The 144,179-nt window shown below is 39.8% G+C and overlaps 3 protein-coding genes and 1 pseudogene across 15 annotated transcripts; 1 reads left to right on the top strand and 3 right to left on the bottom strand.

The window, feature by feature from the left end:
- Nucleotides 1-1,091: 1,091 nt before the first annotated feature.
- On the bottom strand, nt 1,092-19,308 carry LOC311597690 (aldo-keto reductase family 1 member C18). The gene is made up of 9 exons (XM_084781932.1): nt 19,127-19,308; nt 14,281-14,448; nt 13,348-13,464; nt 12,293-12,370; nt 11,203-11,325; nt 5,050-5,159; nt 4,628-4,793; nt 3,829-3,911; nt 1,092-1,335 (listed from the first exon to the last, which is right to left on the bottom strand). Exons 1-9 carry the CDS (start codon nt 19,208-19,210, stop codon nt 1,293-1,295), a joined length of 972 nt encoding a protein of 323 aa, XP_084638058.1. The 5' UTR covers nt 19,211-19,308; the 3' UTR covers nt 1,092-1,292.
- Nucleotides 19,309-34,646: 15,338 nt separating this feature from the next.
- Nucleotides 34,647-73,381, top strand: LOC311597687 (aldo-keto reductase family 1 member C13). Of its 9 annotated transcripts, none has more exons than XM_084781919.1 (11): nt 57,367-57,506; nt 58,987-59,088; nt 60,769-60,841; nt 63,542-63,709; nt 64,574-64,690; nt 65,498-65,575; nt 66,019-66,141; nt 67,643-67,752; nt 68,020-68,185; nt 71,938-72,020; nt 73,137-73,381. In XM_084781919.1, the coding sequence occupies exons 2-11, from the start codon at nt 59,054-59,056 to the stop codon at nt 73,177-73,179; spliced, it is 996 nt and encodes a 331-aa protein (XP_084638045.1). In that variant the 5' UTR covers nt 57,367-57,506; nt 58,987-59,053; the 3' UTR covers nt 73,180-73,381. The 9 variants fall into 9 exon arrangements, with proteins under 9 accessions (XP_084638052.1, XP_084638047.1, XP_084638045.1 ...); XM_084781920.1 differs by having other exon boundaries at nt 57,382-57,527; XM_084781923.1 differs by lacking the exon at nt 58,987-59,088 and adding an exon at nt 61,167-61,320 and having other exon boundaries at nt 57,386-57,506.
- LOC311597693 (small ribosomal subunit protein eS24-like) lies at nt 49,331-49,808 on the bottom strand (annotated as a pseudogene). The gene has a single exon. The product of its transcript is annotated as a small ribosomal subunit protein eS24-like (transcript).
- An 8,385-nt stretch (nt 73,382-81,766) lies between the features above and the next one.
- Nucleotides 81,767-141,334, bottom strand: LOC311597686 (aldo-keto reductase family 1 member C1-like). 4 transcript variants are annotated; one of them, XM_084781914.1, is made up of 13 exons: nt 141,185-141,333; nt 134,720-134,887; nt 133,888-134,004; nt 133,626-133,703; nt 130,703-130,825; nt 93,396-93,563; nt 92,534-92,650; nt 92,266-92,343; nt 89,341-89,463; nt 87,682-87,791; nt 86,365-86,530; nt 83,839-83,921; nt 81,767-82,027 (listed from the first exon to the last, which is right to left on the bottom strand). In XM_084781914.1, exons 1-13 carry the CDS (start codon nt 141,266-141,268, stop codon nt 81,985-81,987), a joined length of 1,458 nt encoding a protein of 485 aa, XP_084638040.1. In that variant the 5' UTR covers nt 141,269-141,333; the 3' UTR covers nt 81,767-81,984. The 4 variants fall into 4 exon arrangements, with proteins under 4 accessions (XP_084638040.1, XP_084638042.1, XP_084638041.1 ...); XM_084781916.1 differs by lacking the exon at nt 92,534-92,650 and having other exon boundaries at nt 141,185-141,334; XM_084781915.1 differs by lacking the exon at nt 133,888-134,004.
- Nucleotides 141,335-144,179: the final 2,845 nt, after the last annotated feature.

The following is a 144,179-nucleotide window of genomic DNA, read 5'->3' as shown; positions in this document are numbered from 1 at the left end:
TATTCTGACAATATCACTGTCATCTGATGTGAGTGCAATGGGAAAACATAATTGATTTACCATCTAGAATAATATATCTAGTCATGAAGATTATATCTTTTCTGAGAAAACCAGAGATGCTGAGTTTCATGACAAAAGACATCCTTGTCAATGGCTGTTTTAGTTGGCAAACGCCACTGGGTGACCCCAGTGTCTGTTTCAATGATCTGCAGCTTCAGTATCTTTATGGACAAGAATATCTGTAGAAAAGATTACCAGTGTAAAAGAGCAGAGTCATTACTGGAAATCATCTGGTGTGGTGTGAGTAAAGACCCTGTAATCCAAGTGGAATGAACAAATCCACTGACACCTTCAGATAGGTCCTTCATTACAACTTTGCTAGTAATAAAGTAATACATATATATGTATATATATAATACTATATAAACACATTTACACACAGATACACACACACACATATACTGCACAGACACACAGACACCACACACACACACACGGCATACAAGTCCATACCACAAGATCATTGGTATTAACCATAAGCAACCTAAAAACACAGACCTTGTAAATTATCTTAGAAAAAAGCAAGGGAATTGTTTGAGCTGTTTCTATAAAGGGAATTCTTGTTACCTTTCTTCAGAAGGGACCCCTTGGCACTCTTCTGTTTGTTTGGAATTCCATCTCTCGTCTGCAAATTCACCCCTGTGATATGGTGGTTCTGTGTACATCCTAAGGAGCTCAAGGCTTTTGCAAACTGACTCCCCCTTGGCTCCCTCTAAGCTGCCTACAGACACTGCATTCTCCAGCTTCTTGGAGCTTTAATCACGGAGCTTCTGGGGAAGTTGGATGCTTTTTCATGTTTGTCTTGCCTTCCAGATCACATGTGTATTTCTTGTTGTTTGGCCACCAGGAGAAACACTGATAAAACCCTTGCAACTGCTACTTCCCAAAACGGTGGGAATACCCATGCCTACTCTAGAAATGTAAATAGAACAGCTGCTATCTCTCAAGCACTGAACACAAATTTCCAGATACATCAGTTTGAGGTCTTAACGGGGCAGGAGGAGGTAAAACATTCAAAACATACACAGGTGTAGGTGAGGCGCAAGAAAAATGTTTTTATTTGTTTATGGAAAAGAATCAGTGTTTAGTGATTTTGCTCCGAGATGTACTGTTATAGGTCAGTACAGGGATGCGTTGCTAAGCAGCACGGGTATGTGTCCAGCTATCTGAATCCGAGATTCCAACATCACGCAAAATGGCTTCTAACAGAACTGGTGGCAAAGGCATCCATGCTAATACTCATCAAAGAATGGAAAGTTAGGGTGAGCTTTAAACCTATAATGAGAAAGAACAGTGAACAATGTTTCTGGTGACTGTTTCTAGTAGATTTCTATGGATATGGGGGATGCCACTGAGCTGAAAGTTGAAAACTATTTTCTAACCAACCATAGGACATGTGTTCTTACTTTTAGAAAAAGGTCTTTATAATAGATCTGAGGAAGAACAAGTGAGCTGTTCAAATTATATTTTCCTCGGAACTTAACACATAGAGAGCCCAGAGTCAATCATTGTAAGCTACACATCTTTCTGTGAAGGAAAGGGATGACCATTTCCTTTACTGCACATTTTCAAAGATGCAGAAACTGATTTTTGCCTTGTTTAGAATTGGGTAAGCCCAGTCATGTATTTAACAATAATAAACAGGTTTTTTTTTTTTGAGTCTGTGAGATGGCTCCGCAGGTAAAAGTACTTATTGCTATCCCAGGTGAGTTGACGGACCCACATGACGGCAGGACAAAACCAACACCTGCAAGCAGTTCTCCAACCTTCACTTGCATGATATGTGTGTGCATGTATACACCAAGTTGAAAAAATACCCTTAGGTGATAAAGAAACTGATAGCAGCTTAGTGTCTGTTCTCTGCAATCAACTGTTCTCCGGCTGTTTATGACACAGGGTAGGTATGTTACACTTAGAACTGGAAGGAATGACGTTTATTAGAGTGAAATTCCATGCCCAAGGAACTTCCTCTATAGTAGAATGAAACTGAGAAAATGATTTATCATTTTTGTTTCGGTTTTTCAAGACAAGGCTTCTCAGTGTAGCCTTGGCTGTGCTGAACTCACTTTATAGACCAGGCTGGCCTTGAACTCACAGCGATCCACCTGCCTCTGCTTCCTGAGTTCTGGGATTACAGACAAGCAAGCACCACAGCTACCTGCATGGTTTATAATTTTAATAGGAGTAAAAAAAATCATTGATTGCCTTCCATTATTTCCATCCCTTTGAATTAGTGTGCTCTCTTCACTTTCCTCTGTGTTATGAGAATATTAACAATAGTTTGCTAGCACAGGTAATAACACATCTGACAATTTTGGGTCACACACAATTGTGCATGCTAGCACATTTCATGTATTATCATGATTAATTTGAAATAGCTGTGAATTAAGTTTCTCACAAGGAGAAGAAATTCCTTGCTTAACCTCTTTCATGTTGTACATCATATTGCAAATCCTATAGACTTGAGGATGACACAAAGGAGAGTTCAGATCTTTCACTGGGTGTAAATTCTCTCCAGTACAGATATAGATGCCCATCAACAGGTGAATGGGTGATGAAAATGTATGACATATGTACAGTGTAATTTAATTCAACTGTAAAGAACAATGAAGCTGGGAAACATGAAGAAAAATGGATGAAATTGAAAAGTACTATATTAAGTAATGCACCCCAGGCCCAGAAACACAGGTCCTGTGTGGTCTCTGTCATACACGCATTCTAAATATTAATTTTTATATAATGTGTATTGATGTGAGAGTGAATGTGGGTAGAAGTTAGGAGATTAGAAAGAGGCTGGTAAGTGGGGAAAAGAAAGGTTAGGAAGGGAAGATGGGGAAGTTAAATACACGTAGTTGACATGAAAGTGGAACAGGGAACACTGAAGGTGGCGGGACACACGTGCGGAAGGTGGTCAAGAAGGCGGGGAATGGAGTGTGAGGGAGAGCAGTTCAGCCAAAGCCAAGTTCACGTGAAAAGTATATAAGGAAACCCGTTTCTTTGTACGCTAATTAAAATGTAACAGTAACCGTCATGTTACTGCACACTATTTGCTGATTTGAAAATGTCTTTTTACTGCAACCTCTTCTGACTTTGCTTTCAGATCTCCAAGCCTCACAACCTCAGTACTAAGTGTTCTATTTACAACAACAATCCAGACACTCTTGAGAAAATATTTGTCTGAGTCCTAAACACACGTACCGTGCAAAGGAAATAAGAGGTTCGATATTATTAGAGCCATTAAGTTGGTAAGATTCATGTTAAATTGGTAATGATTCCGTATGGAGAGGAGTGAGAGCTGTTGACCTTGTACCACACGGATGATGCAGTTGCCTTTCGGAAGCTCAATAAGGGATTGAACAGATTTTAGAGACGTCATTGTGAAACTGATCATTACAGTGGTTAAACATGTGACATCGAAATGCTCAGATTGTATATCTGTAGGATACACACAGAATCAAAAGATCTGCAGGAAAAACATAGACTCAGCAATGATGCTGGCTGACCCAGCACATTCCATGCAATGGGAACAGGGTGAGGGAGGTGCATAGGATCAAGGTGACCCTGCATCCACCGTCCCTTTGCTGTGTTCAAGACCAAAGCTCTGACAGAGTCTAGAAAGAGCATTCTAGAAATCTGTCTTCTCTGACTCTAACTGGCCTTTGACTTCCTAATATTGAGATAACTTTTGACAGTCATACTTTTAATATACTCTTCTTAGAAAATAAGTGAAGAACCATCAAAATTACAAAAGTTATGAAGGTTACTTACATATCAGCGGGAAAGTACCGAAGATTTTTGTTCAGGTCATCCAAAATTTTCATGTCATCTGAAGCCAATTGGAAATCAAAGACCTGTTATAGAAAAATAAATGTTATTTTAAATATTTATTTATAAAGAATATTTGTCAATCTTGTTCAGAGACAATATTTAAACTATCTGAGGAGTTCTCCCCAATTCTTAAGGCCATCAAGCAAAAAATTCGAGTGAATAATGAAGACATATATCCTCACACACAATATGTAATACCACAGACAAAAAGGAGATATGAAACTGACATGATTCAAAAAAGATAATGTCATGCATGTGAAAGATCCAGAAAGTGCAGAGACAGTTTTGGAAATATAATTCAGTATTTTTTTTATGGATATGGTTGAATTTGCATATCACATACCGAAGAATTGGGATGAGAAAAAAAGGTAATTTCCAGTATTATTTAAAGTAGTAATTGTCCAACTATTAGTGACTCCTGGCCAAAGGACTCAGAAACTGTCTTGAAGATGACTCATTATATATAATTCCAACCAGTTTTATTATGAAAAAAAAAAGATAACTGTTACAGTACTAACACACTGTATGGTCCACCATTCACTGGTGTTACTCTAAAATAGTGTTATGGAGAAATAATAAAAATGTCAACAATTTAAAAGCAGACAAATTTAGTTAAGTGGTATACTGCTTAATTTATTAATTTTTTTTTACATTTGAAAATTCCCAAATTAAAAAATGAAAGATGCAGTACGTATGAAAGATGAAGCTTAGGAGTCCTGGTGCCCAGCCTTCTCATCACCTGCATGTTCTCTCTGATGCGCTCCTCACTGAAGCTCTTGGCCAGGACCACAACCCCACGCTCCAGCTGGTAGCGAAGGGCAATCAGGGCTGGAGTCCGCTTATACTTCTTTGCCATGGCACAAAGAACTGGATCATCCAAGAGGAATGGGGTATCCTCCTTAATACTAGAAGGAAAGACAAATTCCAGAAACTAAATGTCTCTTTTTGTTGTTCTTGTTGGGGTTGAAAACAGACGAAAATGGCCACAAGAGTCCAGGAATTATCACATGGAGTCAGTGGACCATCAGCTGGTCATCCTCTGGGAACTTTCAGAAATGCGACCCCCACCTTGACTGAGTGAATCTCAGAAACCTGACTATTGTAGAACTAAGAATGTGTTAACAACTGTGACTTAGAGAGGAACCCTGCTGCTGTTATTACCAATATTTGTATCTCTGAGTCCCCAGGGCACCATAGGCGACCAGAATGATGTCATTCATCTTGCAGTAATCCAGCAGTTGGCTCTGGTTCAGATAAGGATGACATTCTACCTAAACATAAACAGCATAGGAAGGTATCAATATATGAAATCTCATTGACATCAAAAAGGAATATTAAAGGGAAGGAAGCTGAATAAAATAACCAATATTAGCATGAAATCTGAATTGAAAGTATCAATATCATATCTTAATCTTTTCCAATGGATTAAATATCTCTCTTGGGAAATTAAAATAAAAAAAAATTCTTGTGATTCAGTCACCCCATGGACCAGGTCTTAGATGCTAAATTACCAATTTTTACTATGGAGACATGATTAATTTCACTTCATTCCATATGGGAAGTGAATGAATTCACCGAGCTTTGGATATTGGATAGTAAACTAAAGCAAAGATTCGGTCAAATACTCAATTGAAGTAAAGTCTGAAGGAAGTTGTTAGGATTCCTGCCAGTGGTACTGTGTTGACTTCTGCATCAAAAGAAGAATAATTAAAATAATTACAAGTACAGAGAAGAAGAGGGGAAGAGAGGGAGACACATACACACAGAAATATGGTCAATTATATATAGATTGACCATAAAAGTATTGTCCTCTGATGATGTTTGTTATACTAACTCATTCCTTACAGTATTAATAATTAAAGAGAAGAAATCAAAGTGCATCTTATCTTACAATTTGTAAGTTTGTTTGGCCATTATAATCAAATTCTCTTCACACTAATATATCATGTAAGAAAAGTGAATCTATAATCTATCTATCTATCTATCTATCTATCTATCTATTTATCATCTATCTATCTATTATCTATTTATCATCTATCTATCTATCATCATCTATCTAAGGGGGATACTTTCACTGGCTTTCTCCCATACAACTAACTACAGACAACTAAAGGCTGGAGAGTTAGCCTCTCTGGGATGAGTTCACTTACTGGTTGTTCAGTGCAGAGTGGCCATTTTGAAACCATATACACACAATTAACAAAGACAGACTTAAAAAACTAGAAAGAAAAAACCCCAAACCCAACTTAAAAATGGGGTACAGATCTAAACAGAATTCTCAGAAGAAAGAAATTTAAATAGCTGAGAAACATTTAAAGAAATGTTAGTAATAAGAGAAATGCAAATCAAAAGCACTTTGAGATTTCATCTTATACCTGTCAGAATGGCTAAGATCAACAAAACAAGTGATAGCTCATTTTGGTGTGAATGTGGAGTGAGAGGAACTCTTGTACAGGCACTATGAAAATCAGAGTGTCCGTTCTTCAGGAAAATGGGAATTGATCTGTGTCAAGATCCAGCTATTCCACTTTTGGGCATATGTACAAATGGCACTTCATCTTGCCACAGAGACACTTGCTCAACCATGTTCATTGCTGTTCAATCCTATAAATAATATCCAGAAATTGGAAATAGCCTAGATGTCCCCAAACAGAAGAAAGAAAATATGGTGCATTTACACAATTACATATTACTCAGTTGTCAAATGATAAAAAAAAAGAAAAGAAAACAAATCATGACAATTTCAGGCAAATGAATGGATCTAAAAAAAATCATCCTGAATGAGGTAACCCAGACCCAGAAAGACAAATATGGTATGTATTCACTTATATGTGCATGTCAGTTAAGTCAGTGATAACCAAGCTTCAATATGTAGAATGACAGAGGTTAGGTACAGAGTAAGGGACTAGAGAAAACACAGATCTGGTGAGGAAAGGGAAGTTCAATATAGTAATGGATGGATGGTGGGGGCACTAGGACAGGAGGCTCAGATGGGGAGGCAGAGAGGAAAGGGTGATGAGGTGGAACACAGGCTAAAATTAAGGGCCATCTGAATGGTAGAAAAGAAACTAAATGCAGTAGAAACTTCCTAAAATATATACATATTTCAAGGTGACCTGAAGGAACTCACCAAATAATGGGGAGACAGAGTCCCACTTGGCCATATCTTGTCAGCAAATGAGGCTCCCACTACTGGGACTGGGCTATATCTAATTGAGTTTATGAGCAATGGGGTGCCATGAGAATCCTCAAACAACCCCGGCTGTTGCCAAGACTGTAGCTTGTCCTTCACAAACTGACAGCCGGGCCTCGTTGCTGAAGACAACATATACATGAGTCATTGAATATAGAAGTTGAGTTGGTACCTAGATAGAGCCTTTGATCTTATGTTCGAGCATCTTTGGTACAGGAAGGCACTCTGCATGCTCCCAAAGGAAATATTGCCTAGGTGCAATGCCTTTATTCTACAGCGGTATCCTACCTGCCACATATGCTAGTGTAATGTTGGCACACAGCTTGTGGGAGTAACAAACCAATGCCCGATTTGACTCAAGGCACACTCAGTGAGATAGAACCATTACTGGGCATTATTTGAGTGGCCCACAACCTGAGACTTGATGGACCAGGAACCCAGGATAAAGCCAGTACTCTTCTACAAAAAGAACATAGCAATAAGATGACTTCTAATGACATTTTTCTCTAATCATTGACCAGTGCCTTGCTCATCCATTAGTAGAGTAGCTTTCCCTTGCAATAAATGGGAAGAAATACGAACACCCACAGCCAGACATAGAGAATGAGAAACCTTGGGATGCCCAGCCCTAACGGGGATTTCTCCATCAAATCCCTTGCCTCAGGGCTCAGGGAACCTTGTGGAGGAGGAGGTGGAAAGAGCACAAGAGCCAGTTGGGATGGAGTACACACACACACACACACACACACACACACACACACACACACACATACACACACACATACACAGAGAGAAAGAGAGATGAGAGAGACAGAGAGAGACAGAGACACAGAGACACAGAGACAGAGACACAGAGAGACAGAGACAGAGAGACAGAGAGACAGAGAGACAGAGAGACAGAGAGACAGACAGAGAGACAGACACAAAGGCCCTCTATATCAACAAGAGAAGAAAAAGGGGAGGAGCAAAGGGGGAGGGGCACCCCAGAACGGGGATGGGGGGGGAAGAGAGAGAGAGAGAGAGAGAGAGAGAGAGAGAGAGAGAGAGAGAGAGAGAGAGAGAGAAACAAATAGAGGGAAAGGGAGTAGAGTAAGAACAGAGAGCGCATAATGTCATGTTTAAAAAATCTTATCCTATCATCTATCCCCCGCTTCTCTCTCTCTCTCTCTCTCTCTCTCTCTCTCTCTCTCTCTCTCTCTCTCTCTCTCTCACTCTCATCTATCTCTCATCTATCTGTCTGTCTATCTATCTATCTATCTATCATCTTCTATCAACTATCTATCTATACTTTTATATATAGATAAAATATATACTTAAGAGGTCCTTTGAATGTATTATGGATTCTAACTTAGTCTTTTATTTTTTATGCGCTTTCTGAGTGTGTGAATTAGTGTTTCTCTGTGTTTATTTCTGCTTCTTGAGCCTTTTCTTGGGTTGTGTTCCTTGTTTGTTTTGTTCTATTATGTATTTACTATTGTTCTATCTTGCTTTATTATTATCCCTTAGAAGCCTTTTTGTTTTCTAATGAGAGGTAGAATGGGGATGGATTCAGACAGGAGGGGAAGTGGGGAGAAACCTGGAGTAGAGGAAGGAGAAACCATAATCAAGATGTATTATGTGGGAAAAAATATTTTTAAATAATGGGGAGAAAATAAATCTTACCTTTACAAAAAAGATATCTGTCTAGGTCCAGTTTTACTAAATGATCAAATCTAATATCACTAGTTGTTAGATTATTTGAGTGCTGGCTTGTTTGTGATTGTCTGTAGCTCCTTTCAGTTAAACTTTGAAACACCATCACTTTTTAACTTCCTTTGCTCTAATACTGTAACTACAATTATGGATGAGAGCACTTCATTTTGTAGTGGATATGTTCCATAGTTTGTGGGAGTGAACAGTTATTTCTGTAGTGTACTTTCAATGGGTTCAGCAAAATATTAAACATATATAGGCAGATGAAGACACATGCACTTGCTTGTACTGTAGAACATGGTGATAGACCTGAGGTTCTCAACCTGTGGGTTGTGATTCCTTTGAAGGGGGTGACAAATGACCCCTTTACAGGGACCACATATCAGACATTTACATTACAACAACTCATAACCAAAGCAAAATTATAGTTATGAAGTAGTATCAAAAATAATCTTATGGTTGGGGGTCACTACAACATAAGGAATGGTGTTAAAGAGCTGCAGCATTAGAAATGTTGAAAAAAGAGAAGAAGAAGAAGAAGAAAAAAGAAATGTTGAGATCCAACTCTTGGGAAACAGAATCAGGGAAAAGAGAATGGGAAGATTATCTGGGCTCTTTGGAGAACAGTCCGCCCGACACTGATGATCTATGTGCGTTGCACTCATTAGCTTGCTAGGGAGCTCTTGGAGCGTATCAAATGTTATTCAGCTGAACACTTGAAGTCAATAAAACAAATTATACAAACAAACAAAAACCAAGAAAACAGCCCCCCAAACAAAACAAAACAAATACCTACCTAAAACATCCAAATGTTAACTATAAATGGCAGATCTGGACTCAGGGGGCCCCACACAAACTACTGTACCAACCAAGGACAATGCATGCAGTAAACCTATACCCCCTATTCAGATCTAGCCAACGGACAGCACATTCTCCACAGTTGTGTGGAGAGCAGGGACTGACTTGGGCATGAACTCTGATACCCCCTATTTGACCACCTTCCCTTGGTGGGGAGGTCTGGTGGCACTCAGAGGAAGAGGAAGCAGGCTATGTGGATGAGACCTGATAGGCTGTGATCAGATGGTGGGCGAGGAGGTCCCTTTATGTTAAAGGCTTAGGGGGAGGGGAATAGGGTGAAAGAGGGAGGGAAGGGGAATAGGAAGATACAAGTGAGGGGATAACAATTGGGATGTAGCCACTGAAAATGCTCTGCCCCTGGATACAGAAACAGAAACTCATGATCAACAGGAGATTAACTTTACTGCCTAGAGTCAAATATGATGAGAAAGAAATGGAGGAGCAAGGAACAAGGAAAAACTTCAGTAGAATGAAGAGAAGGAAGAAATGCCCTGTATGTTCTTTATCCATGAATGTGTGTGTGTGTGTGTGTGTGTGTGTGTGTGTGTGATGGCATGCTGTTTTGATGTTTTATTTAGTGTCATGAGCATACACTCTGTCAATATTATTATCAATATATTAAATTGGATATTTTAATTGTTTGTCATATTGATGTAGTTTTTCTTTAACTCAAAGACATAAGGAAAAGTCTTTATTACCATTATTTGTTATTTAAATGTGAAATAAAATGAGGTAGTAATGATCTGAGGAAAAAAACAATTGGGATGTAATCTGAATAAATTATTTAAATAAAAAAGAAAAAAGAGTCTAAATGTAAGAAATAAAACTCTGAATCTTTTATAAGTAAACAAACACTGATAATTTAAATTAATTGAATGTTGCATAATAAGAGTTAATGAACATTAATAAATAATTTTCTGGTTAAAAAAAAGAAAGGTTGAGAACCACTGTTTTAGACTCACTGATATTCCATATCATTCTTCCAAATGTGGTTTATTACATAACTGATGTAAAAATATTACTTCTGTGTTTTTTCTTTGACAGTTATGTCATTATGTACCCAACACATGAATATCTAAGTTGCATTTTCCCATACATTTCTTGTATGTGAGTTATGAAAAGTATCTTAGATCACAGAATCAACACACAATAGATATTTTTAGGCACCACATCAACCTATATGCGGCTACAATTTCTTGGGTATGGATTTCATCTACTACTGATGTTGCAATACTCTACTCACTCTTCCTTTATTGATTCAATCTCTGGGCTAAATGTACCTTCCTTTTGAAGTGTGACTAATGACTTCATCCCTTAATGATAGCCTTGACCTCTCTAAACTATTTCATATAGCTCAGCAATATGGTCTCCCTTTATAATTGTTTTTGCCTTACCAAGTAAAGACACAATTATGAGCCCTCCCAGAGCCCTGGATGAAAGCTCTGTTTTTTTTTTCTTCTCCACCTTTTGCTCCATAAAAGAAAGATGAACAACTAGGGAAGATGCACAGACAGCTGTCAACAGTACAAGAAGGAAAGAAAGCCAGAAGGAAAGTTGATAAAGACGTTTACCTGGTTGCACACAGGCTTGTACTTGAGCCCCGGCTTGTTCAGGATCATCTCCAGCTGCCTGCGGTTAAAGTTGGACACCCCGATGGACTTGGCCAGTCCTGCATCCTTACACTTCTCCATGGCCTGGGGGAACAAAGCATTACTGAAGAATAACATGCAATTGGAAGCCAATGATAGAAATGCAAAGCTATGTTGCTAGAAAGAACAGTGGTAAGAAAAAAAAATGCAGCTCATAGTTATTTACTGTTAAAGAGTGGAAAATAATAAAGGAAATGGCAGAAAATAGAATAACAATAAGAGACTTGCTGTACTGCCCTTAGGCAGTTGTGATTTCTGTATAGGGAGGAATGCGGGTTCCAGTTGTCATCCGCGGTCCTCTTTCACTTTGTTCTACCATGCATGCCCCTACTACTTAAGCAGAAGGGTCATGAGAAAGACCATAATATGCACAGCAAAGGTGACTTTTTCCTTTCTTGCATGTTGAGTTGTGTGACTTGGATCTCTCTTTTATTTTTTCAGTAACATTCACTGACTTGGTTCTTTGATAATGTCATACGTGTATTATATAGTACATTCAGATTGCTGTAGCCCTCACTCACCCACTCTTATGTCCCTCCATATCTATAACCTGTCCCTCCTCTCTACAAGTCCTCCTTTACCTTCATGTCTTTTTGTTTTGAGGCCCTTGGAACTTAACCAGCATCCTCTATGACTAATGATTTGGAAATATCTCTTGGAGCCTGGTGGGTTCTTGAGTGGAATAGTCAACTGAGGATAATGACCATACCTTTCCCAGAATCTGTCATTAGTAGCCAGTAGTTCAGCAGGAGGGGATATGGGCCCCATAGGACCCATGATGACAGGCTCAATCTTGTTCAGGCCTATTCAGAGGGAGGGGGCACACCTGCTCTGGAATTATGTCTGTGTTGCCTGGATCATGCCCAGAAGACAGCACTTCACAGGGCTTCTCTCTATCTTTTTCCTGCCCTTTCCAGAGACGTTCCCTGAGTCTTATAATGGCTGATAACTCAACCGTAACATTCTCTGGTTGTCTTTTTATTTTTCTGTGGTGTTTATTATAGTCACTCACCTCCCAAGTCTCACAGAGATCCACTGTGTCAAGTAGTAACTTTCCATGCTCATCCCACGGAAGCAGCTCATCCCCTGGCTGGCACAGTAGCGGACATTAGAGACATGTTAATATTTTCTCCTGTAGTTAGGCCCCCACATTGGTATGTGGCTGGGAATTAAATCCCTAACATTAATGAAACACCTTTTCACATGTTTTACATTTAAATTTGTAAGGGATGCTTTTCAGAAGTAGTCCTTTAAGTTTTCATATGCTATATGTGATGATAAAGATACATTTCCGTGTTATGTGGAGTGCTCCAGTTGACTTATTATTTTTAATACATTTCCATGTTGTAGAGTCCATCTATCTCTGAGAAAGTTACTGCATACGTGCCATTGATTTCAGGCAGTTGTAATCTTGACACAGAATAAACAATCAGGACTCTGATCCATAGCCTTTAATACTCTGAGTGCAATAATGATAGAAAATTAGTAGAGTAATAAAAAGCTAATCATTTCTTTGCAAGATGAACTTTGATGTTGGAGCATTCGTGATGTTATCAAATATTAATGAACACAAACTTTGAGTTAAAGACCATGTTAACGTCAGTAGAAGTGTCTGCAACCAAAACTGGCCAAACCTCTAATAATATAGAATTGGGGTATGGATAAGTGGAGATATTCCCAAAGAATAATCTGAATAGTGAATCATCTTTATCGTCTTTGCTCATTTACGTGGCATGGTGAAAAAATATATATGTTATCCTGAGTAGTGTTCTTAATTTTTTTTTGCATTTTATTTATATATTTTTTGTGTGTGTGCATGTGTATGTGGGTGTGCACCCACAGGCATGTGCTCACACATGTGTACCTAACACAGTGGATGATCAGAGAAATACTTGTAGGCACCCATTCTTTCCCTCCATCATTTCCGCAGTCCAACCTTGTTTTATGACTCATGTATGTATATTGAGGCTATAAACACCGTTAGAAGCTCAACCCATCCACTCACTCACAAAATGATGGCCATGTTGACAGCTGGAGTTAGCCAGTCCAGTACTACAAGTGGCCTACCTTTAGAGACACTGGGAAGTGAATGAGATAGAGGTCCACATAGTCCATGTTAAGTTTCCTCAGTGAACCTTCCAAGCTGGGTCTGACCAACTCTGGACGATGGGAAGTTGACCAAAGCTACAGAGGATACATAATGGAAGTTGTGATGGATTAAGAAGTTACCATGCCTAGTGGATTTCTGTTACCTAGGATCAGGAAATTTCAACTGCTTACAACTGGCCACAAGAAATATACTTACTTTACTTTTGAATATCTATTTACATGGTATCTATTTACACAAATTATTATTTGCATGATTATTAATAAGAAATATGACACAAACGGAAGGGAATTTGTCAAGATATAAACACATTGTCAGTTCACACTGGGATTATGTATTAGAGAGCAGTTTAAGAATTTAATTTTGTCAGCCACTGAACTCAATGGGAAAGATTAAGTATTTCTTTAATTTATATAACTAAAGAGAGGCTTTTTCAATATTTTAATACATTATGAACACAGTAAATAGATATTTTAGCTATTTCTTAATTTAACACCCAAAGAGTTCTTTTATAATCTTCTGTTTTATCTATAACTATGGTGACTGATATTTGTAATTATAAGTTTTGGAAAATAATTCAGCAGAGAAAGGAACTTGTAGCTACAACAGTGTCCACCCTGATAATATAGTTTAGATAACATGCTAAATCACAGTACTTTCAGTTGAGCCTCAGAAAAAGCAAGTGATCTTTACATTAAATTTATAAATTAAAATATAGCAATGGTGAGAAAGCCATCAACCCTCACATTCAGCATTGACTGCCATGTGTGGTTGTGCATGAATAAAGGAGGGCCAATAAGCACAATTCACCAGCTACAGGTTTAATAATTCAATGTTGTCTAAATACATCCCTTTTCATTAGTTTGTAAAAGCATGCATAGTATATAGGATACCTTTGAAGTATAGAATATATCTTCCCTTTTTACAGTGCCATCTTCAATCTTGCTTAGAATGGCCTGGCCTATTTCTTCTTCATTTTGGTATAAGTAAGAACAATCAATATGGCGGAACCCAACATCTATAGCTATTTTGGTGGAATCCATAGACTTTTTCTTAAGATGCTAAGAAACAAAAACAAATAGTGTTTAGAGATCTGCATGATTAAGTCTAGCATACATAGTGACTTTTATAAAAATCAATCCCTCTCCCATATTTTCAGTTAGTTCTGCTTGGGGTAATGGATCCATCCACATTTTACTAGTTTTTTTCTACTTCAATAAGCACATTGGTGTAAGATATAAGTTCCAGCTACCAGCCGACTCTAGTTTGAAAACAGTGGTTAGTATGCTATATTAAATCTTTTTCTAAGCCTTTAAATAATACATGTATTTAAAATAAATATGCACAAAGAAGATGAATACTCAAAATACATAGGTTTATACACAAGAAATTATGTGCATCATAAAGGAAAATCTAAGTAGCTATTATGTTTTATAACAAAATTTATAATTTTAGGAAAATTACATATAAAGCAAAATTTAAAATTATTATTTTTCCCACCAAGTTTGGTTAAAAGATAAAAAATGGCAAACTAGACATATTCTTATTTATTTGTTATTCATTAATTAAAATTTAGTTTTAATTTCATGCTTTAATTTTGAGGGTAAGAAGAATAAAATAACTGTAAACATTTTTTTCACAAAACAGTATTAGCAGTTTTACCAGACAAATAATAATAATAATAATAATAATAATAATAATAATAATAATAATAATAATAATAATAATAAATTAACAGGGGGGCCAGTTAAACAGATGTTGGATGCCCTAAAGGACGAGCCTTAGAGGGAAATAGCTAGAGCTCTTCTGAATGTGTATGATAGCTTTAGGAGCTGCCTCAGGCATCTGTATCATTAGGGCGGCCTTGGATGGGAGAGAGGGAAACGATGAAGCCAGAAAATATTTCCATGTTTTATCAAGCACTTCAGAGACCAACCATGGAGACTCATCAGCTGGACATACATGACTACTTCTTCTTTCATAGAGATCTAAAGGTAGGCATTTCTTCTTAAATTACTAAATCAAGAATTTAGCATCATTACCAGAAAAGTAGTCATCACTTTTATTTATCTGTGAACTCTGCAAGCTTTAATAATGACTCGTCTTGTCAGGATATGCCCAGTGCTACACGGTGGCATGGCTCACTAATTGCCTTTTGGATGTAAACCCTGCTCCCCAAGACTGACCCCATCCCTGGCCTCCTTACTGGGATCATGAGCCTGTGATCAGACATGTCACAGGGCCAAGAGAGGAACCTAAGTGGACACAGAATTAAAGTGACTCCCAATGACTTATCCTTATTTCCACAGATTAGTGAACTTCTCAATTCTCATCAGAGAAAGTAATCAGGATATATTGTATGTGAATCAAATCTATTCTCCATAAAGGAAAAATATTAAAAAGCCATAAACCTGAAAGAGAAGATGAGGGGTGCATGGGAGGGCATAGAGGAGGGAAAGGGAAGGAGAGACGATAATCTCAGAAAACAAACGGAATCATTAAAGAACGCTGTTTCTCATAGCCAAATTTTGGTCAATCCTTAGATCAATACTAGTTAAATTTCTGGGCTACAATATTAGCAATAAAAGCAATGTATTGCTTTCCGGGGCCTGAACACATGGCTCAGTGGTTGGGAGTAAGTACGTCCTGCTCTTGCGGATGTCAGTGGTTGGGAGTACGTCCTGCTCTCGTGGATGACCCACTTTGGTTCTCATGTTGAAGGTCACAGCCATCTCTCAACTCTAGTTCCACGCTATCTAACTTCCTCCTCTGACCTTTCAGTTACTCATGGATTATGGTCTTACTCAAAGAAACCTAAGCAGTCCATAAACAACACTCTATTGACTTATAGATGTTAGTATTACCTCATGGTGCTATTGTGTGCTTTACTTTATTAAGCTTATACGAGTTAATAGAATAGGACATGGGGAAACTGCATGATTGCTAATGACTGTTAAATGGGGTTGCAGTAAGGATGATTTTAAAAAGTTACAATGTTTATTTATTTATTTATTTATTATTAATGTGTGTGTGTGTGAGTGAGAGAGAGAGAGAGAGAGAGAGGGAGGGAGAGAGGAGAGAGAGGAGAGAAAGAGAGAGGGAGAGAGGGGGGGAGGATGGGGTGGGGAAGAGAGTACATATGGAGGTCAGAGGACAACTTTCTAGGGTGGGTTCTGTTCATCTACTGTGTGGGATCTGGGAAGCGAAGTCGGGTCCTAGGCTTGACAGCAAACACCTTCAACTGCTGAGACACGTACAGAGCCAAGGTTGCTTGGAGAGCCACACTTAATTTTGTATTGGGAAGGACCTGTTGAACAAGGAGTTGTGAAATAGTTGAACATCTAGTATGCAACACTAACATTTGCCAAATGTGACACCTCTTCAAATTGTTATTACATAAATACTACTTTAATTTTAGAGTCCAACATCTCTAGGTGTGTGTTTTTCCATTGGTCCTAAAGTCTGCAGGTCCATTTTCTTCAGGGAAAAGAGAAAAGATGCAGACAGATTCATGAGTGTGAGAGGCTGAAAACGAGCATGGCCTCTTCCACGCAGATTGCTTTGACTTCTTTCACCTCTAAGCTCTGATTGGTATGCTCTGGCCTTTCTAGGAGAGGCACAGACCAATTATTTCCACTTTTAAATCTGTGAAATGAGCATTTGAAATAGAAGAAAATCATATGTTAGTTTAAAATATAAAATACCATGCTTATAACTTTCTACAAACGCAGTTGGTGTCAAAGGGCTTCACTTACTCCCTCCTTAAAAACAGAACTGTCTATTTTACTGAACTTAACATTTATGTCCCTATATCCTACACCTGTTGAAAATGGCACACTGGATATGAATTTGACTTAGCACATTATTAATTAAAATGAGCTAATTTTGCCATTACTAATATCATATTTCCATGATGATGAGGCTCGTGGTGATGAAAAATCATCCAACTGAGGTGGAATCTGCTGTTTATAGCTCCTCTAATTGCGAGGAAGTCCAGGAAACTGAGCCTGCAGGCTACGACACACTTGCTAGACGAAGATCCATAGCAACTAGAAACTAGCGTGGAACATTCCCTCTGAAAGCAGAAGCTACTCAGTAGAGAGCAGCTAGGGTGACTACACAGGGAAACCCAGCGCCATTCAGTTTCAGTGTGTGACAATTTCAGAACAACACGCAGCTAAACGTTTTTTGCCTTGATTAATGTACTGATTTTATATCACTGATCTAACCATCGTCCCAGCACCATACACACAGTATACAATGGTCAAATTATTTAAATTGGCATTTCTCCTGTCTTGTAATTTCTTTAACAAACTTTTATCGTTCCTTACATATTTTATAGCTGTTTGCTAGGGTATTGTGCCCAATATCCATCCTACAGTGTTTTGGAAAACACAACTTACTTCCTCTGTCTGTGTGTGTAAGGTATGCAACCTTTATACAACCTTCCCTCCTAGCCTCTGTCTTCTATAACCTCTAGTCATCAATATTATGTATTGCCGTAGACTTGCCTCAGATTCTACTTATGAAAATATAGCGTGACATTTGTTTTTCTCTGCCTAGACATTTCACTTAGCACAATGTCCCTGAGTTCCATCTATTCAGCTGCAGATAACAGATATTTACTTTTCCATAGGCATAATAGTCTAAAATATGTGTATATGTACATATGTTATGTTTTCTTTTTCTCTCTAGCTGCTGCATACTGAGCTGATACACATATCAATACCTGTGAATAGTGCCACAGTGACTGTTAGTATTTATTTGCTATACCTATATAATTATTTTTATATATACCCAGAAGTGGGATATCCCAGTGAGATCTACTTTTAGTAGTTTTGTAGGGAACTAAAACAAACCATAGTACTGGCATAAAAATGGACGCATAGACAAATGAGATGGAATAGATTTCATAGAACTGAATCCGTGTTCAAAAATGTATCTCAGCAAAGGCACTAAAGCAAGAGTAAGAAACAGGACAGGCTTTTCAACCAGTAACACTAGGAACGCTGAATGTCCTCTCGTGGATGAAAATGTGACTGCAGTCTCCTACTTGATATAAATATAAGTCAAAATGAACAGAAGGCATTAGCATGAGAGCTGAGATGATAAGTCTGCTAGAAGAAAGGAACCTCTTTAAAACATTGCATAGGCAATTTTTGGATATGTTCTTCAAAGTGCAGAACACAATAGCAAAAGTAGACAAATGATAGTATATCAGTCTTTTACGTAATAGTGGAAAGAGTCAACAGAGTAAAGAAACAATCTACAGAATAGGAAAAGTGCCAGCCAATTATCTCCTCAAGACTAATACCCAGAATTTTACATCAAACTCAGCAGTAACTAAAACCAAGTAATTAAACATAAAAATACCCGAATGGATTGAATAGACATATTTCAATGTTTAACTAATAAAATGCCTATGTAATATACACTATCAGACAGTGATATTAACTCAGTTTTAATTTTTCTCCTTTTCTGGGAAGCACATCAAACCAGAAGAAAAACCCAAATGACCAGAACAGTGAAGGAGCACATGACCTAACCACAGCACAGAGCAGGAACAGCCTGCCTCTCTCTTCTCCATGGCGCAGCTCTACCCCAGTGAAGCAGAGGGCCACAGCATCGGAAGATGGTGTCATATACCTCAGAACTGGAGACAGGGGCGGTAATGGCCAACTTTCATATTCTTTTAGGTGCTTATGCACCAGTCCCCAACCCCAACCCCTTTCCTATTACCTCTTCAGTTGCATAGGTGCCAAAGCCCAGTACAGGAATGGAGTGGCCATCATTTAATTCTATTTTCTGAACTTTAGAACTCATCCGCAGTCACTCTTCTGACACAGGAGACTCTCTTTCTTCTTTTGCCTTCGCAGAGCAGTGAACAGGTCCAAGTTATAACTCTGACTCTGTGACTAATCAGCCGTCAATGATATGAGGGCGGAGTGAGTCAACAGTATTCTGCTTGTGAAGTAAGAATTGGCACCAGTCCATTTATTGTTAGGCAAAAGATAATTCCCTAGAAAAATCTTACATAATGAACCCTAAGTAATTTTATTCAATAAACATTGTCATTAGTATACTCAATACATTATTTTAAATTGTTATAAGAGAGTGGTTATTGACAATTTCTACAATAGAAAACTTGAGATGTTTACTGTTTTAGTTCTCTGTTGTTATGAAGAAGACTCTGTTGTTCATACAGTATGTGACACACCAAAGTATCTCAACAACCTACAAGGGTAACCTCTTCTTCTCTTCCATTTTTATTTAGCTCATTTTTTTGTAGAGATAATGTCTACAAAACCCTTAAATACTCTTCCAGATAGAATAATCCCCAGTTTCATGTGGAGATGATTAGGGTGCCCTGCTCATTTGTCCACTTTTTGTTTCGGTTATCCTCTTTGAATATTTTGCAGTTTTAATGTTGTTTTCTTTTTTTGTACTTCATACTTCTGGGAGAAATGAAGAAATGGAGACATACCTTATTTGTTTTTGGTTTATAAGAAGCATTTAGTTTTCAGAGAAGTAAAACAAGAAAAACAGTGAAAACAACAGTCGGACCATAAGGTGCACCCTAATTTCTCCACCATCTTTTTGGGGAGAGTGGGCCTTCCGGTTTGAAAAATACAGTACATTACATTTTCTCACATAGAGCATTTTGGAGATTGAAATGAAATTTATTGTTGATTTAAGTAACAGAAATGACTTAAACAGGTAACAACAGGGACAAAATGCTATAGGATTAAACAAACATATTTAGTAATCCACATCGAAAAGAACCACATTCTCTAAAGCTAACTTGAGAAGAGGTTTAATGTATCTAAAATATTGGTGTTGATCTAATCATGGTTTCACTGAGACCAGTTTTTCAGATCTACGTTCAGTTGCTTGGTTAGTGGTTTTGAGAGACAAAGGACTCATCTCTAAATTGTGTAAAGAAATTTCATCCCAAATCTACATGGGGGAAACATACAGGGGCATCTTCATTCTCTTGCATTCAACACTATGCAAAACACCTTCATACCTTCGTTCTCCATAAATATTTAGGAGCAAATTCTATTTCAAAGTTTAGAACTAAGGCTTTGCATAATTACTGTGGTCATCACAGTGTCTGAAGAGACACTGCCCTGTCCTAATTTGTTTTCTTACTTTAGAGCTACCTGTCCTGCACACATAAATCCAGCTTTGTGGAGAAAATTCCTTATCTTCACACAAACGTTCTATTAATTTTCAAATAGAGACATTTCCTGAGACATTCTTCTAAAGATATAACGCAATCACAAAAATATTGCCATCTATACTCCAAAGTGGCATAGTATAATTGCTCAACTGTACTCACATTTGGACACTGTCTCTCTTACTTATACCACACCTTTTGAACCTGAGCCATTAAAACTAGTGTTTTAAAAAGTAATATAACAACAAAAGTGGTTAAAGTCCACAATGAAAAATTCCCAACAAGGAAAATGTCTAGATCAGAGAAATTGATTACCTTGTGAATTATAATAATCATGTGAGGGGCTAAAGAGATTGCTCAGTGGTTAAGAGCACCAGCTGCTCTTCCAGAGGCCCTGGGTTCATTTCCCAGCAACCATGGCAGCTCACAGCTGTCTGTGACTCCAGTTCTGGGTGATCTGATATGCTCACATGGACATGAGTGCAGGCAAAACACTAATGCACACAAAATAAATACAAATAAAAAGATAATGACCATTTAAAAATAATTGAGAATAACGATTCCTTAATTTTTCCAGAAGAATTTCTAGTTTGTTTTATGAGGCCAGCATCACTTTGATATGAATAGAGTCACAAAATCCATAGAGCTGATGACTATAGAACAATATCTTTTATGAACATTGATGTGAAAAGCCTTAAAAATAAATAGGTACTGCAAAATGAGGAGTGTATTGCAAGAGTCTAAATGCTGAAAGAGATTCTGTATAGAAATTCAAGAGTGAGTCTAAAGAAAAACTTGGTCCAAAGCAAGACACATTGGGGAAAAACATGGTCTTGTCAACTAACAAAGAAAACCACTTGGTAAACTGTAACTTTCAGCAAGCAAAGTAGGAAACATCTCAACACAACGAAGGTACTAGGTAAGTAGTTTTGGGCATTCACTAAGTGTCTTGTTATCTATTCTTTAATCAACATTTAACATCATTATTTATTTTACAGTTTCCAAGGAGACACTGCACTGCACTAATTCCTTTTGTCACTTTAGAGACACCTGTTGGGGGATGGTCTGATGTATTTTGATGCTAATCACTGCTTGCTGTCTGTGTGACCCACCTTTTGCTTAATAAAAAGCCATCCCACCTGGGCAGGGCAAAGGAGATAGGTGGGGCTAGGAGAGAGAGGAATTATGGGAAAAAGAAAGGACCACCACGAGGAGAAAGGAGAGAGACCTGAAGGGAAGAGAAGAAGGCTGCCATGGGTTAGATGGAGGAGAAGCACATGGCCGGTGTGGATGGAGAATCCAGCCCAGGTGAAGAACATGAGCAAGTATATGGGATTACGGATGGGAGGGAGCTTGATAGAAGTTATTAGAAACAGATGGCATGGGATTGAGGCAGGGATCCCACTGCCTGTCCCACTATAGGAGGTAGTTTAGAGAATTGATATCTACCCTGCCCCAGCTTAACTAAGGCTATTTTAAAATATAACAAATGTCTGTGTCTTAATTGATTGGTAGCTGGGCCTATAGGTAATACAGATAATTTTAAAAACAATAGATACCTGTCCTACATATATAAACTTAGATTTGTGGAGAAAAATACACCCACATGTGTGCGTGTGTGTGCTTGCACACACACATACACATACACACACACACACACACACACACACACACACACACAAGTGATGTTGGCTTCATAAAACAAACTAGACATTCTTTTTGAAGAATTAAGGAAACATTATTCCCAATTACTTTAAAATGTGTGTGTGTGTGTGTGTGTGTGTGTGTGTGTGTGTGTAAACACATACACATATGCCTACACAAAATATTGAGTCTGCATTTGATAACTGTTTAAGTGTTAAAAAATTATGCACTTTGGGAAATAGGTTAACTTTTCTCAGAAGGTCAAATATAAAATACTATAATGTATTGTACTTGTGGGTTTGCATCCAAAAAATTTCAAAGCAAGTCATCAGAAAGATGTTCATATAGCAGTGCTCATGTAGCCTTATTTTCTAAACTCATAACAGTGGGAGATAGCCAACATTAGGGTAAAGAACAACAACAGCAAAAAAACCCACAGCATATATATGCAACATTATTCAGCCTTGGAAAAGAGATTCAGATTCATCCAATATCATGGATGAAACATAAAGACTTTTCCTGAAGTTGAATGCTCTTTTTGAACAAATAAATATTATGTAAAAGATGAGTTTATTTTCACAAATGACAATCTCATATGCACATGCAGCAGAGTGCTTTGATGAGGTGTACGTACATGTTACACTAATTTACTTCACCCCTCCCCCCATTTCCCCTGCCTGAATCCCCTTTCTTCTGTCTAATGCCTGCCTTGAATGCTCATGAGTCCTCTGCCCCATGGAGCCCACGTACGGCAGTAATAGCTGACTCTGCTTGAGTCTGGATTACTTTGCTTATTTCTATAGACTAATATCAATTGTCATCACATTACTAATGCTTTTACTTCTCAAAACAGGAAAACCAATCCTATTATTCATATGGAGGAGGCACAAAGCCACAGTAGCCTCAACCAATGTGAAAAGGAATTGCACAATAGCACTCCCACTTCTGTATGTCCAAATTTACCCCAAGGTAGCAGCAATCAGAACAGTGTGACAGTATAATAGAAATGTATAATTTTGAGGAATAAATTGAAAATATCTAGAAAAATACCCTTATTTATGTGTTATTAAGCTTGACAGTAGTACCAACACCACCCTGTGAGGAAGGAATCATCTTTCAGAAAATGGGGAAACTTGACATCGACATATAAAACAGTGAGCTTCAAGCTGTCTCATGGTTTATAAAAAATATCTTTACATGGATTAAAGACCTAAGTGAAAAAACGAAATCTTCAACACTCATTGAAAAAAAACATAAGAAAAAAACCAGAGTGAAACTCAATTTGACTGTGATTTCCTAGTTAGAACACTGAAAATAGGCAGTGCAAGTGGAAAAAAATAGATTTTTTGTGTGTGCAAGAATATTTTGTATGCATGCATGTCTGTGAATGTGCATACCTGGTGCCCATGGAAATCAGAAGATGGTGTCATATACCTCAGAACTGGAGATAGGGGCAGTGGTGAGTCACCTTGTGAGGTGCTCAGAATAGAGCTGAGTATTTCTGCAGGAGCAACAAGTGCTATTAAACACCAAACTATCTCATCGGCCTTCCACACAGGCAAATTTAGCATTATCAAAACTTAAAAGTTACTACAACAAAGGGGAAATATCTTCCTGTGAGTAGCTTTCAGGGAGGTTCTGGAAACTTTCAGAACAATACATATGGTAGCCATTGCTCTTGGTTGCCCACTAGCACTCAGTAGTAAGACTATATTACTCAATGGGTTACACAATTAGGTCACAGAAGATAAAGAAATCAAGCTGAAGTTGAGATAGAAGCTTTCCCCTACTGGCTAGCTTTCATGTCTTCAAAAGCTGTTGTGTAGTTTCCTGGGGCAGGGGGAGTGGCCAGTGCCATCTTCAATCTTGCAATCTCCAGTAATGACCTGATTGGCAAGATGTGCTTGCCTGCACAGGTGGCTTAATTGTTATCTATTGGCAACTAATGGTTCTTGGGCGAAAGACTGTCACTTTCCTTGTTGGTGTAGCTGCTGGAAACCCATCCTTGCTCTAGTAAACTCCTACCCATGCTGAGGGAAAAGATTGCAAATAAACTCAGTGGACCACACACTAAGGAAACTACAAAAGTAGAAGGGGGTAGCCGTTGGGAAGAAAGTTTTTAAAGGATGAGGGAAGAAGGTGAGATGTAGGAATGGAGCATAAAACTTATTAAAATTAATTGTATAAGCATATGAAATTATTAAGTAAGCAAAAATGTTTGCAAGTATAGAAACAATCAATCAAAAACATTTTGTCACACCAAAAAAGACCATCCTCAGAGTCACAGCATGGATACAATATCCACAAATCATGTATCTAATGAGGGATCAATACAAGAATAGGAAAGATTCTTCTTAACACAATTCCAAAAATGTCAACGTGCCAACTTGTTTGCTTGCAAAGGCTTAACAGGTTTCGTTTTAGAAGAGACTGTCCAACTTATCAGTGTTAGACAATAAAAAACTATGAAAGCAAGAAACAAAATCATAATGAGATAAAATTTGTGATCATTATATCTGTACCCAAATAAAGGCGACTCAGGGAAAGTTTCAGATGACTAGAATCTGTGTGGACAGATGTTGGGAATGAAATGCAATCTGTCCTGTAATGGTAATGATCCATCATAACTGTGTTCTGTGTTGTGATTGAGTTTATTCTTGTATATCAGGAAGGAGAACAAGAATAAAACCTAAGCATCCAATGAATAGAGAGCACCTTATCGGACACATCATCCAGAAGGCACAACTGGGGAGTGGTTTTCCTTTCTTCTTTCCCTAGGCTGGGTGGTGGGCATAACCCACTCCTGACCAAGGGGTCTTGGAGGACACTTTGAGACAAACGTGCTCAGGTCACAGATCCAAGGGCCTAACACTGCCTATAGAACTGTCTTCTCAGTGAGCTCCAACACCACATGACAATTTACTGATATAATAAACATTATAGATGTCATGGATGAGGTGATGGATCTGACATTTACAGTATTGGTAACCCCCTTTAAGTTTGGTTTTGGCATCTTCAGTTTGGACTACAAAAATAATCTGTAGTTAGAACACATTAAATGGAAATGACTGAAATAAATAATCCTTGAGCTTTAACTTGAGAGTTGTCCTGGCTAGCCTGATGAAATCTGGTGCCAATATTTCTGTTCTGGTTCAATGAGGAGAGCCCCTTCTTCCACGTAAACAGCTCATGTCTAAGTTGCTTACTGTCATCTTGCTTTGAGATAACCTCTGTGGCATTTCAATGGCTGCCTTGCAGTTAACGTGATTTATTAGCTTAAAATACTTCACAATTAAAATACGATCCTATTCACTTCCCTGTGTAGTCATGCAGGCAGTGGCATCTCTCACATCACAACAACCAGTGCAGGACAGTAAATTAATTTTTAGAACAATAAAACCAAACAGTATATAGTATGGTCATATTTTATTTTTGTGAGCTACTATTGATGATTTATTCTTTTGCTTAATTTTCAAATTAAACTTCATTACATGTGGATGGTAGAATAAAATAGTATAGATAGAATCTGAAGTTATCTATGGTTGTAGGTATCTACTCTGGAGGTTTTAGAGTCTATCCCATAGGAATATTTGGGGACTATTGTAACTACATAGAGCATCACATTATAAATATATAAAACTATTCCATCTTCATTTCATGATTAAATCATTTAAATGTTTAAAAGATGATGCCCTTGTGAAGAAAAATTAACTTTGTTCAGAAGGCTAAATAGTAAATACCACACGAGACCATTGTCTATCTAGGCATTTTGGTATTTTGAAAATATTTCAAATAGGGACTAAAGAGATGTTTGTATGACAAAGTTCAAAGTATCCTCATTTGTATAGCCCCAAATCAGTGGAAAATATGAAAATAAAGAAAATAAGCAGGAATATAGTAAATGTAGAAGATTCATGTGCTCTGGCAGTCCATAGATGGCGTAAATGTTGGGGTGTGCCTGGAGCTTATAACTGCGCTGGTTAGCTCTCCAGCTTTCCCACACCCACACCACCAGGGTGAGCTCTTTAGCATTGCCCAGGCTTGGTTCAACCCATGCTTCAGCCAGCAAGGGACAGAGCCAACTCTTTCACTCTCATGCCCTCTGGGCTAGCCAACCTGCAACTACGCCAGCAGGGCCAGCTCTATTGTGCACCCAGGAGTGGTGCAGAGTCTGGTCTCCCAAGTGCTGTAACTAGTGAGAAGCAGGACCCGGCTCTCCTGCTCTCATGACCTCAGAGGCAGCTCTCCTTCTTGCTGTAGGCAGTAAGGATTGAAGGGGGGGGGCGGCGCACATCTTTCCCTTACACAGCAAATAAGTGGCAAGGCCAGTTCTCCCGTGGTCATACCCTCAGAACCAGCTCACCAGTGTCCCCCACCCCAGGTTCAGCTTTACTGTGCTGCCCAGGCAAAAGCACCCTATTTTTAAAAAAAGATTATTGTGCCAGAAATCATTTTTAAATATAGGTTTTTGCTAATTAAGATCTATCTGAAGAATTTTCTCTGATAAGCACTGGGCAAAGCTCATTATGTCCTTAGGAGTCATTTTATTGCTACATCCCTTTAGAAGGATATCATCTGGTTTTCCTCTATGATTCATGACCTACACATCTCAGGTCCTGGGTTGCGATAGTGTCATTTATGGATTCCATCTCACAGAATTAGCCTTCAATCTATTTTTAAAATGTGGCTGGTTACTTTCATAATATGTGTGCCACTACTGCGCTGCATATTTGCATATTTTGCAGGCAGGGCTTTGGGGTAGGTTATAGGGTTTGTAGCTTTTGAACTTGATGGTAACTTTTTCCCCTGGTAGTGTGGAAAGTGCATTCTAGTCAGCGGCAGTAAAGCATCTAGTTGGACACTAGTTTTACTTCTCCATGTTAGTGGACATAAATAAGTTGTGTCTTCAGCTAAAGGATTCTACCATCAGGCTAGTGAAAGTAACCAATGCTTTGGCAATAACTTGTGATCTTTGGGGTGTCTATGGACCCCTTTGGCCAAAAACTCAGCAATCTGTAACCCATTACTGGCACTGGAGGTTTAACTTGGCAGCAGGAGGTGTCTATGTGGGGTATTGTCTCCTCCATGTCTCGACCTCATGTGAATTCTTCTCGTACATGGGTGTACTTTAAGGAGCATCTAGGAGAGCATGGCATTTGAAAAGGCATTTAGGGTTGGGTTTCTTCCCCATATTTCCTCCTTTACCCCACCTCCCATCCCTTTCCCTATTTAATCCTCGGAGTCTACTTTCCCTTTTATGTTTTCATAACAGTATATTCTATTTCCCCTTTCTTGGGAGATCCTCTTCTCCCAATCTCTTATTAGCTACCTAACTTCTGTGGTTGTTTGAGTTGACACATGTAAAAAAAACTTAAAAGGGAAACATGCATGTATAATAGAAACATGTCATATTTGTCTTCTTGGGTCTTTATTACTTCAGGATTATTGTTTCTGCTTTCATCCATTTATCTGGAAATTTTATGGTTTCATTTTTCTTAACAGTTGAATAGTATCTTATTGTGTAAATGTATCACATTTTTGTTGTCCACCTATTAGTTGATGAACAGCTAGACTGCTTTTAATTTCCAGCTATTATAAATAGACGAGCAATGAACATGGATGAGCAAGTATCTCTGTAGTAATTTGCAGAGTCCTTTAGCTATGTGTCCAAGAATGTTATAGCTGTATCCTGAGGTAGATCGATGATTTTCAGCCTTTTGAGGAACTGCTAAACTGATGTCCATAGGAGCTATAGCAGTTCAAACTCCTACTAGCCATGAATAAGAGAACTCTCTGTTTAGTGATACACCCTATTTTAAATGGAATTATTTATTTTCCTGATGTTTGTGTTGTCGTTCTTTATATAATTTAAGAGTTTAACCCTGAATCAGATGCTACTTGTTAAAGATGGTTTTCCATTTTGTAGGCTGCCACTTTTTTGAATGACAGTGTCCCTTGCTGTATAAAACGTTTATCTTCATGAGGTATCATTTATTAATTGTTCTGAATGCCTATGCTAATGGTGTCATACTGAAAGTTCTTTTCTATACCAATGATTTCAAGCACACTTCTTACTTTATCTTATATCAGGTACAGGAAATCTGGTCTTACGTTAAGGTCATTGATCCACGTGTACTGAGAGTGAAGGACCTTGAATCATTCATCCCCAAATAGGATGTCTTTATTAGCCCCGTCCCCTCAAGGCTCAGGGATCTAAGTGGAAAAGAAAGCAGAAAGATTGTAAGAGCCATAGATGGCTCATGACTTCAAGAAAAGTGTCTCCATATACAACAAGATCGTTACACATATGAACTCACAGAGATTGTGACTGCATGTAAAAGACCTGAATAGGTTGGAGCAAGATGAAATCTCAGCACTGTGAAGAGGAAATGGACACAAAGTTCTACCCCAAACCAAAAAGCTATCTGCAATTGATACATGGTGGGTGGCACTTGGTACATTAACCACACTCCAGGGCAGTTTCTATGCCCAGGTGATGTTGGGCAAAGCAAAACGGACTCCACACGGATGCCATGCTTTGTTGTTATTGTTCTTGTTTCTGTGTTTCATGTGTGTGTGTGTGTGTGTGTGTGTGTGTGTGTGTGTGTGTATTTTGATTTGATTTTTTTTATATTATTTATTTTTAGAAAAAAAAGTTTGTTTTGTTTTTTCTCTGTGGGATTTTTGTTTGTTTGTTTGTTTTGTTTTGGAGAGAGATAGAGATACAGGAAGAGAGAGCACTAAGTGGGCAGGGAGGAGTGGGAGGGGAAAGAATACGATCAAAACATACTGCATGAAAAAAACTTTAAATACAAAATTAAAACTATGAGAGAGCAGACTTTTACACAGAATACTTGCCTTCCCCATGGAGTCTGGGGTTTTGGTGGATGCTATGCACACTGTGACCACATGGTTAGTGTCAACAGAATCCTGAGCACTGATTCCCTACTGACATTTCTCTGCAGACTTTTAGCATTCTCAGATGCTCTGAGGGATGAAGCACACTGTTTTGATGACCTCAGGAAAGGACTGGGTGGCTTGTACTTCACCCATGCAGTATTTTATGGCTACATATCTCTTTTTCCCTTTGACTTCATAGTGTCCTTTCATTGCAAACCCATCATATCAATATTTTTGAGTTCTGATAATAGATACTTGTAGTAAACCATTGAATGCATATCTATTTGAAGGCCTTGAGGGCAGTAATTAACTAGTGACCCTTTGGTACTGAAAGACTTCCTGGAATAGAAAACTCATGATTCACTTTTGCTAATTTCCCTCTGCACTGGGAATGGCTTCTTTCACCAGTGTAGAAATCCTCGAGGAATGGATGGATGTTGGGAAGGTCATCACATGTGATGTAAGTCACCCAGTCCAGTGAGTAAATAACACATTTTGATTTTTCTAGTAATTGGCTCCCAAGAGTAGCTGAGGAAGTTCCCACGCTAGATACTTGCACTGACTTCTGCTGCAGCTGCTCTGCTTATGCATACGACAATGAAGGATAGATTACACATACATGCATGTGGAAATTAGAAGTCAACCTGTCCACTAATGTTTTCTGGGGTTGCAGTACTACCTGATATGTTTCAGTGGCATGACTGTGGTGCCCTTTCTGCTGGCTGGTACCATGTGTCTGGGATATGACCAGTGGGCCACCAGCCAGCTCATCATTCTGTGAATAAATAGCAGAAAATCTCTCACATCCTGAGGAAGACATAAACATAAGCACACTCAACCAGAAGCACCACCCGCCTTCCATTGACTATCTCTCACTGGCCTGGAGCCTGCAAATTAGGCCATACTGAGTGGCCAGCCAGCTCCAGGTGTCCTCCTATCTAAGCATCTGCAGTATTGAGATTACAACCCCTCATCTTCCGTAGGAAAGGCAGGAGCAAGCCTCAGAGCTCCTTTCAGTGGGACTCACATCAGCAGCATGTAATCGGACAGGGTGTGAATTTGACTGGTGCATGGAATACTCACAGACGTAGTGTGCACAATACGTCTGCTATTCTTGTCTGCTTTCCTTGTGATGGTGGCTGCCTAGGGGTGGAACCTCAGACAGCTTCTAGCTGCAACCACTTTACAATGGATCATTGACTGGCACCCAGTCTTTTCTTGGATGAATTATCCATCAGAGTTTGGGGCTGGCTCATGGCTGGAGCTGCTGTACACTCCTCTCTGCTAGCCTCGAGTGTTGGTAAGTGGCAGAGAATCCACCCAAGGGGTGCAAAGCTGTGGAACTGATGTCTAGCGCTACAAAGACAAAGCAAGCAAATAAATAACAAACCCAAAAGGGAAGAAACAGAGTAACAATAATGGAAAAGGCAGATGCAGTTCCTGGCCAAGTATTTGTTTAGAGCAAGTGTACTCTGTACTCCCGTCCCTAGCAGTGCTTTGGTGGTACAAGTGCTGGCCCATTCTGTGGATGCTGATGTTTCACTTTTCTGCTGTTGAATTCTGCTGTTCTCATCCACAGCTGCCCACCTCTGTGTAAAGCTGTGTGTCATTTGTCTGGTTCTAGGTCAGGGAGGAATGCCTTTATGCTGCTCGGTACATTTTTAAAAGTTGTAATTGTGCATTTTAATGGAATGTATATTTCCAATCTGTGTGGAAAGATTGTCTAGATTTTTAGACCAGTTGGTGGGACTCAAAGGGAAACAATGCAGGATGTGACCTTGGCGCTTGTGGTATTTTTAAGCCTTGCGGCTTTGTTTCCTGTATCGGCCCATGTGGGTGGAGGAAGGACTCATTGCTACATGGTGAGTGGCTTGGCCACCATTGGTCTGAGGATATGTTACATAAGCTGGGATCTAGGACAGAAGCTACAGCCTCTAATTTGCCCCCAGTTTATAAAATGCCACTTAAAGTTTATGACTGTAGCTAAAGGACGGTGTTACCTTACATCAGGTGCCGGGCAAGCACACACAATAAGGAACAACTATGAGCATCTAGGGCTTGTTGAGGTCATCATGTGAGTTATGTTAAGAAGAGACACACTGTTGCTCATTGCAAATGTGGCAAAAGTATGGGACCAACATCCTCATATATTTGCTTATATCGTAGTAACTGTATTTCTCAGTTTCTGTTCTAGTCTGTTTCTTTTAAAATTTCCTTCACCAACTCAATCATAGGATATCTCACATATCATTTCAATAACTTACACACTAACCCGCTCATTTTCCACATTCTTTAATTTCAGGGCTTCTAAACTGGAAATTATTTTCCAACAGTATCTAACTATGTGTCCTTGGCATAGCTCTAGGCTTACCTGCAAAACTGTAACTGTAGGCACTCAGTTGGCTACCTGGAAACTCAAATGTAATGGGTGTAAAATTAACTCATCATCTTCCTGAGAAGATCTGCTCTATTCTCACCCCCACAGCCTGGTCCTTCATTTGTTGGCCTCACTAAATTTTGGAGGTTAACCTAGAGTTCGTTGTTGTTATTGTTGTTATTGATTTCTCACTACGATTTGATACTTTAGAAAGCCTGTTGACACCTTTCTTGAAAAATAGCCATTTCGCTAGAACTGTTGGCCACCTTCCCTGCTGGCGTTCAGGTCTAAGCCTGTGCTATTTTACACCTGAACAGTAAGAATCCCGAGAGAACGTGTTTTCCACCACATCTGCAGCATCTCCTTAATAAACAGGCAGATGGCCTTGTGAAAACACTGTCCATGTAGCAACTGTGCTGAGGGGTCATGGTTATTTTCTTTTTCTTCCTGTGTAAATATGAAAATAGCACAAGTAAGGTACAGGGAAGAAGCAGAATCCTTAAGTTTCCTAACTAAGCAAAGGAATCCCCAAACCACAAGGATGGGCTTGAGATTAGCTAGGAGGTAGCGCGCAGTGGAAGAGGCAGACCCTGCGGGAGCTTCAGCTTCAGCTTCTAACTGTAGTCTCGGCCTTCTCACCCTGGGAGCACGTGAAAGAGAGAGGATGGGTACGAGTGAGACATCACGCATGCTCCCACAGGAGAGAAAGTGCCACCGAAGCCTCAGTGTCTCCCCTGGACAGATGCTCTTCAGTTTTCATTATTTGATTCTTTTCTCTCTGAAGCTCTTCCCTTTCATACCACATTGTAATTGGTAGCGCAGAGTTATGTGGTCTGGAGTTTGTGGCTCTTGGTAATGACATTTAAGATTGGCTTCTCTAGAGGGATATCCACATCAACTTCTTCGGTAAAGCATACATTCTCTCTCTCTCTCTCTCTCTCTCTCTCTCTCTCTCTCTCTCCTCTCAGACAATAAGAAGGTATATCATTTAAAAAGGTTTTCATGAATGAGGCAAGTGGAAGAAGCCCAACATGTAAACAGATGCAACATTACCAAGCAATCAATAGAATGAACTGCAGGCTCCATCACTCACTCACATTGATGATGTAAGAACTGCAGGCCCCTTCACTCCCTCACGTTGATGATGTAATAACTGCAGGCCCCTTCACTCCCTCACATTGATGATGTAATAGCTGCAGGCTCCTTCATTCACTCACATTGATGATGTAATAACTGCAGGTTCCTTCATTCACTCACATTGATGATGTAATAGCTGCAGGCTCCTTCATTCACTCACATTGATGATGTAATAACTGCAGGCCCCTTCACTCCCTCACATTGATGATGTAATAACTGCAGGCCCCTTCACTCCCTCACATTGATGATGTAATAACTGCAGGCCCCTTCACTCCCTCACATTGATGATGTAATAACTGCAGGCTCCTTCACTCACTCACATTGATGATGTAATAACTGCAGGCTCCTTCACTCACTCACATTGATGATGTAATGAACTGCAGGCCCCTTCACTCACTCACATTGATGATGTAATAACTGCAGGCTCCTTCACTCACATTGATGATGTAATAACTGCAGGCTCCTTCACTCACTCACATTGATGATGTAAGAACTGCAGGCCCCTTCACTCCCTCACATTGATCATCTCGCACATAGGCTGCACCACAATCTCTAGGCACAAATGAAATATAACAGATACTCTTTTCTACTTCTTTTAAGATGTTACTTATTTTTATGTGCATAGGTTTTGCCTGCCTGCAGACTGTCAGCCACATACATGCAGTGCCATGGAAGGCAGAGGAGGGCATCAGATCTCCTGGAGTTACAGAACTTTGTGAACTGCCAAGTGGTTGCTGGAATCAAACCTTGGTCCTGTGGCAAAGGAGCTGATTCTCTTAAGAGCCAACTCATCTCTTCAGCCCTTTTTTTATATTTCTTGGTAGATAATTTTAAGACTCCAAAATGATAGGCATTAATTCTAGAACATTGGAAAACACACAGAAAAGTTACTAATCACTACAACTGTTTTTTAAAGAATGATGTTTTATAAATTTCAGCCTTACATGGTATATAATGCACATGGTTGACCACATTACATTAGAAATTATCATATATTCTAGTCTCATATGTCCTGCTTTAGTAAAAATCCATACGTTCTAAGTTTAATCGAATAAAAATCTATCTCATCAATACTTTAAATTTATTTTCCCACTCTAAAACCCATAGTAATTTGATTATTTTTAATTTAGCTCTTTTATGAATGTTGAATGAGGCCATAAACTATAAAGCATTGATCTGTATTTTTAACATCTTATTTATAGTTGTCTAAAACTCAGGGACTGGAGAGACGGCCCAGTGGTGAAGAATGGTTGCTGTGAAGTCATGGGTCATGCTGTGAAGTCAAGAGTTTGTATCCCAGCACACATATACAAAGCTCGGTTCCATATGAATGATGGTTACCACATGCCCAAATGATTGGTCACATTCTTCTGGCTCACCCAGCATATACACACAAGTATTTAACAAAAGCTACCTAAGAAATAAGTGCTATAATAATGTCCGAGTCTCCTTGCATGCTGCAAAAATAATAACCAATAGCTTCCAATTGTTTATCAACCACTGAGCACTGTTCTGTCCTATCCCTTTTACTGTATGAATTTCAGGATTGCACTTGTGACAATGACAATAGAAAAATACAGGAAAAAATTGCAGTGAGAAATTTCAAAAAAGATTAGCCTTTTCAATTTTAATTGTTGATCATATTTTGAGTGTCAAAGAATTTTAAGTGCTCAATTGTGGCTTCTTTGTTCTTTCAGTATGTTCATCTGATGTGTGATCGCTCATTATTTCCACTGACACATGATCAAGTAGAGGCTGCATAATGACCAAACAAAAATAAGTGTCTGCAAGATTTTAGTTATTCAATCAGTCTCTTCTCTAATAATATGTGAGATATAATATATGAGAAATTACAGAAAACAAATACGTTCTGGTTATATAATACTTTACTTAAAATTCTTCCTTTACATGAAAATGAGTGGCTTCTCTTCTTACAAGTGGAATATTGCTTTAATTTTTCTGCCTCCTCCCTTCTGTGGGTTGTCCTTTAGGCAGGCAGTGTCAGTAGGCCCACAATAGAATTGTTTAACCATTAGCCAGACAGTAGCATTGTTTAATCATTAGCTAGGGATTAGAGGTAGTTAAAAATTAGCCGGGAGAGTTGGAATCATTAGCCAGAAAGGGAGTGCTGCTTGTTAACCATTCGACAGGAAGTTGATATACGAAGTACACAGACTTCCCCTTCACAGCAGCAGAAGAATCAGGAAGCTCTCAGCTGAGGAAGTGGAAGGCAATGAGTTCCAAACAGCAGTGTGTCAAACTGAACGATGGCCACTTTATTCCTGCCCTGGGCTTTGGCACCTATAAGCCAAATGAGGTATGAACGCAGATGCTTAGTGTCTCCAGGCTAGAGCTATTCTGTGTGGACAAGAGAGCAGATAGTTATGCTCGCCCTGCGTCCTGCGTGTCAGGGCCTGATTGTTTCCACACTTGTTGATTTTTCCTGTCAAATAGACTCTACAGCAGTTGCAACAGTTGGTGGCTGTGGGCAAGAGACTGAGCTGGCTCCCTAGAGAGCCTGGGTCAGGATCCAGGCAGAAGAACAGGGTCTACATTCATGTTTGCACCACTCTGGGAAAAAGATCCCCCGCTCCGCTCCCCGCCCTCCTTCCTTCCCCACCCCCATCCTGTTGAGCCAGCAGGGAGGCATGGGGGCAGGGCTAGTCTTAAACCATTTTCTTTGAGGGTGGGTGTTAGTGTAGTATATAAGGGAGCCACAGGGTACGTGCCTCAGTGGCACTGGGACAGTTGCTATGGCTCAGTCAGGGACTTCAGGGACAGGGAGAATGTTTGTTCATTTCCCCAGTTATTCTTGCTGTCACCTAGGGAATGTGGGCTTGGCAGGATGTGACTGTGCCTTTTCTTGTGGATTTGGGGCCTGTCAGCTCTAAGAGTGAGCTTGGCAGGAGTCTTCAGGCTGCCAGCTCCAGGCTTAAAGGGACAGACTCCCAACCTAACAATTCTGCGCACCGTGCTTTTCCTTACAGCTATGTTTCTCAGCTTGATAGAAAAGAAGAAAGTCACAGCTTTCTTGGTTGCAGTGTGAGAGGGGGCTCCTCTGTTTATATCTACAATAAACCACACCATTGTTTTTCCTTTTAAAAAGGCAAGATACAGGGAAATCAGCATGGTAACTCAGGGTATCTTCCTGTGGCTCTCAATCTGGGGGACATAATCCCTTTAGGGGTGTCAAATGACCGTTTCATTATGATTTATAACATAGGCAAAATTACAATTATGAAGTAGCAACTAAAATAATGTTGTGGTTGGGGCCACCATAGTATGAGGGAATGTATTAAAGGAGGCAAGCATTAGGAAGGCTGAGAACCACTGCTGGAGACGAAAGCATGAAACAGGCATCTGAGGAATACTCAGGTTTTGTTTTGGGGTAGCCTTCAGCATCACACAATGAATGTTCTCTCAGAGCTGAGTAAGGGCTAATCCTCAGCTATGGGAAACTTGCTGGAAGTTATAGTACGTAATTATGATGGGGAGAAGGAGGACTTGGTAAAGAAAAGTGTGAATTGTTGGTCTTTGCTGACATGTGTTGGATTTAGAACATGGTGGCCCTCAGAACTGAAAACATCAGGGTGGACTGTTTGCTCACCTGGAGGGTTTCCTATTCTGTAGTCCTCCTGAGACCTTTTAGTAGTGTGACAAAGGACCACTTCCCTTAACTTCACTTTTGTACGTTTCCTTCCTGTTAGATTTATGCATATATCCAATCTGAATATATGTATATACCCAGAGAAATCTGGAGATATGTATAGGATTTGCTTTGTTTGCAAAGTTGCACATGCAAAAAACAAGCAAAAAGCAAAACAAGCAAGCAAACAAAAATCCCCAAACAAACAAAAACCAGGAACAGGTCAGTATTGGTAACTCACAGAGTGGCCTTATTCTTACCTGTGTCTGGGCTGGTATCCAGAAAAAGTGGTAGAAGCCTTAATTTTAGTTACTGTGTTTCACAGTGAAATAATGATTGTATAACTTCTTAAAATAATCAGAAAAGACAATCCCCCTTTAAAGCCTCTGTATGTGTTGTATTGTTGCGTATGTGTCTGTGCACCATGTGTGTGGGTGCTGGAGGTCAAAGTCTTCCTCTGTTTCTCTCGTTTATTTTTGTAAGGTAGGGTGTCTCACTGAGTCTGTAGTTCAGACCAGTGAGCTACCCTACCTCTGCCTGCTCAAGCATTAGGATTACATGTGCAGGCTACCATGCCATAGTCTGCTTTTACATGAAAGCTGGGAGTCTGAACTAAGACTCCGATAGCTGTTTGCAAGCATTGTACTGAGTGAGACACTCCTGCAGCTTACACCCTATACCATTAATAAAAAACAAAAGAAAAAAAAAACCAGTCATATCATTATCCAAATCTGGCAGTCAAGGCAAAGATTTTAGATTTAATTCTAGTCATGTCTTTAAAAACAAATATTCTTTGGTTGAAGGGGCTGGCACCCCAAATGATAATCTCCAATGTAACATAGGTAATCTACTTTCAATAAGGATATATTCTTTGGGAGGATTTTTTTTCTCTGTCTGTATTTAGGTCTGTGAGACAAAGAGAATGGAAATGTGGAAAGACTAACACAGGGCATTGTTCTCTGTCCAAGTTTCTGTTATTAACCTGGCCTTGCTTGGTATCTGCAATCTTTGCTTTCTTATCCCTTTGTGATAGTGTCTTAGCTCAGGGCAAGGAGGAGTGTCTGTTTAATCGTGTTCTGTCCTGTGAAGATTTCCTGTGTTCATATTGCTTAGTCACCCTGACTTTCTAGCAAACCACTGAACCCAGGGTGAGCTTGGCACCCATCCTTGCCAGTAAGTAACCAGGACTGCACAGGTATAAAGTGGTTCTTGGATGGGAAATTCTTGCTGTTAATTAAGACCCTGAAAAAGTAGATTTTGGCCCATTACTCCAAATGTGGGCCAAATATAGGCAGACACTGATTCTGTGACGATAGTTTTCTGTGACATCACAATATTTCTGGAGATTTCATTGTGTTTTATAGAATAGAAAGTGGGAATCCAAGGATTAGGGGACTAGGCTCTTGCATAGCACGTGGACTGAAGATGACTTGGAAAGACAAAATTCCTTCCAGCCTAGTAAACTTCTATCTAGGCTCACTCTGAGCCAGCTCTCAGAAGATGCATCTCTAAATACCTCCTTTGGTTCCTCCTCTAGGTTGCCAAGAGCAAATCCCTGGAGGCTGCAAACCTAGCTATAGGTGCTGGGTACCGCCATATTGATACTGCCTTTGTATACCAAGTAGAAGAAGAGATAGGGCAGGCTGTGCAAAGCAAGATTAAAGCTGGAGTTATAAAGAGAGAAGACATGTTCATCACCACAAAGGTATAATTTTTATAGTATGCAAGTGTGCAAATTATTGAAAAATAATGTAAGGAGGTGAAAATTATTACTGGATCACAAGTTGGATAAAGGTGTCAACTGCGTAAATGGGTAAAGGAAAGTAATAGCAGAATATAAATCTATGAAAGGATCATTTAGTTATTGGACATATTAGAGTATGTATTTTATGTAATTTTTTTCATTGTTCAATAAATGAGCTAACAATAACCTACAAACTGTAGCTGAGTTCACATCATTAAGTAAGAGTAAAGTAAATCCTGAGATAAACGGAATGACTATACCTTTCCTTCAAGTACAAAAACTATTTCACTATTAGAATAAATGAATATGCATATTTGGGTAATCTACTAACCAGCACAACTTCCATTCTTCCACATCCTTAGCTCTGGTGCACTTGCTTTCGACCAGAGTTGGTCCGGCCTGCTTTGGAAAAGTCACTGAAAAGACTACAACTGGACTATGTTGATCTTTACATCATGCATTACCCAGTGCCAATGAAGGTGGGTGATTTGCATTGTCAAATGTACATACCTTCGCATGGTGGCATGGATAGCATTTTTATGGATGGTTGAGATAACTTTTTATTATAATTTCATATAAAGTTCATTTATATGTTGCTAAACTTCTGAGTGGGTTCCACAAAGGGTTTATTGGATGATGGTCTGAGGTGTTCAAGCAGTGTGCCGAGTCACAGATTAGAAGTAACGTCCAGAAAAACTTGTATTTACACATCTTTACATTTGTGCTGCTAGATGTTTGCCTGGGTCTTGTCTCTGTTTTCTCTCTTGGTGGCAAAAGTGGCCTCAAGACAGTTTCAGTTTCAAGGTCATTAACACTTTATAGCTTCTCTGAATCTTTTCCTGCTGAAATCAATCCTGCATGCAGTCTTGACTGGCCGTCCTCAGCTCACATGATTGTCCGTTGGCTCTCATGTATTCATACTCATTACTGAAGCTGCATCAGGATTGATATAATTCTTGCTGGAGGTCAAGGATATGTAATGACCTGGTTTCCCAGCGAATATGAGATATTTTCTTTTTTCCAAAAGAAAGAGTAGACAAATAAATGCAAGTCAACCATGAGGTCTCATTTAGTTGCTTAAAGATATGTCTTAACCATAGAAATTATATATATCATATATATTATATATATGTGTGTGTCTGTGAGTGTTCATGTGTTACAACAATTAAAGAAAGAGAGATCATGAATTTGAGAGACAGAGCAAGGGAGGGATTGGAGGAAAGAGAAGAAGGGAAATATAATTATATTTCCAAAAATAAAAATTATTACAAGAAGGAAATATTTAATTATGCACACAATATGAGAGAATACAGCAAGCTAGGTTCCAAAGACAATTTTTACAACTCTACATGCGTACCACTGTGTAAACACAGTATACAGAATTATGCCTTACTCAGCTATGATTGCTTACTTTCTTATTTTAAAAAGTGCCTTTTTAAAATACATTTTTTTTGTTGAATGTGTATGGGTGTTTTGTGTGTGTGTATGTGTGTGTGTGTGTGTGTGTGTGTGTGTGTGTGTGTGTGTGTGTCCATGCACTATGTGCATGGATGGTGCCTGTGGAGGCCAGAAGAGGCCATTGGGTCCCTTGGGACTGAAATTACAGATGGTCGTGACCCACTATGTAGGTTCTGGGAATTAAACCTGGGTCTCATGAAAGAGCAGCCAGTGCTTAATCACTGCACTATCTCTCCAGCTCTTCCAAGATCATCTTAAAAGCACTGTTACAGATAAGCTACATCTCTTTGTGAGATTGTTTTAACAACTATTTCTCCTCCAGTCAGGGGATAGTGATTTTCCAGTAGATGAACACGGGAAAAATCTATTGGACACTGTGGACTTCTGTGACACGTGGGAGGTGAGTATTTTTCAAGAGGACAATCAAGCAAGCAGAGGAGGGAGAATCAGCTCACTTCCCCCTTGGGTATAGACATTCATTTGCACACATACATATTTGCTGGAGTTGAAAGGGGAGAGTTCACTACTAAAGTGCAAGGGCAGAAAATGAAGGACTCAGGCCAAGAGGCATATGGGTATTTTGACACCTTATGTAGTCATAACCTCGATTTTCTAGTGATGTTACAGAAATTCCTCTTTGGCTGACACCTTCCTCTTTATCACTATCATTATCTGATTTCTTCATATTTAAACCCAATGATCATCTGGGAAATACATCCCATTCTGCCTTTTATTTTATTTTTATTTTTTATTTTTTACTGTGTCCAGGTGTTCTGCCAATGAACCGTATGTCTAGCTCTAGACAATTTTTCCTGTAACTGCTCCGTATTCTGTTTGTATCAATATAGTTAGTCATTTGTAAGTATGACCCTTCACAACCCCTTTCTCACCACCAGGCGCTGGAGAAGTGTAAGGACGCAGGATTGGTCAAGTCCATTGGGGTGTCCAACTTTAACCACAAGCAGCTGGAGAGAATCCTCAATAAGCCAGGACTTAAGTACAAACCTGTCTGCAACCAGGTGCGCCTCCTCCCTTCCCCGTCTCTCAGGCTTTCCCTCACTTCTGATGCTGGTATCCATTTAGCTGCTCTCTGCCCAGGTGATTTTCATTTTGTGGGGAAAAAAAAAAGGATTCTAAGAGCAGTGTCACTGTTTCAAAACACATGGAAGGTTCTAAATTTAACCTCGGACTATTAAGGTATTGGTGAGAATGGGGACGCACTAGAGTGCCCAAGTGAGAGAGAATGTGGAGATTTAGAGCTCAGCCGTCAGGTCAAGGCGAGGGCACAGGAAAGTGAACTCCCCCCTGAAATAAGAATCATGAACAGACACAAGATAGTTTATTGGAAGATTGGGTTAAAAATAAAATTTGTTCAGTGGTGAGGCCTTGTGTGGAGTTTATGCTTCTAACCATCTTATTACGGTCTTTCCTCATGATTTTATTACATGTACAAGCTGGCAGCTTTACCCACTGAACCAAATTAGTTCTTTTGTACTTCAAAAAAAAAAAAAAAGAACAGTTTCATCTTTTAATTCAAGTATAGTATTGCATATGATTTTCTTATGCTACCTTATAGACTTCAAGCAGTTTTATTTATCATAATATGAGCATTTGATGAAGTCTGATATCCTTCTATCATAGGTTGAATGTCATCTTTATTTGAACCAGAGTAAGCTACTGGATTACTGCAAATCAAAAGACATTTTTCTTGTTGCTTATGGTGCTCTGGGAACCCAGCGCTATAAAGAATGGTAATAAGATAAAAAGAGTAAACATTGGAGCACTCAGGTCTCAGGGGGAGGGGGACCTTCCTCTAGAAGAACCCAGTGAAGCACTATCTTGGTTCCCTTTCCTGTTCCTCTGATAAAATGCTCTGACAAAAGCAACTTCTGGGAGAAAGGGCTTTATACAGCTCCCATTTCAAGAGTACCGACCGCAATGGGAGAGAAGTCGAGGTTTATGGAGCTCGAAGCAGGTGGTGACTTCTCATTACAGTCAAAAAGCAGAGACTGATGAATGAAAACTGATGCTCAGATTACTTTCTCTATTTACACAGGCCAGGATCCCCTGCTCAGGGAAATGGTTCCACCCATAATTAAAAATGGGTCTTCCTACATCAATTTTCATAAAAAGATAATCTCTCATAGGCATCCCAGAGACCCATCTTCCAGGTGATTCTAGATTTTTCTCCAGTTGACAATTATCCATGGCCATCACACCCAGTCTAGAATGGGCCCTCTACTGTGTTTTGAAGCACCATAGCTAAACAAAAGCATTGACTTCATGATCTCACTTGTACTTTCCCTTTAGGGTGGACCAGAACTCTCCAGTGCTACTGAACGATCCAGTTCTTTGTGATGTGGCCAAAAAGAACAAGCGAAGCCCTGCCCTGATCGCACTTCGATACCTGATTCAGCGTGGGGTCGTGGCCCTGGCCCAGAGTTTCAAAGAGAATGAGATGAAAGAGAATTTGCAGGTGATGAGCTCTGGTCCTAAAGGGTCTTGCATAGAATCTTCCGTATGCTTGCTTCTTGCAAATTTCTCAGAACATTTTTGAGATCAAGCCCATATCTCTAGCATTTGCTATGCACATGAGTTTTCAAATGCATTTAGGAATATTTTGTTTACAACATAAATAGCAGTGTGACTTGAAATTTAGTGTTGGAGACAATATAGAATTTGGTTTGCATTGTCAGCCAAGTACTGTGTATCTCATGGAGTTCTTTATTTTCTGAAATTAGGGCCTGAACTGAGTAATTTTGATTCTAGAAATTTCTGTGGTTTTATGTTTAATTCCATTCTTGCTCAAATATCCTAATAAACACACACACACACACACACACACACACACACACACACACACACACACACACACCCCAGTTACTTGAATGCTCCTGCTTGGTTAAATAAAAAAATTAAAGTAAGTATACTTTATTATAGTACAAAATATTAGCAGTTACTAAAGAAATCATACTTAAGTAGAAGTTTAATATAAAGGATATTTATTTACGTTAGTGTTCTTTGATTTAAAAATTTGCCTTCCTTTAACCTGAACTCAGTGAAAATTATCTGTCTACACTGAGTCCCTTCACATATTTTCAAAAAACTGAAGGTACATATTTTCAGGATGATGTGGCCCCTCAATCTCAGAAAACTTTCTGAGCCTTTCCTCAGTTCCATATAAGTTTCATACAGTTGACAAATTTCTCAGGTTTTACCCCTGCACTTAGCCCTAAAACAAGACAGTGGGAAGAATTTATGACAAGCAAAGAGTTGATGCATCAATGATTCTGTAGAGCTATAGTGTGGAGTGCAAGTTACACAGCAGCTGAGATCCAAGGAGCAGGAAGTAGACATCCCCTCCATGCGTGAAAGTGTAAAAGCACTTCCACAGACCAAAAACATTTTACAGACTAAAATATGTGCAGTATAATCAGTCACTGAATTTACATAGTTTTAGTAGTCATTGTTATGTAAATTCAGAAGTGGTTGCTGAATTATTTTTTTTCCAAATTTTGCTTGTTTGCATTTTCTTCTTCTTTTTGTCTATGAACAAAGGGGACCTAGTACAATCTTTATACTCTCACTATGTGATTGAGCATCACATCAATTCACTTGTGAGGCAAAAGAGTCTACTTCTGTATTTTACCAAAATTTTGTGCTACTTCCCCCTAAAGTGTTCTCTAAAATGTAGTTTTGATACATTGTGAAATATAGAACCAGATTATATATGTATATATAATATATAATATTTAAATTACTTATTCAGAGTAATTACATCTGAGTTCTTTTTCCTGTTCAATTATTTTTTAAAGATTCATTTATTACTTATACAGTGTTCTGCCTGCATGTACACCTGCACAGCAGAAGAGGGCACCAGATTTCATTACAGATGGTTGTGAGCCACCATGTGGTTGCTGGGAATTGGAAAAGCAGCCAGTGCTCTTAACCTCTGAGCCATCTTTCCAGCCCCTCTGTTCAATTTTTTTATTTACTCTCTCCCACCACCTGATTATGCTTCTTACTAGGTTTATCAGTTGTTAGGCTGTTGGCAAATTTCCTTGTCCCTCCTTCCATCTTTCTCTGTCTCCATATTTTTAAGCTACCAAAGGACTTAACACTGCATATGTTTTAAGATGTGAGCAGTTAATGAAAACCCTTTAAAAGTTAAAATGTTTCAAATTTAATAAAATATTTTAAAAAGCCAGCTCTTTTGTCCTATGTGAATTTGGACAAGTCTTGATTTACATAATGTTGAAAAACATTGTTTATATTTTAATTATTTATTGATGGATTACAGAAGTTTAACTCCCCATGCAAATCACCAATTTGTATAATATATTTCCAAATTTTGCTCTAGCTTTCTTGGAAACTATGTGTCATAGTCTTTGACACATGTGTCTATTTATTCTTCACCAGCCACCCTTGAGATTACCTCATGCCTGTAGTGTTGTGTACTTTTAATATTCTCAAAAGCAATTTCTTTCATTTTTACTTGGTGTTTATTAACCATGAATGTTTTGGTAAGAAATGTTCATCCATTTTAGGAACATGCTACTTACATTGCCCTTGAGACATAAAATATAGTTCATTCAAATGCTAAAACCTTTGTGCTTTTCTGGCAGGTGTTTGATTTTCAGTTGTCTCCTGAGGACATGAAAACCCTAGATGGCCTAAACAGAAATTTTCGGTATCTTTCAGCTGAGTTGTAAGTAATTTGTTTCAGTCCAAGTCACTTCCTCCCTCTTCTATTCATTATGGCCTAGAAACTAGATGCCCTGTCTGTCTGTCTGTCTGTCTGTCTGTAGTAAGTTTCCAATGGAGATAATACAGCATTTGTTTCTCAGTTTCTGTAATGTGGATGTGTCAGCATAAAATGCAGAAAAAGTTTTGAAAGCCATGTTTGAAAATAAAAGAACTTTCAGAAAAAAGCTTAACAGCATTAATAGCCTTCCCAAGATTTTGTTTCCATTTATGTTCTTATGGTTACAAAATTTGATAGTTGATTCAGGTTATAAATGATGACAACAAAGAATGTTTATGTACATATGTGTACATGTGTGCATATTCATCTATAGCTATTATTTCTATTATCATCTATCTATCTACTATCTATCTATCTATCTATCTACTATCTATCATCTATTTTCTGCTTGTGAATATTTTCATTCTCTGTAGATATAAATATGATGTTTGAATGGGGATTAGAAAATCTGTAATATACAATTGTATATATTATCATTATTAATATTTTGTTAGTATAGAGCAGACTGAAGGCAAAGGAAGATATATAATTCCGTGATTGAGTCACTGATATAAGTAATAAATATTTCTTGCCACATTTTAATAATTAATAATTTTTATCACTGCATATTCTGGAATGTTTTATCTATATAGAATTCTACAAATTGTACCATTAGCTCCTTGGACAATGATGTCTATTTTTTAAATGAAATTTTTTTCCTAACTCATCAAGTATAATACACTGCATATGATGGGCAGTGAATGAATAATTAATGAATTACTAATAGTTAATAGAAGTGAAAGTTGTAGGCATAACTGATGCATGTTAACATATTTTTGTGTTGCTCAATGTCTAGAGTTATCTTAACTAAAGATGACATGACGCTTTTCTTCTTTTGTTGGATACTAAAATTGGAAAGGATGTTTGGCTCTTCTTTTGTTGATGCGTAGATGAAGTTAAGGGAGATGAATATTTATGAGCACTGTTGTTTTTTGTCCTTTCTGTTCTAGGCGAAGGGAGATAATGTTAAAAATTTATAAATGAAATTGTAAAAGCATCTCTTATAAATCATGGTAAATGACTGTAAGACTATATGATTCTGCAACAAATCAGGGAATGGAATGATTAGCTTTCACTTGATGGCTTCCTAGATGTCACATCTTTACATTGCGGAAACAGATCATACAGCATGTGTTTGTTTTTATTTCCTATTTTAGTCTTGCTGGCCACCCAGAGTATCCGTTTTCTGAGGAATATTAACATGGGGACCTAGTCATGACTTCTTACTGACGTCTCTGTACATGGACAGTGATGCTGGTGACCCGACTCAAATGCTGTTGGGTAGACATGTCATCTCTGATCAGTAGAGTTGCCTAACAACTCACATTAAACTGAAGCTCCTGCAATGGTCTCAAAGGAAAGGAATTTAATTTTCATGATGCTTTGAAATAAATATAACATTTTCTCCTTAAAAGACATTTACCTGTTTGTTTGTTTGTTTGTTTGTTGGGTCAATTACAACACAAAACTTGTGTTGGTGGGTAGTCTGTGAGTGGTGTTTGGAGATGACCATTCCCATCTTATAAACATTTCAGGCTTGGGATAGGTGGCGTTTCAGACCAGGGAATGACTGTTAGTGGTTAGTAGTATGAGTCAGTGGTCTTCTAGCCCATGATTCCATAAGAAAACACTGCATACAGTCCATGATTCTCGGCCTGGAAGGTGAGGCACACATGGTGACGTTGACCAACAACACTGCCTGGGCTCTCAACAGCAGCTTAGAACTAGAGTCTTGGAACTGGAGGGTGAGGCATTCCTGAGGTAGGTTAGGCTAAAGAGGTACCATGAGATCCAGCCTAGTAGGAGCATTAAAAGTGAGGACGGACACTTCAGGAGGAGGGAGTTGATCATAGTGCTACCTAGAAATGATGTCAAGGTTAGTTTTTTCCCCTATATATACTTATAGTATATACTTATATAGATATATGTGTATATATGTATATATTTAGATAGTTACGTCTTACAAACAAAAGATGCCTTTCACATATTTAATCTAATGACACAGCCAAGAGTTATTCTTATCATTACTTTTTATAAGAAAAATTTAAAAACTGGAACTAATTTTAACTATAATACATTTAAAATTCTTAAAAGTATTGTGAACCATTGATGGATTGGGGTCTATGAGTCCCTGAAACTTTAGTGTGTAAAGATGTTTATATAATGTTGGGCTAGGAAGCTTCAAGCTTTTCCTTATGAAGATATCAGAAAAACCATGTGACCTAGGATAAGTGACATCATACAGGGTCTGGTAAGCTGCCAGCTGTCTACAGAAACCAAGTAAAGACCCAACCATTAGTAGCAACACGGTCCCCAAAGTAGGTAGTTTTACTGTGTTTCATATCCCACATTGTGAAGAACTGCCTGGCGCCAAGTGGCCTGGGCATCAACAGTTACCATTTAGTATTATTTTTTCTTCAAAGCAGTTTTAGGAAATGATCTTATCAGTCCCAACCTTGTGCTTGTCACTTTAGAAGAATTTCCTTATGACGTCTTACATACAACTTAACCTCATAATAGCAGTTTAGATAGCAAGTCTAGGTCTATGGTCCTTTTTTAGGAATTTTATTTAAATAAAAGATATTTCCTATAAACTATTTATGAAACATAGATAATACATGAAACTAAATTTTATGTTTTTGCATTTGAAAGAATGATTAAAATGATGACCAATAGCCTTTCTCAATTCTTAGAAAACTGACCAAACTTTTAATATTTAAAGAGAATGAAGTACCTTTTATACTCTATTACCTTTTCAGAATTACTTCTTGTGTACTATTGCTCAAGATATTTTTAAAATATTCATTTTAAAAGATATTTTCTTTTTTTGTGAATGTAACTTTTTGATCCCTGCCTAACTCCCCAGCCCCTGTTCCTCAATATTTTGACCTTTTTTTTTTTTAGATTCACAAAGGCTTATAATCTCTTTATGGATTCACAAATGTTCAGAAATTCTAGGTGTGTTTGGATATGTGGAAAGTGCAATGGGAAATGGGTGTGTCATGGCAGAGTTGGTTACCTTAAAGTGCAGTTGTTAGGATATATTTATGTTATAAACTACATTATATTATATATATTGGCTTAACCATCTCAGAAATACTTACTTCCATGAAAAGAAGCCTGATGGGAAACCTAGCTCTGGATACCGTCCATTGAGCATCCTTATCTTTTTCTATCTTCTACTGTCACTTGTTCTGTGTGTTGACGTCAAGTTTAGGCTGGGTGAATGGAGCTTCAGTAACCTCAGCCCCTATGGAGCAATGGTGGGATTACAACTGAAGAAGATGCACCTTTTAAAAACATCACTTACAAAATCGAATTGGCTCTTGCCCCAGCATGGTTCTCTCTCATGTACCTTTGGCTACAAATGGATCACAGCTTGCTTTGCACAGGGATCATGTGAAAAGGCCAACAAAATGAGCATGAATGTCTGAAACAATCATTTTGGAGGGGAAAAGTTGTGGTTGTTACAGTCATAGGGAGAAAGTGATGATTTTGTTGATAGTGGTTGCTCATCTTACTTAGACTTTACAACTGCTTGGCAAATTTTGAAGCTTAGTCATAATCTGCTTTACCACAGTCCAAATGAATAAGAGTGCATAAGACAGAGACTCAGCTGTAAATAAATGGGCCCATGAAGGTAAAAGCAGAATTTTTTCCATTATAGACACATTTCTCCCACAAAGTTGGTGCAAAAACAGACTAATAGTTGAAAACAAAGGCTGTACTCATCAGAAAAAAATTTCTGAATAACAAATTAGAGAGAGAAATTAACTGAAGTCTAATTATCTTTTCCTGAGTTCATCATTCAGCATACTTTGAATACTTAGACTTATATGGGAACTGATCAGCTTGAGTTCATGGAACCCAATTTTAAATCTGAAACAACAAGAACTTGGCACCGGAAATAATGTTTAATGAAGATGTGAGCACCAAGGCCTTAGCCCGGATCTGTGAGCCACTATATTTTCCTTTGACGTTTGTCAGGACAGGTCAACTTTTGAATAATAGAAATATGATTTGTCACAACAGAATAGAGAACTATGCTCACATCTTAATTAAATTTATGAATTTATGAGTGTATATATATATATACATACATACATACACATATATTATAGTAGTGACTTTTTTATCTCTTGGAACTCATAGGACAGTAACTTATTACTGGGTACTTGGTGAAATTTTTGTTGGTGAAGCTGTCATTGGATAAACTCAGTTATAGGCACAAAAGAATACATAAGAGTTTATATAACATTATGAAGATTTTAATAATTTATATAAATTGTTTTCGCAATAAAGACATTTACTTGTAGGTATAACAGTTTTTCGTGTTGTAATCTCATGCTCATACAATTTCTTTATAATTATCGTATAAATTCTTTGTATAATAAAGATCTTTACTATGGCATAACAGTTTTCCTGTTGTAATCTCATTTAAAACGTTGCTTTCAAATTCTTACCACATCCTCAAGGTACAACAGAAGAAGATCCACCATTTAAAAGCACCACTTACAAAATAAAATAGAAACTTGCCCTAGCATGGTTCTTTCTCAGGTAGCATTGGCTAGAAATGGATCACAGCCCTGTGGGAACACAGAGGAAGGGGGTGCAGACTGTCAGGATGAGACCTGATGGGCTGTGGTCCGACAGTGCAGGAGGAGGACCCCACCTGTCAGAGGTCTCGGGGAAGGGAGTAGATCGGAGGGGTAGGGAGGGTGGCATCAGGAAGAGAAGAGCAAGTGGATCGCAGTCTGGATGTAACGTGAATTAATAATAATAGTGATCATCATCATCATAATAATGATAATAAATAATGTCATTTTCTCTTTGGGAAATTTTATTCTATTCCCATAGTTAAAGACATAGCTTTATCTTTTAAATTTCTTTTTTTAAATAAAGGGCACTTGTAGGCACAAGCTGGCAGACGATAAGTAGAGGCCCACTCACCGCCTCTAACATGTGGCAGAGCGATGGCCGAGGAGGAGTGGAGTGGTTTGTGTGATACGAAGAGAAGCGGAACCGGAAACAGCAGTGAGAAACAGGACTTAGAAATGTGCACATCACAGCAAATCAAGTCACCACAGATATACTCACTCCTTTGGCTGTGTCCAGTCCCCAGTCACTTTTTGCCAGCACCAACGTTGGCCTTTGCAGTCCCTCTGGCCTTCTTCATCTGTTCTTGCGTTCCTTTCGCTGTTTCCGGGAGGCCTCTCTCTTCTCACAAAGGCTGTGTCTTGCGAGTCTGTGTCTAGGGTCATTCTTCTTTGCATGATCTAGAGAATCATAGACCACGCTAAAGCCGGTCGTCTCGCCACCACCAAAGTGGGTTCTGAATCCAAATACAAAGATGACATCTGGTGTGGTTTTGTACATTTTGTCCAGCTTTTCCCGAATTTCTGTCTTTGGTACTGTTGCCTTCCCAGGGCGAGGGACATCGATGACCATTTGTTTCCTCTGAAGCAGACGATTTGTCACGAACTTCCTGGTTTGGATCGTCACTGTGTTGTCCATGATGGCTACGGTGCCTGAGCTGCAGAGGAGGAAAAGAGCTACACATATATATATATATTTCTAAATACATAAATATGCTTTCTTTCCTGAGTCTATGTAACATTACCTGTATATGTGTTTGTTGGGGACTGACTGTTTGGTATAGCATAGCCAATTAGTGTACTCTTCCCTGGGGAAGACTATTTCTCCCGCTTTCAGCATTCCTTAGTTACTTGTAAGGAAATCAGTAGTACAGGAGAAAATGATAAAACTTGCTTATAATGACTGAAAAAGCAAATATGACATAGGGCAACCACTTACACTCCAAATATTCAGAAGTAATGGCTACTTAAAAACTCCAGTCCTTCTGTTTTTATCACACAGAGCATATAGCCATGTGACAGTATGGATGACAACATTCCATTTAAAAGCTCAATTCCTGCAATTCCTGTACTTAAACATTCTTCATCACTGCAAAATCTATATATATGCTCCATTTAAAATTAATTTATCGTATTTTGACGACAACATTTCAAATCCTATACATGTACTCTAAAATTTACAGTCATGAAACACTTCCCAATTCTTCTCTTATGAATAATTTTGAGTTAGGCCACACACTAAATTAAATAGTCTTCTGCATTTTGACTATATTGATAGATTCTGAGGGTTGTATAACAGGTGAAAGTCAGGGGCCCTCAGATTCTGTTTGTACCTTGGCACACGATTTCCACCGGTGCCAAGATAATACATCTAATCAACACCCAACTGTACTGCTCTTTATACTGTACAATGTTGTCACTACACTGTCATGACTAAGCATAACAATGACAAAGCAAAAATATATTTGCCAAGGAGTGGAAGTTGAAAGGTTTATTTTTTTTTTAGTTTCCAATTTAGCTTCTTAAGAGTCAAAAACTTTAGAAATACTCTTTCATCATTTTTTACTGCACTCTGTGTGTATATTGCATGCATGTAGCATAAGACAGCTGACTGCTTCAGGAAATATCTGACTGGGAAGGTGCCTCATGGGCTGTGGAGATGGCTCTGTGGACAAAATGTTTGATGTGTGAGTATAAGGATCAGGACTCAGATTCCTAGACTCTGTGTAAAAGGTCTGTATGGTAGCCCGTGTCTCTAATCCCACTGTAGTGAGGTAGGAGACAGAGATGGGAGAATCCCTGGGTGCTTGTGGATAAGCTAGTCCGTCATACTCAACAGTGAACAGCAAGGGGCCTGTCTCAAACAAGATAGAAGTTAAGGAGCATGGATTGGCTTCTGAGACTTTCTTCTGATTTCCACACTGAGACACGTGCGTACTCACACTTACACACATGTTCATGCACATATCGTGCACACCCTACTCCACATACAAAGATAAAACAAAGGGTTCAGTTCATGGTGACAAAAGAAATCACTAAGAAACTAGAAGTCTAATTCATCGTAGTTTAATCTAATGCTATCTTATTACCACTAAATACATTTCATAATATACTATGATTGAAAGAGTCTAAAAAGAAAATTGATCAAGAAGTGTGCTTCTTTATCACGATATGATAATATATTTAGGAATTCATATAAAATAAGCAAGTTGGTTTGAACTCTCTGGTTCATGTGGACTGCTGCCTTAAGCATCAGCTTTCCCATGCTGTTGCTTGAAAATGGAACAAGTTTTAGATGTCATTATTTCTGTTATTCTCATGTCTTGGGAAGGAACAAAGAAACAGTATCTGTTTAACCAGAAGAGTGACAGGAAATGAATCTCATACATCAGTTTGTGGAACTGCAGGAAGTGACAGTAATGATGGTGGCATTGCAGGATCAATGAAAAATACATGTAGAAGGAGTGGGGACCCAGCCAGTTTGCCCAGCCTACCGCCTCTGCCTCTCCGTTTCCTCAGGCTTGAAGTAGTCCATGAGCAAGACACAAGAGGGTTAGAGTTTGATCTGTCTCAGGATCTGATCATGTCATCGTGATCAGATCTATTGGCTATTCTGGGTACTGTTTCCCCCATTTAAAGTTGTTCTCCAGCTTGGTGGAAAATGAAAATCACCAGCCTCGAGCATTGCCTTCTGGCTTCCTGGGTTCGATATTGATTGCAGTGGGATGGGAGCAGATTCTCTATTCATATGGGTTCAGGAAGTACTTCTTCCAAAAAAGCAAGATCTGGAGAAATAAATGTACTGAATGCTAATGAAGCTAAGATACATATTTTGACTATGTATTTTGATTACTTGAGTTTTTCTTTTCCAACATTCCAATCTGCTTTTCATTTTCAGATTTTCTTTCTTCCCCAGATTTATCAATATTACTGACTTCCCTTTTACATTGTTGATAGACTTTACTTTGTTAAGCACTTTAATCATTTCATTGTCTTTGGATTCATTAGTGGAGGTGTTATGATGTCTTGGAGACATCATGTTGTCCTTTTGGTTTTTGTTCTATTTATGTGTGTTGATATATACATATTTCAGTTTGATTTTTTTCTGTTTTGTTTTGTTTGGACATCTTTTTGGTGAGCAGCCTACCCTGAGGGCTCAGTTTCTACTACCACCAAAAGCTTAAAATTCAAGCCACTGTAATGGAATAACATACTAAACATAATATGGAAATACACTAAAACCCAATTAAAGCCTATCCCACCAATGGCAATAGAATACAAAAATTGAAAAAATAAGTAATTGAAATTGTTTAACATAAAAGTATATATAGGAAATGAATAAAATAAATGAAAAATATAAGAAAAGGAGAAATAAAAATGTCGGTTAATTTTAAATAAAATAAAGAATAAAAGAATAAGATAATAGAAGCTAACCAATGAGTGAGAGATATATTTATATAATTGACAAACAAAAATGTGTAAAAAATATTGGTAAACTTAAGAATAAAATTAAAACATTAATTAAAAACTACTAAAATACAATAATAAGAGAAAGGATGAAACACAAGAAAGAAAAGACAAAGCATCAGAAAGCTTCATGGTGTGTGTGTGTGTGTGTGTGTGTGTGTGTGTGTGTGTGTGTGTGTGTGTGAAAAGTCTTCCTGGGGATGGGGCTGGTAATTTAATAACAGTGAAAGGATTTACTAAACTTAAAAAAAAAAAAGGTAACATTAGGTTCAGAGAGAAGAAGAAGACAAAACAAAACAAAACATGACTTGTTAAAAGTCCAAAATGAACCCTGGTGCTTCAGAACCAGTTGAAAATAAATCAGCAAGGTGTCAGTTTCTGGTCCTTCCTGGGAGGCGACTGTGTGTGAGGAGAACCCCCCAGACCCAGTGTGCAGGAAGGCTGAGGTGGAGAATTGGTTGCACATTTGATCTTATACTTAGGGAAAAAAAAAAAGTCCCTTCACTCCTCTCTCTCTCTCTCTCTCTCTCTCTCTCTCTCTCTCTCTCTCTCTCTCTCTCCCCCTCTTTGTGTGTGTGTGTGTGTGTGTGCGCGCATGCGCGTACACGCCTCAGTGAACATGGGAGATCAGACAACCAATTGCCTTGTTCCAGGTAGGACCTCTTTTTGTTGTTCTGCTGAGCATTGAGGAATTCTCCTGTCTCCACCCTCTATCTGAGCGTTTGAGTGCTGAGTCCAAGGGTTTTATGTTTGTTTATTTGCTTTTGTTTTGATTTTTGTCCATTTTAGAGATTCAGGTACAAGTTCTCACATACAGAAACTGCTTTGCCCACTGAGCTGGCACCCTAGTCCCCAGCTTGTACTTTTTGAAAAGAGTAATACATGGTTTGGACTTTCCAGATTCTAGCTTCAGGCTGCCCTTCCTGTTTTTTGGTCAGCTCAGATCCCCAAAAGGTGTGTGTGTGTGTGTGTGTGTGTGTGTGTGTGTGTGTGTGTGTGTGTGTGTGTGTTCCTGGGCCTTCTAGAGTATATTTGGCTGCCTTTCCTACCAGTTAGGCTTCCTTAAAAGCAGCCAGTTCAGGATGCCATGCCCACCCCAGTGCTCTTCCACTCAGGTCTTTTCTTTGTGTTCTAGGAGCCTCTGCTGGCCAAGCTTAGCATTGCAGCAGCTTGGCCCGGCTGACTCTTGCAGTCGCAGGACTCACCCAGCTGGTGGTACAAGTTAGCAATGACTAATACTCTAGGTAGGAGCTTTCTCCCTCTTGCATTGAAAGTAAGCGTTGAGAGCAAACACAGCACTGAAGTCCGTACTGACAGACAGCTTTCTACTTCCGGAGCACAGCCACTGAAGTCCATACAGACAGACAGCTTTCTACTTCCGGAGCACAGCACTGAAGTCCATACAGACAGACAGCTTTCTACTTCCGGAGCACAGCTGGTGCATCGGAGTTCTCAGACCCATTGGCAGTGCACCTCGACTAACATAGGCGGCTGAAGAGGTTGGCTGCCTGGCCATCCAAGGCTTGGGTTTATCACAGACTTAGATGGGGTCAGCTCCTAGCCACTGAGCATGAGGTTCATTTCTAACCACGGCCTTCAGTGTTTGAGCCAAACCTTTCACTTGAATTTTTCAGTTTCTGACACCCAGTTTGTCTCCTCTTTGTGACTAACTCTCCTGGTTCCTTGAGGTGATATTGTTCATATTTGAATAAGCTTATCCTAGCCCATGATTTTTTATAAATGCAAAACTTAAAATGCTCTGTGAGCTGGTGGCATCCTAGCTAAACTCTCTAATAATTACTTTTCAAGGGGCGTATGTCTGTATTACCCACCACCACTATCTACACATCTCACATGGGGCCCTGAGTTGTCTCAGTTGAAATGACCACTATCATGGTGTGAATTATGTATTACTATGTACTATGGTCACGGTGTGGTCCCTCTCAGCTCCAATCTCTCCGGAAAGATTGACTAAGACATCATAATTCTTTCTCTTAGGGACAAGGTTTGTCATCTGGCTGCCACTAGAAGCCCAGTCTTCCCTTCTCCAAGTGCGTGATACCTGGGAGAGTTCTGACCTCTGCAGGTCCACTGTTTCTATAGGCTGATAGCTACAGGGGGACAAAGCATATCTGTAGAATGTGACCATTTCTGTGAGGTCTGTAGTGATGGCTCATTGTTTCTTGAATTGCATGATCAAGTAGACATGTCATCAGGGCAAAGCTTTGAAAGTTAAACACAACCAGCCCTCCAACCCTCATCATGGCTAGACATCCCTTGGTTCAGGAGTCACAAGCTTTGAGCACCCTGCACTTCTCCAAATACTCAGAAAAGAGCAGGCCTGCCGGGGAAAAGAGGATCAGTGCAGTGAAACTGAGTGTGGAGAGCTGTGTCAGGCGCGGGCCACAACCCACGTTAGATGCTATCCTGAAGAGACCTGTGGGAAATCCAAGCAGTTTTAGGCTTTGATCACTCTCCACCTGCTCACTGCTTACTGGCCTGGGTCATCTGGGACACAGAGGACTAACAAGCAAAGGTGAGTTGGCACAGGCCACAACCCTTATGAGCTGATATCCCCAAGAGTCCTGTTGGACACCTGAGCAGCTTTGAACTTGTATCTCTCTCCACATGCCCACTGCTTACCAGCCTGGCCCAACTGATCCATGAGAAGAGGAGATCTTTCTGTCTTCTGATATCTTCTTTAATTTCTTTCTTCAAAGACTTGAAGTCTTTTTCATATAGGTCTTTGACTTGCTTGGTCACCGTTACACCAAGATACTTTATATTGTTTGTGGCTATTGTGAAGGGTGTTGTTTCATAAATTTCTTTCTCAGCCTTTGTCTTTTGTATAAAGTAGGGCTACCGATGTAATTCTTTAAAGATGAAATGTGAAGTTCTAATCCTTTTGAAAGATACTGTTACAAACCGTTTAAGAAATGCAGGTTAATAGTCAACCGAACTTGTAGTCTTGTTAGGTTCTAGTTTAGTTAATTATAGAAATAGACTTCCTAGGATGAAGAGACGTAAATAGCTAGAAACAGCAAGTCAGATATACTAGAGATAGATAGATGGTCTTCAAAAACCCCAGAGATCTACAGAATATAGCATTTAAAGATGTTTTATTAATTCAAGGCTTTTTTTAATGAGACATGTCAGCTCCTGGCAGTACCCCCATACTGCTTCAAAGAAGATGATGGGGATCAGTGAACCTCCATGTGGAGTTTGCTTCAAGTATGGCAAAGCTAGCCATGGGACAAAATCCCACCATTTCCTCAACTGCTGACAGTATGCTGTCCAAGCTGTGCACAAGCAGGATGCAAAGAAAGTACACTGCTGAATTCTTCAAGGAAAAAGGTAGGCAAGTCCTTCATAATTCCTGCTTCATGGAAATATCTGTCAGATATTCTGAGCCACTAGGCTAAAGAGATGGAGTCTTGGGTAATGTTCAGGAGGCCGCCAGTCCCTCCAATTTCTATAGTTCCTGAAGCTGCTTGTTATGCACTTCTTAATTACTCAGGTAATATTTATCCTTTTCAGGTCTCTGATGTGGTTGAAGACTAGATAGTTACAGTCTTAAAATTAAGCTTAAGATGTTTAGGATTAAAAAAAATGTGTTAAGGGCTGGAGAGATGGCTCAGAGGTTAAGGACACTGACTACTCTTCCAGGGGTCCTGAGTTCAATTCCCAGCAACCACATGGTGGCTCACAACCATCTATAATGTGATATGATGCTCTCTTCTGTCCTGTAGTTGTTCATGAAGGCAGAGCATTGTATACATAAAAAATAAATCTTTAAACAAAGAAAAAGAAAATGTGTTAAGGTCTAAAAAGATATTCTAGGTTGATAAACGTAAGTTATGATAGAAAGTGATTTAGGTACTGAACTTTGGACTCACCAAGATAGGATAGATTGTGAAACACTAATGGACTAATTATAATTGTGGAGGCAATTCGTACCAGATAATATATAGTTTATTGATTTAGATAAAGAGTCTTTTATTTACATAAAAAAGGAGAAATGTTGTAGGACACTTGATCACACTATGTACTAGAAAAACCTATTCAAGTTGTGGTGTGGCTCAGGCCCAGCACACACCTTTAATCCAAGAACTTTCTGTAAACAGGATTAAATGAAGTCAATCATAGGTCAAGAGGCAGAGCAAGCAGCCAGTTAACAGGGAGTGAATATAGGAAAAAACCTTAGAGAGTGAGGGGAGGTCTGCAGGACGGATAGGGAGAAGCATGGGAAGTGAAAAGGAGGCACATCCAGTTGGAAGTCGTGTTAAGACAGCCTGGAGACGGAGAAGGGGGTTTTCCTTCTGCCATGGCAGCTGAGGAGGAAGATCAGCTGTTTGTTTTCTCTGCCTCTCTAAGTTAGCTGGCTTTCACCCCACCATCTGATTCCCGAGTTTTTATCAGTAAGATTGAACATTTGGGATTTTGTTTTAAAAACAACACCTATACATATTCTTGAACCTTCTGTATCTCTTTAGAAAGGAACCATAGGAAAATGGGCTCCTGAGAAAAGCGGGCCTCTTTACTAGAAGTGACCTGGGGAAGGGGCAAGGCAAGTGTGCTCCAGGAGAGGAGACATAGAAGTCTCTGCCAGGGCCAAGGGCCAGCAGGCTTCTGCTGGGCTCAGCCAGCTCTTATTTTGAAGAGAGTTCTCACTTTGGAGCAGGCTTCTGCTGGGCTCAGCCAGCTCTTATTTTGAAGAGCTTTCTCACTTCCTTGTTCTCTAAAATGATACTCTTGGCAGCTCCGCCTATAGCTAGAGCATTCAGGTTGTACTCTTCTGTCTGGAGCGCAGAAGAACCCAGAGGGAGGCTGGAGTTGAGACTAGAGGAAACCAGAGACCTCCCCCAGGACGTCTGGCTCTCAGCACAGGTCCACTTTCCTTAGCTAAAGGTTGCAAAGGAGCCATCCGCACCCTCCCTACCCACCCATGGCAAGGACTCTGCTTCTGTTTACTGCTTGTATCCTCTTACCATTCCCTTGTCTGCTAAGTGGACTGAGTACTTTTCTTCTTGCTTTTTCTGCTATGAGAGCACTTTAGCTTTAATGCTGGTTATTTGGAGGCTGCAGTTGGCTACCCTGGGAAGTTGTAAGACTTTAAGGATAAGTATGCGGCCATATTCTCAGGGCTGCAGAATGAGATGTCTTTTTTTTTTTTTTTTAAACCAGGCAACCTCCTTTTATTATGAAACCCTGACATAGCCTTGGAGAACTTAAAGGCAGTTGACAGGGGTGACCCTTAACTGTCTACATTCCTACAGAAGGATCCTGTTTCCCTACTGTTTGGATCCTTTTGGATTCTTTTTTTAAAAATTATTATTGTTGATTATTTGTGTGTGTGCATGTGCATAATGTTCATGGGTCACAAGTGCCATGGCACGCATGAAGAGGCCAAAGGGCAGTTTTATAGTCTGGATTTCTGCCTCCACCTTTAGGTGAGTTCTGGGAATCAACTTAAGGTCTCCAGTCTTTCACAGAAAGTGACTTTGCCCACCAAGGCGCCTCACAGCTCCAAAGAAAGTGGTTTTTGTTTGTTTGTTTGTTTGTTTGCTTTTGTAGTAATGGGAATTGAGCCCAGGGCCCTGTACATACTAGGCCCGCACTGTGCAACTAAGCCCTGCTCCCAGCTCATGTGTTGAACTCCTGACCCCTAAACAAAGCAGGAACTGCATCATTTGTTCACAGGACACCGAGCTAAGTTGTCAGGAAGCCAGCAGGCTCAAAGACCAGGTTTCCTCTCTTAGGAAGGGAGGCCACAGTATTCAGAGAGAAACTCCTTGATTGTAGTGCTTATGCCAGAATGGGCTGGTGAATATTTGGGAGGAAGTCCAAGCATGAGGGGAGGGAACTGAAACAGTGGGTCTTTGGCAAGGATGATCCAGAGACTTGTCACTGTTCAGTCACAAGGAGGACCGCCCCCGCAGGCTAGAGCATGCGCAGGAAGCAAGCACAACCAGCCATACAGGATAGCGCAGGGACAGAGACGCCTCACCTGAGGTGCTGCCTGCTTTTCTGATTAATTTTCCCTCTGCTTGTAGATGGGGAACCAGGCCCCTCTCTTTCTCTTCAGAAGTCCCTGGGGCAGCACTCTAAAGAATTGGAACAAGTTCCATCCAAATACTCTCAAAAGGAGGCAACTTGTTTTCTTTTGCAGTAAAGCCTGGCTCCCCTGTGATCTGCAGGTGGAAAGACACCAGTTTGAAAAAGTAACCATTTGCTATCTCTCACAGTCCTTCATTGGGACAGATATGTTTTGTGTCCCAAATTGCAACGACAAGGTTAGCATGCAAATAGTTTTTGCTCTCTGGTTTTTATTCCCCATGACCTTTCTTGTGATAATTCACTGTTCCAGGTCCTTGGAGGCTCTTATCATTGCCAGGCTCTGCAGCAATGCAGCATTCAGTAACTCTCAGATTTGTATGAGGCCAATAAAAAAATATGAGGAGAGAACCAGGTGAGTCCGACAGAGTCACATGGCAAGTGGGTAACTTGGCTGTTTTTTCTTTTCCACCTACTCTAACCTCTGGCCTCATCAGATAAATGCTTTCTTGGCTCCCATGAAAATATTTCCAGATGTTTTTCTAACATCATTTAACAGGCGTGGCCCCGTTTAGCCTCTCATTTCTTGGACTGTTGAGCATTTTCAGTCCCTGTCCCTCCTTTAATGGGCAATCAAATTGGTTTGTTTCAGAGTTTAGCAGATTACTTTTCAAATAGTTATGCAAAAAATATTGCTCCACCTCTCCTGGACCAGATCCAGTGACAACATAGCCTACACTGGATTAAGTGAGACAATTCTTTTTTATGGGATTTTTAAGTTAGAAAGCAAATTATATCCTAATTACACCAATAGGCTTCCACAACCTTTTTCTCATGGTTCGATTTTTGTCTTGTGCCTTTGGTCCTTGTTCACTTAGCACCCTGGTATCTTCAAAATTCTACACCCCAAAATTCAACTGATGGTAACCATGTGATGCAAATTTTTGTCCACTACAATCTCCTTCTTCTTTTAAAGATGGCCTGAACCCACTGTCCTTGGAGGAAATTGTGGTTCTGCATTTGGGCAGGGTCCTTTTCCAGCAAGAAAGAGCCAGAGTAGTCACTTTGTTTGCTGAAAAATTTTAAGAGCCTAACATTTGGTAAGATGTTATCTGACCAATGGTCTCTTCAAATCAGGATGTAAAGAGTAGTAGGTGCTCCCTGGGGCTTGTGTAGATGTATCAGTTGGCACTGGACTCCACAAATGTGCCTTTTGATTAGTTGTGATTTTTCTAGGATGGTCTATGTCTGCTACAAAGAGAAGTTTTCTTTCTGAGGAGTGAGGATTAAAGATAACTTTGAGAAAAAGAATAAATATTTAGAATGTAGTTAGAGATTATAATTGTTTAATAAAGGGGTGGGTAGAGGTTTCTCTCCCAAAAGCCATGACTTCACTAGTCCTGGGTGGTTAGGCAGGTTTTTTAACACCAGAACTGTTTTCACCATTATTGGGTGTGTCTTAAATGCAAGTAGTCAGCTGCTGATTACCACCAAAGTATGCATGTCATTACTGCACACTTAGGGATATTGTCCCATGGCAGTGCTCATTTTAATTGGTACAACTCAGGGCCCTCTGTAGGCCGTGTAGATATATCACAATATTTGGCAGTTTTCCTTCTCATTGGGCCAGTGCTAGGACTCCCAAATAGGCTGTAAAGAACAACAGGTGAGACTTGTCAACCTTAACGAGATGAGCTCAAACTGCCTTCAGGAATTTCCTCACATGGGAGTGTGTGCCTAGGGCTGCTTCATATTTTTCTCAGTGACCTTTTCAAGTTTGGTGTTATTTAAACTCTATTCCTCAATCATTAGATTGGATTTTTGGGTAAAATAAACTTTCAGGAGATGTAGACACCTTTTTATAAAGTGCCCACACTGAGGGAAACATAGGTAAAGGATAGAGAGAGAGAGAGAGAGAGAGAGAGAGAGAGAGAGAGAGAGAGAGAGAGAGATGGTGTCTGCTGTGGTCAAGGCCACTGTGGCCCACCTTGGTCTACTCTTATTCTTAGGTCTGCTCTTCCTTTCTTGTCTGCTAAAGTTTAGTGCTAGACTTCGTGTGCAGTCGTTGCATTGTCTGATGTCTTCTCTTTACAAGCCCAAGAACTAAGACAAGTGTTGCTGAGCTTGACACAAGGGGAGACCTGAGGCCTCCTCGTAATCACCAAGGAGTAGGTTTCCATCTAGAAAACAATCAATGATTCTTTCCCTAACCACTTGTAATGGCCGACGGTGACTTGTACATTATAAAGAGAAATCTTGCTAAAAGAAATTATGACTGTATGATGATTTACTACAGAATTATCTTTTATGTATCTGAATGCTACCAGGTCATATGTGAAGTAGCTCTTTAAATTTTCTGCCTGTTGGTTAACCGTTAAACAGGACATGTCACTGGTTAACTATCAGACAGGCAGAAGTGTCGTTTAGTTGTTATCAGGGAGCAGCACCGGTTAGCCCTTACAGGAGGTGTGCCTCTGGTTCTCCATTAACCAGGAAGCTGACTGAGTGTTCCATAAAGGCTGCAGGAGCATCTGAAGCTGCTTAGTCAGAAGGCTGGTAAACAATGAGCTCCAAACAGCAGCTCGTGAAGCTGAGCGACGGCCACTTCATGCCCGCACTGGGCTTTGGCACATACAAGCCTGAAGAGGTAAGAGCAGGGTGTTGTGGTAGAGAAAGTAGACTGAGGGTGGGTGGAGGGGACAAAGCTGACGAGTCCGCAACGTCCGAAGTGACTCTGTGGGACTCACCTGGTTCTAGACTGGAGCCATTGTGTGGCCAAGATATGTAGAAGAGAGTGTGGCTTTGGTCGGGATCGAGGTCTGATTATATTATCATTTGCCAATGATTCCATTGTTCCTTGGCTTGGGAGCTCGGTCACTAGTCCAGAACACTGTCAGTTCCCTCGATTTGATGCTAATTGCAGTGGAGGGAGGGTTCCTCTGTTTAGCTCTAAAGTTCAGGTTATTCCCTATCCCCTTAAATAATAAAAGACCTAGGGAAATGAGCATGTTGAATGTTTGTATAGACATGACATATAAAACACATGTCCGAGGACTGTTGAAGTTCTGTGTTGAGGAGCTGTGTTTCACCATAAATGCTGCATCTGACTTAAGTCAAACCTGCAGTGTGCCACTCTTAACTTTGGGTGCTGAACGGACACTGCAGTACTGTAATGGTGAAAATAGTAACTGTGAAAAGCTGGCCTTTGCTACTGTACATTAGGTTTAGAGCACAGTAGTCTAGAAAGTTATCTGAAATGAACTGACAAAGAGGGTAGTTTACAAACCAGGAAGGAATTTCATATTTTAAAATCTTCCTTAGATCACACAGTTTTAAAAAAAGTGAATTTTTCCTTTAACTTTGAATTCATACGTTTCTTATCTCTAAGATTTACAAAGATCTTTATAGAGTGCCAATGGCCATAATGTCCTGAATGCAACTTATCTTGTCAGAGATATCCAAAGAGCAAGATTGAAGAAAAATGATGGGACTTAATTACTATGTAGGATAACGGGTCATAAAGAAAGGGAGAGCAGTGGGGATGGAGAGGCGGCTCTGGGGTTATAAGAGCATTTGTTGCTCTTGCAGGGACCCGAGTTTGGTTCCTGGCAGCCACATTGTGGTTCACAGCTGTTCATAATTCCAATTCTAGTGATCTGACATGGGTCTCCACAGGCCCCTCATGCATGTGATGCACAGACATACATGTAAGCAAAACATCCACACACAAAATTAATCTAAGACATGGTTTAGAAGGCAAGAGAAGACAAGTGTCAAGGAGCCTCAGGCTGAGTACGCCTGTACTTAGAAAGCCTGGTCTCTCCATTCATTTACTATAACTTCAGTGTGAAACGAATGCTCGTTTTCTTTTTTAATTTGTTTTGAGACAGGCTTTTATTGTATAGCCCCTGGCCTGGAATTTCCTATGTAGACCAGGAAGACCTTGAACTCGCAGAAATCCTCCTGCTTCAAGAGTGCTGGGATTAACGGTGTGTGCACCTTCCCTGCTCTGAAGCTTTGTTTTTACTTGCAAAAGCAGTTTGATGCGACCCTCTATTCTTACACACGTGAACATTCACAGCATTGTCTAAACCTGGTAGAGTAGGTGACATCTTAAATTTAAATAGTTATATCTTCACTAAATAAAGTAACGTAACTTTTGTTTTAAAGGCTGACATCCCAACATGAATAATCCCTTACAAAATGAGGAGTAAACAACTTTCTATTCAGATGAGATTTCCCATATACTGTCACAATCGGATGCTGAAAAGAACTCTATTTTCTGGGAGTCTTCACTGAAGGGAGACTCGTAATGCCGTACCAAACTTGTACTTCTGTTCTGTCACGTTCCAAGCACCCTTCTCCTCTCTTCATTGCACTTGTGACCCCACGACATAAACTGCAACAGAGCCATTACCACATTCTCAGTCCTGTCAGCTTTTCCAGCATAATCCCTGAATTTGAGGTCTGTTTGAGGTCCTCTGATGCAGGTGATTGACCATTATTGTGTGGCTCTGGAAAGGTTGTGGGATTTGAAATTCTGATTATTACCCAGGAAAGACCCAGTGAAAATAAGTTGAGACCTGCTACCTCAAATGCTCAACTAATCTAAGATATGGGGAAAGGGTGGTTTTTCTGAAATCACCTATGTGTCTGTGATCTCCACAATTACTGTTTGTAGATTCAGTTTTGTAGGAGGTGGAATTTCAGTGGCCAGGAAACCCGTCTCTTATTAAGCAATAAAGCTGCATGAGAATGGTATAGGAACATCAAATTCCTCCTGCTTCCGAGAACTGCCTGTCAGATCCACTTGAGCCACCTCTCTTATCAGGTGTTTAAAAATACTGCTTCTTTTTCCTCTTCTCTAGGTTCCTGAAAATAAGCCACTGGAGGCTGTAAATTTAGCCATAGACTCTGGCTTCCGTCACATTGATACTGCTTATGTATACCAAACAGAGAAGAATGTAGGGCAGGCTATTCAAAGCAAGATTGCAGCTGGCATTGTGAAGAGAGAAGATGTATTCGTCACTACAAAGGTATTGTGTGAGTGTGAGATGCTCAGGTGCACAGGTTAATTGAAATGGGATCTAAACAAGCAAACATTTATTTGATAGGATGCTCGATTGGTGAAATATATGTCCTGGTTACAACTCCTATTTGCATACAATTCATAGACGAGTTCCAGAATGAAAAACAGGAAAAGATTATGACTTCCTACTCTCTACAAATGCACAGCTCAAAGCCCTTTACTTTTCTGAGCTTCAAACCAAAGCATTGCATTTTAGCATGGTCTTTTCAGGCTTCAGTTGGAGAGGCTGTGCTTAGTCCTGCTAGACTTGGGGTGCCAGGATAGGTTGGTACCCCCTTGGGGGGCTCCTCTTTTCTGAAAAAGAGAAAGGGGAATGGGGGGGGTTGTGAGTATAGGACTAGGAAGAGAGGAGGGAAGAGTCTGGGATTAGGCTGTAAAGTGATTAAATTGAAAAAAAAAAAAGATTAGTTAGAGTGCATTTACTTGTGTTTATCTTACCGTAAAATGTTCACATGGGGCTTTTGTCCAATGATGTAAACAGAGGGTTGCTAATGAGAATGGGTCAAAAACTTAGATTAATGATTGGTTTCTTATCTCTGCTAGGTATAATCTAGAGACTGAATGTTATTATTAATTGATAGGAGCTTTATCTTTAGAGAAAATTTTCATTTTTAAAAGACTGAAAACAAACTTATAATCATGTTCATATGTATAAATCAGAACAGCAGAAGCCTTAGAACCAAGGGAAGTTTATGTCTTATGATTATAGGTTTCTATATAGTGCAAAATGTATCAGTTTTTGGTAAAATAAAACCTTGATATTTGAATAGTTTACTAATCCAGGGTCACTTCCATTTTTTCATGTAAGTAGCTTTGGTGCACTTTCCATAGACCAGAGCTGGTTCGATCTAACTTGGAAAAATCACTGAAAAACCTTCAGCTGGACTACGTTGACCTCTATATCATCCACCACCCAGTGCCAATGAAGGTAAGTGATCTGAATGGCTTTGAGAAGGGTGTGACTATCAGTTTTCTGGACGATCAAGATATGGGTCTATAATATTTTCCTGTAAACTCAAGTTTTGTTTTTAGTAGTCTACTCAAAGTAGATTATACAAAAGACCATAAAATCGGGAGCCCAAGCAATTGCTAGACTTAGAGATTCAAAAAACAGTCTTAAAAATGTTTAAGCATTCCTTAGATTGCATTAGTAGGTATCTAGGCATTATTCAGCTTCTTCCTCCTGTGGCATTGAGACAGTTGGAGCTTCATGGTTGTTATCTTCTTATGGCATCTTTGAGTTTTCCACCACCAAAATTAGTCTCACACATAACCTTCATTCCCTATCTTTAGTGGATATAGTTCCCTTTTGCCCAAATATATTCAGTTAGTAAAAGATCGCTGATTGTTTAGCCTGTGTCAGGACTCCAATTCATAAGTACTGGAGGTCAAAGCTGAGTGACCACTGAATTTCTCAGCGAAAGAGAAATAGGTCACCAGAAGTATCAATAAGAAGTAGCACAACAGTGCACATCAGCTAAGCCACAGATAGACAGGCCTATGAGAATAATGTTTAATAATAATAAAAATATATGTAAAATGTATATATGAGTTATACAAGAGATTAGCTCAAGGTCCTAAATATACTTCTTATAATTCCACATACAAATCACTTTCTAAATGTAAGTATGCAGACTGATGATCTGCTTAGTAAACATTTAGTGTTCCATTTCTAGCCATTCCTATGAAACGGCCGTGTTTAGTCAGGTCATCACAGAGAATCTTTCTGTTCCAGCCAGGAGAGGACCTGTTTCCAGAAGATGAGCACGGGAAACCATTATTGGACACAGCGGATATCTGTGCCACATGGGAGGTGAGCCTTTGAAAGAGGAGCTGAGGGAGGGAGCATCAGGGGAGTGTTTTCATAGGTGTGTCACGGGACTGCAGGGGGCGGGCACTGGAGAAGTACTCAGGACAACAGAAATGAATCTATTTTCCCATCACATTCAGTGTGAAAACTCATTTCTTCTTAGCAAGGACACAGGAACTCCTTTATGGCTGTCACTTTTTTCCTTCTATTATTTTCACTCTTTGGCTTCTTCATATTCTGTTTCAGTGGTCATTCAAGCGTTGCCTCCCTAGGGCCATGTTTTCAGTGTTGGTGTGATGCTGGTGATCACATTCAGGGTCTTTCACACACTGGCAAGTCCCATGCCGCCGAGCTGTACGCCCGGAGCTGGGTGGTGCACTGGCCACCCCTCCGTCTCGCATTTATTTCTATGTAAGCATGGCTCTTCACAGCTGCTTCATTCCTAGGCCATGGAGAAGTGTAAGGATGCGGGATTGGTCAAGTCCATCGGGGTGTCCAACTTTAACCGCAGGCAGCTGGAGAAAATCCTGAACAAGCCTGGGCTCAAGCACAAGCCCGTGTGCAACCAGGTGAGAACGCCCTCAGGCCTGGCACACACACATTTCCCTCGTTCTGTTCTGATGCCTGCAGTCCATCTGCCCCTTCCTCAGTTTATCTCATGTTCATGGAAAAGAAGATACTACGAACATTGTCACTGTACCAAAGGATACTTGGAGATTCTAAAATCCACTCTTGGATTATTAAAATTTTGTGAAAACGAGGGCTTACCACCAGTGCCCAACTGGCGCAGAATGTGGGGATGTCATGTGCTCTGGGAAACAGATGCCATTAATGGTATTTCAGGATCTATGTAGACTTGCCCCTGAGCTGGGATAAATGGAATATATCAGACGAGGGAAGGTGCTGGAAACTGGACTGGTTCATAGCGGGAAGTCCGGGAAAACCACGAATGAGAGTGGAAATGAGAGAGATGAGTGTCAACAGCAGTCCTGGAGGTCGACGGAGTTATTCCTTCCTGTTAGTATGCCTGCTCTGGAAAATGTCAAACTGAGACACAGCTGCAGGGATAGTAAACTTGAAATTCTAAAAAGCATGCACACATGGCTGATCAGATTACATGATCATGGTGATATCAGTGTGGGATAAAATTCATCCCTAGAGACTCCAGCTGATTCTGGGCCTAAAAGCCTCTTGGTCAGCTTTTCTTCCTCATCTCCTATAAGGCATTTAAATGCAAGTATTCTCTGAGTGGCCCTGTGTAGGTGTGTACATGTATGGGAGTATGTGTGTGTGTGTGTCCATGTTTGTGTGCACATGTGTGTGTGTTCATGTGTGCGTGTGTGTGTGCATGTGTGTGTCCGTGTGTGTGTGTGTGTGTCCATGTGTGTGTCCATGCATGAATGTGTATGTGTGTGTCCATGCATGTGTGTGTATGTGTGTGTGTGTGTGCACGTGTGTGTGTGTGTGTGTGTGTGTGTGTGTCTGTATGTGTGTGTGATGGTAGATATGTGGAGGATAGAAGATGACTCATGGGTCTCATGGAGCAAACACAGGTCTGGCTTGGCAGTAAGCATCTTAACCCACTGAGCCACCTCACTAGTCTTATTTCTGTAACATTCCTAGGAACTTGTTCAAAGTAGGCTCGTTGACTGTTCACCTACAAAAAGCTCAGAAAGTACCTCCCAAGAATGAAGATGCTATCATATATGTTAGATTTATATTTAGAGAAATTAACAATAATTTTCTTATATAATCTGAACCTGTCTCTACTTAAGTTTCCTCATGATTTTCTGAAACGTCTTCAAGGCAGCACTATGCTTTCTCTCTGTAATGCAAAATGGAATTAAACTTCTGGGCCTGGTTCATAGAATTGGGTTATCACAGAAAAATTATTTTGTGTCATATTAGTGATATAGATTTGAAGTTAAGTTTTAAAGACGCAGGTTAAATTATATTGATGATCTAAATGTGTTCTATTTCCGTACCCAGGTACTCACCTTTAGTGCTTCTCTTTTACATTAGCGACAACATCTGACATAAGCAGATACCTTTCTGTTTGCCCACCTACAGGTGGAATGCCACCTCTACCTCAACCAGAGCAAGCTGTTGAACTACTGCATGACGAAGGACATTGTTCTCGTTGCCTACTGTGCGCTTGGATCTCAACGACCTAAACGATGGTAAAAAAGGACAGTAGGGAGGTTACTTCAAACATCAATGTGGGCGAAGTCTGCCCTACACTATACACTCAATTTTCAGAGGCCCATTTTGAACTTGCTCAAAGAGAGGGGAGAATTTTTATTTTTGAGGCGATCTCAATGATGGAAACGTTGCTGGTCCAAGGACTTCTTTGAAGTCCCTTGGCTTTGAGTAGGTGACCTATGTGCTCAGAAGGATCCTAACCATTGTCGCCCTTTGGAGCTAAAGACTTGTGCCTTCTCCTCCAGGGTGGACCCAAGCTCCCCAGTTCTCTTGAATGATCCAGTTCTCTGTGACATGGCAAAAAAGCACAAGCGAAGTCCAGCTCAGATCGCCCTTCGCTACCTTCTTCAGCGTGGAATTGTGGTCCTTGCCCAGAGCTACAAAGAGAATGAGATAAAAGAGAACCTGCAGGTGCCCAGGGAGGCTGTGGGCATCAGGGCTCGTCAGTGCTATCTCTCCCCCTCCTCCTTCTTCTCTTCCTCTTCGTCCTCGTCCTCATTGTTGTCGTCGACCTCCTTCTCGTCCTCCTCACTGTCCTCCTCTTCTCCTTGTCCTCATCTTCCTCTTCCTCCTCCTCCTCCTCTTCTTCATCCATCTCCTTAGCATTTCCTACTCCTATAAAATTTCAGTTGCATTCAGAAGTGTTCTCTTCTACTCTACAACACAAACATCACCTTAACTTGACAGCATTAGGTTTGGAGAGGGTACAGAAATTTAGGATTCAGCATTAAGTCACCATCTATTGTGAACACCTCTTTTGAAATGGATTTCTTCATTGTTCGCCAAAATGTGAGTTTGAAAGTGGTTAGATATATTACAATTCTTGTGGCCTTCTTTTGTATTTGGCCTGATATTCATATAGTTTATTTTATTGTTTTTTTATTCATTTTAAACTTTATGTGTATAAATGTTTTGACTGCATACATGTCTGTGCACCATGTGCATGCCTGGTGCCAGCAGAGGGCAGAAAAGGCTCATATGACCTAGAACAGGAGTTGTGGGTTAGTTGTGAGCTGCTCTTTGGGTACCACCCAGGAAGAGCAGGAAATGTCTAACAAGTGAGCAAGCTCTTTAGCCTCATGCTCACATATTCTAATATGGATGCATTTATTACTTTTGAGTTGCTGCACTGGGTAAGTGCATATTCTTTTCTTGAAGACTTACCTAGGCTGATGACCTTCTATTTTTGACTAGAACTTTCTTACACCATTACCTATAGTATTGCAAAAGGAACCAGGCCCGGCATAGAACTGTAATACAAAAGAGTTTTATTTAGGTCGTTATTGTATAATTTAAAATTTTTCTTCAGTTCAGTCTGAACCCTTAGGCATCTGTCTAGCCATAGTTCACTGAAGCATGTGCACATATGTGCAGACACGTGTACATACAAACACACAATTGTGTTGCTACATATGCAAACATGAATAGGTACATACATGCCATACATGGAAATAGAAAAAAAAAAGATAGAAGTAGTTAAGATTAAAGGGATGAGAAAAGAGACACTGCCTGTTAGTGGAACTTGGTGCAAATTTGCATTGAGTAAAGAGGCTGGGAAATATGTTTTGTAATTAATTTACAACAACTTACATATTCTCCGTATTAATTATGCTGCAAATTCAGATATATTTGTTATATCTGAATTTCTGCTGTGTTTTCATTCCCTCTGTCATGAATATATACATATATACATATACTTTCATGAGAGAATATATATATATTCATAAGCCAAAGTTTGTTTTTATTATGTTTCTTTATTCCTCTAGTTTGTGGTTAAATATCATTCTGTTTTATCCATTAAAAACAGAACATCATATGCCTTGTTTTTTTTCACAAAAGTGTTACAGTATTTCCTTCTAAATTCTTCTTTAATTGAAGTACAGTTTATGAAATCATATAAAATAAAAACTCAAAAAACATTTAAATAGGTTTCTGAGTGAATCTGTGGTGTTGCCCGCAAGAATACTTATATTAATGGATTTTATTCATCTTTTTTATGCTCACTCTTTCTCAAATTAAGCTGCAATATCAGCCTTGCTGAACAAAATGACAATCATTTTGATTTACATTCTCCTATTTAAAAAATATGACAAATTACCTCAACAATATGGCTGCTTAAACAAGACCTGGATAAGGACAGACCAATGCGCACTCCTACATGTAAGGCAGAAATCTCACAAGGGGGCATCCTTAGATAAAGAATTTCAGGCAATTAGGGAATTCCAAGAGTCTAAGAGCAAAATAATTAGTTTTCTATAGGACAGGCTTCTTAGTTGTTTATCCAATACCAACTAGTCAGCCATGATGAAATCATGTACATATAAACAGCAGTAAATAGAGCCATCAGGCTATATTTATATACTTTGTGTGCGTGTGTGTACATCTGTATTAATAATTGAACAAAAGAGACATGACTGCGAGAGAGTAGCAGGGAGATGTGTGAGAGTTCTAGAGAGGAAAACAAAAAGGAGGATGGTTTATGATATTTTAATTAAAAATAAAAATATGACTCTCTGGGTAGAACAAATTCGTATATATGTATATATAAAACTTTTATTATTTACATCTTTCAGTGTGTAGATATCTAAGTCTTTTGGTAGGTCCTAAACTTTTCCATCAGTTGAGGAAGAACTGAAGTTTTGAAATATTAAGAATTTCAATATGTAACTATAATGGGTATTTTCAATTTTAGGTGGCCTTTTAATATATTTTAATAAATTATTTTTTCTATTACAGAATTTTCATATATTCTGTGGGGCTGATTGATAGAGAAGTTGTTCTATTTATCATCTCTTTTTGGGGAGTGTTTTGAAACAGAGTTTCTCTGTGTAGTCTTGGCTGTCCTGGCCTTGCTTTTGTAACCAGGCTGGCCTTGAACTCACAGAGATCTGCCTGCCTCTGCTCCAACATTATAGAGAGTTGTGGGTGACTGTTCAGGCAGCAAACTGTCTCTGTCACTTTTTCATTTTGGAAGGTGCTAACTTGCATTTCCAGTTTACTCAGGTAATTACGTTTTGTTCCTTCTCAAGTCTCTGATGGGGTTGAAGACCACATAGCTTAGTTTTACAATTAAACTTAGTTGTTTAGGGGTTAAGATGTTTTTAGGTCTAGATAGATGTATTAGTTGATAGGGATAAGATATAATAGATATTGATTTACATTCATAATTTTAGACTCACCAAGATAGGATAGATGTTTTCTTCAAGGCTGCCAAATACAAATAGCCAAAACACCGTGAATGTGACATTTATATAGTTTCTGATTGTTTTGTTGTTGTTCTTGCTGTCTGTAGTTTATGTTATTTATGTGTAATAATATAAATGTGTATGTAAAAAGGAATATAATAAAAAAGGAAAACACAATGTATTCTTTGTTCTTTTGGTAGTTTTTAAATATAGAGGAAAGTTCACTCAGTGCTTTTTACTAGAACGGATCAGTTGTTAGATTGTTGACATTTTAAGTTTTTTCTCTTCCATTTGTTCCTCTTTCCTTTCTTCCCTTTCTCTCTCTCTTCCTTTCTCCCTTCTCCCTCGCTGCTTTTTCCTACTTTCCTCCTTTCTATTTATTTACCACCATTTTTTTGGGAAGAAATAAGGGTTGATGATCTACTTGTGTGTGTGTGTGTGTGTGTGTGTGTGTGTGTGTGTGTGTATGTGTGTGTGTGAGAGAGTGTTTAGAAATTAATAAAAATTTTTCCATATAAAGTATCCCAAGGTTAGGCAATGAAATTATCTTGAATCAAATCCTTTGTTCATTGAAAATGATAAAAAATAATTCTTTCTTTAAATTGTGTTGCAAGGAACATTGTTAATATTTTAACAGTTCATCAGTGGGGTATAAATATTTGAGTTATATGGTTCAGAAATTACTTTAGATTGCTTGGAAACTATCATTATTGTCTCCAAATGAGTCAGCTTTGTATGTGCTGCAGCCCCCTTGGTCCGTGTTGTGCTTCCTCACCACAGGGCAGGAGTGATTTCCCTTTAACTTCTATCTGGCACTGACACTGACTGACCACTTGAATACCTTGCTTGATGTCATTAATAACTTTCATGAGCTTTTTGCATAATAAAAAAGACCTTTGCCAAATAAAACGTGATTCATTTGGGTTTTAAAGATTCACAAATGAGGAGTGTCCTAAAATGTTTCCAATTGCTCACTAGGTATTTGAATTTGAGCTGTCTTCAGAGGATATGAAAATCCTAGACAGCCTGAACAAAAATTTCAGATACGCACCTGCTCCATTGTAAGTAACTCTTAAAAGCATGCCATGATTTATTTTAGTTTATATCTTTTCTTTTTCAATGAATACTTGTTCAGAAACCAAAACCTTTGTTATTTTAACAGCTGTTTTTCCCATTTCTGAGTTACGAATATCTCAGTGCAGAAGATAAAGTTTATGAAGAGATTTAAAACCAAGGAAATAATATCTAGGGAAAAAAACTTCACCATTGTTGAAATTATTTGTCATTAATAATATTTTCTTTCTTGCTCTGTGGTTATATAACCTTATATATTATCCATATTTCAAACAAAGATAAGGAATACAAAATCCTTTTTACATGTGGACACTTTGTCAATAGAAGTAAATGTAATAATTTTTAAATGTGGTAGACAGTTTGCAAAGACTCCCATGTATGTTGTCATATCCAATAGAGTATTTATTATTAATAGAGAGAAATGACAGATAAAGATGGGAAATAATGTAGGTCAGAGAGTGGCAGGCACACAGTAATTCTTGCCACTTATTAACTATTTTAGTAAGTAATGATTTCTGTCAATTTATATTTTGTAATGGTGCTAAAGTATAAAGAACTACAAACTATATGATAAGCTTGTATCTTAGTCATAGAAATCTATCTTATTTATGACATTCTTTATCTTAATGGGACACACTATGTTGTATGTGATGGGCCGTGTATTAACTACAAATGAATTCATTAAATGGGAAAGGAAATTAGCACCCATAAGCTGTATTATCTTCATTGTGTGAAGATAAATGTTTAGACTAGCATTAAACGTGATATTCACTTTCTGCTTTCATTGAGAGACTGAAATGAGACATGCTCTTTCCTTCCATGCTTTGGCAGACTGACTGTAGAAGCTAAAAGAAAGGAACATTTTGTGGCTGTCTGTCTGTCTTATTCTGCTCTAGGAAATGAGTATTAACTTGAAATATTCAGCTATGCTGTTTTGAAAACATTTCCTTCGTAGTCAAGTTTATGAAAATAGAAATAGCAGATGCTTCAATTGGCCAGGAAAACCAAGTGGTCAAATGTAAAGGCAGCATTGTATAGATTTCTGTCTTTGATACTATAAAAAGGAATCCAAGAGTTAATGTTTTATATCTTTTCTCTTTTAGTACCGAGGGCCACCCAGAATACCCGTTTTCTGATGAATTTTAATATAGAGGCCTGTGTCATGATGTCTGCACAAAGTCTCAAAGACCCTATACGTGGATAGTGACATCCGACATGCTGCTGATTAAACACGTGCCACTTCTGATCCCTCTAAGCTGCATAACAGCCCTCCTTCATCGCGAGCTGTGTCGTCATTCTTTGGGATGATGCTAATGATTGCTATAAAGGTCCTTCTTTAGTAATGTCAGTGTTTCTTGCCTGGTTTGTTTCCTTTTGAAACTTCAAGACTCAGAGTTAACTTCTGCGGACGCCAGGGGGCAGAGTTTAGAAAACGATAATTTAAGGGACTGTAGTGCCTGGAGGCAGTTTGGCTTTAGTGAAGATGCAGTGAGCTGATCTTTATGAGAGCGCTCATCTGGGCTGTGAGCCAAAACCAAAACATGTAGAGTGAACAATACAAAACAAAAACAAAAATCCAAACCAAAGCGAACCAAAACACGTAGAACATGGCGTTCACGGTTCTCCGTCTGGAAGGTGAGGTACTCTTGGAAAGACTGACCGCAGTGCCAGCGTTCCCACACAGTTTCTAAACAGGGGAGTCCTGGAAATGGGGAATGCGACATTCCTGAAATAGCTTTGGCTCATGAAGTGCCAGGGGGGTTGAGTGAGGCACTGATCTTGGGTCCAGCATTATGTCATTAGGAGTTATTCTGTTGTTGTTTCTTTAGTAGAACAATAGTAGGCTTCCCCTTGAAGGTCATAACCAATCTAGTCTCAGGCTTCTGGCCTCGTGAATAGTGTCAGGTATGGGCTGCATTTATGGAGAGGCCCTTACCACTAATTAAGTGTGGTTGGCTACTTTCATAAAGCAGCTGTCCCGCTATCCCACCAGTATATCTTGCAGGCGGGTCACTGTTGTAGGTTGCAGGGTTTGTAGGTGGGTGATGGTGATGATTACTTTTCTCCTCCGGTAACATAAAATAAGCACCTTCTAGCACCATAAATACTAGGCATTAGGCTTCTAGTTGGGCACCAGGCTTTTTTTCTCCAGGTTTGATGACATAAATAGCTATGCTTTTATTCAAAAGAGCCTGTCGATATTTCACAGACCCTAGAAAATCATCTTATTTTTCATAACAATAAAGAACAACTTCAAGTAAATAAAAAAAAAGCAGCAAGAACACCAAGAAAAACGTGTGGGGTTATCACGTTTACATTCTCTTATGGAAACATCACCGACCTACTTGATATTACATAATTGGCATCTTCCAGAGCCTTGGAAACAGCCAAATGTCTACAGCAACAAAATATGCCAGCTTGGCTCCTGGATCCATTTCCTTGGAAAACTTTTTTTTCAGCCCTTTACTCTGATATAATGTCTTGGTGCACAATGTTGGATCCTGTTTTTGTATCCATCCTGTTACCTTTTATCTTTTTATTGGGGAATTGATTCTATTAATGTTAAGAGATATAATCAATGATGGTTATTTCCTGTTATTTTGATGTTGGTGGTGGTAAAGCATATGTGCATGCTGTGTGTGTGCCTCCTTTTATTTGGTATCATCGGTGTGCCTGTTAGTTGCTGCTGCAGGGCATGGCTGGCACACCCTCTGCTCTGCCTAGGGGTGGGGCTTCCTCCCTCCCAGGGACCATTCCCTATGTAATGCAGACACTTTGGTTCCTCCTGGCCCTTAACCCCCTTCCAGCTCGCTCCCCTTTTCTCCCTTCCTTTCTGCATCATCTACCTCTCCTGTGCTCTCTTCTCTCTCTCTCTCTCTCTCTCTCTCTCTCTCTCTCTCTCTCTCTTCTCTCTGTCTCTCTCTCTCTCTCTTCAGACCTCCTTCTCTCCCTCTCTCTTTTCCCTCTGCTCCCAATGAACCTGCGTTTATATAATATAACTCTGTCTCTGCCATTAGCTCATTCTGCTCTAATGAACTGGGGAGATGTGGGAGTCGGAGGGAGAGAGAGGCACATGCTGGGAAGGGGGAGAAAAGGGAAAAAGGAAGGAAAAGAAGTATTAAGAGAGAACCAAAATTGTCTGGATTATACAGTGAAGGGTCTCAAGGAGTTTAAAAGCCTTACCCTGAGGTAGAGGGCAGGGTATGCCAGCCACGCCCTGCAGCAGGACCTAACAGAGGGGTTATTTCTTTCCTGTGTTTTCTAGAGTGCAGGTAGCCTCTATGGTTTGGATATTTTATTTTTTAGGGCTGGATTTATGTAGAGATCTTATTTAAACTTGTTTTTGTCATTGGGTTATCTTGTTTTCTCCATCTTGTTGTGCCGGGTATAGTAGTTGGGTTGAAATCTGTGGTCTCTTTGTGTCTGTAAGACATCTGCCCAGGCCCTTTAGAGTCTTTTAGAGTCTCTGTTGAGAAGTCAGGTATAATTCTGATAGGTCTGCCTTTATATGTGACTTGGCCTTCTTCTCTTGCAGGTTTAATATTCTTTCTTTCTCTTGTACATTTAGTATTTTGATTACTATGTGGTGGGCTTATTTTCTTTAAAGGTCCAATCTATTTGGCGTTCTGTAATCTTCTTGTGTATTTATAGGCATCTCTTTCTTTAGGTTGTGGAAGTTTTCTTGTATGATTTTGTTGAAAATATTTTCTGGGCCTTGAAGCTTGGAATCTTCTCCTTCTTCTATTCCTATTATTCTTAGGTTTTGTCTTTTCATAGTGTCCCAGATTTCTTGGATGCTTTGTGTCAGGAAATATTTAGATTTAACATTTTATTTGACTGATTTATGGATCCCTTTGATTATATCTTCTAAACCTGAATCCTCTCCTTCATCTCTTATATTCTGTTGGTCATGATTGTGTCTCTAGAGCCTGTTCACTTCGTTAGCCTTTGCAGCTCCATGATTGTCTCAATTTGTGTTTTCTTTATTGATTCTATTTCCATTTTCAGGTCTTTGACAGTTTTATTCATTTCCTTCACTTGTTTGGTTGTATTTTCCTATATTTCATTAAGGAATTTATTAATTTCTGATTTTTCTTTTATTTCTTTAAAAGATTTACTCATAGCCTCCTTTAAGGACTCTGTCATCTTTATAAGGTTGGATTTTAAGGTCATCTTCTTTGGTTTTAGCTGTGTCATGATGTCCAAAGCATTTTGTAGTATGGTAGCTGGGTTCTGGTGATACCATACTGCTCTGGATCCTGTTGACTGTATTCTTAAACTGGTCTTTAGCCATCTGACTGTCTCTGGTATTGTCTGAATATCTTTTCTGATGCTGACAGGATTCCTCAAAGAGACACACAGATCCTTGGACCTGATATTGGGACTCAGGAAGTAGCAGACTGCTCACTTCTGATGGTTGGCTGTTCTTGGGGTCTTCAGGCCTGGATGAACCCTGGGTCAGCAGGTCTCCTCCAGAGGGAAGGGTATGGAGCTCTGTGGCCTGTGTGCCCTGGCAGGTAGGAGAAAGTCTTGACAGTCTCTAATGTGGTTGTTCCTGGGGGCCCACAGGCCTGGGTGATCTTGGGGCTGGCTGGCCTCCTCCAAAGGGAAGGGTAAGGAGCTGGCTGACCCTGGGGAGCTATAGGTCTGGATGATTTTGGGGCCAGCAGGCCTCCTACAGGGGGAAGGTTATGGAGCTCTGTGGCCTGTGTCCCCTGGCAGGCAGGAGAAAAGGTGAGTGGGCTCTTAGTTGGCTCTTCCTCGGGCCAGTGGTCCTCCAGAGGGAAGTTTATATTGGGCTTGGTGATCTTATTGAGTTTCTCAAAGAAACAATACCAAGTGGCATTGATTCTTTGTACTTTTTCTTTTTATTTCTACTTTATTGATTTTTGGCCCTCAGTTTGATTATTTCTTGTCATCTACTCCTTTGGGTTCTATTACTTATTTTTCTAGAGTTTCTGGGTCTGCTAATAAGTTTCTAGTATAAAATATTTTTTTAAAAATATATGCTTTTAGTGGTATTAGCTTGCCTCTTGGAACTGCATTTATTATGTTGTACAAGCTTGGATATTATGTGTATTCATTTTCATTTAAGTCTAGAAAATCTTTAATTTCAGTCTCACCCATTTTTAATTCAGTAGAGAGTTGTTAAATTCCAACAGTTTATAAACTTTCTGTTGATTTATTGTTGTTAATATCCATGTTTAATCCATGTGCAATGAATTATTTCAATTTTCTTGTATCTATTGTAGCTTGGTGTTAAAGTATGCAGCCAACTTTGGAGGAAATTCTATGGGGTGCAGAGAAGAATGTATATATTTTTTGGTTTGGGTAAAATATCATATAAATATATTTCAGGTTCACTTGGTTTTTAATATTTTTTATAGTCAGCATTTCTCTGTTTAGCTTTTGTCTGGATGACCTGTCTATTGGTGAGAGTGTCTACTGAAGACTACCACTTTCAGGAGGGTCAATATATGTGAGCGTCAATATGTAATTTGAACTGTAGTAGTGTTTCTTTTACAAACTTGGGTGACTTTGTGTCTGGGGCTTAGATGTTAAGAATTAAAATAATATCTTGGTAGAGTTTTCCTTTAACGAGTATGTAATATCCTTCCCTATGTCTTTTATTAGTTTTGATTTGAAGTGTGTTTTTGTTATATATTAAAATGGTTACACCAGCTTATTCCTTAGGTCCATTTGCTAGGAATATTTTTCCAGCCCTTTGCCCAGAGGTAAACTCCATGCTTGATGTTAAGATGTGATTTTTAGATGCAGCAAAATAGTGGATCAGGACATCTTGCATGCTGTGTCTCAGGACAAGTAAGCTTATTAGGAGGTACAACTTATAGACAGTTTTCATGGGGCAAATGGAGCAGGATCAGGAAAAACTATCATATAATAGAACAAAGTCATCAGTAAGCTAATCACCTGACTATCTCAAGTGGATCACATACCAAACACATAGAGGCCTTGGGATTGATAACCAAATACCCTTTGTGTGGAAAGAGTTGAGTTCTCAGAATGAAACTGCAGCTCCCTTAACATCCTGGCTCCAGACTATTACTGACCTTGAGACTCATGCTCCTGATTGTAAGCAAGGGGCTGTGCTCCTTCTTCATGGAACAGGTCCTCCGAGATGCCTTCAGATCAGCCTTGCTCCCAGCATCTTCAGTGCAAGAATTACTTTTACTACGTCCCTGTAGAGGTGGCATAGTAGGCATAGATTCCTTCAGTATTTTTAAATCCTGAAATGTTTTTTCTCCTTCCATCCAGACAAGTAGTTTTGCTTGGTTTATTCGTCTAGCTACAAAGATGTGGTCCATCATAACTTGAAACATATAATTCCAAGCCCTGATTTCCTTTAAAGTTTTTATTAAATAATTGTCCATTTTAAAAAATTGGCCTGATTATATATTCTACTTGGTGTTTTACTCTAGGATCTCTCAAGACAGTTTCTTTTTCTGGGTATTTAATGTTTCAATTTTGATATACCATGAGGTGTTTGTTCCTGGTCTTGCCTATTTGGTGTTCTATTAGCTTTTGAATATGATTGCTCCCCCTTTCATTGATTTGTGAAATTTCTGTTATGATAATATTGTGTCTTTTGTATGGCATTTCCCCTTCTATGCAATATTTAAAAATATATACCTCAGAGACCTTTCAGGATCCCTTCATATTTTCTTATAAAAATCTATCACTGTCTTTAACTAGATGTGCAATTCTTCTACTGTTCCTCAATCTCTGATAGTGTGTCCACCCTATTTTCCATTCTATATGTGAATCGTTCCATTTGATGGAGTTATTCTTAGTTCTTTGACTAGAATTCCACAAACACCTTTCTCATTTTGGTATCATTACTCCGGGAATGGTAATTTGGGAGAAACCAGGTCATCTTGGATTTTCATGCCACTTGTGTTTTGTATTGGGTCATGCAACATTTTTGAAAAGTCTTCTTTGACTTGTAGAGGACAACATGCACACAGCTCCATGAATGCTGAGAGGTTGGTCTGGTGCCTGCATGGAGCCTTCACCGCTAAGCTCTAGTCTCTTTGTAGAGAGAAGGCCCTCTGCAGAGAACTGACCAGAAAGCAACCTCGCCACAAAACCCGTGACCTACAATCTGTCCTGCCTGCAAGGTGCACTGGCGCTATGATGGAAGAGGAGTTGTGGGAGTGTCCAAGCAGTGTCTGGTTTAACTGGAGGTCCACACCACAAGAGGGAGCCCATGTGCTCACTGCCTGATGCTCAGTCATGGGAGATGGGATCAAGAACCAAACACTATAGTTCCCACCGCAGAAATCAATGCAATGATTCCTAATGATACTCTGCTGCACTCATATGTCAGGGCTTTGTCCAGTCATCACCAGAGAGGCTTCCTCCAGCAGCAGAGGGGAGTGGGTGCTGAGACCCACAGTGAGGCAATTGTGGAGAGGAGGAGTCTAAATTAGAGGTTTCCATTAAGTCCCTCTCCTAGGAGATTGTGGAACCCTGCAGAAGAGAGAAAAGAAAGACTGTAGGAATCAGAGGGAAAGAGGACACCAGGAGGACATAGCCCACCAATTCTTTAAGTGGGGATCACGTAAGTTCACAGAGACTGAAGTGTCAAGCACAGGGCCTGCATGTTTCTCCACCTGGTCCTCTGCATATATTTTTATAGCTTTTAGTTTCATGTTTGTGGTGTGTGTGTGTGTGTGTGTGTGTGTGTGTGTGTGTGTGTGTGTGTGTGTGTGTGTTTGTGTGTGCGCGCCCATGCGTGTGCTTGTGTGACTCCTTCAAGTGAGATTGGAGGTATCTCTGACTCTTTTGCTTGCTCTTTGAATCCTTTTCTTCATATTAGGTTGCCTTGTCCAGCCTTGATATGAGGCTTTTGCCATGTCTTATTGTATTTTGCTGTGTTCTGTTTAGATGTGGTCTTTTGGAAGCCTGCTTTTTTCTGAAGAGGACATGGAGGAGAGTGAATACTGGGGAAAGGAAAGGAAGTTAGGAGAAGTGGAAGGAGGGGAAAACTGTGGCCAGGGTTCATTATGTGAGAGAAGAATCTATTTTTATTAAAAAAAAAAAAAAGAATGCAAGTCGTGCCAAACAATGAGGCAACAAGTCCTCTTTCAATGGGAATATTTAAAATATTCTGTCAGGAGGATACTATATTATAGCTAAGCTGTCACTTTCCTTTGTCAGTTCGTGTTCAGAGTCTCTAGCTCTGTCCCCATATCTCACCCCTGAGAGTCAACTGTAACATCAGACACCACCCAGCTGTACACTCCTGATTTTGGGGTTTCTTTTGTTGATCTTTACCTTACTATCCTCGCTCTAAGGTGGTCCTACTGCTGAGAGTTTCCTCCGCGATGGCCAGTCACTCTGTGTTACTTCAGGCTGTGATTTTGACTATAGGGCTTGAAGCCAGCTGAGAGCTGTGTAAGTGAAGTAAGGCTCTAGCCCCCCTGAGCTGAGTGAGCGCTTGGCTTGGTCTAGAGTGCGCCCTCAACTTAGGTGGCCTTTGTAAGGCTGGGTGTTGTATGAGGACGTATGGAGACTGTGCTGGCGAGGAAGGTGAGGTGATCTCAGCTTGGATTTACATACAGAATTCCTGAAGATGAATTTCTAGAGGCTGGGAAGGGATTGTGTGCTGGGGTTACAGTTCTCTGACCTCATATTGACCTGTCTAATTTGATGCACACCATAAAAGATCTGTGGTTGCAAGTCTCTGGCTTTAGGTAAAAAAAAAAAATCCAACTTTGTGGTGAGAGACTGAGAATGGACTGGGCTTAGGATAAGAGGCCTCTGACCCCACACACAGATCTGGTTTGAGTTTAGACAGGCTCAGTTGTTGTGAACTGCTGGCCTCTGACCCCACACACAGATCTGGTTTGAGTGAGTTCAGACAGGCTCAGGTTGTTGTGAGCTGCTGGCCTCTGACCCCACACACAGATCTGGTTTGAGTTTAGACAGGCTCAGGTTGTAGTGAACTGCTGGCCTCTGACCCCACACACAGATCTGGTTTGAGTGAGTTCAGACAGGCTCAGGTTGTTGTGAACTGCTGGCCTCTGACCCCACACACAGATCTGGTTTGAGTGAGTTCAGACAGGCTCAGGTTGTAGTGAGCTGCTGGCCTCTGACCCCACACACAGATCTGGTGTGAGTTCAGACAGGCTCAGGTTGTAGTGAGTTGCTGCCGTGTTGCACAATTCTGTTTTCCTAGCTGTTTCTTTCATTGCTGTGCTGGGCACAGCTGCTTCAAATAGCTTGAAGAGTATTTATTACTAAATGACATCTGGATTCTTGATGTTTCCAAGTTTGAGTTTGGAACTCCATAGGCCAAGATTTTGTTAGCATGACTCTGTCACCTCAGTTTACAGTGGATGCACAAGATTCTACTCAGTCATGATCTCGTAAGTGTTACAAGTATTTTCAAGCAGAATTGTTCCATTCCTCATTTTTAGGACTCAGATGCTGAACTGATGGAAGGAACCCTGGCACTGTCAGTTATTTTTCTGAGATGTGCCACTTTGATCTGACAAGTTTACTGTTTACAGTCTGTTTTGTTGTTGACCTATGGGCAAGTAACACTGTTCCTAATGCCATCAGTAGGCCACTTCCCTGGAGCTGGAAGGTTCTACTTTTTCCTATCCATCAATTTCTTGAATGGCTATTATTATCTCCCACTCTTTTCCACTGACTTTAAAGCGAATCATAATTAGTCAAATGAGACACATACAAGTAAGAGAGATGGTACCGGAGAAAAAGAAGGCTACATTTATTTCATTATGTGAGGAAAAAGTTAGTGCCTTTCTTCCAGGTTCTGACTGTGTCTCCATTGCCTGTGAGGTGTACAGGGGTAGGAATCGGCCAGAAGTGGTGAGTCTCATCAGCATCATGACAGTTGTCACCATCCACACCATTGTGCGCATTTAGGAGCTTCAGACAGATGCCATGACAGAGGTCCTCGTGTTAATATTCATCATAAAATGGAAAATTGGGGTGTCCAACTGCACTAAAATATAAAAGAAAGACAGTAGAGAGAATTTTTTGTACTGCATGGAAGCGCCACCTGTCAATAAAAAAGCCGATGATGTATTAGCTGAGGCAGTAAATAGGAGGTGGGAGTTCCATGAGAGAGATGACCCCTGGGATAGAGTCAGAGAGGGAGATTTGCCCTGGACTCTGAGGAAGATGGACACATGAAATTGAGGAGAGGTAACTGGCTATGTCCATACACAGAGCAGAAACACTGGTAAAAATAAGTTATGAGCTAGTGAGGGAACAAGCCAAAGCGAATGACCTAGGCATTTATTCATAGATAATAAAGTAGCAGACTCATTATTTTGGGAACTTGGGTGTTGGGCAAAAGGATGAGATTAAAAAATATACCCAATATGGGCTCATTGAATCTGGTTCAAACATATAAAACATGCAATTATTGCTGTTATAATTTGTAATTATTTCTTAGTGTATCTGGCACTAGAATGAATTTGAATTGCTTTGTTTTCTGGGTTCAGAATTTGCCTTTCTTACCTTCATAAGATATTTTAAAATACAATAACTGAGTTATTTAAATTGTGTTCCCTGGACCAAAACAGAAAATAAAGAAACAAGTTTTCATAAATATACATCTTCCCATCAATCAAACAAAGCAAAGAAAATGCCAGAATCTTCTCAAACTTCAATCACCCCAGGAAAATAGGTGTTGACTATGTGTGTTTAGTACAGAGACAACTCCAGATATTTGTCAAGACAAGTGTCTAACTTTTGGCTTCTAATTTCTATTCTTCTACGTACATACTAATTATTACATTTCTGAATCTCATACAATATCTTGTTCAAATAATCAGAGATATAATGTCCTTTACAAGTTTTCAATGTCCATAGTACTTCCTGTATATGTGCAGATATGTTTATATAGCACAATATAATAATAAAGTAATAATAATTATTACTTGATGATTTCTCTCTATCTTTGTATTATATTTATACTTTACTCGCCAGTTGCTCTATACTAGTACATTTTAGCAATAAATATATCATTATTTTAGCCCAGACAATTGTGGATTATCCAATGCCCTTTTAAGCATTACTGCACTCAATTCTGCTACAAATAATATTTCACTCAAACAAAATCATAACAGAGATCCTTCTTCCGTGCAGACAATACCTTTAGATAAGGAACTCCAGGCATCTATTGACTACAGAGAGAGAGAGAGTTATTGTCTTCCAGGGATGAGTCCCTTGATTGCTTATCCAATACAAATGGCTCACTCAGACTTGGAGTCATATACACATAAACAATCCCAAACAGACTTATTAGATTATACTTATGTATGTATTCACACACGTATGTAACAGTAATAAAGAAAAAGAAGCCATCAAATGGAGAGGAAGTGTGAGGGGGCAAGAGAGTGGTTGGAGGGAGGGGTTATGAGAGGGCCTGAAGAAAGGAAAGGGGAGGGGAGAAATAATACAATTATAATTTAATTAAAGAAAATTTAAAATAATGTTTGTGAATGCCTTTCTTGCTCTCATTTATAACATAAAGTCAGGATCATGTTCTACATTAGAGAATTAAAGAAGAAAAACATTTTGATAATTATAAACTCTCCTCAGCGACTGAACTGTCTAAATACACTTTGCTTGCTTCTGAATCCCTCAGCAAAACTTCCTTTCATCTCTTTGTGGAGATTCAAACTGAAAAACCAAGTGTGGGCTTCTGAAGAAATTTGCACCAATTGAAGCGAGGGACTTAAACTTCGGCAAACTGATGTGACATGCTTGTCATCCAACCTCCTAGGATATATTGATGTTACTTACATGTCCGCGGGAAAATACCGGAAATTTCTGTTCAGGCCGTCTAGGACTTCCATGTCCTCTGCAGGCAACTGGAATTCAAGTACCTGTTACACAAGGAGAAAAGGGGTTCGTAAGTTTACCCTGTAATCTTGCCAATTATAAAACCTAAGTAAACTAGATTGGTACAGTGTAATATTTAAAGTATCTGATAGCTTTGTGAAAGTAATGAAAGGGATCAAGCAAAATACACAGGTCATCAGGGACTACCAGGTAGAATAAAAAATCATTTTTTTCTTTTGTGCACTATTTGGACTAATACTTTCAGAATTCCACTCAAAATATTTTGAGTCTATTTATCGTTCCTTCTCATCCAAATGTGAGATGACTTTTTCCTTTTCATCCTTCCTCATTCTGCCCATTTTGTACTGCACACTCCCTTTTGGTGTTGGGATCCTAATGCGTGGTCAGCGATCAGTTTTTACATTATGAAGGGAAGTGACTCTCCTCTCAGTAGCTACCAACTATACCCACAGCTCCTCAGCTACTGGGGCCACTGCAAGCACACCTTACCCCTGCCTACTAGAATTTTGTCCAGCTGGAGCTTGTAAATGTCTTTTGTGTGCTGTAGCAATCACTATGAGTTCAAATGCACATCTGCCTTCTTGTGTCTGAAAAATAGTTTTCTTCATGTTATTAGCCTTCCTCTTCTACAAAGATACCTGATCCTTGGGGTATGCTATATTAAAACTGCACTATATGGGAAGTCTTAAATGTGCCTGTCGAATAAAAGAAGATGGCTTAACTCAGTGACTACATTGCCATGTACTTAAAAGTTCTGAGAAAGTTGGTATGGTGACACACACCTTCGATCCCAGCACTCAGGGAGGCAGAGGCAGCAGATCTACTTGAGTTCAAGGGTTAGCCTGGCCTACAAAGGGAGTCCTGGACAGCCAAGGCTGCACAGAGAAACCCTGTTTTGAAAAAAAAAGTTCTGAAGAATCAAGAACAATAGTTATAAACATGTAAGTTAATCTATGAAATTTTCTGTATATAGTTATATTTGAACAATGTTCCTTCAAGTAAACTTTAGGCCAGGAGTTGTCCAAACACAAATTACATTTTAGGTCAAAAGAACGGGCTTGAAAAACACCTCATCCTCCAAACATGTGACACTTTAAACCTCAAAATGACTTTCAAGGAAAAATTCACATGCAGAAAGTACAAAGACCGTCAATTAACTAAACTGACAAAGCATTGACTGACATTCATTCAAAATGAATAAGCACATGACCACCAAATGAGTAAAAATTTAGAGGAATGCAAAGGACAATCACAATAATTTAAGGAATAATATTTTCCCATGGAGATCCTATTTCAGAAGATAAAGATGCCATTTGTGCAAGTCTGACTTGGTGATGAAATGTAAATCTCTCTGTTTTCTTTCAGATGATGCTTTCTCTACTATCTGAGAGAGATGGAGAAGGGGAAGAATTCAAGAAATATATTGTATTAAAAGTTTACATAAAAATAATTAATCTTTAAAAATAAGAAGGAATATGTTATTAAAACTACAAGAAGTTTCAAATTCAGAATAAAGTACAGAGCTCAATGCAATGAATGTTGTAGTGAAATGCATAGTAAAAAACTTTCATTTCTAGCTTTAAGTGAGATTTATAGTAATGCCTTTGAGTCTGGCTTTGAGTGAAATGTTTTAGCAAAGCCTTTGCTTTTGTGTGGGTTGTCAGTTTTTTTCTAAGCCTTCGTTTCTTGAAGAAATAGACGCCCTGGTTCATATATTGATTGTAGAGAAAGGAGCTCATCAAGTTGCTAAGATTTCATTTCCCAAAGGAGCAGAGGGTTCAGCCTTCTTCGATAAAAAAAAAAAATTCAAAACCGGCACCCAGCTAGCTCACTTCAGTTATTCCATTCAAACATTATACAAGGTTAAATGTGCAATTGGCTGGGAAAGATCATGACTCCCAAAGTTATCTTGCCCTTGCTGCCCATGAGCAAGGACAATCTACTCATATCACTGTTTGTTTTGATTATGGCTAGCTGAGGGGAGTATCTTAGGACCAAAGTGTGTGCAGCTGCAAGCTTCCTCTTAGCAACAAGTGCAGATTCTCCAGAGAGATAATATTTCTTCAAGGTTCAGTCTCAAATTTTTTTTCTCAGCCTCTACTGATTGACCTAAACATAGCAAATGCTTTGCTGAAACATTTCATTTAGGACCAGACACAAAGGCTTTACTCTACATTTCCCTGGAGAACACCTTGAACCCAGATCCATGACTTGTGAAAATAGTCTAATATTTATTGATATTTCTGGGAATGACAGCAGAAGTAAGCATTCAATTTTACAATATGTTAACAATTCTTGTAAATCACAACACTTGAAACAGCACATGTACAGGGAATGCTTGCAAATGCACATGCACAGGGAATGCCAGAAACAATTATTTGGGGGAAAATTACAGAAAAATTTCAAAGAAATCCATGGCTAGGGAAGAATATTCATCGTCCTAGATACCCGTAGCTCTCACATCACCTGAATGTTCTCTCTCATTTCATTCTCTTCATGGCTGTGAGCCAGGGCAATTACCCCACGCTGAACCTGGTAGCGAAGGGCCACCTGAGCTGGACTTCGATTGTGCTTTTTGGCCATGGCACAAAGAACAGAATCATTCAAAAGAAATGGGGAATTCTGGTCCACCCTAGAAGGAAAAGCAGAAATACTGAACTCCAACAGTTGAGTGTCCGGCTTCTTAGGGGTCTTCCAAACACATCAAGGTATCACTGCAGACAAAAGAGCATTACAAAGTTTCCATAGACCAGAAGCATCAGTTCTCTGAGGAGACTTTCTAAGATGCTAATTCTCTTGTCTGCCTGAATCAGTTCAGAGCGAAGTCCTATAAATGAAGGACTTTAGAAGTAAAAATTGTTGTGCTTATATGATACCAATGAACCAAATCAATGACCAGCATGCACAATAACCCTAAGGGTGCAGTTGTGCCATACATACCTTGGCTGTAACCTAACTCTCTAGATTTAAGAACAATTTAACAAGAGGGAGACTTTGCCCAGTATTGGAAACCTAGCCAATGACTGGGTGCTAGCGAAGTCCTGCATATTGGAGAAGAACTTACAACCAGAACTTTACTGAAACAGCATCATCTCTAACAGCAATCTAAACATTTGTCCTTACACCCACAGATAAATGTAGTCTTAGCTCCTCATCAAGGCAAACATTCTTGGCAACAAAGACCACTATAGAAAACCACAACCAAAAAAAAAAAAAAAAAAAAAAAGAATCATGTGTCCCAGTCCCTATAGATACATCTTGAAAATTCTCCTGAGCCTAAATCAAAGGGAACATTTCAGAAGAGAGGGGCAGAGGATTGTAGGAGCCAAAGGATCAGCAAACTTGTGAAATTATGTCACCTAGTAATATCAGAAACTACATCCAAAGAGTCCTAATCAACATGACTTCCCTAACATGAGCCAAACAAGAGTAACACCAATGAACATACCAAACTAGGAGACCAGCTCATGAGGGCCCCTCCATACCAAAAGAATTACAGCTAACTGAGGAAGTCTGGACCAGGGGAGGTGGCCTTCTTCAGGGAAGAGCACACTATTTTGTTGTCCATTGTCAAAGAGTCAACTCTGAAAACATATAGGTAGTATTATATAAACTAAACAGGTTTTATATATATAGACACATATGCATGAAATAGCAATTAATGGAAAAAGAGGCCAAGAATCTGAAGTAAAGCTTGGAGGGGCAAATGTGAGATTTTGGAGAAGTAAAACAGAAAATGATGTCATTAGAATATAATTTAAAAAAATAAGTTATGCTTATTACCAGCTTTTAGGACGCTGAGATCCTAAGGCCCCATAGGCAACCAGATGGATGTCTCTTGACTTGCAGAAGTCCAGCAGCTTGCTCTGGTTCAGATAAGGATGGCATTCTACCTACGGATTGGCAATATAAAAATATATTGTCATTCCATTCCATTTAATAAAATAGTTTTTATTGTGTCTGTGTGTTTGTGTGTGTGCGTATGTGTGTGTGAGTGTCTGTGTGTTTGTGTGTGTATGTGTCTGTGTTTTTGTGTGTGTGTGTATGTCTTTGTTTGTGAGTGTATGTATGTGTGAGTGTCTGTGTGTTTGTGTGTGTGTATGTGTCTGTGTGTTTGTGTGTGTATGTGTGTGTATGTGTCTGTGTGTTTGTGTGTGTGTATATGTGTATGTGTACTGGTGTCCTTTAAGGGTTGAAGAAGGTGTTATAGCCATCAAAACTTTACAAGAGCAGCAAGTACTCTTAAATGGTTTGCCATCTTTCTAGCCCCCAATGCTTCAACATAAATATGAAAATACATATCAAAAATAAATAAACCTTAAAAAGAAAAAAATTTGTACACAAATATGTGTACTTTGAAAGTAAAGAATGTAACACATTTTATGTCTTCTATAAGGTGATTTCATATCAGTGATCTGTTGTATATAACATATATATGCTATCTTTCCTAGATAGAAAGGAGGAGATGAAGGAGAGATAAACTTGTCTTTGGTATGGTCCCAAGTGTGGGATGAGGAACGGTCTTGTGTGAGAATAGATGTTAATCCACTAGAAGACAAACCACCTCATGTGGGGAGCTTGATTGTTTGCAGCTGAAAAGATCCTTGAGCAGACTGTGGGGGGAGATACATAAGGGAGCCAGAAACAGGAGGCAGGGCCTTTGGAGACTTGGGATAGTTTTGGCTGTTCACCGCTCCACTTTGAGATGCTCCCAGAGAGTGCCGCTCAAGGAAAGCTTTGGAGCTCAGAGCTCCTGCTGAGGTTCCGGGTTCTGGTTACTCCAGGTTCCAGCAAAAAAAAAAAAATGTGCTGATTATGCCAAGAGAGATGTTCTATGGAACTGATATCCTTACGGTTTTGTTATTCTGTAATCCTCTTCTCCTGTTGTTCCGTTAGTCGGATTATAAGGGATATTAATAAGTTCATAATAAAATATATTTGTTATGAGTATTGAGCGTACAGTGATCCTTCTCGTTAATTGAAATTTATTGAGAAATAAATTAGAACAGAAGACTAATGTGCTTAAATGGTTGACTTGAATGAGGAAGACACAAAAGACATGATGACTAAGATGTGGTTATGAACAAGGTCAGCTGATGTTCTGTGAGTGGACTTGATCTACCATGAAATGCCTGTGAGTAGATAACTCACCTGTCTACCCTGGATACTTTTAATAGCCTCCAGGAAGGAATTATGCTATTGGGCCTTGGGTGATATCCATATCCACAGATTCTTACATTCATTGGGCATAGATATTGCCCTTTCGCCTTTTCTAAGACACCATCAAGAAGAGGTAAAATTGAGAAACTGTGATGCTCCCCAAAGCAGAGACAGCTGCTATGAGAATCTTGTACTTTGTGAACCTGAGGTGAACGTGAAGATGGAAGGAATGGGCACCTGCTGTACTACAGAGAGAAGAACACGAGGAGCTCTGAGGCTCACCTGGTTGCACACAGGCTTGTACTTGAGCCCCGGCTTGTTCAGGATCATCTCCAGCTGCCTGCGGTTAAAGTTGGACACCCCGATGGACTTGGCCAGTCCTGCATCCTTACACTTCTCCATGGCCTAGAGAAGGAGGATTTATATAGGGTCAGTGTATACATTCATCAAAGCGTGTGGGAACGTTTTACACCACACCGACAGGAACTGGAGTCATTTTGGGATGAAGAGCTCTCAGCTGAGGAAATGCCTCCCCAAGATTTGCATGTAGGCAAGTGTGCAGGGCATTTTAGTAACTAGTGATTGATGTGGGCGGACTCAGCCCACTGTGGGTGGTGCTACCCACTCTTCCTTGGCCTCTGCTTCAGTTACTGCTGTCTAGGTCCTTGCCCTGTTTAAGGTTTCCTGACTTCACTCAGTGATGGACTATGATGTGGAACCATAAGCTGAAATAAATCTTTCTCTGTTCAAGTTGCTTTTGGCCATTGTGCTTTATCACAGCAGTAGAAACCCTCACAGAGACATTCAGTTAATATGAATGAAAAATGGAATTGTTAAAAGAACTGTCTAGAAATGGCAATGTATATCCCTGAAAAAGTCTAAACACAAAGTCCTACAAAGTATTTTAAAAACTAAACTCAAAGAAATCAGTCTAACTTAAAAATGTGTTATGAGACTGAAGAGGTAGTTAAAAAAAGAAGAAATATATGTGGTTAAGAAATACTTTGTAGATTATTCAATAGCCACAGCTATCAAGAAAATGCAAATTAAAACAATTTTGAAACTTAATCTTAATTCACGCAAAGAAAACATGCTGGTCTAGATATGGAGAAAATGGAACACTTGTTCACTGTTGGGACAGGTGAAAATTGGTACAAATACTAATGAAATTGATTTGGAGCTTCCTCATAAAGCTAGAAATATGTCTACCATAGGATACAGCTATACACTAGAGGGATATCCTCCTGCTAGGATACTTTCTCATTCATATTCATTACTGCCCCACTCACATTATCCAGGCAATGGAACCACCTAGATTCCATCAAGGGATAAAAAGGTAAGTTAAACTTGCTCCATATACACAATGCAATTTTAGCCATCTGTAAACACAAATAAAGTTATTAAATTAGCAATTCCTATTAAAATCATCTTGTATTTTGTAAATAGATAGAGCTGGAAATAAATATTCTGAGTGAGACACCCCAAAACAAGTAAGAGGAATGTCACATGTTTTCTCTTATATGTGAATCTTAGCTTTGAATCTTCAGATATGCATTTAAATTAGAGCATATGTAGAGGTCAGAAAACAAGAAAATAGCCACTGAGGGGTAGATTTTAAGGGAGAGTAGAACAGAGTTGGGGTGAAAGCAGAATGGGGAGGAATGGAGGGAGTTTTAAGTGGTGTAGGGATGGGAAGGCAAAGTAGAGAAGGCGGTGTGGAGGAAATAACCAACTCTGCAGTCTTAGGAAAAAGTCAAATGGGAACCTACTACTGATAAAAGCTTTCATATACACAGATGTGGAGATAGAGGGAGTTTAAAAGGAGTTACTCCCAAAGTGGGGAGAGTACCCTTTCTAGATACCATCAAATAAAGATGGTATCTTCCGAGACTACCAAATCAAAAGCCAAGTGTTGTTGGTTAGTCCCTTCAAATCAAATATTTGGTCCCTGGAGTATTATAACCCCTTCCCTTCAATGATACAAGTTATTATCTTTGCTCTTCAGTATGCTCCATAACTTGATGGTAAGATATTATTGCTGCTGATACCATGTAGTTAACTCACGGGACACAAAGAAATAACTCTTGTAGTGACCGGTTAGCTTTTAAAGTGCTGGAAGGTGCTATGTACACTAATGAGGAATAGAACTAATCAGCAGTCTTACTTAGCTGTACACTCTGTGAGCTTCAATAATGGTCAACCTTGTAAGGTATGTCCATTGGAGCAATGTGGCCACAGCTGCTTTTGGAATTACTTTCTGATTGGATTTAAAGATGACTCCACAGGATATACCTCATGTCTAGTACTGTTAACTGAACCAAGAATCTGCAACTGGCTAGGTCATAGGTAAACAGGGATCGCCTACTACCATTTTGCTAAATGGATATACTGGTAAACTACCCACTAAATATTTATCTTTCTATAGCCCAAACCTTGCCAGAAAGCTTTATGCAGTAGATAGCAATTAATACAACCTCACAATTGGTCAAAGTGTAGAACATAAGAGACTGTGGGTTGCTTAGCCCTAATCAGAAATCTGTATCAACGGTCCTTCCCTAAGGTCAGGGATCAGCATAAAATGGGGGTAGAAAGATAAAAAAGTCTCACAGGGAGTGGAGGACTGCTGTGACACTGATTGTTTTTATGTCAAGGTTTTATACACATGAACTCACAGCAGCTGTACTTGCATGAGAAACTCACACAAGGTTAAAGCCTTCCAAAATTCCAACATAGGTCAGATGGGTCTCGTAGACTCCCACCCCTAGCTGAGGCACTGTTGTCGATTGCAGCCTGCTGGAGGAGGGAGAGTCAGTTTTTGTCACGCTCAGCTTCTGACAGCAAGCCCATCTTACAGGGCATCACTGCTGCACAGGCAAGCAGTCCTAAGTGGACTGACTCGGTGGGTTCACAGAAGAGCACATGCGTTGGAATGAGAGTGTTGATGTGCAGGAGTTGGAGTGGAGGATGAATGAACAGATATGATTAAAACACACTCACGTATGATAATACTTCAGCGAGCTCTCCCTCTCAATTATATTCCAATCTTCACTTCTGTTTCTCTCTATTTAGTCACATGTTCTGTCCCACGGCGTCAGGGAAACACCTGTGACCACAGCATGCTCTCTAGACTCATGGGTGCGTACTTCATTCTCAGAAGTGAAACTTGGAACTCTGGGTTTCTCTGAGGCCTCCCCTTTATTTACTCACCTCCCATGTAGCACAGAGATCTACTGTGTCAAATAACAGTTTTCCATTTTCATCTTTTGGGTACATTGCGTCTGATGGCTGTAATAAAAGCAATTGTTATAGAAATGTCAGCAAATACATGCTTCCCTCCACCCCCCCCCCCCACTGCAATGGCCTTAGGAATCCATTGGAAATGAGAAAGTAAGCATCCATGAAATAAGTGAAGTGCAACATCATTTATCATTTGATTAGACAAAGTTAGTTAGGGTATGTGATGCAAATGACCTACCTTAATTGACACTGGGTAATGGATAAGATAGAGATCAACATAGTCTAGTTGAAAGTTTTTCAGTGATCTTTCTAAGCCAACTTCAACCAGTTCTGGCCGATGGAATGTACACCAAAGCTGTACGGTTAAAGAATGAAAGTTATCATAAAGATAATCAGAATTGAGAAATTTCATAGTGAGTACAAAATAATAACCCCAGGGCATATTGTTTATTTCAGTTGAGCTATGTGATCTGATCTATCTATGTGAACTTCAGAAATACTGGTCACTAATAGCCAATCCAACTATGGGAAAGACACCACTAAAGGGATAAAATTTATCAACTCACAATGTTCAGATCTATAAATCATATATATATATATATGTTACAAAGATAAATTTCCATCCCCTTAATTTTGTGGAAATATGTTAGCATTTCTTTATTAACATAAATCATCATAAATGTGCTATGGATGGTTAATAATCATTGAATGCAAATTTTCGTGAATTGGATGGATGTCATTTAACATTCCATGAACTCTTATATTTTCAGTAGGAAATAAAAATATTAATATTTTAATTGTTCAGGATATGCTACAACACCCAAAGGTATAAGGAAAACTCGAAATTGGCCAAAATTATTTCTGAATTCACAGGTTAGACTGAATCATGCTGCAATATCCAGGGATAAGAAAAGCAAAGGAATTGAAAACCATACATTTGTAGAGAATAAGAATCCTATGTTTCTCCATGATTTAAACTGAGCCTTAAATGTGGATAAATGTTATGCTAATAAGCACATTTCATAAAGGAACTATGTAATTTTAGATTTTTTATATTGTATTTCACTAATTCATACACTAGCCTTCTACATGCACAATACCTTTGTAGTGAGAAATATGTCTTCTCTCTTCACAACACCATCTGCAATCTTGCTTCGAATAGCCTGTCCTGTCTCCTTTTCATTTTGGTACACATAAGCAGAATCAATATGGCGGAAACCAGTATCTATTGCTATTTTAGTAGACTCAAAAGTCTTACTCTTTGGAACCTAGAGGAGGAAACAAGGGGATGGTTTGGACACAGATGACCCAAGAGGTGTAATTTTGAACATCATCTTCAAGCCTTTTATTTATTATTTATTTATTTATTTATTTATTTATTTATTTATTTATTTTTTGGTCTTTTGAGACAGGGTTTCTCTGTGTAGCCTTGGCTGTCCTGGACTCACTCTGTAGACCAGGCTGGCCTCGAACTCACAGCGATCCGCCTGCCTCTGCCTCGCGAGTGCTGGAAAGCCTTTTATTTAAATGACAAGGGATTGGTTTCTAGAACTGGAGTTCACACTTTGCTTTTCCATAAGGCTTTACAGAGCTTCCAATGAGCAATACTGACATACATAGGCAGAAGCAATCATTTTCTCAGTATTTGTTGTGGGGTATTTACCAGAGAACCTTGCTCGGACACAGGTTTAAGTAATGCAAGTATTAGTCAGCCAGTGACTACATTGGATGTTCAGGATTCCAGTGTAGCACTGAGCCTTCTTCAGGGTGAGCTTTTAAGCACAAAAACCCTATCCTGAGTTGAGGTCAATCAGTTAACAAGAACAGTCATCCAGAAGCCGAACCACAGAAGCCAAATAGCTAGGCTAGTTCATTTAGAGACTTCAATAACTATGAACTTTGCTGGATTAGGCCTTTGTTTTAGTTTTGACAGGTAGTGCTTGTTTAGTCTTACAGCCTGAATAGCACTTCCATCAAGGAGTCAGTTGTAATAATGTCTGGGGTCCTGTCACATTCCTCATTGGTTCTAGAGAGTGAGTCAAATCATGAACTCATCCTGCTTTAGTTTAAGATATATCTGTCTTTTTCCAGTTCATGTCTGAGGATGGTTGGACCATGACCCTGTCTTCATTCACTTAGTGTACACAAGATTCAGGATAATGTAGAGGGGCAAGGAGTGGCAGGCCCTAGGGACTCAATGAAACAATTCTACCCACCCTGAAATGGTGTCTTTAAAAACTAGCAAGTACTTTTATCCTCCACAAGAAGGCTGGGTCTTGATAAAGTCAGCTTTTTTCATAGTTTGCTGGGGTGTTAGTCTCTCACTTGGATCCATTCCTGGGCAAGAGCTCTCTGTTTTAGATTCATTTGAGCACAAACTTGCCATCTGGCTGAGATATCCCATGTCATGTTGTCCGAGTCTAGCTTAATATACCTTTGTTGGAACAACTCAGAAAGTTTTGTAGACCCCAGATGAGTAGCTGGTGAAAGTTTAGTCACTCAATAGTCCTGCCAATTGTTTCTAGGAGAATGAGCTTTACCTCTGGTGTCCTCCATCAACCTGTGCATTTGAGCTGTCCTCTTTCTTTCTTTCTTTCTTTCTTTCTTTCTTTCTTTCTTTCTCTTTCTTTCTTTTGACATGGAGTCTAAGGTCATGGTATGTCATCAGAATATCAACATGTCCCTTTGGTCTTAAGATTGTTTTTTTCAGCTCCCAGGTCAGAAGCCCAGCAGTGGAGGACAGCAATTAATGGGAGACGTAAATAGCCTCTAATAGGGTCCAGATTTTTAAAATTTCATTTATTTCCAGACACAAGAAGCCCCCTTTCTCTATAGATCATACTTTAAATATAGCTGGTAGTAAAAGCATACTGACTGATGCTCTGTGCATATGGTTGTAGACTTTCCTTTTCCCCATCTGAGAGTCTGAGTCTGGGGGACATGGCTTGTTTAAAGTAACAACTGTAGCTCTCATGTACTTGGTTTCATCTTTCATCTGTTGACTGTCATGGATGAGCACCTGAATCATCAGGCAAGACTGTAACTGAATAGATGGTGGTGATTTTCTTAAACTAGACTTGAGGGTTGGTCAGGAATAGGGCTTGGTACTGGGTCACACAGTCATTAGATAGCCAACGTTCTGGTTCTCCTCAGAGGAGGGCCGCCACTGTTTCATGGGGTGATGTAGGTATAAGATTACGATGCTCAGTTAACTTTTTGCTTTCTTTTATTAAATTAGCAGGTACCACTACAGCTATTAGACAAATGGGCCATGCAGTGGCTATAGTGTCCCATCATTTGGACAGGTATGTCATAGAGCATTTCTATGGCCCCAAAGTTGGGATTAAAACCCTTTCCTCTTTTCTTTAGTCCCATTCCAGATTAGGGATTATTGCCATGCCCCTAGTATTGGTGGGTAGAGGTCTTGCTATTTCCACATCTCTGGTATTCAGAGGCAGCAATATTCACCTGCACCTAGGAAATCTCAAATCTGTTACTTAGTCTTTGGAGTTAAGATTGGAAGAATGGCAGTGATCCTAATCTAAATGTGCTTCATTTTCCTCCCTTCAGTTAGTAGTGAAGTTATGTTTCAGTCTACAAAGTTGGGCTTTCTTAGGCAACAGTTTGTAGCCAAAGGTTTGTAACTCCTGCGGTAGTCCCTCAGTGGCCCTTATATGCTCTATTTTCCTAGGAGACCTCTGATAGAGGGAAAGAACTATGTATTTAGTATCTTTAAATCCTGGGGCAACCTGGTCTAATTATGTTGCCTGCTGTAATCTTGCACTGGGTCTGATTATTTGACAGCAAAGATGGAGTGACTCGCCTCTGACAATGAGAGGTGGAAGAATGCATCTTTCAGGCCCAAGACAGTGCATACCTACTTCTCTGGAAGGATCAGGTTTATGAGAATCAGAGGTTCCAGGTTTCATCCTAGGCAGGAAAGGTGTATTCTAGGGTGGTAGGCAGGACACTAAGGTGTCTGTCTGCCTGTTTAAGCCAGGAAGTATGGGCTGTAATTTTCCCTTTTGATTCCTGGGCATTGAGCATTATTTAACCTGGAGGTAGCTGAACTCGTTAGGTGAACAATTATAGAAGCTTCATGGTGGGCCAATCCCAGGGTGTTGAGTCCTGACAGAGGGTGAGATACCAAACTTTTGTTTGGCATGTCTGAGTCTAATTGCATCTCATCATCAGAGAAGGTGACAGCAGCTTTTGTTTTATGCAAATGGTCTTGTCCTAATCAGTTCTGTGTTGTTAAACACTCTTTGAGCTACCTCCAAGAACTGCGGCCTACTTCTTGTGTTTTTAATAAGTAACTTTAGTAACTTTTTTTTTTTTTAAATATCAGGGGCTAACTGTAACAAAGGAAATCTTTTTAGTAGCTGTCTTTGGTTCTTTAAAAAGGACCTGGAAATTGTTTAAGCTCTCCTTGGTCAGTGTTGGACAGAAGGGAAAATCTGTTCTGTCCATATTGTATTGTCTTGCAGTAACCCTCTTGCCCAGCCCAAGAGGCACTTTGCTGCTGTTGTGTTTGTTTTGTTCTGATTACTTGTTTTCATTACTTTTTCTGAGAATGGTGGGTTTTACAGATTATTGGTTAAAAAGGACAGGTAAGTCATGAAGTTTGAGGAAGGAGTGTAGCTTTCTCTTTTCCTTCAGGCTCAGGTCAGCAAACCTTTTCACCTTTCCCGAAGCTGCTTGGAGCAGGTATGGAGCAGAGAAGAGGCAGTGCTCAACTGGGGGAACTATGTCCCCCTCGCTGTCAGCACTCCTCTTAGATGTCAGGGGCCCTGGATGAGAAGCCTCGCCTCTTTTCCTCTCTACATGGAGGCCTACCCAGACCATGAACAGGAGTCAAAGAACAAAACAAGCAAATACCTCTGGACGCTGAATCAGCAACCTCGTCTTAACTTCTTGTGTGTCCAGACAGAAGGCACCTTAACCAAATTTACCTCTGGAGGTTACAGACCAGGTGACTTCCTAACTGGCTTCCTTGGGGATGTAGGTGTCAGACCTCCTGAGACTTTAGGCAACGATTAATCAAAGGGATCCCCGGGGGATGTGGACGGAACAGTTTAGGTTCTGCACCCCCTAACAGTCCCTTGACCACCGCACTCTTCTCTCTCCAAGTGGTTCTGAGACCACCAATGTCTTGAGATCTGGTCACTGGAATCTCTATAAATGGTGCAAGGCAGTCACCAGGGAAGACTGCTTGGTGTTGGACCATGTTAGCTGACTAGAGGCTACACTGTGGGTTCAGGATTCCAGCGTAGCACAGAGTGTTATTCAGGGTGAGCTTTTAAGCACAAACCCATATCATGGGTTTACACGCTTCAGTTAACATTAATAGTTAGCTAGAAGCAGAGCTACTGAAGCAAAAAAAAAAAAAAAGCATAGATGGTACATTTAGAGACTTTCCCATAACTATAGACTTTGACAGGTTAGACCTTTGTTTTAGTTTTGGCAGGTGGTACTGTCTACATGTTGATTTACAGCATGATTGGTACTTCCTTCATAGAGTCAACTGTGCGGAGTCTGAGGACATACTATGGTGCCTGTTACTTTCCTTCCTTGCTTATGCATGTAGAACAATAAATAGATGCCAATATTTGTCTTGGTCTCTTTTTATTAATAATAAGAATTCGGCAACCAGGAATCTCTTTACATACAGGAATCTGCAATTGTAATCACCCCTTATTTAATGCTCTGACATCTCCCCTGGGGTCTCTTCTTCCTCCCTCCCTCCCTCTTTCCGTCCCTCCCTTCTCTCTCTCTCTCTCTCTCTCTCTCTCTCTCTCTCTCTCTCTCTCTCTCTTTTACAATGTAATTCCTGGGTCCTGGGGATAGAATTCTGGGAAAGAGTTTTAACTTTTTTCTGCTGAACCATCTTGCCCACTCATGTGTTATTGACATAGTAATATTAAAGAAGAATATGAGCAGAGTTGAAATCTTCCTGAAAGGAAGTGTGGGAGTAATGCAGTACAGGTTTTTATGAGAATTCTTCCAAGGAGTTTTTATAGAATTTTTCAAAGGAAGGTGCAGAACTTTCATTCCGCCAACCTTGAAATAAGAATGTGTCTATATTTCATGAGAGATGTGTCTACAAGAAGATCTCTTAAGTCAGATCCTAAGGTTTCTCTAGGCACTGATTTCCTTCACTCCTGTGGTAGCACACAGAACATTCTGCTTGTCCAAAGGAAACCAGATTCCCACATTCACTGCTAGCAGAGGCAGTCAAGACATAGTTAATATTCCTAATACTTCCGAAATGGAAAACAACAACTAGATGTCAGTAAGAGTGAGATTGGTAAAAGGACTTGAACTGAAAGCTACTGTGGTTTCAGTGTTTGGAACACAGACCTTTACTCTGTGTCACAAAATAAATTACAGGTGGGAAATGTTATAATCTACAAATGCGCATTTAGAAATGCTAAATTACCTTCATCCTGTGAGGGGTTCTCTTCATTTAAAGCACAAATTCTTTCTTTCCAGAGATCAGTCTAAGGTAGAGTTTTATATTATTGTCTTTTATTTACATTTGGACAATGGCTTGAATGTTTATTTCTTAAGGGTAAAGCAAACAATGGAATAGATTAATTCCTATACCGTTTAATAACTTTAGAAACTCACTTTTAATAAAGTTACAGTGAGAGAATGGTGATTTCCATGTTCCTCTTCTGACAACAGCCTTCCTGCCTTAGCTGTGTGCAATCCATCCAGGGGAAACTTTAGTGAGATGCTTTGTTCTGTCCCTCACACTACGACAGTTACTGCACAGCAGCTGTGTTCTTCTATCGTCCTCACAATTATACAAGAGGTCTGAGTATGAACGCTAAATTCAGTTAACTTGTTCTGTGGCACACAGCTGAGTAGGACAAGGAAGATCTTAGACTACTGGTCTGTGCTACTAAGTTCTCTACTTTGTATACTTCATATTGTATTATCGTCTTCATCAGCACAAGAGCCCAGAGCTCACAGAAGCCTTCCCTAAGACTGAAGCTTTCCCAGGCCTGATGTTTTACAGTCATGTAAATTTCCCACAGTTGTCTGTATTACGTGGGAAGTTCTACTTATATCAATTTCAACATTATTATTACTTGCTGGAGACTTCCCTGCAGAACAGAACAACTCCCCTACCAATTACTCTACGCTTTCATTTCCAGTAAATTTCTTTTTTTATATAAAGATTTGTTTACTTATTATGTATACAGTGCACATCAGATCACATTATAGATGGTTGTGAGCCACCATGTGGTTGCTGGGAATTGAACTCAGGACCCTGGAAGAGCAGCCAGTGCTCTTTACCACAGAGACATTTCTCTGGCCCTCCAGTTATTCTCAACACACTCATTTTTCTAGTGTTTTCCCCTACTGTGAGCAAGGAAGAAAGATGCCCTGAACTGCAGAAATAAACAGATAAACAACACCCAAGTCAAGGAGGCTATGAGGCAGTTCTGTCGAGTCATGACTCTCATGTTTAGAAGGAAGCTAAGACATGAACTAAAACATAGAAAACGCAGTACCCAGAACAATCAATCACCAACGGCATAATGAGACCCTGTTAGGGTAAGCTCTAGCTATTTTAATTCTTAACATGGAATAGCCCCAGCTAGCAAAATCTGAGAACCAGAGTTGAAAAAAAAAAAGAGTTCAGCTCCCACATATCATACGTCAGCTTTCTTTTGACACCCTCCACTCCTAAGCCCGCATCTTTCGTTACCTCTGGATTTTGGGCAGTGCCGTAGCCCAGCACAGGCATGGTGTGGCCATCATTGAGTCTCACACAGCGCTGTTGGGAACTCATTGTTCCTCACTCCTCTGATTGTGCACATGTCACACATTTTTTCCTTTAGTTATGGAGGGTTTAGAGGAAGGGAGGAGTCTATTGCCAAGAATCTGTCCAATCCTTAGCCACCAGCATTTGGGAGGACAGAGGCTGATGATACAAAGCAAATGTGCTTAAGGGTCAGAACCAGTTTGAGTTACATGTTTTGGTTTTCTACCATAAGGTAGAGCCATTGAAATGGAAACTATTAGTTTTAAATAACTTTTCTCTTTATGATCTCCATATTACTATAGGCACAGTAATGTTGAATAACTATCAACAGTTAGAAACCATCATAATTGTTTTTAACATTATGTTTTCTTCTCCCTCTCTCCTCCTCCCCTGCTTTCTCTCTCTCTCTCTCTCTCTCTCTCTCTCTCTCTCTCTCTCTCTCTCAAGTACACATGATGGGATGGAGACATCATATCCCTTGAAGGTGGAGTTACAAGTATTTGTGTGCTGCCTGGTGGAGATGACTCTCTGAACTCTGGTCCTCTGATAGAAAGCAAGCTCTCTTAACCATAAGCCATATTGCCAGCACTGAAATTTTTTTGGTCTTGGTATAAATTGTTTTTTTGCATTATAGTTAATATGGTTATTAATTGTATATTCCATAAAAAAGTAAAATATTTTTGTAACATACACAGAAGGGAATAAAGAATAGTTTCATACATTACTACTCACTCGGGTCCAAAATTTAAAAACTATTTAAATTATGTCAAAACATTTTCAGAATTTTCTTTTTTTTTTCTTACTATTTCTTACTAAATGTTCAAATACATATTAGAGAATCAAGCAGTACAACTGGTATTCAGTGAACCTTAAATATTAGCAATGGCTGGAAATCATTAGCAATGCAAACAGATTCCTAGAACAGCTAGCAGACAGGCACGCACGCATACAAGCAGGCACACCACAGAACACAAACCTCAGTTCTTTTTTTACTTCTCTAAGGAGGTAAAGTCAGAAAGGTGTTAAGGAAACAAGTCAGTTATGTCTCAGGATAGTTGCATAAAGCTCTACAGAATTTCAACCTCATCTTAATTTCAGGAAACAGAAGTCTATGCCCCACTCACCCCAAAAGCAAGAGCATCATTTTATTTCTTATTAACTTCAATGTTTGAACTTCTGAGGCAGTTTTGTCTTTGGCTAAAGGGCACAGCTTTTTTGGTTTCCTTTCAACTAGACATTCGTACTCTCAGGCTATGTTTTTGCTCAGAAGCACTAGACATTGCTTCAACTTGTGGTTAATTTTTCAAGCTCAGCTTGACGCCTAGCTGGGCACTAGACTTCTTGAGTGTAGCAAAGTGTAGCTGCATTCTTACACGCTTCATTCATCTCCAATATATTCTTTAAGGATGCTAACCCTTTCTTCTTCCGTGTGACGATTCCCAAGTTCTGCTATCTGCGTCAGCTACTCTTCCCCAACTAATCATTAACCCAAGCTGCTTTGCTCACCATTCCACTCTCTGTTTATGCCTTCCTCAGAATGCCTGTTTCTTTTTAAAGTTCCAATTCATAGATGTTTTTTCCTTTTGCTTAATCAAAGGTTCAACTCTGGGAATTTCTTTCCTCAATGTCTCCTGCTTTTCATATGCCATTTGTGTATCATAAACCATTGAATAATTTAGTAAGGAACAATTTTTCCTTTTTCCCAGGTTAATGTGGCTTGCTCATCTGAGACAATCTTATCTTTAAGCACGCATTGCTGGCCAGGTATTACTGCTTGGTATTGGCAGAACATGTAGCTTTCTGTGCTCAGTGATCTTTGGAGAACTAAGAAGAGGGGAAGAGATACATGAAGATCAGGAGAGAGGAGAGCAGGATGAAAGCCACCATCATGAAAGTAACAGGTGGCCTCTCAACAGCTCATGAGCTCAGGGGTCAGAGAGATCAGATCTGTTGGCTCTGTTGTTTAACAATTAAACTTTATTATACAACCCAACTAGCCTACACAAGAGGGGAAAAGGTAAAGTGAAAAAAGAGTGAACCTTCCAGTATCCATTCCATGGACAGGTTCCTGGAGCATAGATGTTCAGAATTGTGATGTCATCTTGGTTGACTTTACCTTTTAGTATGAAGTGTCCTTCCTCATCCCTTTTCATTAATTTTGGTTGAAAGTCTATTTTGTTCGATATTAAAATGTCTACGCCTCCTTGCTTCTTGTGAGCATTTGCTTGGAATATTTTTTCCCAACCTTTTACCCTGAGGTAATGTCTATCGTTATGGGTGAGATGTGTTTCTTGAATGCAGAAGAATGTTGGATCCTGTTTATGCACCCATTCAGTTAGTCTGTGTCTTTTTTTTGGAGAATTGAGACCATTGGTGTTGAGAGATATTAATGACCAGTGACTGTTAAGAGTCTTAATTTTGATGTTGTTTCCAGTCAAGCGTTTGTGTAGTTGTGTTTTTGCCATGTTTTAGTTATCTATTTCCTGAGTAGTTTTGGTTGTAGCTTGACCCTTTGGGATGGAGTTTTCCTTCTAGTACCTTCTGTAAAGCTGGATATGTGGATAGGTACTGTTTGAATTTGGTTTTGTCATGGAATATTTTGTTTTCTCCATCAATGGTTATTGATAGTTTTGCTGGGTAAAGTAGTCTGGCCTGGTATCTGTGGTCTCTTAGGGTTTGCAGGATCTCTGTCCAGGCCCTTCTGGCTTTGATGATCTCTGCTGAGAAGTCGGGTGTAATTCTGATAGGTTTGCCATTAAATGTTATTTGGCCCTTTTCCCTTGTAGCTTTTAATATTTTTTCTTTGTTCTGTATGTTTTGTGTTTTGATGATTATGTGACGGGCAGTTTTTCTTTTCTGGTCAATTCTATTTGGTGTTCTGTATGCCTCTTGTATGTTTATAGGCATCTCTTTCTTTAGATTGGGGAAATTTTCTTCTATGATTTTGTTGAGAATAGTTTCTGGGCCTTGGAGTCTGATATCTTCCCTTTCTTCAATGCCTATTATCCTCAGATTTCTTCTTTTCATGGTGTCCTTAATTTCTTGGATGTTTTGTGTCAGGAGTTTTCCAGATGTGGCATTTTCTTTAATGGTTGTTTCAAGATCTGTGATTGTATCTTCTAGACCTGAGATTCATTCTTCCATCTCTTGGATTCTGTTAGAAAAGCTCAGCACTGTGTCTTTCGCCTTCTTTTCTGAGGCTGCACGTTCTTGCTTTTCTTCTGTCTGTGTGTTTATCATTAAATCCATTTTCTTCTTCAGTTCTTGAACTGATATTTTTATTTCTTTTATCTGATTGTTTGTATATTCCTGAGTTTCTTCCATTGCCCCTTTATAGGTCTTCAGAGCCTGCACCATTTTATTTCTTTCTTTCATCTGGTTTTTTGCATTTTCCTGAAATTTTTCCAGTTCCACTCTATGTGCTTCTTTTATGTCTCTCACCTGTTTGTTGGCATCCTCCTGTATTTGATTATGAAGTTTATTTGTTTCCTCCTTTAGTATCCTCATTACTAAGGATTTGAAGTCATTTTCTTGTATTTCCGTTGTATTTGAGTTCTCTGGGTTGTTTTGTTTGGGATAGCTGGAAACTGGAGAAGCCATGTTGTTTTGGTTTTTTTTGCATATACTTTTATTCTATCCTTTAGACATCTTGCCATCTTTGTTTTTGTTGGATAGCTTCCAGAGTTGGATGGAGGGAGTCTGATGATAGATTCACTTGTTTTCTCATGACTTCCGTAGGCTGGAAGCTCTGATACTTCACTGGTGTGGATGACAGGAGGCTAGCCCTGTCGTTTTGGACTTTCACAGCCAGTGATCCTCAGCTCCCCTATGCTGTGGGTCCTGTAATCGTTCTGGGTCTCTATATGAATGTTGGGTCAGGCCAAGGTATCCACAGCCTTCTGGGTTCCCTGTCAAGTCCAGCCAGGGACACTGGGTCCGAACCACGCGCAGAGCTCAGCTAGATTCTCAGGGCCTGAACTGTCTGCTGAGCTCAGCTAGGGATTCTGGGCCCAAAATGCACACAGGGTCCAGCCAGAATTTTTGGGCTGGGACTGTGCACCGAGCTCCGCTGGGGGCTTTGGCCTAAAGTGCGTGCTATGGTCAGCTATTGACTCAGGTCCCGAACCATCTGCCCAGCTCAGCCAGGAATTCTGGATTCAAACTGCACACTGTGTCCCACCAGAGTCTTAGAGTTGGGACTGTGCCAAGGCTCCCCTAGAGTCTTTGGGCCCAATCTGTCTGCCAAGCACAGTTAGGGACTCTGGCCCCAAACTGCACGCGAGCTTCACCCGCGTCTCTGGGGTGGTATTGTGCACTGAGCTCAGCCAGGAACTCTGGACTCACACTGCACGCTGAATTCAGCCCAGGACTCCGGGCCTATACTGCGTGGTTAGTCCAGCCAGAGTCTTGGAGCCGCCGAGCCTGTGTGCACAGCTCAAGTAGAAATCTCTGGGCCCAATCTGCCCAGCAAGTCCAGCTAGGGCCTCCAGGCTGAGAACCGTGGCTGTGCTGAACTGTTGCTTAGGGTGAAACTGAGTGATCTGCCCAGCCTGCATCACAGCCGGAGAACTATGGCTGCGCTGAGCTGGTGCCTCCGGTGAAACTGAGTGCTCTGCCCAGCCTGCGTCACAGCCAGCGAACTGTGGCTGCACTGAGCTGGTGCCTAGGGTGAAACTGAGCTATCCCCACAGCCTGTGTCACATCCAGCAAACTGCGGCTGCACTGAGCTGGTGCCTAGGATGAAACTGAGCTATCTGCCCAGCCTGTGTCACAGCCAGTGAACTGCGGCTGCACTGAATGGGTGCCTAGGGTAAAACTGAGCGATCTGCCCAGCCTGTGTCACAGCCGGAGAACTGCAGCTGCGCTGACCTGGCGCCCAGGGTGAAACTGAGCTGAAGGTTTAGTTGGAAAAAGGAAAAGTAAGAGGTCTATGAACAAACATCAAGGGTGTGGTAAGAAGCCTTTTGAAACTTATTAATGAGCCTCACCACCACCACCACCACCACGAAGTGGAACTTTCTGGATTCTTAAAAACTCAGTTGTGTCATGCAATGTTTTTCCGGAAATTGCCTTGTGAGAGGGCATGTATTGTTTTTGCTAAAACAGATACATGAGAGGGTGTGTGGTGTTTAGAGAGACCATAGACAGAACCACACAGATGGTTAGAGGACGCTTGTGCATCGCCACGCAGGTGTAATGCTTCACTGGTCTTAGCTGGGCTTCGCTTCCCAAAGAGAAGTGCTCCAGAGACCTTCTCATGGTACCCGTGCCAATTTGGTGGGGCCTTGTGGGGTTGGCTGGGTTGTGCCACCGCTACGGATTCCTGCTGCTGTTTGGTGTTTAGTATTGGACTGGACTGCTGGTATCCTTACAAGGCAAAGTAGAACCAGCTCAAAGAAATATATCTAAACATGTCCACAACCCCTTTTTCCCATTAGTATTCTTTCTCCTATTCCTCTGGTCAGTGGGTTAGAAGTGAGGTGTTTAAGAACACTTAATAAAGTAGGTTTGGAAAAATCTAAGCCTACCCCCTCCCTCAGTTTATTTTTAATTTTTCACATATACATTTATTTTTATTTATTTTATATTTTACATGTACATTTATTTTTTTACATATACATTTAATGCTCTGTTTTAAAGCTAATTAAAAGTATAATTAGAAAGTAAAAAGGAATTTGCACCAAGATAACCCATGTAGTGTGCTTTAGAGATACAGCTCACTGAATGAGAGCCTCAGTGCTTAGCATAGTTTCCCTCTGTGTGAGCTATTCAGGAAGATCCCAGAAACACCCTAACACGATGCAGGGCGTTGCCAGTGTTCTCCATTGTCCACTATGACCAGACAGCAAGACCTTACTACTGAATACACCGTGTACTTTAGCTACAGGACACAGATAAATTAGTTTTGAACTGTTGAGGAAGCTTTTTACCCTCTAACTAGCTTTAACAGTGTGGGTGGCTGGGGAATAAATCAGTGGTGCTATGAAGGCCTGGGTGGTGAATGTTACAATAATGAGCTGTGAGGCAAGATGTGTGCACTGTGCAACAGTGCTCAGACTATTTACGGGGGGAGGGAACCATCCTCTTTCTTGATTGTCTTTGAAACTTCCTCACAGGATGAAATTCATACTTGGTCCTGTAATCATAATCAAAATCCATGGACAAGAAAGTCACAGGCCCTGGAGGAACATCTACAGATTATGTGTGTCTAAATGGTTATGATGTGAAGCTACTTTCTAAGCTTTTATGCTACAGATTTGTGCTATTTCCCAGGCTTGGTCAGAGAAGCTACTTATTGTAGTGAGTAGTGGTTTAATACAGAGATTCATAACTATTCAAATGCTGAGAATATGTACCTCTCTTTCTGTAAGCCTCAGGAAACACCTTCACAAAGGATTTAAAAAAAATTAAGAGCTGGAGGATGAGTGAAAGTTCTGTGAAATGTTGTAGTTTGAATGTAATATGGTTGTGGCACATATGAGCAAAGAGTCGCTGTGGTTATTTACACAAGAACAAGCCAGTTAAATTTTTTAGAATGGTGAAAGATCTCTTGAGGTCCCACCATAGCTAAAGAGCAATTGGCAGTTGATAACTGTGCTGAGGAGGAGAGATATTTTTCTTTGGGGGATGTAGCTAGTAGTAGTTACTTGTGTACCAGTGGATATGTCCATCTCCATAGATAAGAAATTATTTTATATATATGGGTGATTTTTCTACATGTATGTCTGTGTATCTCATGTGTACACATAGAGACACTGGATTACCTGGCAGTGGAGTCTTAGGCAGTTGTGAACCCCAGCATGTATGCTAGTAATCAAATATGGTCCTCTGGAAAAGCAGGCAATGTTCTCACTACTGAGCCATCTCTCAAGTCCTCCATGCACACATTAAAATGAAAAGAAAAGGCATTAAGTTAGGAGAGATACATGATTAGGTGCCTTAGGGAAAGTTGGAGGGGAAGAAGGGGTAGATAGAATCAAGATACATTGTGTACATGTATGAACATTTCAAATAATAAATATTATTTTAAAAGTAGACATGTATAACATTATTATTTAGTATTTGGAAAAATTGGAACTATCCCAAATGTTCTTTGTCAGGATGTATGATGGTGCTATAATGCATTAGTGTAATAACACAGAAATAATTAGTGATAAGTGTGACTTAAAGTGTCAATGATGGTACATAATTTAAAGCCACTAACTGTGGAGAAGAATAAAACTGGAGAAGAAATAATTTGGGGATGATCAAGAACTTGTCACTAGTATAGCCAGCTATCACAATATGTTGCAGAAATCATCAGTAAGAAAAATAGTAATTTGGGTCAGAAACTCCATTTTAGATAAACATAGGAAGAAAATCACAGAAGGAAGGAATAAGGGCAAACAAAATAATCTTTCTTTATTAATTTTTCTAACAAGTATTTATTTAAAATAATATCAAAATAATGTCCTTTATGATGGAGTACATGTAAATAAAATAAATTATTTTTACAAGTGTCAGAAGGAAAGAACTGAGAATGCTCTATTATGAGGTACTGACATAATGAAGTGGTATAATGTTATTTGATTGGAGCCTTTAATGAGTTGTAAATTAATATTGCGATCTCCAGCAGAATTACTAATAGAAGTACCAAAGAAATGTAGGATAAAACAAAACCGATCACACGGAAGTTGGACTAGACAAACCAGCAGAAGGAAAAGAGGCTAGGAGGAGTCCCAAGAACCGGAGACACAGGAGTCCCATAAAAATAGTGAACTTAAAGCTACAATACATATGCAGAGGAGCTGGTGAAGACCCACGCAGACGGTGTTGAACGTGGGTCCCCTCTGTGGCTCAGGCCTTAAGTTTGGACTGTTATTGGATGGCCGATCCTACAAGCTCTGAGCCATTATTGCTGTAGTGTATCTTGCAGGCAGGACAGGTGCTGGGTCAAAGGATTTGCGGCCTAGTTAATGTCCCAGTCCCACCTCTGGAAGCCTAGCCTGGTTATAGAGGATGGCCAGTTAAGGCTCCCTATCCTCCATTACTAGGAGTTCTTTCTAGAATCACCCTTATAGGTTCCAGGAAGTTTCTACTGCACTAGTTTCCACATCGCTCCTTAAATGTTCACCTACTCCAGTCTTCTCTCCCTGGACTCTGTCCTCCCATCCTTACCTCTCCCCTCTGATCCTCCCTGTTCCTAGCCTCACCCACTTCCAGTAAACTCACAAAAATCTAGTTTATTTCCCCTTCCCAGGATGATCCATGAGTTCCCCTAGACCTCTTTTTCTTATATAACTTCTCTGCGTCTGTGGATTGCAGTATGATTTTCCTTTATTTAACAGGTAATATCCACTTACATGTGAATATACATCGTGTTTGTTTTTCTGTTCCTGGGTTGCCTCACTTAGAATGATTTTTTTCTAGTTTCATTTTTTTTGCCTGTAAAATACATCAACAGCTGAGTAATATTTCATTGTGTAAATGTACTATATATTTTTTATTAATTTATTCTTGTTACTTACTATATTTTCTTTATTCATTTTTCAGCAGAGGAACATCTAGGTTGTTTCTAATTTCTTGCTGTTATGAACCAAGCTGCTATGAACATAGTTGAGCAAGCATCCTTGTAGTAGGATGGAGTATTCTTGGATATATGCCCAGGGGCGATATAGCTTGAGATAGATTGATTCCTAATTTTCTGAGGAACTAGATATTGATTTTCATAGTGGCTATATGAGTTTGCACTCCCACCATCAATGGAGGAGTGTTCCCCTTGCTCCATACCCTCACCAACATAACCTGCCATTTATGTTATTGACCTTATCCATTCTAACAGGCATAAGAAGGAATCTACAGATAATTTTTATTGCATTTCCTTTATGGTTAAGGATGTTGAACCTTTCTTTAAGTGTTTCTCCATCACTTGAGAGTCCTCTAGTGAGAATTCTTGGTTTAGATCTGTACTCAATTTTTTAATTGGATTGTTTGGTTTGTTGATGTCCAGTTTCTTGAGTTCTTTATATATTTTGAATATTAGCCTTGTATTGGATGTGGATTTGGTGAAAATCTTCCCATTCTGTAGTCTTCTGTTTTCTCCTGTTGATAGCCTCCTTTGGCTTACAGAAGCTTTTTAGTTTCTTGAGGTCTCATTTATTGTCAATCTTAATGCCTGTCTATTATTATTCTGTTCAGGAACTTGTCCCCTGTTCCAATGCAATCAAGGCTATTCCCTATTTTCTTTCTCTTTTGTCTATTTTTTATTTAAATAATTTATTCAGATTACATCACAATTGTTATCCCCTCACTTGTATCTTCCTCTTCCCCCTCACTCCCTCTTTCACCCTATTCCCCTCCCATAGGCCTGTGACAGAAGGGGCCTCCTCCCTCATCATAAGATCACAGCCTATCAGGTCTCATGCAGATAGCCTGCTTCCACTTTCTCTGAGTGCCACCAGGCCTCCCCATTAGAGGGAAGTGGTAAAAAAAAAGGGGGACCAGAGTTCATGTCAGAGGCAGTCTCTCCTCTCTACACAACTTTGGAGAATGCACTGTCCATTGGCTAGATCTGAATAGTTTACTGCATGCATTGTCCTTGGTTGGTACGGTAGCTTGAGCAGACCTCCCTGGGTCCAGATGCACCAGCCTTGATGGTCTTCTTGTAGGGTTCCAGGACTATCTGTGTCCTTTTATCTCCCCATTCTCCCATACCTCTCTCACCTGGAGATAGTGGTTGCTCATCTTACTTAGGCTTTACAACTGCTTGGCAAGTTTTGAAGCTTGGTCATACCTGCTTTACCACAGTCCAAATGAGTAAGAGTGCATAAGACAGAGACTCAGCTGTAAATAAATGGGCCCATGAAGGTAAAAGCAGAATTTTTTCCATTATAGACACATTTCTCCCACAAAGTTGGTGCAAAAACATATTAATAGTTGAAAACAAAGGCTGTACTCATCAGAAAAAAATTTCTGAATAACAAATTAGAGAGAGAAATTAACTGAAGTCTAATTATCTTTTCCTGAGTTCTTCATTCAACATACTTTTAATGATTAGACTTGTATGGGAACTGATCAGCTTGAGTTCATGGAGCCCAATTTTAATCTGAAACAACAAGAACTTGGCATCGGAAATAATGTTAATGAAGATATGAGCACCAAGGCCTTAGCCCAGATCTGTGAGCCACTATATTTTCCTTTGATGTTTGTCAGGACAGGTCAACTTTAGAATAATAGAAATATGATTTTTTTTCACAACAGAAGAGAGAACTATGCTCACATCTTAATTAAATTTATGAATTTATGAGTGCATATATATACATACGCATATACTATAATAGTGACTTTTTTATCTCTTGGAACTCATAGGACAGTAACTTACTGCTGGGTACTTGGTGAAATTTTTGTTGGTGAAGCTGTCATTGGATAAACTCAGTTATAGGCACAAAAGAATACATGAGTTTATCATATAACATTATGAAGATTTTAATAATTTATATAAATTGTTTTCACAATAAAGACATTTACTTATAGGCATAACAGTTTTTCATGTTGTAATCTCATGCTCATACAATTTCTTTATAATTATCGTATAAATTCTTTGTATAATAAAGATCTTTACTATGGCATAAAATTTTTCCTGTTGTAATCTCATTTAAAACTTCGCTTTCAAATTCTTACCATATATATCCTCAATTTACAACAGAAGAAGATCCACCATTTAAAAGCACCACTTACAAAATAAATTTGGAGCTTGCCCTACCATGGTTCTTTCTCATGTAGCATTGGCTAGAAATGGATCACAGCCTTGTGGGAACACAGAGGAAGGGGGTGCAAACTGTCAGGATGAGACCTGATGGGCTGTGGTCTGACAGTGAGGTTGGAGGGCCACACCTGTCAGAGGTCTCAGGGAGGGAAGTAGATCGGAGGGATAGGGAGGGTGAGATCAGGAAGATAAGAGCAAGTGGATTGCAGTCTGGATGTAATGTGAATTAATAATAATAATAATAATAATAATAATAATAATAATAATAATAACAACAATAATAATAATAATAATAATAATAATAATAATAATAATAATAAAATGTCATTTTCTCTTTGGGAAATTCCATTCTATTTCCATAGTTAAAGGCGTAGCTTTATCTTTTAAAACTCTTTTTTTAAATAAAGGGCACTTGTAGGCACAAGCTGGCAGACGATAAGTAGAGACCCACTTAACGCCTCTAAGATGTGGTAGAGAGATGGCTGAGGAGGAGTGGAGTGGTTTGTGTGATACGAAGAGGAGCGGAACCGGAAGCAGCAGGGAGAAACAGGCCAGTAGGAGTAGCCCTGGTGCTGTTCAGGGCGGTGAGGCCATGTCGGGTCCATGCTTCTGCGGTAGCAGGGGTCTGTGTTGATGTGACTGCTGCCGGAAGCCATGTTGATGTTCAAGTCCTCCATTGAGTTGGCCTGGATCCACACCGGCCACTGCATGGTGCTGCCAGTAGACAATGATGTGTGAGCCCAGGCGAGCTGGCCCCCTCTTGTGCTTAGGCAGCTTGTGGGAGCTGGCCCTGGGGGCCATGGGTGCTGGAGATCTGGGGTGCTCACCAACTCACCTACCACCCGGGTCCAGAACTGGGGCTTTGAGTTGGCCCACGCAACACCTATCCCATCCTTGAGCTACTGGAGCTTGTGAAGGGGCCGATCCTGTAGAGGCAAAGCTGCAGGGTCTTCATAACTCAGTGCAACAGGAGCATAACAGAGAGGAGTCTTGGTGAGTGTCCTGTGTTGACAGTGTAGCGGAAGCCAGGGACCTTGAGCCAGGCCAATGACTTGCTGTAATAAACATTTGCACGTAAAGCTGTTTGGCCACAAGGGTATACTATGTGACACACCACAGCTTCCACAATGAGGCTTTCTTTTTTTAATTTAACTTTTCATTTTTTGGTGGGGAAGGTTACAAGGGTAGAGGGCAGATATGAAAGGACTGGGAAATAAGTGGGATTAGGGTGCTTGATGTGAAAATCACAAAGGAACAATAAAAGTATATTAGAATTATTTCTTTAATTTTTTGAGATTATACTATAATACCAATCCCCTTTCCTTCCTCCAGGCCCTCCCATAGATCCCTCCTTGTTCTCTTTCAGAGATTTAATTGACTTTTAGATTTAATTGCTTAAAATTAATTTTTAATTAAAATACACACATGTATTCACATATATATTATATGCTCCATTTAAAATTATTTTATAGTATTTTGATGACAACAACATTTCAAATCCTACACATGTACTCCAAAATTTACAGCCATGAAATGCTTCCCAATTCTTCTCTTATGAATAATTTTGAGTTAGGCCACACATTAAATTAAATAGTCTTCTGCATTTTGACTATATTGATAGATTCTGAGGGTTGTATAAAAGGTGAAAGTCATGGGCCCTAAGATTCTCTTTGTACCTTGGCACACAATTTCCACCAGTGGTTAATCATTATACATCTAATCAGCACCCAACTGTACTGATCTTTATACTGTACAGTGTTCTCACTACACTGTCATGAGTAAGCATAACAATGACAAAGCAAAAATATATTTGCCAAGGAGTGGAAGTTGAAAGGATTATTATTATTTTTTTTTAGTTTCTAATTTAGCTTCTTAAGAGTCAAAAACTTTAGAAATACTCTTTCATCATTTTTTTACTGCACTCTGTGTGTATATTGCATGCATGTAGCATAAGACAGCTGACTGCTTCAGGAAATATCTGACTGGGAAGGTGCCTCATGGGCTGTGGAGATGGCTCTGTGGACAAAATGTTTGATGTGTGAGTATAAGGATCAGGACTCAGATTCCTAGACTCTGTGTAAAAGGTCTGTATGGTAGCCCGTGTCTCTAATCCCACTGTAGTGAGGTAGGAGACAGAGATGGGAGAATCCCTGGGTGCTTGTGGATAAGCTAGTCCGTCATACTCATCAGTGAACAGCAAGGGGCCTGTCTCAAACAAGATCGAAGTTAAGGAGCATGGATTGGCTCCTGAGACTTTCTTCTGATTTCCACACTGAGACATGTGTGTACTCACACTTACACACATGTTCATGCACATATCGTGCACACCTTACTCCACATACAAAGAAAAAACAAAGGGTTCAGTTCATGGTGACAAAAGAAATCACCAAGAACCTAGAAGGCTAATTCATCCTAGTTTAATCTAATGCTATCTTATTACCACTAAATGCAATTCATAATTTACTATGATAGAAAGAGTCTAAAAAGAAAACTGATTAAGAAGTGTGCTTCTTTATCACGATATGATAATATATTTAGGAATTCATATAAAATAAGCTTTGAAAATTAAACACAACCGGCCCTCCAACCCCCATCATGGCTAGACATCCCTTGGTTCAGGAGTCACAAGCTTTGAGCACCCTGCAATTCTCCAAATACTCAGAAAAGAGCAGGCCTGCCAGGGAAAAGAGGATCAGCGTAGTGAAACTGAGTGTGGAGAGCTGCGTCAGGCATGGGCCACAACCCACCTTAGATGCTATCCTAAAGAGACCTGTGGGAAATCTAAGCAGTCTTGAGCTTGGATCATTCTCCACCCGCCCACTGCTTACTGGTCTGGCCCATCTGGGACACAGAGGACTAACAAGCAAAAGTGAGTTGGCACAGGCCACAACTCTTATGAGCTGATATCCCCAAGAGTCCTGTTGGACACCTGAGCAGCTTTGAACTTGCATCTCTCTCCACATGCCCACTGCTTACCAGCCTGGCCCAACTGATCCATGAGAAGAGGAGATCTTTCTGTCTTCTGATATCTTCTTTAATTTCTCTCTTCAAAGACTTGAAGTTTTTTTCATATAGGTCTTTGACTTGCTTGGTCACCGTTAGATCAAGATGCTTTATATTATTAGTGGTATTTGTGATGGGTGTTGTTTCATAAATTTCTTTCTCAGCCTTTGTTTTTATATAAAGTAGGACTACCGATGTAATTCTTAAAGATGCAATGTGAAGTTCTAATCCTTTTGAAAGATACTATTACAAACTGTTTAAGAAATGCAGGTTAATAGTCTCAGGGCTGCAGAATGAGAAGTCTTTTTTTTTTTTTAACCAGGCAACCTCCTTTTATTATGAAACCCTGACATAGCCTTGGAGAACTTAAAGGCAGTTGACAGGGGTGACCCTTAACTGTCTACATCCCTACCGAAGGATCCTGTTTCCCTACTGTTTGGATCCTTTTGGATTCTTTTTTTTTCAATTATTACTATTGATTATTTGTGTGTGTGTGCATGTGCGTAACGTTCATGGGTCACAAGTGCCATGGCATGCATTGGGGAAGTCAAAGGGCAGTTTTGTAGTTTGGATTTCTGCCTCCACCTTTGGGTGAGTTCTGGGAATCAATTTAAGGTCTCCAGTCTTTCACAGAAAGTGACTTTGCCCACCAACGTGCCTTATAGCTCCAAAGAAAGTGGTTTTTGTTTGTTTGTTTGTTTGTTTTTGTAGTAATGGGAATTGAGTCCAGGGCCCTGTACATACTAGGCCGGCACTGTGCAACTAAGCCGTGCTCCCAGCTCATGTGTTGAACTCCTGACCCCTAAACAAAGCAGGAACTGCATAGTTTGTTCACAGGACAGTGAGCTAAGTTGTCAGGAAGCAGCAGGCTCAAAGACCAGGTTTCCTCTCTTAGGAAGGGAGGCCACAGTATTCAGAGAGAAACTCCTTGATTGTAGTGCTTATGCCAGGATGGGCTGGTGAATATTTGGGAGGAAGTCCAAGCATGAGGGGAGGGAATGGAAACAGTGGGTCTTTTGCAACGATGATCCAGAGACTTGTAACTGCTCAGTCACAAGGAGGAAATTTCCCTGGAAACACCTAAAGGTATCCAGGACTGCCCCTGTAGGCTAGAGCATGCACAGGACGGGAGCACAACCAGCCATGATTACATGATAGTGCAGGGACAGAGACGCCTCACCTTAACTGCTGCCTACCTTCCTGATTAATTTTCCTTTGATCCCACACCTCCCAGATATTGGAACTATAGAACATAACCACCAGTGTTTCTTTGGCAGCATACGTTTCCTATAAACTCAAATTTTGTTTTATGTAGTCTACTCAAAGTAGATTATACAAAAGACCATAAAATCAGGAGCCCACACAATAGCTAGACTTAGAGATTCAAAAAACAATCTTAAAAATGTTTAAGCATTTCTTATATTGCATTAGTAGCTACCTAGGCATTATTCATCTTTTTCTTCCTGTGGCATTGAGAGTGTTCGAGCTACGTGGATAGTGACATCCGACATGCTGCTGATTAAACATGTGCCACTTCTGATCCCTCTAAGCTGCATAACAGCCCTCCTTCATCGCGAGCTGTGTCGTCACTCTTTGAAATAATGATTGCTATAAAGGTCCTTCTTTAGTAATGTCAGTGTTTCTTGCCTGGTTTGTTTCCTTTTGAAACCTCAAGACCCAAAGTTAACTTCTGCGGACGCCAGGGGGCAGCGTTTAGAAAACGATAATTTAAGGGACTGTAGTGCCTGGAGGCAGTTTGGCTTTAGTGAAGATGCAGTGAGCTGATCTTTATGAGAGCGCTCATCTGGGCTGTGAGCCAAAACCAAAACATGTAGAGTGAACAACACAAAACAAAAACAAAAATCCAAACCAAAGCAAAGCAAAACACGTAGAACGTGGCGTTCACGGTTCTCCATCTGGAAGGTGAGGTACTCTTGGAAAGACTGACCTCAGTGCCAGTGTTCCCACACAGCTTCTAAACAGGGGAGTCCTGGAAATGGGGAGTGCGACATTCCTGAAATAGCTTTGGCTCATGAAGTGCCAGGGGGGTTGAGGGAGGCACTGATCTGGGGTCCAGCATTATGTCATTAGGAGTTATTCTGTTGTTTCTTTAGCAGAACAATAGTAGGCTTCCCCTTGAAGGTCATAACCAATCTAGTCTCAGGCCCTTGGCCTCGTGAATAGTGTCAGGCATGGGCTGCATTTATGGAGAGGCCCTTACCACTAATTAAGTGTGGTTGGCTACTTTCATAAAGCAGCTGTCCCACTATCCCACCTGTATATCTTGCAGGCGGGTCACTGTTGTAGGTTGCAGGGTTTGTAGCTGGCTGATGGTGATGATTACTTTTCTCTTCTGGTAACATAAAATAAGCACCTTCTAGCACCATAAATACTAGGCATTAGGCTTCTAGTTGGGCACCAGGCTTTTTTCCTCCAGGTTTGATGACATAAATAGCTATGCTTTTATTCAAAAAAGCCTGTCGATATTTCACAGACCCTAGAAAATCATCTTATTTTTCATAACAATAAAGAACAACTTCAAGTAAATGAAAAAAAGCAGCAAGAACACCAAGAAAAAAGTGTGGGGTTATCACGTTTACATTCTCTTATGGAAACATCACCGACCTACTTGATATTACATAATTGGCATCTTCCAGAGCCTTGGAAACAGCCAAATGTCTACAGCAACAAAATATGCCAGCTTGGCTCCTGGATCCATTTCCTTGGAAAACTTTTTTTTCAGCCCTTTACTCTGATATAATGTCTTGGTGCACAATGTTGGATCCTGTTTTTGTATCCATCCTGTTACCTTTTATCTTTTTATTGGGGAATTGATTCTATTAATGTTAAGAGATATAATCAATGATGGTTATTTCCTGTTATTTTGATGTTGGTGGTGGTAAAGCATATGTGCATGCTGTGTGTGTGCCTCCTTTTATTTGGTATCATCGGTGTGCCTGTTAGTTGCTGCTGCAGGGCATGGCTGGCACACCCTCTGCTCTGCCTAGGGGTGGGGCTTCCTCCCTCCCAGGGACCATTCCCTATGTAATGCAGACACTTTGGTTCCTCCTGGCCCTTAACCCCCTTCCAGCTCGCTCCCCTTTTCTCCCTTCCTTTCTGCATCATCTACCTCTCCTGTGCTCTCTTCTCTCTCTCTCTCTCTCTCTCTCTCTCTCTCTCTCTCTCTCTCTCTCTCTCTCTCTTCTCTCTGTCTCTCTCTCTCTCTCTTCAGACCTCCTTCTCTCCCTCTCTCTTTTCCCTCTGCTCCCCATAAACCTGCGTTTATATAATATAACTCTGTCTCTGCCATTAGCTCATTCTGCTCTAATGAACTGGGGAGATGTGGGAGTCGGAGGGAGAGAGAGGCACATGCTGGGAAGGGGGAGAAAAGGGGAAAAGGAAGGAAAGGAAGTATTAAGAGAGAACCAAAATTGTCTGGATTATACAGTGAAGGGTCTCAAGGAGTTTAAAAGCCTTACCCTGAGGTAGAGGGCAGGGTATGCCAGCCACGCCCTGCAGCAGGACCTAACAGAGGGGTTATTTCTTTCCTGTGTTTTCTAGAGTGCAGGTAGCCTCTATGGTTTGGATATTTTATTTTTTTAGGGCTGGATTTATGTAGAGATCTTATTTAAACTTGTTTTTGTCATTGGGATATCTTGTTTTCTCCATCTTGTTGTGCCGGGTATAGTAGTTGGGTTGAAATCTGTGGTCTCTTTGTGTCTGTAAGACATCTGCCCAGGCCCTTCTATCTTTTAGAGTCTCTGTTGAGAAGTCAGGTATAATTCTGATAGGTCTGCCTTTATATGTGACTTGGCCTTCTTCTCTTGCAGGTTTAATATTCTTTCTTTCTCTTGTACATTTAGTATTTTGATTACTATGTGGTGGGTTTATTTTCTTTAAAGGTCCAATCTATTTGGTGTTCTGTTATCTTCTTGTGTATTTATAGGCATCTCTTTCTTTAGGTTGTGGAAGTTTTCTTGTATGATTTTGTTGAAAATATTTTCTGGGCCTTGAAGCTTGGAATCTTCTCCTTCTTCTATTCCTATTATTCTTAGGTTTTGTCTTTTCATAGTGTCCCAGATTTCTTGGACATTTTGTGTCAGGAAATATTTAGATTTAACATTTTATTTGACTGATATATCGATCTCTTTGATTGTATCTTCTACCTGAATCCTCTCCTTCATCTTTTATATTCTGTTGGTGATGACTCTGTCTCTAGAGTTTGTTCACTTTGTTGGGTTTTGCATCTCCAGGATTGTCTCGATTTGTGTTTTCTTTATTGATTCTATTTCCATTTTAAGGTCTTTGACAGTTTTATTCATTTCCTTCACTTGTTTGGTTGTATTTTCCTATATTTCATTGAGGGATTTATTCATTTCCTTTATCTGTTTGATTGAATTTTCTTTTATTTCTTCAAGAGATTTACACAAAGCTTCCTTTAAGGCCTCTATCATCTTTATAAGGTTGGATTTTAAGATCATCTTCTTTTGTTTTAGCTGTGTCAGGGTGTCCAAAGCATTTTGTAGTATGGTAGCTGGGTTCTGGTGATACCATACTGCTCTGGATCCTGTTGACTGTATTCTTAAACTGGTCTTTAGCCATCTGACTGTCTCTGGTATTGTCTGAATATCTTTTCTGATGCTGACAGGATTCCTCAAAGAGACACACAGATCCTTGGACCTGATATTGGGACTCAGGAAGTAGCAGACTGCTCACTTCTGATGGTTGGCTGTTCTTGGGGTCTTCGGGCCTGGATGAACCCTGGGTCAGCAGGTCTCCTCCAGAGGGAAGGGTATGGAGCTCTGTGGCCTGTGTGCCCTGGCAGGTAGGAGAAAGTCTTGACAGTCTCTAATGTGGTTGTTCCTGGGGGCTCACAGGCCTGGGTGATCTTGGTGCTGGCTGGCCTCCTCCAAAGGGAAGGGTAAGCTGGCTGTCCCTGGGGAGCTATAGGTCTGATCTTGGGGGCCAGCAGGCCTCCTACAGAGGGAAGTTTGGAGCCCTGTGGCCTGTGTCCCCTGGCAGGCGGGAGAAAAGTTGAGTGGGCTCCTCCCTGGCTTTTCCTTGTGCCAGCAGTCCTCCAGAGGGAAGGTTATATTGGGCTTGGTGATCTCATTGAGTTTCTCAAAGAAACAATTCCAAGTGGCATTGATTCTTTGTATTTTTTTTCATTTCTCCTTTATTGATTTTTTCACCTTTGGTTTGATTATTTCTTGTCATCTACTCCTTTGGGTTCTATTACTTATTTTTCTAGAGTTTCTGGGCCTGCTAATAAGTTTCTAGTATAAAATATTTTTATTAAAAATATATGCTTTTAGTGGTATTAGCTTGCCTTTGGAACTGCATTTATTATGTTGTACAAGTTTGGACATTATGTGTATTCATTTTCATTTAATTCTAGAAAAGTTTTAATTTCAGTGTCACCCATTTTTAATTCAGTCGAGAGTTGTTAGATTCCGTCAGTTTATAAACTTTCTGTTGATTTATTGTTGTTAATATCCATGTTTAATCCACGTGCAATGTATTATTTCAATTTTCTTGTATCTATTGTAGCTTGGTGTTAAGTATGTAGCCAACTTTGGTGAAAGTTCTATGGGTGCAGAGAAGAATGTATATATTGTTTGGTTTGGGTAAAATATCATATAAATATATTTTAGGTTCACTTGTTTTATAATATTTTTTATAGTCAGCATTTCTCTGTTTAGATTTTGTCTGGATGACCTGTCTATTGGTAAGAGTGTCTACTGAAGACTACCACTTTCAGGAGGGTCAATGTATGTGAGAGTCAATATGTAATTTAAACAGTTGTAGTGTGTCTTTTACAAAATTGGGTGATTTTGTGTTTGGAGCTTAGATGTTAAGAATTAAAATAACATCTTGGTAGAGTTTTCCTTTAACGAGTATGTATTATCCTTTCCTATGTCTTTTATTAGTTTTGATTTGAAGTGTGTTTTTGTTATATATTAAAATTGTTACACCAGCTTATTCCTTAGTCCATTTGCTTGGAATATTTTTCCAGCCCTTTGCCCAGAGGTAAACTGCATGCTTGATGTTAAGATGTGATTTTTGGATGCAGCAAAATAGTGGATCAGGACATCTTGCATGCTGTGTCTCAGGACAAGTAAGTTTATTAGGAGGTACAGCTTATACACAGTTTTCATGGGGCAAATGGAACAGGATCAGCAAAAAACTATCATATAATAGAACAAAGTCATCAGTAGCTAATCACCTGACTATCTCAAGTGGATCACATACCAAACACATAGAGGCCTTGGGATTGATAATCAAACTGGAGCTCCCTTAACATCCTGGCTCCAGACTATTACTGGCCTTGAGACCCATGCTCTTTGTTGTAAGCAAGGAGCTGTGCTCCTTCTTCATGTAACAGGTCCTCCGAGATGCCTTCAGATCAGCCTTGCTCCCAGCATCTTCAGGGCAAGAATTACTTCTACTACCTCCCTGTAGAGGTGGCATAGTAGGCATATGTTCCTTCAGTATTTTAAAATCTTGAAATGTTTTTTCTCCTTCCATCTAGACAAGTAGTTTTGCTTGGTTTATTAGTCTAGCTTCAAAGATGTGGTCCTTCATAACTCGAAACATATAATTCCAAGCCCGGATTTCTTTTAAAGTTTTTATTAAATAATTGCTCATTTTAAAAAATTGGCCTGATTTTATATTCTACTTGGTGTTTTACTCTAGGAACTCTCAAGACAGTTTCTTTTTCTGTGTATTTAATGTTTTGATTTAGATACAACATGAGGTGTTTGTTCCTGGTCTTGCTTATTTGATGTTCTATTAATTTTTGAACATGGTTGCTCTCCCTTTCATTGATTTGGGAAATTTCTGTTATGATTATATTGAAGATATAATCTATGTCTTTGGTATGGCATTTCCACTTCTATGCAATATTTAAAAAATTATATCTCAGAGATTGTTCAGGTTCCCTTCATATTTTCTTATACAAATCTATCACTGTCTTTACCTAGATATTCAATTTTTCCACTTTTTCCTCAAATGTTCACTCTATTTTCCATTCTATTTGTGAATCTTTCCATTCGATGGAGTTATTTTCAGTTCTTTGACTAGAATTCCATAAACACCTTTCTCATTTTGGTATCATTACTCTGGGATTGGTAATTTGGGAGACAGCAGGTCATCTTGGATTTTCATGCCATTTGAGTTTTATACTGGGTCTTGCAACATTTTTGAAAAGTCTTCTTTGACAATGGAGTCCTGTTGTGGAGGACAGCATGCACACAGCTCCTTGAATGTTGAGAGGTTGGTCTGATGCCTGCATGGAGCTTTCACCTCTAAGCTCTAGTCTCTTTGTAGAGAGAAGGCCCTCTGCAGAGAACTGACCAGAAAGCAACCTCACCACAAACCCGTGAGCTACAATCTGTCCTGCCTGCAAGGTGCACTGGGGCAATGATGGTACGGAAGTTGTTGTGGGAGTGACCACGCAGTGTCTGATTTAACTGGAGGTCTACACCAAAAGAGGGAGCCCATGTGTTACACTGCCTGATGCTCAGTCACTGGAGGCAGGATCGGGGATTGAGAACCAAACACTATAGTTCCCACCCCAGAAATCAATGAAATGATTCCTAATGATACTCTGCTGCACGCATAAATCAGGGCTTTGTCCAGTCATCACCAGAGAGGCTTCCTCCAGCAGCAGAGGGGAGTGGGTGCTGAGACTCACAGTGAGGCAAATGTGGAGAGGAGGAGTCTAAATTAGAGGTCTCCATTAAGTCCCTCTCCTAGGAGATTGTGGAACCCTGCAGAAGAGAGAAAAGAAAGACTGTAGGAATCAGAGGGAAAGAGGACACCAGGAGGACATAGCCCACCAATCCTTTAAGTGGGGACACTTCAGAGACTGAAGTGTCAAGCACTGGGCCTGCATGTTTCTCCACCTGGTCCTCTGCATATATTTTTATAGCTTTTAGTTTCATGTTTGTGGTGTGTGTGTGTGTGTGTGTGTGTGTGTGTGTGTGTGTGTGTGTGTGTTCGCTCGCGCACGTGCGTGTTTGTGTGACTCCTTCAAGTGAGATTGGAGGTATCTCTGACTCTTTTGCTTGCTCTTTGAATCCTTTTCTTCATATCAGGTTGCCTTGTCCAGCCTTGATATGAGGCTTTTGCCATGTCTTATTGTATTTTGCTGTGTTCTGTTTAGATATTGTCTTTTGGAAGCCTGCTTTTTTCTGAAGAGGACATGGAGGAGAGTGAATACTGGGGAAAGGAAAGGAAGTTAGGAGAAGTGGAGGGAGGGAAAACTGTGGCCAGGATGCATTATGTGAGAGAAGAATCTATTTTTATTAAAAAAAAAAGAATGCAAGTCTTGCCGAACAATGAGGCAACAAGTAGTCTTTCAATGGAATATTTAAAATAATCTGGCAGGAGGAGACTATATCATAGCTAAGCTGTCACTTTCCTTTGTCAGTTCGTGTTCAGAGTCTCTAGCTCTGTCCTCATATCTCACCCCTGAGAGTCAACTGTAACATCAGACACCACCCAGCTGTACACCCCTGATTTTGGGGTTTCTTTTGTTGATCTTTACCTTACTATCCTCGCTCTAAGGTGGTCCTACTGCTGAGAGTTTCCTCCGCGATGGCCAGTCACTCTGTGTTACTTCAGGCTGTGATTTTGACTATAGGGCTTGAAGCCAGCTGAGAGCTGTGTAAGTGAAGTAAGGCTCTAGCCCCCCTGAGCTGAGTGAGCGCTTGGCTTGGTCTAGAGTGCGCCCTCAACTTAGGTGGCCTTTGTAAGGCTGGGTGTTGTATGAGGACGTATGGAGACTGTGCTGGCGAGGAAGGTGAGGTGATCTCAGCTTGGATTTACATACAGAATTCCTGAAGATGAATTTCTAGAGGCTGGGAAGGGATTGTGTGCTGGGGTCACAGTTCTCTGACCTCATATTGACCTGTCTAATTTGGTGCACACCATAAAAGAGCTGTGGTTGCAAGTCTCTGGTTTTAGGTAAAAAAAAAAATCCAACTTTGTGGTGAGAGACTGAGAATGGACTGGGCTTAGGATAAGAGGCCTCTGACCCCACACACAGATCTGGTTTGAGTTCAGACAGGCTCAGTTGTTGTGAACTGCTGGCCTCTGACCCCACACACAGATCTGGTTTGAGTTCAGACAGGCTCAGGTTGTTGTGAACTGCTGGCCTCTGACCCCACACACAGATCTGGTGTGAGTTCAGACAGGCTCAGTTGTTGTGAACTGCTGGCCTCGGACCCCACACACAGATCTGGTGTGAGTTCAGACAGGCTCAGGTTGTAGTGAGTTGCTGCCGTGTTGTACAATTCTGTTTTCCTAGCTGTTTCTTTCATTGCTGTGCTGGGCACAGCTGCTTCAAATAGCTTGAAGAGTATTTATTACTAAATGACACCTGGATTCTTGATGTTTCCAAGTTTGAGTTTGGAACTCCATAGGCCAAGATTTTGTTAGCATGACTCTGTCACCTCAGTTTACAGTGGATGCACAACATTCTACTCAGTTACGATCTTGTAAGTGTTACAAGTATTTTCAAGCAGAATTGTTCCATTCCTCATTTTTAGGACTCAGATGCTGAACTGATGGAAGGAACCCTGGCACTGTCAGTTACTTTTCTGAGATGTGCCACTTTGATCTGACAAGTTTACTGTTTACAGTCTGTTTTGTTGTTGACCTATGGGCAAGTAACACTGTTCCTAATGCCATCAGTAGGCCACTTCCCTGGAGCTGGAAGGTTCTACTTTTTCCTATCCATCAATTTCTTGAATTGCTATTATTATCTCCCACTCTTTTCCACTGACTTTAAAGAGAATCATAATTAGTCAAAAGAGACACATACAAGTAAGAGAGATGGTACCGGAGAAAAAGAAGGCTACATTTATTTCATTATGTGAGGAAAAAGTTAGTGCCTTTCTTCCAGGTTGCTGACTGTGTCTCCATTGCCTGTGAGGTGCACAGGGGTAGGAATCGGCCAGAAGTGGTGAGTCTCATCAGCATCATGACAGTTGTCACCATCCACACCATTGTGCGCATTTAGGAGCTTCTGGCAGATGCCATGACAGAGGTCTTCATGTTAATATTCATCATAAAATGGAAAATTGGGGTGTCCAACAGCACTAAAATATAAAAGAAAGACAGTAGAGAGAATTTTTTGTACTGCATGGAAGCGCCACCTGTCAATAAAAAAGCCGATGATGTATTAGCCGAGGCAGTAAATAGGAGGTGGGAGTTCCATGAGAGAGATGACCCCTGGATAGAGTCAGAGAGGGAGATTTGCCCTGGACTCTGAGGAAGATTGACACATGAAATTGAGGAGAGGTAACTGGCTATGTCCATATGCAGAGCAGAAACACTGGTAAAAATAAGTTATGAGCTAGTGAGGGAACAAGCCAAAGCGAATGACCTAGGCATTTATTCATAGATAATAAAGTAGCAGACTCATTATTTTGGGAACTTGGGTGTAATTATTGCTGTTATAATTTGTAATTATTTCTTAGTGTATCTGGCACTAGAATGAATTTGAATTGCTTTGTTTTCTGGGTTCAGAATTTGCCTTTCTTACCTTCATGAACATAGCTTCATAAAGATATTTTAAAATACAATAACTGAGTTATTTAAATTATATTCCCTCGACTAGAAGAGAAAACAAAGAAACAAGTTTTCATAAATATACATCTTCCCATCAATCAAAGAAATCAAAGAAAATGCCAGAATCTTCTCAAACTTCAAACACCCCAGGAAAATAGGTGTTGACTATGTGTGTTTAGTACAGGGACAACTCCAGATATTTGTCAAGACAAATGTCTGACTTTTGGCTTCTAATTCCTATTCTTCTAAGTACACACTAATTATTTCATTATTTTGAATCTCATACAATATCTTGTTTAAATAATCAGAGATATAATGTCCTTTAAAAGTCTTCAATGTCCATGGAACTTCCTGTATAGGTGCAGATATGTTTATATAGCACAATATAATAATAAAGTAATAATAATTACAAATTACTTGATGATTTCTCTCTTTGTATCATATTTATACTTTACTCACCATTTGCTCTATACTAATACATTTTAGCAGTAAATATACCATTATTTTAGCCTAGACAATTATGGATTATCCAATGCCCTTTTAAGCATTACTGCACTGAATTCTGCTACAAATAATATTTCACTCAAACAAAATCATAACAGAGTTCCTTCTTCCATGCAGGCAACACCTTTAGATAAGGAACTCCAGGCATCTATTGACTACAGAGTGAGAAAGAGTTATTGTCTTCCAGGGATGAGTCCCTTGATTGCTTATCCAATACAAATGGCTCACTCAGACTTGGAGTCATATACACATAAACAATCCCAAACAGACTTATTAGGTTATACTTATGTATGTATTCACACACATATGTAACAGCAATAAAGAAAAAGAAGCCATAAAATTGAGAGGAAGTGTGAGGGAGCAAGGGAGTGGTTGGAGGGAGGGGTTATGAGAGGGCCTGAAGAAAGGAAAGGAGAGGGGAGAAATAATACAATTATATTTTAATTAAAGAAAATTTAAAATAATGTTTGTGAATGCCTTTCTTGCTCTCATTTATAACATAAAGTCAGGATCATGTTCTACATTAGAGAATTAAAGAAGAAAAACATTTTGATAATTATAAACTCTCCTCAGCAACTGAACTGCCTAAATACACTTTGCTTGCTTCTGAATCCCTCAGCAAAACTTCCTTTCGTCTCTTTGTGGAGATTCAAACCGAAAAACCAAGTGTGGGCTTCTGAAGAAATTTGCACCAATTGAACGAGGGACTTAAACTTAGGCAAACTGATGTGACATGCTTGTCATCCAACCTTCTAGGATTTATTGATGTTACTTACATGTCCGCGGGAAAATACCGGAAATTTCTGTTCAGGCCATCTAGGACTTCCATGTCCTCTGCAGGCAACTGGAATTCAAGTACCTGTTACACAAGGAGAAAAGGGGTTCGTAAGTTTACCCTGTAATCTTGCCAATTATAAAACCTAAGTAAACTAGATTGGTACAGTGTAATATTTAAAGTATCTGATACCTTTGTAAAAGTAATGAAAGGGATCAAGCAAAATACACAGGTCATCAGGGACTATCAGGTAGAATAAAAGATCATTTTTTTTCTTTTGTGCACTATTTGGACTAATACTTTCAGAATTTCACTCAAATTATTTTGAATCTATTTATCCTCCAGGTCTTCTCCTTTCCATTTGTTCACTCTCTCGTTCCTTCTCATCCAAATGTGAGATTGCGTTTTTCCTTTTCATCCTTCCTCATTTTGTCCTTTTTGTACTGCACACTCCCTTTTGATGTTGGGATCCTAGTGCGTGGTCAGCGACCAGTTGTTACATTATGAAGAGAAGTGACTCTCCTCTCAGTAGCTACCAACTATACCCATAGCTCCTCAGCTACTGGGGCCACTGCAAGCACACCTTACCCCTGCCTACTAGAATTTTGTCCAGCTGGAGCTTGTAAATGTCTTTTGTGTACTGTAGCAATCACTATGAGTTCAAATGCACATCTGCCTTCTTGTGTCTGAAAAATTGTTTCCTTCAAGTTATTAGCATTCCTCTTCTGCAAAGATACCTGATCCTTAGGGTACGCTATATTAAAACTGACTATACGGGGAGTCTTTAATGTGCCTGTCGAATAAAAGAAGATGGCGTAACTCAGTGACTACATTGCCATGTACTTAAAAGTTCTGAGGAAGTTGGCATGGTGACACACGCCTTCGATCCCAGCACTCAGGGAGGCAGAGGCCGGCAGATCTACTTGAGTTCAAGGGTTAGCCTGGCCTACAAAGGGAGTCCTGGACAGCCAAGGCTACACAGTGAAACCCTGTTTTGAAAAAAAAAGTTCTGAAGAATCAAGAACAATAGTTGGGGCTGGAGAGGTGGCTCAGAGGTTAAGGGCACTGACTGATCCTTCAGAGGTCCTGCGTTCAATTCCCAGCAACCACATGGTGGCTCACAACCATCTATAATGTGATCCCATGCTTTCTTCTGGCCTGCAGGTGTGCACGCAGCCAGAACACTGTATATATAATAAATAAAGAAATAAATCTTAAAAAAAGAACAATAGTTATAAACATGTAAGTTAATTTATGAATTTTTCTGTATATAGTTATATTTGAACAATGTTCCTTCAAATAAACTTTCAGGCAGGAGTTGTCCAAACACAAATTATATTTTAGGTCAAAAGAACTGGCTTGAAAAACACCTCATCCTCTAAACATGTGACATTTTAAACCTCAAAACGACTTTCAAGGAAAAATTCAATGCAGATGGTACAAAGACCATCAATCAATTAAACTGAAAAAGCATTGACTGACTTTCATTCAAAATGAATAAGCACATGAGCACTAAAGGATTAAAAATTTAGAGGAATGCAAACGATAATCACAATAATTTAAGGAATAATATCATCCCATGGAGATCTTATTTCAGAAGATAAAGATGCCATTTGTGCAAGTCTGATTGGTGATGAAATGTAAATCTCTGTTTTCTTTCAGATGATGCTTTCTCTATTATCTGAGATAGATGGAGAGGAGGAAGAATTAAAAAAATATTGTATTAAAAGTTTACATAAAAATAATTAAGTTTTAAAAATAAGAAGGAATATGTTATTAACTTAGGACCAGGCACAAAGGCTTTACTCTACATTTCACTGGAAAACACCTTGAACCCAGATCCATGACTTGTGAAAATAGTCTAATATTTATTGATATTTCTGGGAATGACAGCAGAAGTAAGCATTCAATTTTACAATATGTTAACAATTCTTGTAAATCACAACCCTTGAAACAGCACATGTACAGGGAATGCTTGAAACAGCACATGCACAGGGAATGCCAGAAACAATTATTTGGGGAAAATTACAATGATTTTTCAAAGAAATCCATGGCTAGGGAAGAATATTCATCGTCCTAGATACCCGTAGCTCTCACATCACCTGAATGTTCTCTCTCATCTCACTCTCTTCATGGCTGTGAGCCAGGGCAATTACCCCACGCTGAACCTGGTAGCGAAGGGCCACCTGAGCTGGACTTCGATTGTGCTTTTTGGCCATGGCACAAAGAACAGAATCATTCAAAAGAAATGGGGAATTCTGGTCCACCCTAGAAGGAAAAGCAGAAATACTGAACTCCATCAGTTGAGTGTTCAGCTTCTTAGGGGTCTTCCAAACACATCAAGGTATCACTGCAGACAAAAGAGCATTACAAAGTTTCCATAGACCAGAAGCATCAGTACTCTGAGGAGACTTTCTAAGATGCAAATTCTCTTGTCTCCCTGAATCAGTTCAGAGCGAAGTCCTATAAATGAAGGACTTTAGAAGTAAAAATTGTTGTGCTTATATGATACCAATGCACCAAATCAATGACCAGCATGCACAATATCCCTAAGGATGCAGTTGTGCCATACATACCCTGGCTGTAACCTAACTCTCTAGATTTAAGAACAACTTAACAAGAGGGAGACTTTGCCCAGTATTGGAAACCTAGCCAATGACTGGGTGCTAGCGAAGTCCTGCATATTGGAGAAGAACTTACAACCAGAACTTTACTGAAACAGCATCATCTCTAACAGCAATCTAAACATTTGTCCTTACACCCACAGATAAATGTTGTCTTATCTCCTCATCAAGGCAAACATTCTTGGCAACAAAGACCACTATAGAAAACCACAACCAAAATCAAGAATCATGTGGCCCAGTCCCTGTAGATACATCTTCAAAATTCTCCTGAGCCTAAATCAAAGGGAACATTTCAGAAGAGAGAGGCAGAGGATTGTAGGAGCCAAAGGACCAGCAAACTTGTGAAATTATGTCACCTAGTAATATGAGAAACTACATCCAAAGAGTCGTAATCAACATGACTTCCCTAACATGAGCCAAACAAGAGTAACACCAATGAACATACCAAACTAGGAGACCAGCTCATGAGGGCCCCACCATACCGAAAGAATTACAGCTAACTGAGGAAGTCTGGACCAGGGGAGGTGGCCTTCTTCAGGGAAGAGCACACTATTTGGTTGTCCATTGTCAAAGAGTCAACTCTGAAAACATATAGGTAGCATTATATAAACTAAACAGGTTATATTTACAGACACATATGCATGAAATAGCAATGAATGGAAAAAGAGGCCAAGATTCTGAAGTAAAGCTTGGAGGGGGCGAATGTGAGGTTTTGGAGAAGTAAAACAGAAAATGATGTCATTAGAATATAATTTAAAAAATAAGTTATGCTTATTACCAGGTTTTAAGACGCTGAGACCCTAAGGCCCCATAGGCAACCAGAAGGATGTCTTTTGACTTGCAGAAGTCCAGCAGCTTGCTCTGGGTCAGATAGGGATGGCATTCTACCTACAGGTTGGCAATATAGAAATATATTGTCATTCCGTTCCATTTAATAAAACAGTTTCTACTGTGTTGTGTGTTTGTGTGTGTGTGAGTGTCTGTGTGTTTGTGTGTATGTGTGAGTGTCTGTGTTTTTGTGTGTGTGTGTGTGAGTGTCTGTGTTTTTTTGTGTGTGTATGTGTGTGTATGTATATGTGTGTTTGGGTGTGTATGTGTGTGTATGTTTGTGTGTGTGTACATGTGTATGCGTACTGGTTTCCTTTAAGGGTTGAAGAAGGTGTTATAGCCATCAAAACTTTAGAAGAGGAGCAAGTACTCTTAAATGGTTTGCCATCTTTCTAGCCCCCAATGCTTCAACATAAATATGAAAATACATATCCACAATAAATAAACCTTAAAAAGAAAAAAATTTGTACACAAATATGTGTACTTTGAAAGTAAAGAATGTAACACATTTTATGTCTTCTATAAGGTGATTTCATATCAGTGATTTGTTGTATATAGCATATATATATATGCCATCTTTCCTAGATAGAAAGGAGGAGATGAAGGAGAGATAAACTTGTCTTTGTTATGGTCCCAAGTATGGGATGAGGAATGGTCTTGTGAGAGAAGAGGTGATGTTAATCCACTAGAAGACAAACCACCTCCTGTGGGGAGCTTGATTGTTATCAGCTGAAAAGATCCTTGAGCAGACTCTGGGGGAGATATATAAGGGAGCCAGAAACAGGAGGCAGGGCCTTTGGAGACTTGGCATAGTTTTGGCTGTTCACCGCTCCACTTTGAGATGCTCCCAGAGAGTGCCGCTCAAGGAAGGCTTTGGGGCTCCAGCTCCTGCTGAGGTTCCGGGTTCTGGTTATTCCAGGTTCCAGCAGAAGAAATCCTGCTGATTATGCCAAGAGAGTTGTTCCTTGGAACTGATATCCTTACGGTTTTGTTATTCTGTAATCCTCTTCCCCTGTTGTTCTGGTTAGTCCGATTATAAGGGATATTAATAAGTCCGTAATAAAATATATTTGTTATGAAAATTGAACCTACAGTGATCCTTCTCGTTAATTGAAATTTATTCAGAAATAAATTAGAACAGAAGACCAATGTGCTTAAATGGTTGAATTGATTGAGGAAGTCACAGAAGACATGATGACTAAGATGTGGTTATGAACAAGGTCAGCTGATGTTCTGTGAGTGGACTTGATCTACCATGAAATGCCTGTGAGTAGATAACTCACCCGTCTACCCTGGATATTTTTAATAGCCTCCAGGAAGGAGTTATGCTATTGGGCCTGGGGTGATATCCATATCCACGGATTCTTACATTCATTGGGCACAGATATTGCCCTTTCGCCTTTTCTAAGACACCATCAAGAAGAGGTAAAATTGAGAAACTGTGATGCTCCCCAAAGCAGAGACAGCTGCTATGAGAATCTTGTACTTTGTGAACCTGAGGTGAACGTGAAGTTGGAAGGAATGGGCACCTGCTGTACTACAGAGAGAAGAACACGAGGAGCTCTGAGTCTCACCTGGTTGCACACAGGCTTGTACTTGAGCCCCGGCTTGTTCAAGATCATCTCCAGCTGCCTGCGGTTAAAGTTGGACACCCCGATGGACTTGGCCAGTCCTGCATCCTTACACTTCTCCATGGCCTAGAGAAGGAGGATTTATATAGGGTCAGTGTATACATTCATCAAAGCGTGTGCGAACGTTTTACACCACACTGACAGGAACTGGAGTCATTTTGGGATGAAGAGCTCTCAGCTGAGGAAATGCCTCCCCACGATTTGCATGTAGGCAAGTGTGCAGGGCATTTTATTAACTAGTGATTGATGTGGGCGGACTCAGCCCACTGTGGGTGGTGCTACCCACTCTTCCTTGGCCTCTGCTTCAGTTACTACTGTCTAGGTTCTTGCCCTGTTTGAGGTTTCCTGACTTCACTCAGTGATGGACTATGATGTGGAACCATAAGCTGAAATAAATCTTTCTCTGTTCAAGTTGCTTTTGGCCATGGTGCTTTATCACAGCAGTAGAAACCCTCACAGAGACATTCAGTTAATATGAGTGAAAAATAGAATTGTTAAAAGAACTGTCTAGAAATGGCAATGTATATCCCCCAAAAAGGCTAAACACAAAGTCCTACAAAGTATTTTAAAAACTAAACTCAAAGAAATCAATCTAATTTAAAAATGTGTTATGAGACCGAAGAGGTAGTTTAAAAAAGAAGAAAGATATGTGGTTAAGAAATACTTTTTAGAATATTCAATATCCACAGCTATCAAGAAAATGCAAATTAAAACAATTTTGAAACTTAATCTTATGTCACTCAAAGAAAACATGCTGGTCTAGATATGGAGAAAATGGAACACTTGTTCACTGTTGGGACGCGTGAAAATTGGTACAAATACTAATGAAATTGATTTGGAGCTTCCTCATAAAGCTAGAAATATGTCTACCATAGGATACAGCTATACACTAGAGGTATATCCTCCTGCTAGGATACTTTCTCATTCATATTCATTACTGCCCCACTCACATTATCCAGGAAATGGAACCACCTAGATTCCATCAAGGGATAAAAAGGTAAGTTAAACTTGCTCCATATACACAATGCAATTTTAGCCATCTGTAAACACAAATAAAATTATTAAATTACCAATTCCTATTAAAATTATCTTGCATTTTGTAAATAGATAGAGCTGGAAATAAATATTCTGAGTGAGGCACCCCCCCAAAAAGTAAGAGGAATGTCACATGTTTTCTCTTATATGTGAATCTTAGCTTTGAATCTTCAGATATGCATTTAAATTAGAGCATATGTAGAGGTCAGAAAACAAGAAAATGGCCACTGAGGGGTAGATTTTAAGGGAGAGTAGAACACAGTTGCGGTGAGAGCAGAATGGGGAGTAATAGAGGGAGTGTTAAGTGGTGCAGGGATGGGAAGGCAAAGTAGAGAAGGCGGTATGGAGGAAATAACCAACTCTGCAGTCTTAGGAAAAAGCCAAATGGGAACCTACTACTGATAAAAGCTCATATATACATGTGTGGAGATAGAGGGAGTTTAAATGGAGTTACTCCCAAAGTGGGGAGAGTATCCTTTCTAGATACCATCAAATAAAGATGGTATCTTCCGAGATTACCAAATCCAAAACCAAGTGTTGTTGGTTAGTCCTTTTAAATCAAATTTTTGATCCCTGGAGTATCATAACCCCTTCCCTTCAATGATACAAGTTATTGTCTTTGCTCTTCAGTATGCTCCATAACTTGATGGTAAGATATTATTGCTGCTGATACCATGTAGTTAACTGACGGGACACAATGAAATAACTCTTGTAGTGACTGGTTAGCTTTTAAAGTGCTGGAAGGTGCTATGTACACTAATGAGGAATAGAACTAATCAGCAGTCTTACTTAGCTGTACACTCTGTGAGCTTCAATAATGACCAGCCTTGTAAGGTATGTCCATTGGAGCAATGTGGCCACAGCTGCTTTTGGAATTACTTTCTGATTGGATTTAAAGATGACTCCACAGGATATACCTCATGTCTAGTACTGTTAACTGAACCAAGAATCTGCAACTGGCTAGGTCATAGGTTCTCAGGGATCGCCAACTACCATTTTGCTAAATGGATATACTGGTAAACTACCCACTAAATATTTATCTTTCTATAGCCCAAACCTTGCCAGAAAGCTTTATGCAGTAGATAGCAATTAATACAACCTCACAATAGGTCAAAGTGTAGAACATAAGAGACTGTGGGTTGCTTAGCCCTAATCAGAAATCTGTATCAACGGTCCTTCCCTAAGGTCAGGGATCAGCATAAATTGGGGGTAGAAAGATAAAAAAGTCTCACATGGAGTGGAGGACTGCTGTGACACTGATTGTTTTTATGTCAAGGTTTTATACACATGAACTCACAGCAGCTGTACCTGAGTGAGAAACTCACACAAGGTTAAAGCCATCCAAAATTCCAACATAGGTCAGATGGGTCTCGTAGACTCCCACCCCTAGCTGAGGCACTGTTGTCGATTGCAGCCTGCTGGAGGAGGGAGACTCAGTTTTCGTGATGCTCAGCTTCTGACAGCAAGCCCATCTTACAGGGCATCACTGCTGCACAGGCAAGCAGTCCTAAGTGGACTGACTCGGTGGGTTCAAAGAAGAGCACATGTGTCGGAATGAGAGTGTTGATGAGCAGGAGTTGGAGTGGAGGATGAATGAACAGATATGATTAAAACACACTCACGTATGATAATACTTCAGCGAGCTCTCCCTCTCAATTATATTCCAATCTTCACTTCTGTTTCTCTCTATTTAGTCACATATTCTGTCCCACTGCGTCAGGGAAACACCTGTGACCACAGGATGCTCTCTAGACTCATGGGTGCGTACTTCATTCTCAGAAGTGAAATTGGAACTCTGGGTTTCTCTGAGGCCTCCCCTTTATTTACTCACCTCCCATGTAGCACAGAGATCTACTGTGTCAAATAACAGTTTTCCATTTTCATCTTTTGGGTACATTGCGTCTGATGGCTGTAATAAAAGCAGTTGTTATAGAAATCTCAACAAATTCATGCATTCCCCCCGCCCCCACTGCAATGGCCTTAGGAATCCATTGGAAATGAGAAAGTAAGCATCCATGAAATAAGTGAAGTGCAACATCATTTATCATTTGAATAGACAAAGTTAGTTAGGGTATGTGATGCAAATGACCTACCTTAATTGACACTGGGTAATGGATAAGATAGAGATCAACATAGTCTAGTTGAAAGTTTTTCAGTGACCTTTCTAAGCCAACTTCAACCAGTTCTGGCCGATGGAATGTACACCAAAGCTGTACGGTTAAAGAATGAAAGTTATCATAAAAATAATCAGAATTGAGAAATTTCATAGTGAGTACAAAATAATAACCCCAGGGCATATTGTTTATTTCAGTTGAGCTATGTGATCTGATCTATCTATGTGAACTTCAGAATATTACTGGTCACTAATAGCCAGTACAACTATGGGAAAGACACCACTAAAGGGATAAAATTTATCAACTCACAATGTTCAGATATATATAAATTTCCATCCCCTTAATTTTGTGGAAATATGTTAACATTTTTATTAACATAAATCATCATAAATGTGCTATGGATGGTTAATAATCATTGAATGCAAATTTTTGTGAGTTGGATGGATGTCATTTAACATTCCATGAACTCTTATATTTTCAGTAGGAAATATAAATATTAATATTTTAATTGTTCAGGATATTCTACAACACCCAAAAGTATAAGGAAAACTCGAAATTGGCCAAAATTATTTCTGCATTCACAGGTTAGACTGAATCATGCTGCATTATCCAGGGATAAGAAAAGCAAAGGAATTGAAAACCATACATTTGTAGAGAATAAGAATCCTATGTTTCTCCATGATTTAAACTGAGCCTTAAATGTGGATAAATGTTATGCAAATAAGCACATTTCATAAAGGAACTATGTAATTTTAGATTTTTTATATTGTATTTCACTAATTCGTACACTAGCCTTCTACATGCACAATACCTTTGTAGTGAGAAATATGTCTTCTCTCTTCACAACACCGTCTGCAATCTTGCTTCCAATAGCCTGCCCTGTCTCCTTTTCATTTTGGTACACATAAGCAGAATCAATATGGCGGAACCCGGTATCTATTGCTTTTTTGGTAGACTCAAAAGTCTTACTCTTTGGAACCTAGAGGAGAAAACAAGGGGATGGTTTGGACACAGATGACCCAAGAGGTGTAATTTTGAACATCATCTTCAAGCCTTTTATTTAAATGACAAGGGATTAGTTTCTAGAACTGGAGTTCACACTTTGCTTTTCCATAAGGCTTTACAGAGCTTCCAATGAGCAACACTGAAATACATAGGCAGAAGCAATCATTTTCTCAGTGTTTGTTGTGGGGTATTTACCAGAGAACCCTGCTCGGACACAGGTTTATGCCAATGGAAGTATTAGTCAGCCAGTGACTACATTGGATGTTCAGGATTCCAGTGTAGCACTGAACCATCTTTAGGGTGAGCTTTTAAGCACAAAACCCCTATCCTGAGTTGAGGTCAATCAGTTAACAAGAACAGTCAGCCAGAAGCTGAACCACAGAAGCCAAAAAGCTAGGCTAGTTCATTTAGAGACTTCAATAACTATGAACTAGCCCTTTGTTTTAGTTTTGACAGGTAGTGCTTGTTTAGTCTTACAGCCTGAATAGCACTTCCATCAAGGAGTCAGTTGTAATAATGTCTGGGGTCCTGTCACATTCCTCATTGGTTCTAGAGAGTGAGTCAAATCATGAACTCATCCTGCTTTAGTTTAAGATATATCTGTCTTTTTCCAGTTCATGTCTGAGGATGGTTGGACCATGACCCTGTCTTCATTCACTTAGTGTACACAAGATTCAGGATAATGTGGAGGGGCAAGAAGTGGCAGGCCCTAGGGACTCAATGAAACAATTCTACCCACCCTGAAATGGTGCCTTTAAAAACTAGCAAGTACTTTTATCCTCCACAAGAAGGCTGGGTCTTGATAAAGTCAGCTTTTTTCATAATTTGCTGGGGTGTTAGTCTCTCACTTGGATCCATTCCTGGGTAAGAGCTATCTGTTTTAGATTCATTTGAGCACAAACTTGCCATCTGGCTGAGATATCCCATGTCATGTTGTCCGAGTCTAGGTTAATATACCTTTGTTGGAACAACTCAGAAAGTTTTGTAGACCCCAGATGAGTAGCTGGTGAAAGTTTAGTCACTCAATAGTCCTGCCAATTGTTTCTAGGAGAATGAGCTTTGCCTCTGGTGTCCTCCATCAACCTGTGCATTTGAGCTGTTCTTTCTTTCTTTCTTTCTTTCTTTCTTTCTTTCTTTCTTTCTTTCTTTCTTTCTCTTTCTTTTGACATGGATTCTAAGGTCATGGTATGTCATCAGAATATCAACATGTCCCTTTGGGCTTAAGATTGTTTTTTCAGCTCCCATGTCAGAAGCCCAGCAGTGGAGGACAGCAATTTGTGGGGGAAGGTAAATAGCCTCTAATAGGGTCGAGATTTTTAAATTTTCATTTATTTCCAGACATAAGAAGCCCCCTTTCTCTATTGATTATTCTGTAAATATAGCTGGTAGTAAAAGCATACTGACTGATGCTCTGTGCATATGGTGGTAGACTTTCCTTTTCCCCATCTGAGAGTCTGAGTCTGGGGGACTTGGCTTGTTTAATGTAACAACTGTAGCTCTTATGTACTTGGTTTTATTTTTATCTGTTGAAAGTCATGGATGAGCACCTGAATCATCAGGCAAGACTGTAACTGAATAGATGGTGGTGATTTTCTTAAACTAGACTTGAGGGTTGGTCAGGAATAGGGCTTGGTCCTGGGTCACACAGTCATTAGATGGCCCAGGTTCTGGCTCTACTCGGAGGAGAGCTGGAACTGTTTCATGGGGTATAAGATTTTGATGCTTAGTTACCTGTTTGCTTTCTTTATTAAATTAGCAGGTACCATTACAGTTATTAGACAAATGGGCCATCCAGTGGCTATAGTGTCTCATCATTTGGACAGGTATGTCCTAGGGTATTTCTATGGCCCCAAAGTTGGGATTAAAGCCCTTTTTGTCTTTTGTTTAGTCTCATTCAAGATTAGGGATTATGGCCATGCCCCTTGTGCTGGTGTGTAGAGGTCTTGCCATTTCCACAAACTCTGGTATTCAGAGGCAGCAATATTCACCTGCACCTAGGAAATCTCAAATCTGTTACTTAGTCTTTGGAGTTAGGATCTGAAGAATGGGAGTGATCCTAATGTGCTTTGTTTTCCTCCTTTCAGTTAGTAGTGAAGTTATGTTTCATTCTACAAAGTTGGGCTTTCTTAGGCAACAGTTTGTAGGCGAAGGTTTGTAACTCCTGCAGTAGTCCCTCAGTGGCCCTTATATGCTCTATTTTCCTAGGAGACCTCTGATAGAGGGAAAGAACTATGTATTTAGTATGTTTATAACTTGGGGCAACCTGGTCTAGTTATGTTGCCTGCAGTAATCTCCCACTGGGTCTGATTATTTGACAGCAAAGATGGGGTGACTCGCCTCTGACAATGAGAGGTGGAAGAATGCATCTTTCAGGCCCAAGACAGTGCATACCTACCTCTCTGGAAGGATCAGGTTTATGAGAATCAGAGGTTCCAGGTTTCATCATAGGCAGGAAAGGTGTATTCTAGGGTGGTAGGCAGGACACTAAGGTGTCTGTCTGTCTCTTTAAGCAAGGAAGTATAGACTGTAATTTTCCCTTTTGTTTCCTGGGTCATTGAGCATTATTTAATCTGGAGGTAGCTGAACTCATTAGGTGAACAATTATAGAAGCTTCGTGGTGGGCCAATCCCAGGGTGTTGAGTCCTGACAGAGGGTGGGATACCAACATTTTTCTTGGCATGTCTGAGTCTAATTGCATCTCATCATCAGAGAAGGTGACAGCAGCTTTCAGTTTATGCAAATGGTCTTGTCCTAATCAGTTCTGTGTTGCTAAACACTCTTTGAGCTACCTCCAAGAACTGGGGCCTACTTCTAGTGTTTTTAATTGTTAAAACAACTTTAGTAACTTTTTTTTTTAATATCAGGGGCTAACTGTAACAAAGGAAATCTTTTTAGTAGCTGTCTTTGGTCCTTTAAAAAGGACCTGGAAATTGTTTAAGCTCTCCTTGGTCAGTGTTGGACAGAAGGGAAAATCTGTTCTGTCTATATTGTGTTGTCTTGCAGTAACCCTCTTGCCCAGCCCAAGAGGTACTTTGCTGCTGTTGTGTTTGTTTTGTTCTGATTACTTGTTTTCATTACTTTTTCTGAGAATGGTGGGTTTTACAGATTGTTGGTTAAAAAGGACACGTAAGTCATGAAGTTTGAGGAAGGAGTGTAGCTTTCTCTTTTCCTTCAGGCTCAGGTCAGCAAACCTTTTCACCTTTCCCGAAGCTGCTTGGAGCAGGTATGGAGCAGAGAAGAGGCAGTGCTCAACTGGGGGAACTATGTCCCCCTCGCTGTAAGCACTCCTCTTAGATGTCAGGGGCCCTGGATGAGAAGCCTAGCCTCTTTTCCTCTCTACATGGAGGCCTACCCAGACCATGAACAGGAGTCAAAGAACAAAACAAGCAAATACCCTTGGACGCTGAATCAGCAACCTCGTCTTAACTTCTTGTGTGTCCAGACAGAAGGCACCTTAACCAAATTTACCTCTGGAGGTTACAGACCAGGTGACTTCCTTGGGGATGTAGGTGTCAGACCTCCTGAAACTTTAGGCAACGATTAATCAAAGGGATCCCCGGGGGATGTGGACGGAACAGTTTAGGTTCTGCACCCCCTAACAGTCCCTTGACCACCGCACTCTTCTCTCTCCAAGTGGTTCTGAGACCACCAATGTCTTGAGAGCTGGTCACTGGAATCTCTATAAATGGTGCAAGGCAGTCACCAGGGAAGACTGCTTGGTGTTGGACCATAGAAAGCCAATGTTAGCTGACTAGAGGCTACACTGTGTGTTCAGGATTCCAGCGTAGCACAGAGTGTTATTCAGGGTAAGCTTTTAAGTACAAAATCCATATCCTGGGTTAACATGCTTCAGTTACCATTAATAGTTAGCTAGAGGCAGAGTTACTGAAGCCAAAATAAATAAATAAATAAATAAAAAATAAAATAAATAAAAAAGCAAAGATGGTACATTTAGAGACTTTCCCGTAACTATAGACTTTGACAGGTTAGACCATTGTTTCAGTTTTGGTAGGTGGTACTGTCTACATTTTGATTTACAGCATGCATGGCACTTCGTTCGCAGAGTCAGCTGTGCTGAAGTCTGGGGACCTACTATGGTGCCTGTTACTTTACTTCATTGCTTATGCATGTGGAACAATAAATAGATGCCAATATTTGTCTTAGTCTCTTTTTATTAATAATAAGAATTTGGCAACCAGGAATCTCTTTACATACAGGAATGTGCATGCAATTATAATCACCCCTTATTTAATGCTCTGACATCCCCCCGGGGTCTCTTCTCCCACCCTCCCTCCTTCCCTTCCTCCCTTCTCTCTCTCTCTCTCTCTCTCTCTCTCTCTCTCTCTCTCTCTCTCTCTCTTACGATGTAATTCCTGGGTCCTAGGGATAGAATTCTGGGAAAGAGGTTTAAGTTTTATCTGCTGAACCATCTTGCCCACTCATGTGTTATTGACATAGTAATATTAAAGAAGAATATGAGCAGAGTTGAAATCTTCCTGAAAGGAAGTGTGGAAGTAATGAAGTACAGGTTTCTATGAGAATTCTTCCAAGGAGTTGTTATGAGAATTTTTCAAAGGAAGGTGCAGACCTTTCATTCCGCCAACCTTGAAATAAGAATGTGTCTACATTTCATGAGAGATGTGTCTACAAAAAAATCTCTTAAGTCAGATCCTAAAGTTTCTCTAGGCACTGATTTCCTTCACCCCTGTGGTAGCACACAGAACATTCTGCTTGTCCAAAGGAAACCAGATTCCCACATTCACTGCTAGCAGAGGCAGTCAAGACATAGTTAATATTCCTAATACTTCTGAAATGGAAAACAACAACTAGATGTCAGTAAGAGCGAGATTGGTAAAAGGACTAGAACAGAAAGCTACTGTGGTTTCAGTGTTTGGAACACAGACCTTTACTCTGTGTCGCAAAATAAATTACAGGTGGGAAATTTTATAATCTACAAATGTGCATTTAGAAATGCTAAATTACCTTCATCCTGTGAGGGGTTCTCTCCACTTAAAGCACAAGTTCTTTCTTTCCAGAGATCAGTCTAAGGTAGAGTTTTATATTATTGTCTTTTATTTACATTTGGATAATGGTTTGAATGTTTATTTCTTAAGGGTAAAGCAAACAATGGTATAGATTAATTCCTGTACAGTTTAATAACTTTAGAAACTCACTTTTAATAAAGTTACAATAAAAGAATTGTTCCTCTTCCACCAACAGCCTTCCTGTCTTAGCTGTGTGCAATCCATCCAGGGGAAACTTTAATGGGATACTTTGTTCTGCCTTGCTCTTCACACTATGATGGTTACTGCAGAGCAGTCGCGTTCTTCTGTCGTCCTCACAATTATACAAGAGGTCTGAGCATGAACGCTAAATTCAGTTAACTTGTTCTGTGGCACACAGCTGAGTAGGACAAGGAAGATCTTAGACTACTGGTCTGGGCTACTAAGTTCTCTACTTTGTGTACTTCATATTGTATTATCGTCTTCATCAGCACAAGAGCCCAGAGCTCACAGAAGCCTTCCCTAAGATTGAAGCTTTCCCAGGCCTGATGTTTTACAGTCATGTAAATTTCCCACAGTTGTCTGTATTACGTGGGAAATTCTACTTATATCAATTTCAACATTTATTATTAATTGCTGGAGACTTCCCTGCAGAACAGAACAACTCCCCTACTAATTACTCTATGCTTTTCATTTCCAGTAAATTTCTTTCTTTCTTTTTTTTTCTTTAAAGATTTGTTTATTTATTATGTATACAGTGCACATCAGATCACATTATAGATGGTTGTGAGCCACCATGTGGTTGCTGGGAATTGAACTCAGGACCCTGGAAGAGCAGCCAGTGCTCTTTACCACAGAGCCATTTCTCTGGCCCTCCAGTAACTCTCAACACACCCATTTTTCTAGTGTTTTCCCCTACTGTGAGCAAGGAAGAAAGATGCCCTGAACTGCAGAAATAAACAGATAAACAACACCCAAGTCAAAGAGGCTATGAGGCAGTTCTGTCGAGTCATGACTCTCATGTTTAGAAGGAAGCTAAGACATGAACTAAAACATAGAAAACGCAGTACCCAGAACAATCAATCACCAACGGCATAATGAGACCCTGTTAGGGTAAGCTCTAGCTATTTTAATTGTTAACATAGAATAGCCTCAGCTAGCAGAATCTGAGAACCAGAGATGAAAAAAAAAAAAAGGTTCAGCTCCCACATATCATATGTCAGCTTTCTTTTGACACCCTCCACCCCTAAGCCCGCATCTTTCGTTACCTCTGGATTATGGGCAGTGCCGTAGCCCAGCACAGGCATGGTGTGACCATCACTGAGTCTCACGCAGCGCTGTTGGGAATGCATTGTTCCTCCCTCCTCTGATTGTGCACATGCCACATAATTTTTCTTTCAGTTATGGAGGGTTTAGAGGAAGGGAAGAGTCTATTGCCAAGAATCTGTTCAATGTTTAGCCACCAGCATGTGGGAGGACAGAGGCTGATGATACAAAGCAAATGGGCTTAGGGGTCAGAACCAGTTTCAGTTACATGTTTTTGTTTTTTTCCACAAGGTAGAGCCACTGAAATGGAAACTATTAGTTTTAAATAACTTTTCTCTTCATGATCTCCATATTACTATAGTAATAGTAATGTTGAATAACTATCAACAGTTAGAAACCATCATAATTGTTTTTAACATTATGTTCTCTTTTCCCTCTCTCCTCCTCCCCTGTGTTCTCTCTCTCTCTCTCTCTCTCTCTCTCTCTCTCTCTCTCTCTCTCTCTCTCTCTCTGTCTCTCTCTCTCCCTCAAGTGCACATGATGGGATGGAGACATCATATCCCTTGAAGGTGGAGTTACAAGTGTTTGTGTGCTGCCTGGTGGAGATGACTCTCTGAACTCTGGTCCTCTGATAGAAAGCAAGCTCTCTTAACCATAAGCCATATTGCCAGCACTGAAATTTTTTTGTTCTTGGTATATATTGTTTTTTGCATTATAATTAATATGGTTATGAATTGTGTATTCCATGAAAAAATAAAATATTTTTGTAACATACACAGAAAGGAATAAAGAATAGTTTCATTCATTACTACTCACTCAGGCCCAAAATTAAAAAAACTATTTAAATTATGTCAAAACATTTTCAGTATTTTCTTTTTTTTTTCTTACTATAGAAAATGTTCAAATACGTGTTAGAGAATCAAGCAGTACAACTGGTATTCAATGAACATTAAATATTAGCAATGGCTGGAAATCATTAGCAATGCAAACAGATTCCTAGAACAGCTAGCAGACAGGCATGCACACATACAAGCAGGCACACCACAGAACACAAACCTCAGTTCTTTTTTTAGTTCTCTAAGGAGGTAAAGTCAGAAAGGTGTTAAGGAAGCAAGTCAGTTATGTCACAGGATAGTTGCATAAAGCTCTATAGAATTTCAACCTCATCTTAATTTCAGGAAACAGAAGTCTATGCCCCACTCACCCCAAAGCCAGAGCATCATTTTATTTCTTATTAACTTCAATGTTTGAACTTCGGAGGCAGTTTTGTCTTTGGCTAAAGGGCACAGCTTTTTTGGTTTCCTTTCAACTAGACATTCGTACTCTCAGGCTATGTTTTTGCTCAGAAGCACTAGACATTGCTTCAACTTGCGGTTAATTTTTCAATCTCAGCTTGACGCCTAGCTGGGCACTAGACTCCTTGAGTGTAGCAAAGTGTAGCTGCATTCTTACACGCGTCATTCATCTCCAATATATTCTTTAAGGATGCTAACCCTTTCTTCTTCTGTGTGATGATTCCCAAGCTCTGAATCTGCGTCAGCTACTCTTCCCCAACTAATCATTAACCCAAGCTGCTTTGCTCACCATTCCACTCTCCGTTTATGCCTTCCTCAGAATGCCTGTTTCTTTTTAAAGTTCCAATTCATAGATGTTTTTTCCTTTTGCTTAATCAAAGGTTCAACTCTGGGGATTTCTTTCCTCAATGCCTCATGCTTTTCACATGCCATTTGTGAATCATAAACCATTGAAAAATTTAGTAAGGAACAATTTTTCCCTTTTCCCAGGTTAATGTGGCTTGCTCATCAGAGACAATCTTATCTTTAAGCACGCATTGCTGGCCAGGTATTACTGCGTGGTATTGGCAGAACATGTAGCTTTCTGTGCTCAGTGATCTTTGGAGAACTAAGAAGAGGGGAAGAGATACATGAAGATCAGGAGAGAAGAGAGCAGGATGAAAGCCACCATCATGAAAGTAACAGGTGGCCTCTCAACAGCTCATGAGCTCAGGGGTCAGAGAGATCAGATCTGTTGGCTCTGTTGTTTAACGATTAAACTTTATTATACAACCCAACTAGCCTACACAAGAGGGGAAAAGGTAAAGGGAAAAAAGAGTGAACCTTCCAGTATCCGTTCCATGGGACAGGTTCCTAGGTGTCTCCGGCCTGTCTGCTGATCCTCTGTTTCCCAACGCAAGTGCTTCAAGCCTGGGCCGACCCTGCTGCTCCTCTCTCTCAGTCCCCTCTGCTTGCCTGTCTGTCACTTGCAAGGGGCAGTCTTCCTCTCCCATTGAGGGTCCATTAGAAGCACAATAGTCCAGGGGACTCCCCAGGTCCACTTGCTTCCTGAATTCCAGGCCCAGGATGGCTCCATCCAGTCTATCTCAAGGTCAATCTCAGGGAGCATCTGTGGTGTGTCCAAGGGCAAAGCCCGCCAAGACTGCTTTCACCTGTGATAAAGCTTACAATCCTTCCCACAGGGATCTTTGTCAAGTGATCCAACTCCTGTCCCTTCAAGGTCATCTGGAGGAGACCTCAAGCACAGATCTTTGTCCAGCCAGTTGTGTGGTCTCCACACCTGGGCCCCTGGGCATGCCATTACTGGCATCCTTTCCCTTTTCTCCCTCCAAACCCTACATTAGCCCTCTCCTTTCCCCTTTTCAAATTTATGACCTCTTTTTTCATTAATTATTCGTATGTGCATATGTATTCCTAAATGTAATCTGCTCAGTCTATATAATGTTACTCGTATGTATGTTTTCAGAGCTGGTTATGTGATATTGGACAACCAGTTAGGTGGGCTCATCTGGAGAAGACTATTTCTCCAGTTCTCAGCATTCCTCAGCATTCCTAAGTTGTAGTTCTTTGTGCAGGATTTACACCTTGCTGTCTTCCCCCGAACACTTTGGCCTGTCTATTGGTGAGGTCCTGGCTCACCTCATGTGTGAGCAATCATATTGTTGGGACTTTATGGATATAGCTTCTGGTATTTCTAGGAAAC

This window comes from Acomys minous (assembly GCF_964271855.1).
Source record: "Acomys minous genome assembly, chromosome: 5".
In the NCBI taxonomy this organism is placed as follows: Eukaryota; Metazoa; Chordata; class Mammalia; order Rodentia; family Muridae; genus Acomys; species Acomys minous.
Note: the sequence above shows the minus strand (reverse complement) of the source record. Positions and strands in the feature narration are given on the sequence as shown.

Excerpts from the sequence above, each read along its gene's own strand:
- LOC311597690 (XM_084781932.1), bottom strand. The coding sequence starts at position 19,210 with ATGAGTTCTAAAGTTCAGAAAATAGAATTAAATGATGGCCACTCCATT. Across the intron at positions 11,326-12,292 it reads ATCTCTGTGAGACTTGGGAG|GCCATGGAGAAGTGTAAGGA; the intron begins GTGAGTGACTAT and ends TTGTTCCCCCAG. Across the intron at positions 1,336-3,828 it reads CGGTACTTTCCCGCTGATAT|GTTTAAAGCTCACCCTAACT; the intron begins GTAAGTAACCTT and ends TTCTCATTATAG.
- LOC311597687 (XM_084781918.1), top strand. The coding sequence starts at position 58,008 with ATGGCACGCATGAAGAGGCCAAAGGGCAGTTTTATAGTCTGGATTTCT. Across the intron at positions 64,691-65,497 it reads ACCACCCAGTGCCAATGAAG|CCAGGAGAGGACCTGTTTCC; the intron begins GTAAGTGATCTG and ends TTTCTGTTCCAG. Across the intron at positions 67,753-68,019 it reads TCTCAACGACCTAAACGATG|GGTGGACCCAAGCTCCCCAG; the intron begins GTAAAAAAGGAC and ends CTTCTCCTCCAG.
- LOC311597686 (XM_084781914.1), bottom strand. The coding sequence starts at position 141,268 with ATGCATTCCCAACAGCGCTGCGTGAGACTCAGTGATGGTCACACCATG. Across the intron at positions 133,704-133,887 it reads ATTACCCAGTGTCAATTAAG|CCATCAGACGCAATGTACCC; the intron begins GTAGGTCATTTG and ends CTTTTATTACAG. Across the intron at positions 93,564-130,702 it reads ACAAGCCTGTGTGCAACCAG|GTTCCAAAGAGTAAGACTTT; the intron begins GTGAGACTCAGA and ends TTCCTCCTCTAG.